The 139,005-nt window shown below is 39.7% G+C and overlaps 18 protein-coding genes and 1 long non-coding RNA gene across 23 annotated transcripts; 9 read left to right on the top strand and 10 right to left on the bottom strand.

The window, feature by feature from the left end:
- Nucleotides 1-8,547: 8,547 nt before the first annotated feature.
- Nucleotides 8,548-13,096, bottom strand: LOC102705929 (pyruvate kinase isozyme A, chloroplastic). Its single transcript, XM_015839810.2, has 6 exons — nt 12,449-13,096; nt 11,014-11,104; nt 10,738-10,931; nt 10,332-10,453; nt 9,319-9,797; nt 8,548-9,161 (listed from the first exon to the last, which is right to left on the bottom strand). Exons 1-6 carry the CDS (start codon nt 13,007-13,009, stop codon nt 8,860-8,862), a joined length of 1,749 nt encoding a protein of 582 aa, XP_015695296.2. The 5' UTR covers nt 13,010-13,096; the 3' UTR covers nt 8,548-8,859.
- A 933-nt stretch (nt 13,097-14,029) lies between these two features.
- LOC102699419 (60S ribosomal protein L4-1-like) lies at nt 14,030-16,425 on the bottom strand. The gene is made up of 2 exons (XM_015839604.2): nt 15,261-16,425; nt 14,030-14,364 (listed from the first exon to the last, which is right to left on the bottom strand). The coding sequence occupies exons 1-2, from the start codon at nt 16,362-16,364 to the stop codon at nt 14,251-14,253; spliced, it is 1,218 nt and encodes a 405-aa protein (XP_015695090.2). The 5' UTR covers nt 16,365-16,425; the 3' UTR covers nt 14,030-14,250.
- Nucleotides 16,426-20,446: 4,021 nt separating this feature from the next.
- LOC102705646 (heterogeneous nuclear ribonucleoprotein Q-like) lies at nt 20,447-25,555 on the top strand. Its single transcript, XM_040526183.1, has 12 exons — nt 20,447-20,701; nt 20,759-21,445; nt 22,040-22,129; nt 22,237-22,470; nt 22,919-23,140; nt 23,218-23,323; nt 24,288-24,352; nt 24,425-24,504; nt 24,597-24,676; nt 24,783-24,823; nt 24,983-25,043; nt 25,133-25,555. Exons 1-12 carry the CDS (start codon nt 20,477-20,479, stop codon nt 25,135-25,137), a joined length of 1,896 nt encoding a protein of 631 aa, XP_040382117.1. The 5' UTR covers nt 20,447-20,476; the 3' UTR covers nt 25,138-25,555.
- Nucleotides 25,556-29,108: 3,553 nt separating this feature from the next.
- Nucleotides 29,109-33,292, top strand: LOC102722972. 2 transcript variants are annotated; one of them, XM_040525658.1, is made up of 5 exons: nt 29,109-29,530; nt 31,302-31,621; nt 32,069-32,162; nt 32,280-32,989; nt 33,044-33,292. In XM_040525658.1, the coding sequence occupies exons 2-4, from the start codon at nt 31,322-31,324 to the stop codon at nt 32,834-32,836; spliced, it is 951 nt and encodes a 316-aa protein (XP_040381592.1). In that variant the 5' UTR covers nt 29,109-29,530; nt 31,302-31,321; the 3' UTR covers nt 32,837-32,989; nt 33,044-33,292. The 2 variants fall into 2 exon arrangements, with proteins under 2 accessions (XP_040381592.1, XP_006657502.1); XM_006657439.2 differs by having other exon boundaries at nt 32,069-32,989.
- A 2,097-nt stretch (nt 33,293-35,389) lies between these two features.
- Nucleotides 35,390-40,180, top strand: LOC102722690 (phosphopantetheine adenylyltransferase 1). Of its 3 annotated transcripts, XR_005812152.1 has the most exons (9): nt 35,633-35,903; nt 36,026-36,097; nt 36,193-36,252; nt 36,929-37,023; nt 37,268-37,337; nt 37,433-37,547; nt 37,720-38,311; nt 39,359-39,663; nt 39,784-40,180. XR_005812152.1 is itself a non-coding variant. In XM_040525775.1 (8 exons), exons 2-8 carry the CDS (start codon nt 35,754-35,756, stop codon nt 37,734-37,736), a joined length of 579 nt encoding a protein of 192 aa, XP_040381709.1. In that variant the 5' UTR covers nt 35,390-35,585; nt 35,709-35,753; the 3' UTR covers nt 37,737-38,540. The 3 variants fall into 3 exon arrangements, 2 of the variants coding, with proteins under 2 accessions (XP_040381709.1, XP_040381708.1); XM_040525775.1 differs by lacking the exons at nt 39,359-39,663; nt 39,784-40,180 and adding an exon at nt 35,390-35,585 and having other exon boundaries at nt 35,709-35,903; nt 37,720-38,540; XM_040525774.1 differs by lacking the exons at nt 39,359-39,663; nt 39,784-40,180 and having other exon boundaries at nt 37,720-38,540.
- A 59-nt stretch (nt 40,181-40,239) lies between these two features.
- LOC102722229 (peptidyl-prolyl cis-trans isomerase CYP63-like) lies at nt 40,240-46,587 on the bottom strand. The gene is made up of 14 exons (XM_006657437.3): nt 46,491-46,587; nt 46,281-46,412; nt 46,108-46,162; nt 45,342-45,430; nt 44,536-44,560; nt 44,410-44,448; nt 44,178-44,295; nt 43,403-43,563; nt 42,999-43,329; nt 42,809-42,909; nt 42,049-42,193; nt 41,595-41,900; nt 41,446-41,514; nt 40,240-40,876 (listed from the first exon to the last, which is right to left on the bottom strand). The coding sequence occupies exons 2-14, from the start codon at nt 46,359-46,361 to the stop codon at nt 40,516-40,518; spliced, it is 1,881 nt and encodes a 626-aa protein (XP_006657500.1). The 5' UTR covers nt 46,362-46,412; nt 46,491-46,587; the 3' UTR covers nt 40,240-40,515.
- Nucleotides 46,588-55,995: 9,408 nt separating this feature from the next.
- Nucleotides 55,996-57,147, top strand: LOC107304617. Its single transcript, XR_001550695.1, has 3 exons — nt 55,996-56,181; nt 56,279-56,547; nt 56,662-57,147. It is a non-coding gene; the product is annotated as an uncharacterized LOC107304617 (long non-coding RNA).
- A 2,027-nt stretch (nt 57,148-59,174) lies between these two features.
- LOC102705361 (pentatricopeptide repeat-containing protein At4g20740) lies at nt 59,175-64,133 on the bottom strand. Its single transcript, XM_006658271.3, has 5 exons — nt 61,906-64,133; nt 61,298-61,393; nt 60,474-60,585; nt 60,226-60,347; nt 59,175-59,754 (listed from the first exon to the last, which is right to left on the bottom strand). Exon 1 carries the CDS (start codon nt 64,131-64,133, stop codon nt 61,935-61,937), a length of 2,199 nt encoding a protein of 732 aa, XP_006658334.2. The 3' UTR covers nt 59,175-59,754; nt 60,226-60,347; nt 60,474-60,585; nt 61,298-61,393; nt 61,906-61,934.
- A 170-nt stretch (nt 64,134-64,303) lies between these two features.
- On the top strand, nt 64,304-69,407 carry LOC102705089 (ruvB-like protein 1). The gene is made up of 12 exons (XM_015839298.2): nt 64,304-64,555; nt 64,682-64,870; nt 65,840-65,971; nt 66,078-66,227; nt 66,556-66,711; nt 67,314-67,448; nt 67,561-67,626; nt 67,853-67,959; nt 68,090-68,189; nt 68,267-68,358; nt 68,604-68,673; nt 68,828-69,407. The coding sequence occupies exons 1-12, from the start codon at nt 64,475-64,477 to the stop codon at nt 68,915-68,917; spliced, it is 1,368 nt and encodes a 455-aa protein (XP_015694784.2). The 5' UTR covers nt 64,304-64,474; the 3' UTR covers nt 68,918-69,407.
- Nucleotides 69,408-71,833: 2,426 nt separating this feature from the next.
- Nucleotides 71,834-72,844, bottom strand: LOC121054965 (low molecular mass early light-inducible protein HV60, chloroplastic). The gene is made up of 2 exons (XM_040526217.1): nt 72,579-72,844; nt 71,834-72,485 (listed from the first exon to the last, which is right to left on the bottom strand). Exons 1-2 carry the CDS (start codon nt 72,720-72,722, stop codon nt 72,036-72,038), a joined length of 594 nt encoding a protein of 197 aa, XP_040382151.1. The 5' UTR covers nt 72,723-72,844; the 3' UTR covers nt 71,834-72,035.
- A 1,397-nt stretch (nt 72,845-74,241) lies between these two features.
- LOC102704823 (heat stress transcription factor A-2b-like) lies at nt 74,242-77,447 on the bottom strand. The gene is made up of 2 exons (XM_040525703.1): nt 76,721-77,447; nt 74,242-75,387 (listed from the first exon to the last, which is right to left on the bottom strand). The coding sequence occupies exons 1-2, from the start codon at nt 77,036-77,038 to the stop codon at nt 74,560-74,562; spliced, it is 1,146 nt and encodes a 381-aa protein (XP_040381637.1). The 5' UTR covers nt 77,039-77,447; the 3' UTR covers nt 74,242-74,559.
- Nucleotides 77,448-78,602: 1,155 nt separating this feature from the next.
- LOC102704540 (ETO1-like protein 1) lies at nt 78,603-83,750 on the bottom strand. The gene is made up of 5 exons (XM_006658268.3): nt 83,074-83,750; nt 81,237-82,949; nt 80,851-81,142; nt 79,574-79,883; nt 78,603-79,124 (listed from the first exon to the last, which is right to left on the bottom strand). Exons 1-5 carry the CDS (start codon nt 83,196-83,198, stop codon nt 78,904-78,906), a joined length of 2,661 nt encoding a protein of 886 aa, XP_006658331.1. The 5' UTR covers nt 83,199-83,750; the 3' UTR covers nt 78,603-78,903.
- Nucleotides 83,751-88,696: 4,946 nt separating this feature from the next.
- Nucleotides 88,697-91,362, top strand: LOC102721941 (protein LIFEGUARD 2-like). The gene is made up of 4 exons (XM_006657435.2): nt 88,697-89,099; nt 89,513-89,626; nt 90,679-90,836; nt 90,922-91,362. The coding sequence occupies exons 1-4, from the start codon at nt 88,832-88,834 to the stop codon at nt 91,123-91,125; spliced, it is 744 nt and encodes a 247-aa protein (XP_006657498.1). The 5' UTR covers nt 88,697-88,831; the 3' UTR covers nt 91,126-91,362.
- Nucleotides 91,363-92,389: 1,027 nt separating this feature from the next.
- Nucleotides 92,390-94,044, top strand: LOC102721658 (protein LIFEGUARD 2-like). Its single transcript, XM_006657434.3, has 4 exons — nt 92,390-92,708; nt 92,811-92,924; nt 93,391-93,551; nt 93,675-94,044. The coding sequence occupies exons 1-4, from the start codon at nt 92,390-92,392 to the stop codon at nt 93,879-93,881; spliced, it is 801 nt and encodes a 266-aa protein (XP_006657497.2). The 3' UTR covers nt 93,882-94,044.
- Nucleotides 94,045-94,604: 560 nt separating this feature from the next.
- LOC102703989 (MMS19 nucleotide excision repair protein homolog) lies at nt 94,605-104,279 on the bottom strand. The gene is made up of 21 exons (XM_015839780.2): nt 103,929-104,279; nt 103,480-103,542; nt 103,342-103,396; nt 102,763-102,860; nt 101,475-101,633; nt 101,322-101,381; nt 100,474-100,662; nt 100,293-100,346; nt 100,047-100,133; nt 99,218-99,947; nt 98,172-98,545; nt 98,029-98,093; nt 97,598-97,700; nt 96,596-97,458; nt 96,070-96,145; nt 95,821-95,932; nt 95,614-95,690; nt 95,442-95,522; nt 94,974-95,053; nt 94,797-94,903; nt 94,605-94,696 (listed from the first exon to the last, which is right to left on the bottom strand). Exons 1-20 carry the CDS (start codon nt 104,004-104,006, stop codon nt 94,888-94,890), a joined length of 3,420 nt encoding a protein of 1,139 aa, XP_015695266.1. The 5' UTR covers nt 104,007-104,279; the 3' UTR covers nt 94,605-94,696; nt 94,797-94,887.
- Nucleotides 104,280-105,955: 1,676 nt separating this feature from the next.
- LOC102703705 (probable ribose-5-phosphate isomerase 3, chloroplastic) lies at nt 105,956-107,809 on the top strand. The gene is made up of 2 exons (XM_015839745.2): nt 105,956-106,446; nt 107,243-107,809. Exons 1-2 carry the CDS (start codon nt 106,057-106,059, stop codon nt 107,678-107,680), a joined length of 828 nt encoding a protein of 275 aa, XP_015695231.2. The 5' UTR covers nt 105,956-106,056; the 3' UTR covers nt 107,681-107,809.
- A 1,133-nt stretch (nt 107,810-108,942) lies between these two features.
- Nucleotides 108,943-114,054, bottom strand: LOC102721378 (serine/threonine-protein kinase Nek3-like). Its single transcript, XM_006657433.3, has 15 exons — nt 113,750-114,054; nt 113,069-113,192; nt 112,877-112,943; nt 112,037-112,102; nt 111,840-111,886; nt 111,712-111,757; nt 111,540-111,620; nt 111,379-111,421; nt 111,222-111,271; nt 111,057-111,138; nt 110,905-110,954; nt 110,743-110,816; nt 110,580-110,631; nt 110,009-110,461; nt 108,943-109,705 (listed from the first exon to the last, which is right to left on the bottom strand). Exons 2-15 carry the CDS (start codon nt 113,152-113,154, stop codon nt 109,127-109,129), a joined length of 1,776 nt encoding a protein of 591 aa, XP_006657496.1. The 5' UTR covers nt 113,155-113,192; nt 113,750-114,054; the 3' UTR covers nt 108,943-109,126.
- A 14,272-nt stretch (nt 114,055-128,326) lies between these two features.
- LOC102703414 (leucine-rich repeat extensin-like protein 4) lies at nt 128,327-129,732 on the top strand. The gene has a single exon (XM_040526237.1). The coding sequence runs from the start codon at nt 128,362-128,364 to the stop codon at nt 129,472-129,474; it is 1,113 nt and encodes a 370-aa protein (XP_040382171.1). The 5' UTR covers nt 128,327-128,361; the 3' UTR covers nt 129,475-129,732.
- A 2,408-nt stretch (nt 129,733-132,140) lies between these two features.
- Nucleotides 132,141-138,652, bottom strand: LOC102703140 (protein tesmin/TSO1-like CXC 2). 2 transcript variants are annotated; one of them, XM_040526069.1, is made up of 11 exons: nt 138,537-138,652; nt 137,246-137,412; nt 136,430-137,147; nt 135,880-136,319; nt 135,712-135,786; nt 135,362-135,542; nt 135,177-135,278; nt 135,029-135,095; nt 132,987-133,146; nt 132,502-132,896; nt 132,141-132,419 (listed from the first exon to the last, which is right to left on the bottom strand). In XM_040526069.1, exons 1-11 carry the CDS (start codon nt 138,594-138,596, stop codon nt 132,409-132,411), a joined length of 2,376 nt encoding a protein of 791 aa, XP_040382003.1. In that variant the 5' UTR covers nt 138,597-138,652; the 3' UTR covers nt 132,141-132,408. The 2 variants fall into 2 exon arrangements, with proteins under 2 accessions (XP_040382003.1, XP_040382004.1); XM_040526070.1 differs by having other exon boundaries at nt 135,177-135,272.
- Nucleotides 138,653-139,005: the final 353 nt, after the last annotated feature.

Raw genomic sequence — 139,005 nt, 5'->3', positions numbered from 1 at the left:
CTATTTCTCAACCTTTCTGACTTGCTCCTACGGAACCAAGGTCGTTAAATTGAGATTTAACGACTGGCTAAACTAGAAACTAAACGACTTTAACGTAAAACCATTCTATGTGTATGAAATTAAAATCCGCATTGTAGATCAATCTCACGTTAGCTAATAGATTGGAAAACCTAAGCAATTACACGGTAGATTAAAAATAGATTGATTCGCATGAGTAAAACGTATGCGAACCTAAGATTTGGTGGAGAGATCGAAGATGGATTGCTGTTGTTCCTCGTTGTTCGGCTAGAAAACCTAAACAAATAAACGGTAGGTGAATTTAGATTGATTCGCAAGAATAAAATAGATTCGAACCTGAGATTTGGGGGAAGGAAAATCGGCGGACGGCTGCGCTGCTGCTCGCTGCTAGACAGGAGGTGGCAGGAGGGGCACGGGAGAGGGAGACGGGGAAAGGAGGCAAGGCTAAGGGGTATTTATAGGGGGGCTAAAGATAAATCTAGTTATCTATCTCCTATTAAAAAGGAATGGATAATGTTTCAAAGGAATAAAAATTGGAGTATTAATAGATGGGAAATTGTTTACCGTGAGAGAGGGTGTTGGGGCTCACGGCTAGCTGGCAGGGAGGAGATGTGCGTGCGTGCAGGGGGAGGAGGAGGATCGCACATGCCGAGGAGGCAGGGAGGGAGTTCGGCCAGCGAGAAAAAAAAGGAAAAGAAAAAGAAAAAGAAAAGGGAAAAAAAAAGAAATGAGGGGAAAAAAGGAAAAAGAAGAGGAAAAAAAATTGCCTTCAATTTTGCCGATTTTTATTAAATTTATTTGAGCAAAATTTTATTGACTGTATTCAAATATAAATCATGTTAATCATTTAAAATACTTTCGGAATATTTTAGAACACTCCGAAAAACTTCCAATTAGTTAAATTAATTTATACACTGTTTTTTTCCTAAACTTTAATTAACAAATTATTTTTAATGCATTATTTTATTGAGTTTTAGCTAGGATAAAACTAACTTAGGGCGTGACAAATAATTGCAGTTTAACTTTATGGTAATTTTTGATTTGAGAGAGAGGTGTCATCTCTACGCATGGTTTAATTTGCCTTGTCCGGTTGTGAGTTAAGACGTTCTGTCAACAGCTCAGTTTGTTAATTTATCCTTAGAAATGGAGAACTTTTAATGTGATCCTGCCGTCATTGGCGTCATGCCTAGTAAAAAAAACTGCATTATCTGAAATCATCTGCTTCTCCTTGTTTAATATTGAATTTGCAATTGTTTTTTCTCATTCTACTTTTCTTCATAAATTTGATCATCTCTTTTGTCCCATATCGTCCTATATCGAAGCCAATGGCACCGTTTAAGCCTACGCAAGGCGAGGCTGTCTGGGCAGAGAGATCCTCTGACTTAAGTCAGAGTGGCTGATATGTGGACCCATAGCCTTTGGGGCGCACATGTCAGCCACCTAGTCAGAGGAACCGCGTCCGGCTGTCCGGAAGGTGGCTTTACCGTTAACTATCAATGAATTATAGTTATATTCTACATACTTAGAGCTTTGAAACAAGGAATTTTTATGGGACTTATGCATGACTTAGTTTAATCCTTCCAAAAACGCTTCAAAGTTCTTTCATTTGAAAAGGCATAGAAAAAACTGAAAGGAACTAATAGTGTTTAAAGAGTAGGTAAAACACCATAGGTTGCACCAGCAGAAAGGCAGACCCACAGTAAAGATAACTGCAAGTGATAACCATGAGTGCAGTTCTTCAAGTGTTCTAAGGCCTAGCAGTATTAGGATCTAGAGTAAGATATAGGCATTCTGAAACCATAATTTTTTTAAGAACATTTTAAATTCAGCCTAGCTATCTATGTGCATCACATAGCAATCAAAGGAACTAAATATTAGATCAGGTCCTATAAACAAAACACCTTGAGAAGCTCACATACATCAGCTACAGCTTGCTTCCAAGGAAAAGGAAGACAAGTAGTATATACTATACTACATCTCTCTTCAGTCAGCAGCAAATGTTGCTCTCATAAAGATTTTTTTCAAGATTAAGATCAGTTTAGTTAATCTGAAGAACCACAACAATGAAACATTGTTTTTTTTGCTCAGTTTGATCTGTAGCATTTCATTAAATTAAGGTGAACTTGGTTAATATCAATCCAGTATGCAACAGTTGGTGAGTCCAGTTCTTATTATTTTGGTTGTATATATTGAATACTTGAGTGGTTGAAGAATGCCTTTCCTATGGTAAAGAACTAGAGTACAAGTAAGTGCATTGTGATGATTGGCAGAGAAATTATTACACTAACCATGCACATATACAAAGGCAACTATAAAAATGTAGGGTTATTTTCCTCTCAACAAAAATACAGTGTGTGATTTGGTAGGGAAATCATGAAGATGCATGCATGATTTGATGCAGAGCCTTTTTCCAAATGAAATAGTAGTACTACAAAAGTCATCAAGTCACTTTCATTTGCACTTAATAGTGGGGTCACTATGAGTATAACATGTCTTGGGCCGTGCTCTTTCCCCCAACATCTAAACCTCATATTTCTCCATTTTTCGCGCATACACATCCCAAACTACTGAACTGTGTTTTTTTACGAAAATTTTTTATAGAAAAGTTGTTTTAAAAATTTAAATTAATATATTTTTATTATTTTTATAGTTAATAATTAATTATCATGTAATAATTTATTATCGTGTTTTTCACGCCGGTAACCAAGCAAGCTACCGAACACGGCCCTGGTCCCACATGCAGTGTGCATGCAGGACAAGAAAGAGCTAATTGAATGCATCATAGGTTGAACAGGTTGAAGCTCCACCAGCAGGCAGATGATACTGCTAGCCTTAGCTCCAAAGAATGCTTCTACTTTCTTCTAGGCTTTGTCACCTTTCTTTTGTCCTTTATTTCCATTTAATTGTTGTTGCACTTACAATTTTGTAAAAATAGTAATGACCTCAGATATGAACACCATGACCTTCATAATCATTAATTATAGTTTAGAGTAGTGTGCCCATGAATACATAAACTGAATTTGCATTGTTGCACATTTCAATGGCTCAATAATAGAGTGCAAAACTTATGGTGCCACAATTTTGATGTAGCAAGTATAGTTACAGTGGTGGATATTACTAGTCACAAAGTTTTAATTGGATAATCAATAAACCTTAAATACAAAGAAAGGGGATAACAATGACTCCATTTGTTTTTTAGGTTGATCCTGATGGAACATAGGTTTTGCAACCACACAACACAATTCTAGATGAAGGGAAGCACATTTAATTAAGCGATTGTGACCTATCTATTTTTCATCTTAAGTAGGAATATACTGGGAATTCAACATTCTAGATGAAGGGGAGCACAGTGGCCCCCACCAGCTTCACACCACTTTTATTTCACAAAATGGTAAATTTTATTTTGTTTTAACCTTCTCCATCATGAAAGCAATCCTCTTTTTTTTTTTGGAGAGCCTCTGTTTTGCCACAAAGCCATCTGCCCCCACACTAATCTCTTGACATGGATAGAGGTGATGATGACATCTTATAGGGGATAATGAGAGGTTTTTGGTTTAGTTACAGAGGGAGAGAGAGAATGGATAGCTTTATGTCAAGTTAAAGTGTATGGTGCAATTCATGTGTCTTCTTGCAAATGTGTCTGTGTCAGTGTGTGTGGGTTTGATGTCTGTGGTTAATTTAATTTCTGATCTTATCTTCATGGCGCCATTAGATGTGTTGGCTTAGTTTCCTAGGTCGGTTGCTTGTTTGTGACTTGATCAGTGTTGGTTTTGTGGCTAAATGCTAAATTGGTTGTGTCATCTGTTTTTTTTCTATATAAAAGTATATGCATCCATATGCATTTGGACCAAAACTCCAACATTATTTAATTTACAGGTCTATTATCACTATCAGAAAGTATTTTTTACACCTTAAGGTCGATCCCCATGTTATTATTTATCATTCCTATTGCATGCCATTGCCATCTAAATAAATATAAAAGGCAAAATAAATGATAATGCAGATTATATGCCATCAATCACTCCACAAATATGAAAAGTTAAGTCTAGTTTGTGCATAAAAGAAAATACATAAATTTGCACATAATGAAAACACAAAATTTGCACCCTTATCTAATGAAAAAATATCATTTTAACCCCCCCCCCCCCCCACACACACACACACACACACCCCAACAACAACAGGAACAACAACCACAACACACACAAATGAATTAACTTAATTTTTATATTATAGATTTTGGACCTATCAAAAAATATGCAGTTATTTTACCTACACCAAAAATGATTACTTAAGTATAATACATTTTCCATTATATGAATCTTTTTTGTATGCAGGTAAAGAAGTGCCGTGTTCAAAGTTTTCTTATTTATTTTACAAAGGCTAAAATGGTGCTCCAATTCCATAATCCTTGTCTCTTTGGATAAGGACAGGGTCCCTAAAAATAATTTTGACCATTATTTTATTACAATATATATAATATAAATATATATATAATTTTATTGAAGTGCATTTCAAGATTATATTCAATACATATACTCTCCATACATTTACGGCTGGTCTGGTTTGGAGAAAAAAACAGAGAATTGTGAGTCCTAAAGATTAATTTATATGAGCACCATTTAGTTCATAGGAATGAAATATAGGAAAATCAAATAAAATTTTCCTTTCCTATAAGTTCTGAAGAGAAAACATAGAAAATTTTCCATCCACTTGAACCTTTTGAAAATAAACCCAACAAATTAACATGTGCATACATTTCTATTACTTTAATTTTCCTATTGCTACGAGATAAAATTCCTTCAAACAAAACAAACTCTTAAAGCTAATATTTTAAAACCGATTCATGGTTAAAGTTTTAAAAAATTGATCTTAGTATTATCTAAAACAATAAATATTATAGATTTGGAGGGACTATTCTTTTGTGATCGAATAACACGCGAGACACGTCTCAAGCTCACATCCTTTCATTTTCATAGACAACCACGCCGTTCTATCCAATGCGTACATGTAACTTTTAAACTACGTGATTCATCATTAACACGAGTGCTAAAAGAACCATTTAATTTGCCGGCATAGAAGCTTCTATGATCGATGACACTTGCCATTCAGAATTGAAGGAACACGTTCTATTTCCCCAATTTTTTTACCGCTGGTTATATGGTTTGCATTTTGACTTCCCAATGGCTAAAAAAAAAAGTTTCTACGCGGTTTCTATTTTGATTTTATTTTTTAAGCCAAGTCATGACGAGAGAATATATATGGTTTGTATAAATGTGTGATAGAGGGTTTCCACTGCATACTGTTTTTGGTAGAGGTTACCGTTACCCAGTGGTATCGTGAGGATTAGCACAAAAATCACAAGTGTAACCCCGTAACACCAAGAGATTTCTAAAACTGAGAGGTCATCGTATGAGGCTATCACAGTAACATAACCATGCGATATGGTAAAAACCTAGAAACATTCTCGAATGTGTGCATATAACAAATGTGGGTGCAGTAGAATGTGTACATGTGTTTTCTAGGTGATTAGAAAATAAAATATACTCTATATAACAAATGCTAGAGAGATCTCCTCACAAATATTTGAGATTGGAACATATTCCGTCTATCCCAAAATAAATAAACTTCTAGCATCTCAAGAAAACTTTAATATTGACAAGAAAAGTCTCTCATTAATAGAAAAGTAGTATAAGTGGAGTGGGTAAGGGGTTCTCAAAAAAACTTTAATATTGACAAGAAAAGTCCCTCATTAATAGAAAAGTAGTATAAGTGGGAGTGGGTAAGGGTTATTGAAGGGATAATCATATGCCCCATGATTTCTAGACCGAAGGTAAGTAAGTGAATAAAAATCAATTTATATTGGAACAAAATTAAAAAAAGAATGTACTTCACTCAAAATATTGAGGCCAGTCGAACTTAAGTAAGACTAATATTTTACCTCCTGAAGTATAAGAACAGGTTCGAATAGCCCCTAAATATCTTTATATGTGGTTTCGTTGTATATACTATGTCCCATAGCGTTTTTTGCCACACGGACTACATTCAATGACATGTGATACATTCAATAATTTTTTTAATAAGCGAAATAGCTTGAGAATGATATACATCAGTACTAAATGGAATTTTAGTCTTGCCAGCCAATGAGTAAACAGAAACAATTAGATCAACTTGGGTTTTATAGAATAATCTTTGTGGTATGCAAACAATACCACTGCCATCTGACCCATGTCATTATATATACATAGCAAAACCACCTACAACATCATTATGTAGCTAGGGTTATTTGAACAAGTTTTCTTACTCTACTCGAGGTAGAATACCCGGTTTTATACTTAAGGGTTAAATAGACCAATCTAATGCTTCAAGGTATGAATTAGACCTTTTCTAAACTATGAAAATCCATTTGTTTTTTGGATGGAGGGAATAGGTGTTGGTGGTCAAGAGATGGGAAGTCCCGGAACTGCTAAAACATTATCATTATTTCCTATTTTAAATGTTGGAATAACTATTTTGTTTTAGTCTCGTCAGCATTATTGAAATTCAAATTTCTTTTAACTTGAATTGTCCCCATAATTTTGACCATCATTATATCACGTCTGCACTTGATCTAAAAAGAACTTTCATGATGTGATAAAGGAAGTATCATTTGACGATACTTCCTGCATCAGTTACTCCTTTTGTCGCTCTTCAAACCGTGCGGCTTACTCATGACCAAAACAAAATTTGTGCATAATTGTTTTATGTGTATGTACTTAGTGATTTAAAAGCAAATAAAACTATGAATCAACGTAAATATTACACTTTAAAATTGAAATTTTGGCTTATAAGCATACACAAAGGTGAATGTTACTTCCGTGAATAACAGTGATCAAATACTTTTTAATACTAGCTCGATCCACGTCGTACCAGTCATAAAAAATATAATTAAGTACGATAAATCTATCTTAATCATATCTATCGATCAAAAGTGAAAGAGTGTGCAGTCATATTTTTGGGAGCGGTTGAGATGAGCCAGCTGACCTTTCTTCAGGAGAGATTGAGGCATCATCTTCTCGCTTAAGAATAAGCATAAATAAAACGGTTTATTAATGATTAAAAAAATTATAAATAAAACTTTTATATACATGTTCTTAGTAATCTAAAATTAAAGGTTAAAAAATAAATTATAATGAAAACATACCAAAATAAACTATAAATTTATATTTTTAAATTAAATATAAGTGAAGAGATGGAGCTTATAACACGTCTGCAGTACCTCTTACGTGAGTAATTGACTCGCACATTTTTCACGTACTAGTAAATTGATTCTTGTCAAGCTACTCGTCAATTTATCTAAAAAAAAATTACTCACAAGTTAGTCGCAGCCCTGGGCAAAATCCATCTACTCATCACTTGTATTTCAGTACCGTCAGAATATTTCAAATGCATATAATCATTTTCCGTATAAAGTGGTACGAAGAATATTTTCTTGGAATATGATAGACGTACACAAAACTTGTTTACAAACATCTTACAAAAACTGATCTGTCACAGTACGATTTTATCTTAATTTTTTGTAATTACCCACTAATTAAATATAATGGTTAAGATCCTTGTTAGTAAAAGTTTAATAAAGATTTTTTAAGTACGCGTAGCATTATTCATGTTTCTTGCATCACTTTCCCCAGGAACCCGTATATGATACGTACCAAAAAAAAAAGTACTAAATAGTTTTGAGTACTGCAAGAAAAAATAACATACGATGAGGCTCATATATCAAAACATAGAATCAAAGCATCGAAGAGATTCAATATAATCTTTAGTAATACATATTCTCTTCGGTCAAAAATATAGTAGCTTGGATAAGATTTGGTTAAATTTCTAAATCCCAACAACCAACTTTATGTCAAAATAAATTTATAACTACAATAAGTTTATGATAATATGATATAGTTTTCAAAGCAAATCTATGTGTGCCATTTATTTTGTAAAAATAAGCATTTAACAAGTTATTGATGATTGAAATTTTGAAATTGTGACCAAATATTATCTAAACGATGCAAATTTTTGACCGAGCGAAGATCACGAAATTCTGCTGAGGAAATTAGGCAAAGTATTCCAGATTCAAAGAGAAAAAAATAGCAAGTACATGGAACTTCACCCCATAGGCTACATTCCTTTGGGCTGTAATACTGTGCCTTGTGGCCCATTCTAGTGAATCTTCACCAGCCTTAGGCCACGTTCGACTCTCCCTTCTAATTCCCTTGTTTGTGTATTTTAAATTTTCTATTAAAAAAAGTTACTTTAAAAATCATATTAATCTATTTTACAATTTTTATAATCAATAATTAATTAATTAATCATATACTAATTTATATACTAATTTATTATTGCATACCCTCGTACCCCTCGTGCCAAACTCAGCCTTAGTATGAAGTCCAGGAAACAAAGTGCGGTGTTGCCCCACGGAATAAGTTCATCTAAGATCTCTAAACTTGTCGACGAATCCGATTTTCGTCCTGATTTGATCGTAGCTTAAATAATCTGTAGGCCCTAGTAAGGAGTATTTTCTGATAAAGAAAATTTTCATACATAGCTTAAATAGAGGTTAGTACACACACAGCCTAGAATGGTAAGCGACAAAACAGTACATGGTCTACATCAGGCTAAATAGCATAGGGTTTACAACGCTGCTGGAAGTTGCAGCATTATTGTTGTAACATTCTCTTGTTCTGTTGTCTAACACAATGGAGAACAAACGAATAAATTCCATCCAGAAAACTGCCCCCTTGAGATATCAAAATAAAGGCGTTTCATTTTGGGGCAGAATAAACAAGCACGAGGGAGGAATGATGATTCTCAAGGTACGTTCATGACCTGGATGGACTGCAGCATGTCGGAGAGCGCGATGACCAGGTCGCCAGACTGGATCATGCCCCTGGCCTTGAGCAGCGAGAAGGTGCGGTTCAGGTTGCTCTCCATGTCATCTGAGAAGCTGAGGCGGAAAGGGATGAGGCCCCATTGAAGGTTCAGCCGTCTCCGCACAGATGTCGAGCTCGTGAAGGCGAAAATCGGGCAGTCAGGACGGCACCGTGAGAGCAGGGACGCCATGTGGCCAGTCTTTGTGTAGACAAAAACGGCATCTACCTCCAATTTGTTGGCTGCAACTCAAATAGTTGTGATTAGGCCAAGACCAAATATGTAGATGGCAAAATAGTCTCGGTTCGTAACCATGGCAATGCACAATAATAAGAAGATGATACCGCAAAAAACAACAGTAGCAGTCACTACAAAAACAGTAGAGTTGGCAGTGGTTACCCATTTTGGCAGCCGAAATGCAGATTTCTTCTGATATTTTGTCAGAGAATGAAGATGAAACATCTTTAAGTTCCAGCTCCTCGTGACGCTTCTCCTCTCTCCACCACTTCTCAATCCTTATGCTAACACTCCTGAGGACACTAAGAGCTTTCTCTGGATATCTCCCCATAGCTGATTCACCAGAGAGCATAAGTGCATCTGCACGTTGACGAACTGCTTCAGAAACATCAGCTACTTCGGCCCTGGTGGGTGTAGGATACTCAATCATCGATTCAAGAAGCTGGGACGCAACAATGACTGGCTTGTTGAGCTGCCTGCACAGTTTAACTATCTTTTGTTGTACTGAGGGGACCTGCTCCAAGGGAATTTGTGCCCCCATATCTCCTCTGGCTACCATGGCACCGTCTGAAGCACGGATTATTTCCTCCAAGTTCTTCAAAGAGTCAATGCTCTCAATCTTTGCAATGACCGCTATATCACTGATGAGTGATGATACACAATAAGATAACGGTCAGCACAAAGGAAACTGTTATTTCAGGAATAGTGTGGGGTTCTTTCAATAAAATGTATGTCGTCTTGGATGGTTTTTCAGACATATTAGAACGACTCAAACAAGATCAACCTCACAAACTACATACCAACAAATGGTGTAAGATCTATTTCTTAAGCCATATAGAGTATAAAGCATATGTTGATTCAGTGTTTATTGGAACAGGTACAATTAAGTAACCTAGCTTATCTCTGGTTTGACCTGTTTTTATCTAACAATTAAAAACTAGTATGTTCATAGCTAAGTTGATTTTCTGGGTAGTAGGCTCGTAGCTGACTGAAAGCTTACCCAACTGGTAACCCACCAGTATTGGACAAGAACCAGAAACAGCAGATACACACGAATTTGGATGGTTGCAGAAATACTAGCCACATAAACAGTGCCTTGAGCTCAATCATGTTAAACAAAACTTTGCAACATGGAATCATGTGGTCAACTGAGAAGAAAATTATACTCATCTTACCTGCCCCGGCTCCTTGCAGCTATATAGCTTTTCAGATGGTTAATTACTTCTGCAGACTTGACAAACGAAACTGCAATAAAATCTACACCTTCAGAAATTCCAAAGTCTATGTCAAGCCAATCCTGCAGAAGTCACAAAAAAAATAATAATCACCCTTTCTCAACAATAAAAAAAACTTGGAAGAAATCTGTGAAGTTCTGTAAGAAATGGATGGTTTTTTTCAAAGAAATGCAGAGTCTTTAGCATTGCAGTGCGATGTCTGGAGTAAACCAGAAATCTTCATTTGGGCTCATCAGTATTAACAGTAAAACATGGACTGTCTGTCCAAGAAAATGATATAACTATTCCATATCCATTTTAGATTTACCAATTACAAGCAGCATATTTGCCATGCTAATAAATTTACCTTTGATGAAATAGTTGGAAGCATAGCGTTCCTCTCACGGACAATACTGCCATCCCGCCAAAATGTGAGATTGGCACGTGGTAATAACAAACCAGGATCTGTGCAACGGCACTTGACATCTGGCCCTAATTTCTCAATCACCTCAAACCGAGCCATTCCACCATCAACAAGAAGCTCATCACCAACTCTTACATCTATGTAGTATTCAGGAAAAACATTACAGCGGGGAATAGAAATATAAATAAGACAACCAGACAATCTGATCTTGGAAATAACCTTCAGCAAAGCCTTCATAGTTCACATGGATAGTTCGTTCTGGGGGAGGTGCCTCAAAAGATCTTACGCTGAATGTCCATATTTCTCCATCCTGTGAAGTCCAGCAAAAGAGTTTTTTTTTTCAGAAAAATAATTACCACAGGGCACATTGAGTCCAAGGTAACACAAGCTGAACCAGTGAAAAGCATGCTAGAAAAGGTAAGCAATTACACTGTATAAGCTTATGAGGACAGATGAGGACTACTCTAGCAGTCAAACTACTTCTAATACGATTCAAATGGACAGAATGAGGAAAGAATATTATTTATGAGAGTGGTGGGCAGTCATTGCACAGCAATAATCTTATGTCATGGTTTATCAGAAAAAACATGACTACAGAATTTTGTGGACACCAGGTATTGTTAAATTCAATTGAATGGGCTAAGAATAAAGGTTATGGCATCCAACCCAGTAGGTCAATAAAACTCAAAATTACAGCTGCATACATGCTTTTGGAGCAGAAATTGAATAAACAAAATTCAGACATATTCTTTTTCAGCTGAGACGAAAGACTTTACGGCCCCATCTTTTCGCTTTTGCTTATGCTTATAAGCCAAAATTTGAATTTTCAACCTTAAATTTTAAGTGAATTTTGGATTCTTTTTTCATCATAGTTTATTTTCCAACCTTGGATTTTAGATCGCTAAGAACACATATATAAAAATTTTATTCATAAAATATTGTTCATTTGCAAATATGATGTTTGGCTTTTTCCCTAAATAGGCCAAACAATCACCCAGTTACACTAAAATTACAGGACTAAGAATCTGTTAGCCATGTATAACACGCATAACTGCAGGCACTTGGGCCAAATTAACTGCATCTCTACCAGCAAGAGAAGTTGCAGAGAAATCTTCTTAACAAGGAGGCCAAAACTTTGGAACGGGCAACACACTGAAATAGATAGTCAATTTAGCTTGTCAACGGGTTCATAAAATGGTAATCCCCCATATGGGATTATGGGGTCAGAGCACTTCGTCAAGTGAGTGTATGATGTGGCGTTGTTCTCTCTCTTTAGCATCTAAGTAAGCATCTCTTACTCCTACTCTCTAAAGCTCAGAATCTTCACATATCCTAACGCAAAATCAAAACTGGTATCCCCACTCCATGAAATTTTGAGCTCTGGTAGCATCGCATGGCAGAATATTCCATAACAATGCTCTAGTAGCATCCCCTTTCCCGTGCAAATATGGAGATGAGCTCAAATCTAGATCTGCCGAGTCACTGTGTTAGAAATCTTTTGCACAGTTCCAAAGCCGGAGGAAGCTGCATTCCCTTAGTAGAATCACGCACCTACTTAGTAGCACCCCGCAGTCGGCGCGCGCATTTCATCGAACGCATGAAAGCAAACTAGGAGAGGGCGATGCCAAAGGCAAATCGGAGCGGCGGCTCTCACCTCCGCCTTGGCGGCCGGAGCGCCGCCGAGGTCCCCCATGTGGATCTCACTCCCCTCGGTGTCCATCATGACGGCGACGGCGAAGCCCTTCTCCTCGTTGAGGCTCCGCACGGCGCGGATGACCCCGCGGTGCCACTCCCGGTCCCCGTGGCACATGTTGACGCGCGCCACGTTCATCCCGCCGACGGCCAGCGCCTCCAGCTCCTCGGGGCCGCAGGTGGCGGGGCCCACGGTGCAGACGAGCTTGGTGCGCCGCGTGCTCCGGAACCCGTTCTCCCGCAGCTCCGCCTCCGTGGCCACGTCGACGTCGATGGGCGAGTGCGAGGGCGACGCCGCCGCGGGGGGCGCGACGAGGATCCCGTTGGGGTTGGGGAAGGCGGCGAGGTCGTCGGTGCCGGCGCCGGCGGCGTTGTTGTTCCCGGAGCCGCTGCAGCTGGCCGTGAGGCGGGCGTGGTTCACGCGGCGTCCCGGGAGGCGGAGGAGGCTTGTGGGCGCGGCGGAGGGATTCCTCGGGGCGGCGAGGTGGAGGAAGGTGTGGGCGGTGGCAGCGGTGGCGGCCATCGCGGCGGCGGCGGCGGCGGAGATTTTTACGGGGTTTTTGCGTGGAGGCGTCGGATTTGGGCGGAGATTGCGAGGTGGGATGGGAGGGGGGAGGTGCTGTCCGGGAGGTGGAGGCTGCTTTTGATGGCGTGGAGGGTGACGTGGCAGGAGGACGCCTCGCTGGGCCACGTCACGCGCGCGACTGACCGAGTGAGCTGGCAGAGCTTGATCCGTGAACCAAGGGTACGGATTGTAAATGTCGACGAATTTGCTCGAAGTTACATCGAACCATTCGGGTTTGGATCAAGATGGGTGATTAGAAGACGAACGGTACATTTATAAATAAAAAATAATTTATAAATAAAATTTATATATATGTTTTTTTTGTCCATCTAAAAGTAAATAAAATACAGTAAAAAACATCAAAAACAATTTTAAATGTTCAAAATTAAAGCTAGCACAAGCAGTCGCATGCAAAATTTCAACAAATTTCGCTGTTATTTGTGAAAATGGTTGTAACGCTAAGTGGGCTCGCAGTTCAACGAACAAAGGAGACTAGTAACCGAGGCCATTTGCCAAACTCCACAATTTGAGATAAGTTTTCATCCCAGATTCCAAGTGATTCAAACTCGTGCAATTTAGACAACAGCACGAGCCCAGACTTACGTCCCATCATTGACACTAACATGGAGTTTGGTTTAACCACGTTAATCACCATCAAATCAACAGCTGGATACTGGACTAACGACTAACGCTTCACATGCAGAGATTCAAGGATTAAATCAATCACTGACGCATTATATTTAAATCAATCAGGGCAGCAAACAGACCAAATGCAGACTTGATTTGGTTTGAACGGCATGCAAACTGCAAGTCTGCAACCAGATATAAGACTAATACTAAAATCAAACCGTGCAAACCAAACTGCAAATTTAACAAGGTTATACGCCCGCACCAGGTGACTGGGTATACATTAGTGAGCATACGATGATATGAACAATATGATCCACGACAAGATCACCACATACAAAATACAGAACATCACAGAGAACTTGGGAAGTGCAAACATAATTTAGATAGCTGGTCCGAACCACATCATACGCTATGTTCTCACGACAACACATTAACAAAACGGAGCTGACTTAGTCTCAAAATCCCACAGAAAACTTCTTATGGAGATAGATGTTCAGGTAAAAACAGATTGGTAAATCCTTGAGATAAGATCGGTAACGCTGCTACTCAAAACTTAAAAAAGACAACGCTCACTGCGACACACCGAGCCACTTCGAGAAGTTGTCAAACTCAGCATAGTCGCTGTCTGAGATCATGGTCTTGTACCATGCCTTTCCAGCAGCCTTAACCTTTGCGGCCTCCTCCTACATTGAATCAGAATGAAATTTTAGTAGGAATAACAAGTGCAGACATCAAACTAAAAGTACAAATGGCTAAGGGGCTAAACAAGGCTTACAATTAACATGTAAACCAGACAAGCACCAGAGAAACCAATTAGCTGAATACTCGCTCCATGTAAACTCATAGCAATTACAACAAATCACAAATACAAAAAACACAGCCAAATAAATGATCCAATCAAACATTATAACCCCAAGAATAATGTTACGCTATAGTATAATAAAGTTACGCTCAAATGAACAGAACTAGAATGTTGATCTTAGATGAAACAAGCAAGCAACATACTTGCAGAAAAGAACTAGCACAACAGAAATGTTAGCATATATCAATTCACATTTCTAAAGGTTTCTGGCACAACAATTTAATTCAAGAAACTAAAAGGGCCATTGAGCTGCCATATTGAAGTGCTACAATACATAGCTGCTCCAGAGATCACGGAACCAAATACTACTGCAGTAAACATGCACACTAGATGCTTTCTTACCAGTAGTTCTATGTAATTTTAACAAATCAAAAAACAAACATAAGCATGTGCATTGAATTACCTAGTAACAGCAAGGATAGCATTTCACTTTGTTCTGAGCAATACTAACTAATGGTTACTAACAGTTCACGAAGCAACTTTGCATCATCAACAAAACAAATGCAAGCTAAAAAGCAAATTAGAATGCCATCCAAACAAACAGATGCTAAAAAAAAGTACCATCCTATCATCCACATAATTATTCACTAATATGGAACTCTAACCATAGATCTTTCTACAACTAATCGGATGTTCTCAAAGTACTAATCATTGTTATACTAATCATCATCGTTAAATTAGCTGCATAGCAAAAAAAAGGAGGAGAGATGGTTATACCGGGCTAAGCTTGGTCCTCTTGGAGTCAAGCTTCTCCTTCCTGGCCTTGATGCGGGCGGCCTCAGCAAGGGTGGCCATCTTGCGGGCAGTGCCGAAGTAGGGGTTGAGCTTGAGCACAGCGGCGACATTCTTGAGCGGGTTCTTCCTCTTCTCCCTGCGCTTGACCTCCTTGTTGAGGGGCTTCACCACAGACTGCACCTCGTCAGAGTTGATGATCCTGCCAAGATCAGCATTGGCCATCTTGGGCCTCGGCAGAATGAAGCCCTTCTTCTTCAGCGAGGGCGCATCGAAGGTGCCGTACACCTCCTCGAGCTTCTTGAAGGCGCTCTCGGTCCAGATCACGAAGCGCCCGAGGTGGCCACCGGGGGCGAGGTCGAGCAGGTTGAGGCGCTCGACGTTGGCGACGTCCACGCCGGGGAGGTTGCGGAAGGCCTTCACGATCTTGGAGCCCTCGGTGCCGTAGACGACGAGGGGGCCCTTGCGGTTGATGTACCGGCGGTTGCGCATCTTACCCTTGCCGGGGCGGATGCCGACGGAGTCCTTGGCCTTCTCGGCGTCGGCGTAGGCGCCGACCTGCTTGAGGATCTTGATGGCCTGGGAGGTCTTCTCGATGGACTCGGCGGAGTCGGAAATGACGAGGGGGAGCTCGGGGACGGCCTCGATGCGGTGGCCGCGGGCGAGGACGAGGGACGGGACGGAGGTGGCGGCGAGGGCGGAGGCGACGGCGACGCGGCGGAGGTGGACGTTGACGCGGCGGTGCCACTTGCGCCAGGTCTTGGTGGGCGCGAACATCCGCCCGCCGCGGCACATGTTGCCGAAGGCTCCCTGCCCGGCGCGGTGCGTGCCGCCCCCCGGGACACGCGGGATACGCGACACCGCGCGCCCCGTGCCCCACGACTCCGCCGAGGTCTGGTGGCCGGCGCGGCGGGAGACGGCGTACGGCTGGCGCTTGTTGCACGACAGCAGCCTGTGGACGAAGCGGACCACGTCGGGGCGGAGCGGCGCGCGGAACACCTCGGCGAGCGCCAGGTTGCCGCTGTTGTCGGTGGCCATGTCGCCCTCCAGGGCCTTCACGGAGACGAGCGGGCGGGTCTGGGCGGCCATGGCGGCGGCGGCGGGCGGCGGCGGCGGCTAGGGTTTTGGGGGTGGCGCGGGTGTGCGAATGGAGGCGGGGCGTGAGGAAGAGAGCTTATATAGGTGGAGGCTTCTAGGGTTTGGATGATGGGGCATGGCGCGGCCAGATCTGGACCGTTACTTTGGATTCAGCGGTGGGGATTCGGTGGGGATCGAGTGGGCTGGGCCTTGTAGTTTGGTGACATAGGCCGTCTCATGTTTTGGTATCTTCATTTTTTTTTTTTTCCTTTGGGTTTGAAATTTTGCTCATAATTTGAAATCCAGCATAAGTCTTGGTGAATTTTTCATATTTTTGTTAGGGAAAAGATATGTTCACCTCTAGAATAACAAGGTTGACCTTCCGAAAATTATGAAAGCAGGTATACCCATCTTGTGAAGTATAAAAACCAGTTCAAATAAGGTTAATTGGATTTGTTTTAAAAATACTATTACAATTCGACTAATTGGAAGAATATTATAATAATTTTATAATTATTCGATATATGTCACTGTGTACTCATTCAATGCACTTTTAAAAAAATTTGGATCATATTGCTCGTTGTATTGTTCACCACTTCCTCTGAAAGACAACTCAAGTGTAGGGCGGTTTGGTCTAAAACTTTTTCTAAATGCACTGAAGGGGGGTATGTAGTGGCATAGTAATATTTATAAAATTATAATAACATACTTTTAATTAGTTGAATAGTAATGGTTTTTTTAAACAGTCAAATTTATAATGGTAGGGTTCTAATTAGCCATCCAAAAGTACTTTTTATATGTAGTTTTGTTGCATACATGATGTGTTTTCTGCCACGTGGACTATACTTGCGAGACAACAGTATGGGGAAAGACTTGGTTAAGTTTTTTTTTTTACAAATATAACAGTTTTAGAATGATGTATATTAGTGTATGTATTTCATCTATCTAAAATTATAAGTATTTCTATATTGTTTAGCAAAGATTAAGTTTAGAAATAACAAACTTTGTTGTTCCTCAATGTAAATAAGAAACTATAAGCATTTCTATAGACATCTAAAATAGATTTTCTCTTTACATCAGTTATCATTTCAACAGAATATCCATATTATATAATATTTATATATATATATATAATATTTTATAAACACCTCCTATTACGTTGTTCCTGCTCTCCTCTATTGAGATTAGATGACAAAATAGAGTGTAAAGATATATAAACTCTACATTTGGAGTTTCTTGGGACAAAGTGTCTGCTGGAGCAAATTTTTTTCCTACGTACTCTAATTTCTCAAGATCAATGATGGGATAAAATATATGGAGTGAATTGCAGATTGGGCCATCTCTTATTACCACATTTGCAGCTTGGACTATGAGTAAATCTATATTTTTACTTTGGACCATGTAATTATATACGTGTTTCATATTGGACCGGTGTTTTGCTCTATCTCTCTCTTCGTTCATTTGAGGCCACCACCAATGAAATGATGCTTGAGCATGGGCACCAACGCATTTGGTGCTGTTCCTCCATTGCTTGTGCTCAATCATCGGCAGCTCCAGCGATATTGTTGGCTGTGCACTCAAGCTCTAGTACTTCAAGTGTTTCTGCTCATCACCATCTCTTGTTGTGATCTGATCTGAACCTAGGCTAGGCCCGTAGAACACAGGTGGTCAATACAAGCTCAGTGGGAAAAGAGTGAAAGAAAGCATCACCAACTAATAGCAGCAAACGAGAGGAAGAAGATAGTTTTGTGATGGGCTGATTCACTTGAGTGAGAGGGTTGTGCATGGTGAAACTAAAATACAAGACCATACGGTCCAAAGTGAAAACCTAGGCTAAGACCTAGTCCAAGCTGCAAGATCGGTAAAAATATATGGCCCAAACTGCTATTTACTCAAATATATGCTAAGAATGTTCTTACATGACCCCTTGACTAATCAAGGCAAATCAAACAAAACAAACGGTTGTCGAGGACATGTTGGGGATATTGTTTCATTTTTCAATCTAAAATAATTTATGAATAAAATTTTTATATAAGTTTTTTTAAATATAACAAAACAAAAACTAAAAAGCAAACTACACTAAAAGTTAGAAATATAATTTTTTTACTTGTAAAAAGATGAGAGCGATGTTAGAGCTTAGGTCATCCTTAATGTAAGTTTCGTGGACACAATTACTAGAGTAATATGTCATCTAAAAAGTTTAAAACTAAGATAAAACATCCATCTCTCAATACATAGTTTTATCTATTGTTGTTTTCTAGGTTACATATAAGACACAAGTTGTCTAGGTAACAGTGCATAGAAGGTTTCATCTCCACAAAACTCATTTCATCTCTCTCTTCATTAAAACTTTGCCACATCATCAAAAAATGTCTACATGACACCCTATTTTATTGTTCATGAAACTTCCATTAAGATTGGCCTTAAAAATATCTCCCTCCTATCAAGAATGCTTGACGTCTATAACAGTTTAGTGGTGATATTATCAAGTGAACTTTAATGTCCGAAACATCATAGGGACATTTAGAGCAGGTAGAGCAGGTACAATAGCAGGCTATAAGCCATCTATAAACATATTTTAAAGAGGTAAGAGAGGAGAGAGAAGAGGAGTGGACTGCTAATTTGTAGCCAGCTATAGCATGAGCTCTAAGTCGCAGTGTGTATGACATGTGGGGCCATATATTAAGGCTTTGTAGGTAACTATTGTATGGGTTGGCTATTAGATTGACTATAGCTGATTTAGAGCTAGTAGTTGGCTATACTATTGAACTTGCTCTTAGGAACTGATCTTATTGTCCGAAACATCATAGTGCCTTAGTTGTGTTGCTGTAATAATAACAAGGAACTAATCTTATTCATAAACTATTTGTGGGCTAAAGGCTAAGGCTCTGTTTTTTTCAGCTTAAGATTATTATAATCTAGATTATTGAGTCAGATTATTATAAGCTAGATTATTATAATCTGTAGTAGAATAAGCTATGAGTTGTTTCTTTTCTAGATTATTATAGCCTAGATTATTGGGTTTGCAAGTCTAAAGAGTAAGTGAGGTGGCATGGTGGGTAATTTTTTACCCAATAAATTAGAAAAAGTTCACCTAAATGAGCTTATCAGATTATAATAAGCTAGACTCCAGATTATAATAAGCTGCTTCAATAAAATGTCTGTTTCTTTCAGCTTACTCCTAATAATTTGGATTATAATAATACTAAGCTGAAAGAAACTTCTATAGCGCTAACTGGTATATACCTGAACCATACAACGGTATAAAACCCAAATTTGACAAGAGCATAGAAATTCCCACATACAAACGATGTTTCATCCTTGGATTGGATTGTCATAAGATTCACTAAACATTGTGTGTGTATTTAGCGGTCAATGTATAATTTGAAGATTCTGTTAATCTTTGTAAAGATGTCCATAATCTGCTTCGCATAGAGAGTTCACCAAATTTCATAGGAGAGAGACTCCTTAAAGAAAGCATATCCCTTATATAATTATAATGAAACAAGACCTAAAGCTCTACCGCAAAATAACGTGTGATAGGTGTAGTGCATTTACTCACTGTATTTATGATAATATGATGTCAGGGAATAACACCTCAACCAACCCATAAAAAAAACTCGCAACGTCATCGTTTTGCTTTTTTATAAGTACAACTGAAACCACCGATTAAACGGTTAAAATTAATTTATGGTTTAAAACATTTATATATTAGTTCTTAGAGCACATACAAAGATATTTATTAGGTAACTCTCTCAACTCAACCGTTATATAAAAGTTTAAATTTAAAATATTTATTCTTAGAACACATAAAAAAGTGCAAGTACAGAGGCGAAGCTCCTCAGTCACATTTGACACGATGCGTTGTTTTTATAGTTTTCTTTTGAAACGGATCATAAAAAATATTAAACTAGTATTTTTAAATATACAACGAAGGAGGAATAAATACATCATATTTCATACTTGATACGTGTAAAAAAGATTAAAAAGAAGCCAAGGACATGTGTCAGCACGTAGAAGAAGACACCGACAGGCGGGGACAGCAGAGCAGCGACGCGTCGTTCCGAGCCCCCACCACCCAAAGCACGCGAAAACTGCCCCCCGCGCGGCGCGACGCGAACGCGATGGAGCCGCATTGCCGCGGCGGCGCTCCGGGCGCCACCGCCTCGCCGCCTTCGCGGCCGCTGCCGTTGCCGTCAGCGCTGATGCCCCCCAAGAAGCGCCGCCTCTTCACGCCCACCCCTCGCAGGGCCGCCACCCCGCCACCACCACCGCCGCCGCCCCCCGCCGTCGAGAACCTAGCGATCCCCGCCGCCTCGAGCCCCCCGCCGCCGCCTCGGGATGCCGACGTGGCGGGATGCCCGTCCACCCTGCCGACGACGCCTCCTGATGCGGGCGGCGCGGAGGCGGAGCCCTCGACGGCACCGCCGCCGCCCCCTGTCGATCACGACGCGGCTGCGGCGGCGAGGCCATCAACGGCACGGAAGGTCGTGAGAAGGGTTGTCGTCAAGAAGATTGTCCCGAAGGGCACGTTCGCCGCGCGGAAGGCCGCGGCGGCTGCGGCTGCGGCTGCCGGGGTATCGTCACCGGAGACAGCGGGAGAAACCCCAACCGACGATCCAGCGGGTGATCAGGGCGGTGCGGTGGGAAATGAGCGAAATTTGGAGGAACCCCTCGGTGAAAAACCGGCCATCGATTGCAATGCCGTTGCGGTTGTGGAAGAATCGGCGTGCGAAGAGGACGACGACGAGGTGGTGGTAGCGGGGGAAGGAGCCTCAGAGCCGGCAGCTGACCGTGGCGATGGTCGTGTGGGGGAGGAGATGGTGGGCGATGCCATGGAGACGGAGACGGAGACGGAGGAGGTGGGGATGTCGGAGCGGCAGAAGAGGATGACGATGGAGGTGTTCGTCGGCGGGCTTCACCGGGACGCCAGGGAGGAGGACGTGAGGGCGGTGTTCGGCAAGGCAGGGGAAATCGCCGAGGTGCGGATGATAATGAACCCTCTCGCGAGGAAGAACAAGGGGTACTGCTTTGTGCGCTACCGCGAGGCGGCGCAGGCGAAGAAGGCCATTGCTGAATTTGAGAACGTGAAGGTAGTGCCAGCACACTTGGTTTGGTTTATCATCGCAGTTAATCCTGCGCGGAAGCCTGATCTGCTGTATGATCTTTGCATTGGTAGAATCATCAATTGGAATGCTGGACAGTGCTCCGTATTTTGTTTCATAATATGAGAACTGATCGCCAAAGTACTCTTCTTATTAATTATCAGATGGAATGACCATGTACTGCAAGAGCTTTAAATTTGTCCACTGTCAAATGGACCAATGACTTTTCTATTATTATCTTTATGACAGCAAGATTGGCTTTATTGAGTTAGGTTGTCCTAGCTGATCATCCAGCATCCCCTAATGGAATATACCACATTGATCTTAATTCTTAACTTGGTTATCATTCGTTCTAGTTGACTTATCAATTATCATAGCACAAATCCACAAACTCTTGTGTATCTCTGGTTGCTTCATTGTTATGCAGCTCCAATTTCCTGTAATAAAAACTGTTTCTTGTGAAAAACTGTTAACTTGTTTTGGATGAATACAGACCAGGTATTCTATCCCACATATTGTCATACTATTACTTATCAAACTTCTTTCTCCATATTGATTTTGTGTATGGAAACTCTGCTACAGATTTGTGGGAAGCTCTGTCGAGCTGCAGCTCCAGTTGGGAATGATAGAATCTTTCTTGGAAACATCGACAAGAAATGGAAAAAAGAAGACGTGAGTAAAATTTTCCCTTTTTATGTTTTGATCGGCTTGATTGGGTATAAGCCTGAATTTCCCCTGAATTTCATTTTTATACTCTTATTCACTTCTCGTCAAAGCAGGTCATCAAGCTGCTAAAGAAAATTGGAATTGAGAACATTGATTCTGTAAGACTTATGCCTGATTCAAAGAATCCAGTCTGTAATCGTGGTTTTGCATTTCTTGAACTGGAGACTAGTAGAGATGCATGGATTGCATACAAAAAGCTTTCACAGAAAAATGCTTTTGGCGAAGGCCTAAATATAAGAGTTGCATGGGATGAACCATCGAATGATCCAGATGAGAAAGATATGGAGGTCTCTCTCTCTCTCTCTCTCTCTCCCCCTCCCCAACACACTGCCTATGTGTGTTCCGCACTTTAGCTTTTCTACAGATCATATACATATGTTGGCTTTGTGATTCTAGTGAGACTAGGAACCGCATATGAATGGTAAACCAGTTGATATTAGTAGGTCCACGTCCTCTGTGAACAGTGGTTTTTGGACATTCATATGTTTTCCCTTGGTTCGAATTGCATCCTCCTTATTACATAAATAAGTTAAATACCATTTGTTTGCACTTGTTGATTTACCAGGCTTTATTCATATCACCCTTTCAAGCCCTTTGATCATATCCAAACACATCGACAGAAACATAACTTGGTTCATCTGACCAAAGTATTTGATTTTTCTTCCAATGGCTAGCGACCAATCGCCAGTCGACTTAGGAGTCTAAGTAATCTGATACACTGTTTCTTCCGTATAGGTTAAATCGATTTTTGTGGATGGGATACCAACTTCCTGGGATCATGCTGAGCTGAAAGAAATTTTCAAGAAACATGGGAAGATCGAAAGTGTGGTCCTGTCACGTGATATGGCATCAGCTAAAAGGAAGGACTTTGCCTTTATTAATTACATTACACACGGGGCTGCAATATCATGTCTTGAATCATTTGACAAGGAAGAGTTCACTAAGAATGGCTCAAAGGTCTTTCCTCGACTTTGCTTAAATTAGAGTTTTAGTCTGCATTTGATCAGATTTTTACATCTTCTGGTGCATCCCAGGTGAATATTAAAGTTTCACTGGCTAAACCTGTTCAAAAGAGCAAGCAGATTAATGAAAGCCATAAATATAGTATTAGTGGGAAAGGAAAAATGAAGACTTCTAAAAGTGAGTCACTCCTAATTCCATCTATCTTCCAGCCTCATCTTTTCACTTCTGGCTATACTTATAAGCCAAAAATTGAATTTTCAACCTTGAATTTAGAGTTGATTTGAGGTTATTTCATCGTAGTTTATCTTTCAGCCTTAGCTTTTAGATCGCTAAAAACATGTATATAGAAGTTCTATTCATAAATTATTTTTCGTTTGCAAATATGTTGTTCAAAAATCCAAACGATCATCCCCTTCTTGTCTATTTCCAATTGTTTGACTTATCTGTGGCTGCCCATCTTTGTCCTCTGTGAAGATTAATTATACATTACCCTGCTTCATTAAAATCTGAAGATTTATAACTCAAGAGACGCTCCCCCCCCCCCCCCCACACACACACACAGAGACAGACACACATATTTAATAGGCCTACAGACCCTTGGCCAAGAACCAAGCAATTGTCTCCATTGGTGTGCTCTTGACCCATTCCTTAGGTTGAAAATGATTATTCATTAAACCGATTAATTGCATTGGGTGAACTGTTTGCATATTGTGCTTGTTCTCAAAACGAACAAGTGGTATAGCAGTTCTCAGATTTATTTTTAAGATACATCAATCCATGTAGACAACTAACTAGCTGGTTTATGATATGATATCTGACAATTTTGATCTGTGTAATCAGTACTTATGACATACTCTCTAAGATCTACTCATCTTTGTAAATTAGGTAGAATGTGAAGGCCCTACTAGCTGTTTGGTAAAATCCAGCCATAGTTGGATGGTGTTCTTAGTTATTACTAGGTTGCAAAATCTGCACTGCTTCATGCTGCCACTTTGGCTATGTGCATTCCTATTATGCTGTGTTTGCTTCCCTCCTACAACTAACATGTAGGCCAATTCAGCATTTTTGAAGTTTTGCACTATTTTTTTCTCTTTGAAATCCAACTTAGAATTAACAGCTGATTTTTTCATCCCCTAAACAGTAAGGTCCCCTATTCAAGATTATCCCCACATTTATTCTGGAGGGAAGCGGCCCTTTTCAAAACTGGTAGGTTAAACTATATAAGCTTCAAAAACTGCAGACTGATCTTCTAATCACATAGTTTTGATTATAATCCAGGGTGATGCTTCTTTTTATCCATTGAGAGGTTATTCTCGTCCTCGTCATGAGGGTAGTACCTATACTACAGCAGAATTAAGGTGATCTGAAATTCAAAATTGTCCCCATATATCATATTATTTCTCAGAATAGAGTAGCGGATTCATTCTCACTTTGCATCCTCATATGTCAGCTATGTTGCTCTGCCCCCTGCTACCACTGAATCTTCTCCACCATATTACTATCACAGCAATAGATATCCTCCACACCTAGGTATTCAGCATGCCTGGTGCAATTATTTCTAAACAATAAAAGGTTTCCCCCATATGATTTTAGCTATGCTAATATATATATATTATCACATGTTGTCACTTGTCAGCTTCTTATTATGGACTAACCGGAATACCGAGCGGTAGTCAGGTATGTTTGTCACTGTAAATTCTCATAGATCTTCCTCCCATCCTTAAACCTGGGTGGAGCCTATGATACACCTTCAGCTTGTTAAATATTCCCTGATTTCTGATGTTTATTTTATTTTGTTGCCATATAACTTGACCACCTGTATCTCCCTCTATTCAGGTGAGACAAGCAGGTTCTCGGCGACTAGCGGGGTCCGATCAAAGTAGGCATGGCAAAAAATGTAAGTGTAACTTAAAATATATCAAATTGGTATTGAGCACACTTGAATCTTGACATCTTATCTTCGTGTTGATCCATGAACTGCAACAGATTGACTACATGATAATGGCGACTATTTTCGAACCTCAGATGCTGGTCTTTTGTGGATTCACTGCGTGAGAAGTCCGTAGCTGAACCATGGCAGAATACAAAAATACTTAAAAAGTTTGACATCGCTATTGGTGTACCATACAGTTTAGTGATGGCTGTGATGCTCTTTTGGGGTGGATATATAGTCTTATAGTTTGGAACATGGGAATTTGAGTTGGGAGCTTTGCTTGACCTGTATATTTCCATGCAGGGACCCATGAAATTCCCTTGTCCCAAAACAGGCCTTAGTTGTTAGTGGCTAGTTCTTATGCAGCAAAATGTGTTGTGTTCGTCTTGATGGCCATTGTACAAAGGAAACTTGAAAATGGTTCTGAATCCAACACCAAAAAAGTTGTCCTCGTATATCTGCCTACCCTGTTGAATTCTTGGAAGTCTTTTGAATTGTGATTATTTGTTGAACAATCATAGCAGTACCTTTAGATTTCTAAAGGGGGCGCACGAAAAGGCTTGTAGCCTAGTGGTTATATAAGGTCTTAGTAGCATATAAGGTCCTGGGTTCGACTTCTCATTGGAGTGAATTTTCTAGGATTCTAACGGTTTAGCTTTGTGCTTTCAGCGGAAAATGACGTGTCCGTCGACAACGAGGTGTAAGGGGGTTTGCGTGCATGCGTTCTTCTTAGAGGAGAGTGTGCGTGCGTTGTACTGTGTTTTTATAAAAAAAAGATCAAAAAGATCTCTAAAGTAGGCACAGGTGGATTATCCCCTGGCCTAGATACAATCACAGCATGTTGTAGAGACCTACACAAAGTTTTTGCAAATATAGTCATTTAGCTTCGTGAAAAAGTCAAACAATCACATCATCCCATAAGTCTAAGCGACATCTGATATTATTTTTACCTACTTTAATTTGTTTTAGAGCTATAGGGGTCACTAATTCATCTGGAGTAAAATAGTTAACATCGACATAGCACTATTAATTATGTACACTATTTTTTACTACCATAAAAATGGGGTCCACTGTATAAAATCACTCCACAGAAACTATAAAGCGCATAATTAAAGTGTCAGTGCATAAATATGTAAATACAGGTTACACAAAATTATGGGATACACGCCATCGTGCATAATAGAAGCACTATAATGTGGGAAGAATGTACATGATCATTTTCTGGTGCTTCCCAGAGCTATACTACCATGATCAATAAATCATACTCCCTCCGGTTATATGATAGTTATCGCTTTTATAGAGTCCCCAGAAAACAACTTTGACCACTATTTTCTATTATAATATATATAAAAATACCAATAAACATATGATTATATAATTGTATTGAAGTGCATTCAATATATATATATATATATATATATATATATATATATATATATATATAGTCTTAATGTTTTTAAAGTAAATATTTTAAAAGTTGTCCGTAATCAAAGTTTTAAAAGTTTGACTTTTGCCTTGTTAAAACAACAAGTACTAAACCAGAGAAAGTATATTGTCCCTCTTATAAACACAATGGTAAGAAAAAAATAATAATGTGATGACTACTCTGGTTACATTAAGATAAATGACCATTGTGACTCCAAAATTTTGTAAAATTCTGAAAATAAAAACTGTTGTGCCGACGATCGGTGTCGGCAATAAACTATATGGTAGCTAAAAGGAAAGGAACTCGATGCTTAGGATGAAGATGTTTATCCAGGTTCAGGCTCTTGTCTAGCAAGATAATACCCTAGTCCTAATGATATTATATTTGGAAGTGTATGATTGTGTGTTTCTCAAAGGGTGTTCCGTAGCCTCTTATATAGTGGGGATATGGCTTACAGATATGGTAAAGTCATAATCTGATAAAGACTAAAATCTATCTTGCAGATATGGTCGAGTTCGATACGTGCGGTATGCAATCCGGCAGTTACTAGACTCCTGGCCAATCACATACAGATATGATTATCTTCCTATTCGGTATCCCTATAACCGTATGTACACATGTAGCCTACATATATCCCTAGTATAAGTATCCCACACGTTGTAAATTTTCTACATTTGAAATGAGACGTGCACCAATTGCGTATACGAATGGTCAGGATGTCACGAAACACGTGGATTATACTCATGCATTACAAAACCCTTTCTAATAGGGCAACACATTAATCTCTTCAGAATGGAGCCCTCACATTTGGCTAGATGTCACGTAAGCAAATTATGTAAGTCCTAAAATTAAAGAATACAATAAAGTAGTCTTGGCCTAAAATTGAGCACCCATCAAATAAATTAGTCTTACGCATGCCCATATGTGATAGACTTTCCTGTATAGAAGAAAGGTTGTAAATAACAAATAAATGTTGTAAAGTAGTTTTAACACCAGGTCCAATCTCATGGTTCTTTTAAGTTCTCTCTCTCGTCTGGTTAGTTTATTTTCTCCATGGTCTATTCAAACGACCATCTTTTTTATGTGTGTGTTTTACCATAATCTGTTTTATACAAGTTTCCTCCTAAATCTTATATTTCTTATTCATCTTTTTTTAATTTGTGTTTCAAAGCAGCTCTTGATGTCTACGTATGTACAACTGTAGGGTATAAAGGGTCATCTTTTCGTCTTTTAAAAGAAAAGGTTAAACGACATATTTATAAATAAATAAAAATTTATAAATAAAATTTTTATATGCATGTTCATAGCGATGTAAGAGACAAGAGCGAAAAATAACTATGATAAAAAAAAATCAAAATCAACTCTAAATATAAGACTGAAAATTTAAATTTTAGCTTATAAGCATGAGCAAAGCAATATGAACACATCATCCCCAACTCAGCGAAGATATCCTGAAGCCGCTTTGGCCTGCAAAACGACAATTATTCTAGACACATGCAAAATTGCTAGACGCCATTTGTTCTTTCGGTTTTGATTTTCCTTGATGAATAATACTAATCAGTAACAAAATAACAATTTAGCGCAGCCAATATTTCTATTTTCTATTCAAATATCCGTATACTATTCGTAACCATACATGATATCTGTAAGAACTAAGGTAGGTTAGTCACGCATTAATGTATTGATTTGCATAACTACAAATAGTATTCTAATTGGTTGCTTATAAATCTTTTAAGAATAGATCCGTGAATCAAAATGTCTGCGGTCTTCGTTTCAAGTGTATGTTTAATTAATAAACTCTTAGACATATGAGCGTGGTGTAGGTGCATCTTCTATTATTATTATGGTTGTATTTTTTTGCCACATTATTTCTTGCCTTTTACACGCACGTTTCGCAGACTTCTCAACTTTTTTTTTTGCGAAAAAATCATCATCTCACCTTTACGTAGCAAATTCTTAATTCTATAATAGTTAATCTTATTGTTTATACTATTAAAGAGCTAAAAAATCAAATAATCTTTTATCTAAAAACAGCTTTATTTTCTGTGTTTCCTCACCCAAAGAAAATGAATTAGCTTCAATGAAGTGTGCAACTTAACTTCTCTTTTCCACCAAAACATTGAAAAAAAAGGACATAAGCAGGGTGGAGACAAGGAAACATGCAATATATTCACTTCCTCATGTATCCCAAACAAAACACAATAATAAATAAAAGAGAAACAAAATATACTGCCTCCGTTTAGATGTTTAACTTTTTCGTTGTAACGTTTGACCATTCGTCTTATTAAAAAAATTAGTATAAAAATGACAAACTTATTTTGATAATAAAGTAAGTCACAAGCAAAATAAATGATATTTCAATAATTTTTAAATAAGACAAATAATCAAATAGTATAAAAAATCAAATATTTACATTATGTAACGGAGCGAGTATCAATTTAGCAGGAGCATTTCAAGCCAGAGCATTACCACCAGACCAACCTTTTCTGGAAACTAGAATTATCAAATGATGTGTTTTTATTTACATACACATGGAAAATATTTTTTAAAAAGAAAAATAAAGATAATTCCCATGACAGAAAAAAACACACGAGGAATGGGAAAGCAAGAACTGAACGAAACAGCCAATCCACATGGCAAACCAGCACACCGTTTTCTCCTACGGTTTGGCACGGAATTAGGCGCTCCGATTTATTCTTAGTCGCCGGATTAATCTTTCCCTCTCTCTCTCGAGCTTGGTCACCTCCATCCACAAAATCTCTGATCTTTTTTTTCGCACGATATTATGGTTCCTAATTTGGGCGTTCGAGGTGGCGAAATTATTTGCTAGCTTCTTTATTTTTTTTTCTATTTCGTGGATTGTTGAGTGGCAATCCCAATTGGATTGGAGGAACAGCCTAGCTGGGCTTAATCCCAATTTAGGAGTTGCTTGTTGATCTGAAAGGGGAGCTGTTCTTGTTTTTTGAGAATCTTGGATCGGCGACGGCGAGGCGAGTTCGTCCGTTCCTTGGTTGGCTTGCTGCAGGTGAGGAGTGGTTGATGCTAGTTTCTTGGATTTCTTGCACTCCCAACTCTTACATTTTGTTCTAGATTGTGCGTTAAAAAAATTCCCATCTTGGAGTCCCTTGCGTTGGTGATTCCAACTTGAGCTGCTGCGGTTCGTGATTCTAGCTCGATGATGCCAGTCTGATTTGGTTTGACCATACTGAGGTCAAAATGAGATTTTTAGGTGTCTTTGGATGTTTCGTTATTAATAATAATAGGCCAGAACAATTCGGAATCAAAATCTGTCTTCATTTCTTTCCTGGAGGTTGGGTGTTTCCAAGGGAATTTGGGTTGAGACAGAAATTTCTAGTTCACTGCTACTAATTTTTATTTGATTTGTTTACATTAAAGCTCCCGTTTTTGCCTGTTCAGTGTGGTCCAAAATGGATCTCTGTTTGTCCCTTGAGTTTTCCATGGTTCCAATCTGAGCTATTGTACTGTACTGTTTGCTGATTGGGATTTTCGGTGTTATGGAATCATGGGGTATTTTTAGGTGAAGTTGTGTGCCATCTGATCCAGATTGGTTGATTGGTGTTCACCATCTGACAGATTATAAGAGGTTTGACTTTTTCCTAGGGTAAAAGTTGCCAACTTCTGACGATTCTCCCATGCGTGTATTATTTCTGGATATCGGAAGTTGTTCCTAGTTCTTAGCGCAAAATCATAGGAGGCAATTTCTCTGAATCCTTTCCCCTCTGATGTTGTTTTGTATATGAGCTGGTTAACTAATGACTTGGTTAGAAATTTCTAGTTGCTTTAGCTTTTCTTTAGGCCTTCTTTTGGACTACATGAAACAGCCAATGCTGTTGAGAGCTGGAAACATGAAGCTCTTATACTGTACATTGTACAAGGAGTCCTGGATTTGTGAAGTTTAAATGATGCATAAAAAAGCCACACTCCTGAATTTTAGTCATCTTCTCCTGCTTTGTATAGTTGCCAACTTTTGAGTTGTAGAAGTTGGTCCAATCCCACTTGATTGCTCATAAGAATAAAAGAAGTTGGTCCAAATTCTGATCCTGTTTGTTCTGGATTTGCTCTGTTCATCCATAGCTTGGTTTTGAAAACCACATCTCTGAATAAGGGTGTATTAGTTGTCCACAAATCATACTTAGTGAAATATTGTTGTCGTGCATGCCCAACTCTTGAGTGTTTATCAAAATCAACTAAGAATCAGGTGCATTGTTGGACTTTGGTCAGTGTACTTGCATACATGGACACAACCAATTGTGTCGCGCCTTTTGACTGGATATGAGAGAAAGGGCTCTCATATCAATATATATAATTAAGGAGGGGTGAGGCTCGAACCTGAGCCGGTTAGCCCACACCTTGTGGTGCTAGCCGGAAGACCCCCAGGTCTTTCTCATCGCGCCTTTTGTTCTAAACTTTCCTGATTCAACGAGTTTTGCCTTGTTTCTTTCATTGTTCAGATGTTGTTGCAAGTTAGCATGGTGCCTTGCATCTAATCTGATTGTACTCAGTACTATACCTCCAGGGTACTTCTTTTATTCGGTGATTCTAAGGTCTACTGAATTTTCTTCTTTTCATAAAATTTAGCGGATCTTTGGAAAGATTCAATCAATGACAATATTTGTATCCCACTTGCATGCTTTACCTATATATACAGTTATCTATACTTTGACAAAATAACATCTTTGTTTTCTTATCCATTCGTGTTTTCATATTCTTTCAGTTGTGCAAGTGCTTCCTTTTTACTTTCCTAATGGTCTGCCTTTTGTGCACATGCATAACAGGGTTAGGTTCTTAGTGAGAGATGATGAAACTAAAAGGTACAAGGTTACAGCCCTTTGGATATAACAATCTAAATTTTGCTGCCGAAGGGAGGTCTGCTGTGAAGAAGGATGATGCTAGGTCGCATCCACCAGTTGGTATGAGAAAACGCAGATGGGTTCTTGGTGATATAACTGAGGTTTTGGATCGCAATTCGTGGAGGCTTGGAAAGATCGCAAAAGTGCTGAAGAACGATTATTTTGTCATCAGGGTAACGGGTTGCATCCAAATGAGAGAATTCCACATATCTTGCTTGAGGTTTCCACATGCCTATCATGGCAAAGTGAGTACTGATTCCCACATGTTACTCTTTATTAGTTACAGTAGCTAGACATTTCAATATTTCAGTTCGATGCTTGGTTAGCTCAAGTTCTTCCATTCTTTGTTCTTATGAAAAAATTCTCAAGTTCTTCCATATGTAAAAAAAGATCTGTATAGCTTGTTGCTTCCCCTTGTATGAATTATTTCCAATAAGCATTTGGTTACAAGTTGGAAATCTACAAGCTGGAACTGGCAAGATTGATACAAGAGAAGTCCAACTTATTTGACATCAGTAGTCTGAGATGACATGCCCAAGTACTATTTTTTCATTATGAGTTGGGTGTAAATATTGCAAGTTTAGTTAAATCACTGAAGTTATGTTCACCTCTCTAGTCCAAAATTCGCTCATGGTTTTTTCAGCGAGTATTTCATTGACATGGTAATTAAAAAGACATTGATCCCTTTTCAGGTCAGAGATCAGGGTGAAAAACAGACCCAGCATGTTGATCATACACGTCATCACTCAAGAATGGTGACTGAACAGGATCATCACTCCAATGAAGGTAATGATCACATTACCAAGAGGCACAAGACGATCAATCTCTGTCATTCCTCTAGTGCGAGAAACGTGACGAAAAAACAAGAACTAAAAAGGATTTCACCTGAGTATTCAATTACAGGAGTAAGCAAGAAAAGGAGATCAGTTGCACATGAAGTTTGTCAGCAAACCAAGAAACCACAGCCTCTGAAATTGTCTGCTAAGAATGACATCTACAGAAATCACTTGCGTAGACCTTTTAGCGATAGATACAATGATCTTACCAAGAACAACATAACCAAGAGGAAACCAGACAGCATAGTTCTTCCTTCATCCCAAGCGCCTCTTCAAGTTACAGAAGAGAACGAGTGTTCGGTGGCTAGTTGTAGTGTGAATTTCTCAGAACACTCTATAAACACTGACACGCAACCTGTCGGATTTGCGGATTGCTTCCCTGATGATGCCATGTCTGCATGTCCATCCATGCCTAGGCAAGAGAGTGACAGTGTCTATAGTTGTGATTTCAGAACAGATTTCCATCGGCTGGAGCTGCAAGCATATCAATCAACAGTGAGGGCACTCTATGCCTCAGGGCCCCTGACATGGGAGCAAGAGTCACTTCTGACGAATCTACGCCTCTCGCTTAACATCACAAATGAGGAGCACTTGCTTCAGTTGAGACACCTATTATCTTCTTGAACCTTTGAATCTTCTCCAGCATTGGATAAGTTGATAGCTGAAGGCTATACATCTACTGGTGTCACAAGAACAGTGTGTTTTTCCTAGCTGTGTATCTCTGCCTCTTCATTTCGTAGATGAGTAATTTTATAATCCTTAAGTAGGTACTGAGAGGTACTAAAATTTTAGTGTAATATTTGGTACCTTCTAGTACTTAGGTAACAGAAGGTACCAAAATTTTACACTGAAATTTTGATACTATTAAGAACAGTAAAATTGCTTTGCTCTTTGTAGATATCTCTGGAGCTTGCTGCCTCTTTTTTCCTACCTTGATGGTGTTGTAAATACTAAGCGTTTGCCAAAAAATTACTGGTAGGTATTGTATTTTCACCAAACATTTGTTGTTAGAAGTAAATGAGAATTTGGTGGCTTTTACCTTGGAGCATGAAAAGCTACTGCGAAATTATTCTACTTGACTATTGGTCCATGGTGGTATTGATCCAGATATGAATATTTGATACTCCATGTTTCATATGTACCTTATGGAAAATCTTGGGAGACTAAAATCTGATTTGGAACCTACCAGCTGGAAGATTTAACTTTCTTGGATGACACTTCTGTCTAGAATTTCATTGCCATATATGTGATCTTTTCAGTCACAGTTGTAAACTGCTTCCACATGTGCAATCAGTACACAGATCTCTGAAGAATGGATAAAGATCACTTTGTCTTTACAAGAGAGTGGTAGACTGCAAGTGACAGAATTAAAATACCTTCAAAAAAGTGATAGAATTAAATTAGTAATAAACTGCAAGTGATAGAGCACTGAATGCTGAAACCTCATATGCTTATGTCCTTTTATCTCCCTCAGTGGAAAAAAAAATGTTTGGATTTTGTGTCAACTATCAAGCGGTGGTCCCATGTCATTGTTATTGACTTATTGTCATTTTTATTCATGAGAAAGACTGAGGGCACCATTTCAAAAAAAAATGACAGCAGACGTATCAACGCTGTCCTAATGTTCAAATTTTGCATCTGAGCTAGCTTCAACGGAGTTTCAACAAAGTTCAAGGATTTTTCACGGAGTTGGAGTTAAAGAGATAGCAAATTTGCCAATAACTTAATGCATGATACCGCAGAGGATCTGGACCGAAGAAAACCTTGACCTTTATGAACCTTCTTCTTAAAAAAGGCAAGAAGAACTAACACAAATAATAGGGAAAAATTCCTTTGAGAGCAGTAGTAAAGATATAAAATCTAGAACAAGTCGAACAAATAGACTCAAACTCATCTGCGTCTACAACAGAGCTTCTACACTAATAATCACTTGAGCATCTCCAACAGTGCCTTATATCTACGCCAAAACTTATTTTTGCGAATTAGTCTAAAAAATAACCTCCAACCGTACCAATACATGCTTTCAATTTTACGTTGCTCTTAATACTTACCCAAAAATAAAGTAGTTTTAGATGTCTTTTTGGTGTTCCCAATTGCTCCAACTGGTAAAAATAGAAACAATGTTGAAGTTGATAAAAATTTAGGGAAGAAATATTTTAGGACAACTTCGGGTACAACAATTTTAGGACCCTCATACGAGTGTCCTCAACATGCCACGTAAGATAGGGCAAAAAAAAAACTACTCTCCTACGGTACGTATCTCTTATTTTTTGCATGTCAACACATGATTTTTTTTCAATTTAGTCCTTGTATTTGTTATGATTTATATGTAACTAGATAATTTGTACAGTGATCACTCTCAAATTCAGAAAAGAATAAAGAGAACATTCTAAAACCTTTCGGTCTTCTTCTTTCCTCCATCGACTAACTAACTCAAGCGGCATCGATGACCCTTCACCACTAGTCCACCTCTGCCTTAAGGTTGCCGCTGACGGTGGCCACGCGACCTCATTCTCATCGTCTCTCTGTCGTCGATAGGGAGCTGTGCAATCGAGATCGCCATCGCCATGATCCGCACAATTCAAGTCTTCTTTGTCCCCTTCTCTTTCGTCGTTTGTTGTGCCTCCACTCCTCTTCTACCCCTCCCTCCTCCTGCGGGCCATCGGACCTGGCTACACAAACTCCTCTCATCCACAACGGTGCATATTGAGTGAGCTCAACGGTAGCGGCGGTGGCAGAAAGGCAAGGTCGCCAACGCGGGGAGGGCAACGTCGTCCATGCAATGAATAAGACGATGTGCTCGCCAACACAATCCCCTGAGATACGCGTGTCCTCTACGAGATACACATGTCCTTCCCCAGGGCACAACTTTAACCAATCTAAAAAGGAATCTCCTATGTGGCGAGTTTGAGGTCACTCACCATGTACAAGCCATATAAATAGTTTTCACATGATACGTAACTCTCGTGTAAATAAAATCAATATATATCCAACAGCAGCGTAGAGGTCTAGCTCACGACAAAAACAAAGCAGTTTAACCGCGCCTCAAATAAAGAATTCTCCACACCAAACAATTCAAGAGCTGGGAAAAATCCAGGCCATGGACGTGAGTTCTATGCTACAAGATGTTGGGTAGAAACCGTACACTACACGTTCTCCTCTTCCTTCCTCGCTTTATTTGACGAGAAAAAGAATGTAAAAGAAGTAGAAAAAGGCTTTTCGCTTCTGTCTTCTTCTCCCTCTTTGCGCCGCCCGCCCATCGCCGCCGGCAACCTCAACCCCGCCTCGCCGCACAAGCCCCACTGCCCCAGCGGCTCGCCCCTCCCCTTGCCGGTCTCCTCCCTCCGCCCCGCATCCATTTTTTTAAGGAGAGGTCAGCTTCCCCCCCCCCCCCCCCCCGCCCCTCTTCCTCGGTCTCCGGCGGATCCGCCGCCGCCTCCCCGGGCCTCTCTCTGATCCCGGATTCACCGGTGACCATCTTGACGCTGCCACCCAGAGCATGCATAGGTTGAAAAAAAATTGAAGTGGAAGAGAAAGAAAAATGATCACTCCTCCCGTCGCCGGTGACACCTTGGCCGGAGCGTTGCCGCCGCCGCCGCAGAGTCAGGAGGAGGATGATCCTCCGTATTGCTCGGTTGTCCTCGGCGGCACCTTCGACCGCCTCCACGACGGCCACCGTCGCCTCCTCAAGGTGCGGAGCTGCGAGCGGCAAAAAGAAAAGAAAAGAAGAAGAAAAAAAAAGATGATTTTTCCCCTCCTAAACAATTCCGGCTGTTTTGACAATTTGGATTTGATACTTTTTTCTGTGTGTAGGCGTCCGCGGATTTGGCGAAGGACCGGATCGTGGTGGGCGTCTGCACGGGCCCTATGCTCGCCAAGAAAGAGGTTGAAATGTCCACCATTTTTGCACCGTTTTATTGGAGCTGGTGATGCTTCCAGGTTGTGTTCTTGATGTCCGCGCTTTGTGTGTGTTCATGTAGTACTCTGAATTGATCGAGCCCGTCGAAAAGCGCATGAAGGCTGTGGAGGATTACATCAAGGTGCTGGTTAATCTTACCTACTTTGTTGTGTATAGTTCCTGGTAATAAAGGTTTACAAGGATCGTAATATTGGTCCATGACTATCGGAAGTGGTTTGCATGAATTAGGTCACTGCATTGCTTTCCATTGCTGTTTATGAATAATGTTACAGTGTGAATCTTTGCCCTTAGAAAAGGGAAAATAAAAGCTTGACTTTTGAGTTCATACCGGAGGTGGTGTATACATATGGTTCAGTGTTGGTTTTTACTTATTCTGATACAAAGGCATTTAAGTAAACATTAGATTTTGCACATGATATTAGCTCTTCTTGTGTGGCATGTTACTTTATGTGTGTCGGGAGAAGTGATACAGTGAATTTGTTTGGTGCAGAATTGGTCCATTTAGGACCAACTTGCTGTGAACTTTGTTTGATAGTTTCCTTGTACAGGAAACTTGTTCCTAGTCATCTATTTCTAGCTTTATGAATAGTTTCTGGAAAGGAATTCGCTCATGCTTAATTTTTTTTTATGCTTCTGAACTTGTAAGGGTTATCAGTTTGGCATAATTACATACCTAATCCTGCATATTCATACTAGGAGCTGCTGCCAAAATTGAAACTGCTGGGCGCGTGTTTCTTCTAGGATGCTCCATTATGATGTTAGTTGAAAGCTCATGATTGGTTTCATATAAAATGCAGTCTGTTAAACCAGAACTAATAGTACAAGTGGAGCCTATTGAGGATCCTTATGGCCCATCCATTATTGATGATCAGTTGGATGCCATTATTGTCAGGTATGAACAACTTGACTGGATCTTATCTGACATTAAGCTCTCTGTAATGTTAACCCTTTATTCTTTCATGCATGCTTATGACCGGAAGGTGAAATACTGAAATTCATTCTTCAACTAGTTTTAAATTATATTTAAAATGTATGGGAATATGCCATAATCAAAGAATGTTGAGTTGTATGTGCTTACTTTAAAATTTCTCTGCTTGTTATTCCTCATTTGACTTAGACATGCTGCTTATGTTTAGTAAGGAGACATTAAATGGTGGACTTGCCGTAAATCGGAAAAGAGAAGAGAAAAGACTACCTCTGTTGAAGGTGTGGTGTTCACTCCCTAAAATTCCTTAAGAAAAAACAAACTTGATACAGGATATGCTTCATACTGCTTCAACTATTGATGAGCTCACTTGCAGGTTGAGGTTGTTGATCTTCTTTCTGGAGGAGCAGAGGGGGAGAAATTGAGTTCATCTGCTTTACGGAAGCTTGAGGCAGAGCAAACTAATCACGGAGAAGGAGCAGCACCTAAAGGTGTTTAGGGAGTAAAGTGATTCTGGTTGAGTGAATTGCATTTTGGACCCATTTTCTTACTAAAATTTTGCTTTGAATCCGCATTAGTCATTCTTTCAATTTTGGACCTCCTTTTTTTCTTTCATTTTGGACCTGCCTTTCTCAAGCTCGGGTGCATCCCCTCTGCCAGCAGTAAGGCAGCGGCAATGATGGTGGATGCATAAGTGGCATGACCAAGGAGATAGCGGTATTGCCGGAGCTGGAGAAGAAGAAAAAGAAGTTTTCGAAGTGAAACAAAATGTGAGAAAAAGGGGTCCAAAGTGAAATAATGTATAAAGGGGTCCAGAGTGAAATTTTGGTAACAAGAGGGGGTCCATGCTGCAATTCACTGTACTAAATCCTGAGTGATCCTCCCCAGGCTTGCTGTCTACAAGTAATCAAACTGGCAGTTTGGTTACCTTTTTGAGGAATTATGTATAAAACTTGTCCCAGGGCCTTGTAAAAGTACTACTTCAGTCTGAATGGCGTAGTTGTACAAACTCAATCTTAGCTCCTGGACAGTTCCCCACTAACCAATTTTACACACATTATGCATTGCCTACCTTGTTTTGCCATTTGAATGTAAAAAGGAAAGTTACCTTGATGTTCTTTGGAGTAATGGTAAATCAACTGTAAATGAATGTGCTGCCACTTCTGTGATGTATACTTCATCAGAGCTCATGCGATATAATTCATTGCTTCATTTCTGCTCCAGTGTTGTTCATGGGCCTCTTCACATAAACCAGGTATGTTCAATTTAATTTGGTTATAGAAATATATATTTATCACAAGGACAATTTACGATGGCACTAGAGTTCTCCAGTCATTGACAGATCACTAAAAGTTGAAAGATATCACTAGCACCCTCCGTTTCACTTAATTAGCAAGACCTATCAATTTGGACTAGGTAGATTAGGATTTCCAAAATCTGGGTTGTCTATGGTAGCATTTGCAGCACCCATTTAGTTTGTGAACTTAGAGAAATTCATAGATTGAGAACACAGTAGAATATGTTCACTTGCAGAAATAATTGTGTAATCATATATACATTGTGCATCTTCCATAAAACTGAAAAGTATGGGCACTTATATTTTACTGTTATTGGCATCTATTGATAATTTTATTTTGAATTTATTCAATAAGGCATTGCAAAAATAAATTGTTTATGTAGCATAAACCCAATAACGTAGGTGTAATATTTGGATGAAAGCTAAAAGGACTGTAAGATGCTGAGTAGCAAGTCCCCCCATACATATTTGTCATGAATTGTCATCCATAGATGCACAATCCCCAACCACATGTCCCCATCAATAGTGCAACTAGTGGAGATGAAGCCAAGCAAAGCCATCTGCATCCTGATGGAATAGAAAGCTTTAGCCATTTGTCGCATAACGAATAAGGCCTGTGACACTGTACACAACTCCATAGAGACACATGGCTGCTGCATGTTCTAATGTTCCTGTGGTTTGGCAGCTGAGGTGAGCATGGCCAAGAACTTTCTTCATATATACTGCATCATAAAGGCACTCATATATGATCTACTGATCTCTATTGTTTCATTGTAAATCTATAAAGAAACCTCACAAATATAAGCATAGGAGTTTTGACTTATATTGTCCTTGTGAAGTTCACGTAACTTTAATCACTCCTATCCAACGAATCTACTACCTGAAATAGTGAAAGCAATATGCATATGGTCATGTGACCTGCATTTTACTTTCTTTTAAGCTGTGTCATATGTGATCATTGATCAATTCTGATGCCATACTTACCCATGGCGTTATTTTTTCCAGCATTGAGTACTGGCCTGATCCTCAGCGAGGAATCAAGGGAGCCTACAGGGTCCTCGAGCTCGGTGGAGTCGCATGTTTAACGGACCCTGCTTCTTTGCTTTGCTGACATGTGGATGCTACTCCCAAAAGGAAGAAGAGTACACAATGGTTCCAGAAGGCAGGGTTTGAGGATGCCAAGCTCAGGAGGATCAGGCCCAAATGAAAATAGTTCCGTGGTGTTCGGATGGAGTTCAGCACCATGGCCTGATGATGAGAATAGCTCTCTGACAGGCGTGAAGCCAGCGTCTGGTGATTCCCCTTTCCAGGTATTCTTTGCTCCATGGCTTTCCCTCTCAATGTTACAAAACAATCAAATGTTAAGAGCTGAGTTTCTGTGGCATGCTAAGCTTTGTTGTCTGCTTTTTCACATTTTGTTCTTCCTGCAGTTACTGAGGATGTTGAGAGACCAGTGAACCCTTTCACCTTCATCTTCCGCTTCATCACTGGGACGATGCTATGTGGGTCAAACAAAGATCAGCCAATTCAAGTGTAACTGATGCCATGCAATGTCAGAAAAATGACGCCGAAAGCTGTGTTGTATCAGGCTTATGTTACATGTTAGAACTAAAATGTTCAAGTTCTGTTGCACTTGTCTGCTGATGTTATGTTTGTCTCTAGTTTGCTTCCTTTGTTACCTTGTTGCTTTATTCGAATGAGCCGGTCAAAATAATTTCTGGGACATTTGCATCAGGATTTGCTAGATGGATTCATGTCATATTTGCACTTAAGGCTTGCAGTTCAGGAAAGAGATAATTTACAGGTAACAGCTGACAGCTCTTTTTTTTTTCATTTTTGGCAAGAATGGTGAAAAACTTGTGGGTTCAAAGTAAGGAACATGTAAACACAGGTTCTAAACAAAGCCACTAAAAAGCACTATTAACAGGCTTTTAACAGGTCAAGGCTCCCATCATGACAAAACAACAATGATAGATTGTACTTACGATTGGGTGCGAAGCATTTTAGAAGTCACAATATTATCATATCCAAACACTGGGATGCATACAAACAATTTCAGATAGAGAATCGTTACAGAAGAGTGCATTAACTAGACGATTCATAAGAGTACTCAGAACTAAGCTAGCATGAAACATGGGATTTTCAACTACTGATTTCACATCTCAGTATGAAACCAAGCCTTTACTTCCAGCAGGGCTACTGGATCTTGAACTGCTGCTGCGCCTGCGGTTATATTTCGAGCTACCCTTTTTGGCTGGAGGAGCATCCGGTGATCTGGACCTCGAGGGATCACGGCTCTTCGACCTGGATCTCGACCTTCCTCTATTGATAGGGGGGCTGGTATTACGGTGGTCCGGACCACCACTACCCCGGCCGGAACGAAACCTGTTAACATCTCGGCGCTGGTGCTCTGTGGGGCTGCGACTGCGACTGCGCCTTGGGCTGGGGCGACGATATCCTCCACGGTCACGGTATCTCAATGGACTGCGTGACCTGCTCCTGCTTCGGTCTCTCCTTGGGTACCTGGCAATGGATAGGAATTTTTCAAAAATGTATTCAGCCAATGCCAAGTAATATGGCTTTGCACTAGTAAAAAAGGGAGGCAGATAAAAAGGGAAATGTTTGGTGAATCAGAATCATGTGACCAAGTTGCTTGACCTAGGCAAAATATTTCTGTTGATATGTGACCCAGTTAAATTGAGTTTTGTCCATGCATAGCAACTGCTATCTACTTAAAGAAAAGAATTAGCATGAAATTGAAGGCAATGAAAGTAAGTTATGAGCCTGGGTATGGTAATTAGTCAAATTAATTAAATTTAAAAGAAACAAATTGTTCCATGGCTAATTGTAAAATCCCACAAATGTCTCAATATGATGTCATGGAAGGAGGAAAGTCACAATTAAAGAAACACCAATCGAATATCGTAACAGTCAATTGCATCATATTAGTTATTGATATCACTGCTGTCACCACCATGAAGGTTTTACTCATGAAGAGTGCAACTATCTTCAAACTAGGTCATCTGCTGAAACCAATCAATTAGCAATGGCCACTAGGTGTCTCCTTGCAGAAAGAATATAAGAATACTAACCTGGATGGACTAGAGCCATGATATCTTCTTACTGGTGAGCGTCCACCGTAAGGACCGTTTCTTCCATACCTGGACATGATGAAACATCCCACATTAAATCAACCATCATTTTTGTTGAAAAAACTGTGCAAATAATCTAACTATGGTACCTATTAAAATTATTCCACCTATCGTCTCTTCCTCCATTGTAGCGAGACCGAACAGTGGGTCGCTCTGGAGATGGTGTCCTGTATCGACGTGCAAATGCATACTGCTGAGTAAAACCACGCCCTTTCCTGACACGTTGAGGCTGTCCATTGTCTGCAGAACCCATTGCTAAATCTTTGCCGTTGGTTGGCACAGGTTCAGTCTTAGATATGACACCATCTGCGGCATCACCACCATTGTTGCCATCTACTTTTGTTAAACTTGTATCAGCTTTAGGGTTGCTTCTAGGGCTTGCACCAGGTTCATCCCTGCAATTATAACAAACATCTTAATTGGCTACTCAAAAAGATAACTAGTCATCCCAAAGTTGAACCTGTGCCTGGCAGTGTGTAATTTATTTTTAAGTGACTAAACCTTAATTTACTGGATTTATCTCCTGAGGTCTTAATTCCATACCTGGCACCAGCCCCATTTCCATCTGCATTTGAGGGTTTACTTCCTTCATTTGATGTGTTGTCAAGTATAGCTGTTTGTTTGCCTTTATCAACATCTTCCAGAGTACTATCTTTCTCCAAACTTATCATTTTGGTGCTATCTGGGTCTGCTACGAAAAAAGATGCTTATTACTAGTTCAAAAGTATATAGAATCTCAGCACATTCTAACAATTAAATGCAACACATTCCAAGAATCATAACCAAACACAGCAGGCATAACTTCAAGATCAAAGTGGCAACTTTTATCATAATTAAGAAAGCTGTTGCCTTATTAGCAATGTAAAAATATATAAATGAAACAACGGTGAACCTTGAAGTGCTCCAATCTGTTAACTCTATATTTATCATATTCAGAATCAATTCAGTGTTTTCTAGAATAATGTTGTTAATCAAGATCATGAGAATGATGATTAAAAAAAAGCACGTATTACACCTGTGAATTCTATTATGTGGTTGCTTAAAGAATTTGACTGATAAACAAAATCAAACAAATAATTGCAGACAACAGTTCTTTTGTGTATGTGAACAGAATTGAATAGGTAGTTGCAAAAAAAACTCAACATGGACAGGAATTAGCAAGCGCACAGTAAAGAATAAGCTTTTGAACAACAGAAAAGTGACTCCAAAGTGTAACAAGCAGAACAGAAATTTATGCAGTTAAAACAAAGGAGCATGTTTTAGTCTATTAAGTATTTTGATAGTATATGAATGTTAATCATACCTTTCTTCAAGAAATGCTTGGTAGGACGGCCTGCACTTTCACTGTCAGAACAGCTGCTGCCTGTCTTTGAGCTTTCTGAATCATCACTTGAGCTCCTGCTCCTGCAAAACAGCACAAGACAGGGGATCTTTCGGTTAATATTCATTCTAAGCTAATAACACTAGCCAGATCATACAGGCCATCAACGTACCGTTTGGATTTCCTTTTTGTTCCTCTACTCTTTCTCTTAGTCTTCTTGTGTTTGCTTTTCCCCTTTGCAGACCTACGTTTATCCTTCTTAGAACTCTTTCTTCTCTTATGTCTACGGTCACTGGATGAGCTAGTATCCAATGATGATGAGGAGTATGAATCTGATTCCGAGCCACTATCTGAGTAGGACTCTGTGTCAGAAGAATCTGAGCTATGTGAATCAGAAGAATAATGCTTTCTCTTTTTCTTTTGTTTATCATGGCTAGGTGGTTTTTGGGTTTTGACCCTTCTTTCAGCAACAGAGCTGTCTTCTGCTCTTCTGAGCTTTTTTTCTGCAAAAAAAAAAAACAAAGTGAGAAAACTACAAATAACCTTTTGGCATCATCTGTTTTCACTGCTTTCTACCTTTCTCGCCCCTTGGCTGATTCTGGGAATTTATATCAGAGACTTCACCACAGTCTACGATTTTCACTTCAGAAGTCGGCTTTCCTGTATCAGAACCTACTGCCTCAAGCTTCTTGAGCAAGGTTATTCCGGTGACCACCTTCCCAAAGACCACATGTTTGCTACAAAATTATAATTTCCAAGTCATTTGAAGGTGATAGATCTTGGAGCCATTGGCAAAAGGAAACTATAGGACTTCTTAATACAAAGGAAGATATCATAGAAATTAAGATGCTGATAACTTCTGAGGGCAACACACACTGGGTTGGAGCTATCACATACTACATAAGTACATATTTATGAGTTGGACATGATTGTGTGTTTTACACCCCACCCCACCCCACCAAAACAAAAGAGACACCCCCAAATAACAAAAAAAAAATCAAGAGGATATTCTATGGTTGTATATAGATAGAGGTGAATGTGTTGTTTCAAGTTGCTTTCTTTTTAACAAATGGCAACTTTACATGCGTGTGTATCCATCTGGATAATTGATCATGTATGGGTGCACACAATTTTTTATTTATTTGTCATCAACCACAATACACAAGAAAAAGACTAATATCTCTACAATCTTAAATTTTGGCATTGACAGATATAAATTAAGGATCTATATCTTTATGAAGCAAAGAGCTAGAAGAAAGAATTAAATATGTATAACTAAATATGCACAAGGAACTAGAAGAGAGAAAGGAACACAAAAAACTGCCAGCTGACTAATGGTAAGAAGCAATACCCATCAAGATGTGGCACCGGCAGGAATGTTATAAAAAACTGGGAGCCATTGCTGTCTGGTCCAGCATTTGCCATGGAAAGAACGCCAGGTTGATCATGCTTTAACTTGAAGTTTTCATCTGTAGGACACAAAAAGCACATACAAAACCTTAGCGAAAGCATAATAGTGCAGTTGACATTAATTGGATTAACCAAATTCTATGACAGACACTAATTTCAATATAGCCATAAACCTTTAAATTTTGCACCATATATGCTCTCTCCACCACGTCCTGGAAATAGCATGTAACGTTGAGCTTATAAAGTGTACAACAGCAAGAAGTCAGTTGAAAGAAGATGCCTGGGATATGAATCAATACCATCTCCTCTTGAAAAATCACCACCCTGCAGTTAAATTTTTGATCAGTTGAGGACAGTTGGAAAAGAAAGGATGTTAGAATCAGTGTGGTAAAAGACGGAAAACGGGTGTTGATCAGATAGGGTAACGCTAAATGATTAATCGGAACACAGAAGATCAGTAAGAATTATACAGAAATTTGTCGATCATCAAATGAGTGTATTTATTTGCTTAGCTGTTCAGTTTATTGATAATTAAACACACAATATATTGTTAGGTACTTAACCAATAACACTTATAAAGGATAATTTCAATATAGTAGGATTAACTAGTATTCAAAGCAGTCCGCATTAAAATACAAGTTGCAACTTTAGCCCATAACTAAAATACACCAATCGTGCCAGAACTGATAGCTTACTTCTGATATATGTTGGGCTAATTTCATTAAATGGTTTAATCAGGTGATTAATGGCTAATCAATCAATTAATCATAATAATAGGATTTGTTGACATTCAACGAGCCAAAAGCCCATTCCGAACTGCATGTTCAGATCGTTTCTCTCACTGACTCCGAATGTTCAGCTGAGTCAGGTCAGTTTGGCCGATATTTCTACACTAGTTAGAATGCAATCTAGAGGGAGATATCCAGCAAACGGAACATAAAATCTAGTATTATTCTGTGTAGCCACTAGCCAGAATGCTATTCATATCTAAAATTCTGTAGACCGCAGCATTTAAAATCCCTTAGAAAAAAATCAAAATATTGTGAAATAATTTAAAGAAATATGCAGTAGCCATATGAGTCGGATCATTTGGTCAATTCGGTACCTGGGCCATAAAACCTTTCAAAATGCGATGCATGGTTGTTCCCTTATAATGTAGTGGCTTTTGTGTAGATATCCCGAGGCCTCTCTCGCCTACACAGTGACCAGATGTGAGGATGTGGCCATACAATGTCACCCACAGATTGCACATCAATGCTATTACACCATTTAAATACAAACTTTCACACTAGTGAAATGGTGAACCTGTGATTTACGAAAAACAAGACCAAACTAAATGCCAATTGGACATTGAAAAGAATACTGTTGTCATAGCTTAGAACCATCAAATAAGCCCATCATGAAACATAAGTCGATAAGGGCATTAGAACAGGAGATCAGGATTATAACATCCCCCCAGCACAATCCTACTATTTTATTGTATTTATATGCAGAAAATTACCATACCTTATCCACTTAATCAGTTAAGTTTAGACATTATATAAGTTATGAAAAAAGATGCCGTTAGACTGGGAAAAACAAAATACTGAGACATTTTTCTACCTACATCTTTTTCCGCGTTACTACTTTATATAACAATATTAATTACCATACATGAACAAAAAGATCGTTTGAGTTGTGATATACATTCAGAACTGGCATGTGCGTCATGTAAATTCAAGCAGTGGAGCAGCAGAAATGCCCAAGCACATCCTTATCGTAAGACATTGCTCACCACTAAAAGTTCACAACGTAGCGCAAAGATATCTTTCCTAGCGGTAAATCCTGCTACACATAACTCATATCACATCAAAGTAGTAGCAAAATTTTACCGGTGCAGAGAGCCCGGAAATTCTCCGCGGTCTTCGGAACAACATCAGAGAACAGCTGCAGATCAAAGCCAAAAAAGTTAATCAGGTGGGTGAATGCCACTACTCATCGAACAGTAACAGCATGGAATAGGCACACGCTGCTACGAACAAGCTCCCCCGACCGACCGACCAACCTCAAATGTGATCCTCTCGGCGGCACGTCCGCCAATCGATATGTCCAGGAAAACGTGAGGGTTCTTCTTGGCCTTGGGCATGGCTTACCCCGCCCCGCCTCTTCTCCGGCTACGGGCGGGCGGGCGTGCGTGCTGCCACAACGTCATCAGCCACATCTCAGAAAAACTTCACCCCGACAAGTATCAAAAGAGATAGAAAGATATACCAACCGAGAGGCCGGGCGCGAGGCGGATAGCGCGCCCTAGGAGGGGGGGTTTGCCGGCGGCGAGGGCGAGGGGGAGGGGGAGGGAGTGGAGTGCAGGGCGGCGGCTAGGGCTTGGCGTCGCTCGATTGGGGATCGAGAGGAGGCGGCCCGCGTCGCGTGTATCGAGGAGGGGAGGGAGAGGGTGGAATGGGCCGGACGAGATGGGCCGTAGCAGGGGTTGGAAACGAGCAGAAATAGTGACGAACAAGTGGGCCGGGCACGGCCCACAGCCCGTTAGGCAATGGTTTGTATTGGGGGCCGTGTCGGCGGCGCGTAACTACCACCATGGCCCAAGCACAGTGTTAACGTCAAGGAAATTTAACCATTTGCCACTCTTACAAGTGCTCATGTGTGTATAACATGTGGGTCTGAACCCACTTATAATAGACACATAAGAGTGACAAAAGTTAAGACCACCCGTAAGAGTGGCAAATAGTTAGATGCCCCTAGCTTATAGTGGGCACATACATGTGAAGGTTTGGGAGTCTAGCTTCGTTCTAGTGCAGATTTTAAATCTTGATGATTTATGGGTGTGTTAGTTTAATCCTTTAACTAACAAGATAGAGAATTGGCTATCGAGTCGATGGATATTTTAGAACTAGCCGATTAGACGTTGATGTAGCAGTGATTAGCCATTAGGTTAAACAATTGGGTATTGAAGAATTGAATCGGCTAGATATCCAATGCAAATAGACTTAAATAGTTAGATAATCAATACAAGTTGATGCATCACGTAGATAACTTATCGGCTAAAACCCTGATGAAATAATAATTGATGCCTCCTGACTTAAATAAATCTAATCTACAACCATAACCCTATAGGTCAGTCCTAAATGATATAGCATAAGGTTAATAATTGACTGATAAATTTAAGTAAGCCGATAGGACACCAATCAAAGTGGTCAAATAAGACCGATTAACTCTCTAATGAAACATTAGTATGAACCTATTAGCTTCACAAAACTTTAATTATCAACAAGAATCTAGTAGGTTAAACCTAATTGATGCAGTACCAGATTGTATATGATAATCTGATCTCAATGGTTGTGTTCTTTAGAGCAGGTTTTTCTTGGATTTTTCACATCTTTTGCACGCGTTTTTCTTGAACCGCTAAATAGTGCATTCTTTGCAAAAGTTTCTTTTGTAGAGAAGCTCATCATCTCTTAGTATTTCTAAAGTGAACTTTTAACTTTCTAGTAGATAATTCCATTGCTTGTATCATTAAATAGCTATCACAAATCAAATAATCTTTTTCTTCCATCAATAATCTTTAAAAAGAACTAAGAACAATAAGCCAATAAATATGTCTAATGTGGTATATATAACAAATGTATCGAAAGTATCATTGTGATTATAGAGACATGTCGATTAAGACAGAAGATCAGACTTAACTTCCAACTAAACCGATACGTCTCTAAACACAATGCTACTAAAGATACAATTGAAATATCGGTAGCAAATATACAAACTGAACCAGAGCAGTCGAAGAGATTGAAGCTATGCAGCCTTCAAATGGCTTTGTTACCTTGAAATGAAACAAATTCGATAGATTCCATAGAGGTATCTCCACATCCCCTTAGCTAGAAACAGAAAAGTCTCTACTTGTTTTTGGGTTGAGCGATGCACACTAACGGAATGAAGTGAACGCCCTAGCGAAAAAGCAGAAAAAGTTAGATTTGTAAGTAATACCGCCCCTAGACCCCTAGTAGAAGAACAAATTCCCTAGATAGCACAAGAATTTTTTCATGTATTGGCCAAGGTAAATTCATCGCAGATAAATGAGATACTATAGCAATTCTAGCTAGCAAGTATTGTCTTTGTTCCCAAAAGACTTTATTTTGGGGTTTCTGTGTCCCGCATTAGAACATCCGCATACTTTAAAGTTTTATTAAAAAACTCAAAAAATAGTCACATGTAAATTAATATTCATTTTTATCATCTAATAACAATAAAAGTATTAATTATAGAAAATTTAAATAAAACAAATAGTCAATCATTATATAAAAAACTAAAAAATAAACTTATCTTGAGACAAGTAGCTAATTGTTTGAAAACTGATAAGGGGGTGTTTGGGACAAGGGACTAAACTGTCACATCGGATGTTTGGACACTTATTATAAATACCTAAACGTATACTATTAATAAAACTCATTCATAATAATGGACTAATTCACGAGACGAATCTATTAAGACTAATTAATCCATGATTAGCCTATGTGATGCTACAGTAAACGTGTGCTAACTATAAATTAATTAGGCTTAAAAATTTTGTCACACGAATTAACTCTCATTTCCATAGTTAGTTTTATAATTAATCTACATTTAATATTTATAATAGGTGTCCAGATAATGTTTAGCCTCATCTAAACACCCAAAATACTAAGTTACCCATGTACCTTCCATTGGCCATCGACGTGACAATACTTCCATGCAATGGGAAATATTTTATACTCCCTCCATCTCACATTATACGAGATTTTGAATTTTTGTTTGTAATGTTTGGCCACTCGTCTTATTCAAAAATTTAGTGCAAATATAAAAATTTATAAGTAATACTTAAACTACTTTTAATAATAAACAAAATAATAAACAAACTAAATAATATTTTCAAATTTATTTAAATAAGACGAGTGATCATCATTAAAAACAGAAAGTGACTAAGTAGCAGCTAGGTCGTGGTTGGAGTGAATTGAAGAGCTAAATAGTAACACAAACGCGATGCAGGCAAACCCACTATTTAGTTCAAAAACATCACATCGAATATTTGGATATCTAAATAAAGTATTAAATATATATGAACATTAAAACTAATTATACCGTTACGGGGGAAATCGTGAGACGAATCTTTTAAGCCTAATTAGAACATGATTAGCCATAAGTGCTACAGGAACCAACATGTGTTAATGACGGATTAATTAGACTCAAAAGATACGTCTCGTGGTTTCTAATCGGAATCTAAATTTTTTTTCATTCGTGTTCGAAAGCCCCTTCTGACGTCTGATCAAATATTTAATGTGATCTATTTTAAAAATTTCTGGCAACTTAACCAGGCCTGACTGTACAAAAGGAAGAGTAGCAACCGAGACGAGACAGATGATGCTACTCCAGCAGCAGCTACTCCTCCTGTAGGAGTTGTCCTCATGTTCCTTGCTTAGCAGAATTAACACCAGAAGAATACTACTCCGGGTACAATTTTAATTTTTTATGTTTCACTTTTAATCATCCGTTTTATTTAAAAATGTTATTAGTATTTTTATTGTTATTAGATAATAAAACATAAATAATATTTTATGCGTGTTTTAAGCCCTTTTATAAATTTTTCGAACAAAATAAACAGTCAAATGTTGAATATAGAAATCCATAAATACAGTTACATTAAAACGGAGTTAAAACGGAGGTACTCTACTGTTCTTTTTAAATGTTTCAGCTATATAGGCCCTTCCTAAAAATTTTCGATTTCACCCGTCACATCGAATCTTCAGACATATATATAGAGCATTAAATATGATTAAAAAATAATTAATTATACAGTTTGGAAGAAATTTGAAAAACAAACCTTCTGAACCTAATTAGTCTATGATTAGTTATAACTGTTACAATAACTGATATGTGCTAATGATAAATTAATTAGGCTTGAAAAACTGTCTTGTGGTTTCCTAACACCATATATAATTAGTTGCCGAAATAGTTTTCTATCGTCCGGTCAAACATCCACGTCAAAAAAAAAAATCCGCCAACTAAACAAGCTCTGTACGCTCCCGATGCAATCCAAGGATGGAGAGCTAGCTAACTGTTGATCTGACCTCAGTCTAGGTCAAGATCTTTGCGATTTCTCATTTCTTTCAGGCTTTCATCTGACCATGCATGCATCTACCGATTCGTACCAACTCGTCGTTCTTTGGTGGTGCGTGCAGTAATTGGTTTAGTTTCAAAAAGTTTTTTCTAAAAACATCATATCAAATCTTTGCATACTTTTAAATAGAGTATTAAATATAGATAAAAAACTAATTGTATAGTTAGAAAGAAAATCCGAATCTTTCAAGGCTCAAAAGTTTGTCTCGCGGTTTCCAGACAAGCTATCAATTCGTTTTTTCATTCGTGTCCGATACCCTGATGTGGCACTTAATTTTTTTTCATGAACTAAATACGCCCTAATTAAACAAACAAAACACATGAATGAATACATGAAATCACAGCGGCCACCCAATTCAAATGTGTGCTTAAGTTGCGCCGAATATGCTCTATATATACGCAATGGTTAAAAGATGACTCTGTAGCTAAATACAAGCTGCTAGTAGTATATGCAACTCGATTCTTAGGGGTCTTCTAAAGAAAATGCTAAATAACATATTTATAAATAAAAAATAATTTATAAATAAAACTTTTATATATGTTTTCAGAGAGATCTACAAACCAAAATCGAAAAATAAACTATAATAAAAACATCAATTAACTCTAATTTAAGGTTAAAATTTTTAATTTTAGCTTATAAGCATGAATAAAATCCAAAAGATGAGGTTGAGTGGTAAGTGGGATCAGGTCATATGTGCCAGGTTCAGTGAAACTAATTTAATTAGCAGCGTCCAACTTACAGCAAGTAACCGTAATTTGCTATCTAGTCGAACATTATACCGACATGATAAGAATGATCTAGGGTGTGCGGAAAAGATAAAAGATTATCTGATTTTTTAATAGTAAGTATAAATAAGAAAATTAACTATTATAAAATTAAAAATCAACTCTACTAAGTGAGATGATGAACTTTTATATAGAAACTCTTTAAAAAAACATCCCGTTTACAGTTTAAAGAACGTACGCGTAAAATCCGAGAAATAGCTAGTCTAAAATGAACGTAGCCTTAGTGCCACGAAAAATATGCATACTCTGAAATGTTTTTTGTCCTAACTATTCATTCCGTTTACGGTAGGACACCATGCCTTTTTGGTTTTAGTTATTGGACATGGCAAAAGTCAAGCTTTGAAAAAAGACACGGTCAAAACACGGATATTTATTGTTAGGTTAGTAAAAGTCAAGCTTTTATAGGGTTGGGAATGAAAAAAAATCTCCATGAAAAGACCCACGGGGCCAAAGTGTATCAGACCATATAATATATCTAATAGGCTAGTTGCTAGAGCATTCATATATAAACCCTCAAACTCTATTTTCCCCTCGTCCTTCTAAGCTTCTCATGAATCGTGATTACGCGATAATCGTGTATTAGTGCACGAAGTTTAAAATTTTCAATTTAAAATTTGGAATGTAATTTTATGATGGTTTTTCACGTTTCCCTGTGGTTACTGCACTATGGTAGCGTGAACCCTAGCTCCACATATGCACAGCCTTTCCTCTTGTGTGCAGCATCTGCAGCTAGCAGCAGCCTATGCTCATGCTTGTGTATGCTGCTGACTAGCTATCTCAGCTAGATAGCCTAGGTATCTAGGGCTGTATAGAACCCTAAGTTTTGTCCAAGGTATCTATTGCTAGTCTTCTTCCTCTCGAGTTAATGAATTTTCAGCCTATGTTTATCTCTTCACTTCACTGTGCAGATAAATCTTTCGGATGTATTTTTTATTTATGACGCATGTTAATGTTTTGACACGTCAAATCATTCGTATTGTTTAATTTTTTAAAAATTATGTGAAAACGTGAGTCATAATCAAAATATATTTAGGAATAAATTCAATCATAACAAAATAATTAATATTATAAAAGTTTTTAATAAAACAAAAGTTCAAAATGTATGTCAAAAATCAATTGTATGATCTATTAAAATACGAGTATTTCCATGGTTGACCGTCCTACCATCTCCCGTCCTTACCAAAACGTTTTCCCTCGTAAAACTGTTTAGCAAAAAGAAAAACAATCTGATCTCATAAAAACCGATTATTGTATAAAAACCAAACAACCCACTCCATCCAAATCCTTCCACCCAGCTAAATAAAACCCATTGCAAAGCACAAACATATAACTAGTACTCCATCCATTTTTTTAATTAACATGGTTTACCTTTGAATCTAGGTTTAACCATTCATCTCATTCAATTTTTTTATAAATATGAAAAATTATAAATCACGCTTACAGTTAATTACTTTAGTAATAAATCAAATTGTAACAAAATAATTTATAATAATTTAGTTTTTTTAATAAAACAAGTGATCAAACATAGATTCAAAACTCAAATGCGTCCATTAAAAAGAGCAGAGTTAGTAGTTCTTAGAATCTTATTTGTTTGTACTTTCTTGAGTCTTTTTCTTTTCTATGTAGTCTCTCGTACGTTGCCCTCACATCTTTCAGCTTTCCTAAGCACCGCATGACACAAAATCACCTTTGAGAATCATTTGGTTATTGCCTTTATCAACTGCATCTAAAACTTACATTTTGGAACTCAATTGTGGAATTGATTGGGAGAGGGGTCATTTCGCCTTGGCTTTTAAATCACCAAACAATACATGTATATAAGTTTAGTTGTTTTTCATAGTCTTAGCAAAATTAATAATTCTTTCTTAAGCTAGTCATGACCAGTGCCTTTCTTAGAGATACCATGGATGGTGCCATGTATATGATATGCTACTGGAGTAGTTGGCAGTGAGAAGATCATGTGATTCTCTAGTACTTATCCACTGTGTAACCTTGTGATGCAATCTTGGAACTGCGCAGGGAAAATGGGTGATGAAGCTGCCAGCATCATCTAGCCATATATGAAATAATGATCACCAAGAAAAAGAGTTGTATGGTTATGTGGCCTCATATGGATCATATATATATATATATATATATATATATATATATATATATATATATATGTATGTATGTATGTATGTATGTATGTATGTATGTATGTATGTATGTATGTATGTATGTATGTATGTATGTATGTATGTATGTATGTATGTATGTATGTATGTATGTATGTATGTATGTATGTATGTATGTGCGCGCGCGCATTACTTACCATTAATTGCTAGGTCATGCAGTGGCATATATAGAGTCTCATGTTCATCTCTCTTCCCATTCTTGAGCACATGAAGCTTCCAAATCATGAGCAGTTTAGAGCATCTTTAAGAGAATTCTAATATTTTGTTATCCAAAAACTTGTATTGGATTTATCTAAAAAATATTGGACATAAAAATTACACATTTCTCCAACAAAATCTAAAAATGAATAACTTGTATTAGGAAACTATATTTTTGTCTCAAATTTAGAATACAATTGAGATAATTTTAGGCACGAGGAAATATTAGAAATACATTTGGTAACCTGTTGGAGATATATTTTCTTTTCCAATTTCCAAAATTTAGTTTTGGAGATGCTTAGCTGGAGATATTTAAGCTGTGTACGTCTAAAATACACATGAAGACAAAAGCACAAGTTGCGTTGTTACATGAGTTCTTCTTCCTATGTAGTAGTATATAAATACATAACATCACTTTGTTGTAGTGTACAGTATATACGAGAGTAGCCCCATCTTTTTGTTTTTTATTATGAGCATAAGCAAACGACTTATTAATGATTTAAAAGTAATTTATGGATAAAACTTTTCTATAAATGTTTTTAGGATCTAAAAACAAAAGCAGAGAAATAAAACATGATGAAAAAAACCAACTAATAACTCTAAATTTAATTTTTAGAATTTAAAACTTTGACTTATAAGCATAAGCGTAAACGAAAAGACTAGTATTGTGCATACTTGCAAGTTGCAACTGCGCGGTTTCTTGATCCTCACATACAGGCAAGGAAGTACTGCTAGCTGTTATTTTATCCTCTTTGTTGCCCAGTCAGCATGTACACTTGTGCTTTGTTGTGTAGTAGACTTTTATATATCTTTCTCTCTGGATGTGTGTGTGTGTATATATATATATATATATATATATATGCATGTGTGAAAGAGTAGTTTGATAATTTGATCAAAGGTGAAAATAACTTATTGAACAACTTTGAACATTTGCATTAAGATAAGATTGGATATTTGTGAATATATGCTACTAGCTGTGTACTACATACATACACGCTACTAGACTTGGGAGCAAGGCTGAGGGTGACTATTTTTTTTTGTCGACATAAGAATTGAATTTTCCTGTTTCCTTAAAATTTTTCTATGGGTGGATCGACAAAAAAAATATTCTGATGATAAAACGCATTTTTTTACATGTTGCATCTTAAATAATTAAATAGATTGTGAATTAATCAAAGGGAGTATTTTGTCCAATGTTAATTACTATCTTGTTAGTACTGATCCTAGCTTAGCTAGATTGAGAGACAACTCATTCACACAAGCACATGCTGTGAGAATTGAGGTGCCAAATCTGGTGTCATTTTTGTAGTACATTAGTACGACAAAACAACTGTTAATATACGTATAGTACCTCCTACATACAGTATAATTTAAAAGAGATTCAATGCAAACTATTCTACTAATTAATTAAATCATGCATCTCTCATACTTTATATATACCTTTTAATAGTATCCACATTATTTTGAAAGGACCACTAATATATTGTCCTTTAATTAAGCAAATACTGTAGTGCAAGCCTTGCACGCCATGTACTACGTGTAGATCTCACATACACATATATATTATTTATATTTTTTCCTTTAATTTTCCAGTACTGGCATGCCAGCTATATATTACAAATTAATTAAGCCGTCTTCATTAAATTTTCTAACAGTATGTGTGCAATGCATGATCACAGATACATGTACAATACGCCAGCTATCAGACAGGTGATAGAATTCATTTCACAGGCATATGCATCTCGCTTTCCTACTTGCTAAATTTTATTTGATTATATGGTCAAGACAATACTAATAATTCACAAGTAATTTCTTAAGAATCAGACAAATAATCAAGATTAAATACATATTTGTTGTATCAAATCACTAAGACCTCCCATGCAAGATCCAAATGCTTGACCTGTTGAGACTTTGGGAGCAACATCGATCAATTATTTACACATGGCATGGCTTAATTATCAAAATGGTACAAAAGCTAGCTCATCAACAAATTATTAAAAATGACAATAGCTTAGCAAAAGACTAGAAAAATATTTATGTGTAATACGATCAAGTGGTGGTTGGCTGGCACTAGGGACCCAAAAAAACTGCCAAATTAACTTAAATATAGCCCTAAATGCATAGACTAGAATCATAGGGCTCATGTGGCCAACATTGTTTATATGCATATAATTATTTGCATGCATACATCAATTAAATACATTTTAGAAGCCCTAACTGAAAGGTGGTGTTTGACAGTGGTACAGTGTATTGCAATGGGACCACTGCATTAGTTAGTTGTTACATCAATCTAGCTAGAGATAACTAAGCCATCATCCTTCAACATGTATATAACCACCAATATCAAAGGGTACTAGTCAGTAGTAATTTGGAGCCACTGCTTATATATAAGCTTCTCCTGGCTTCTTCTTCTTCCACATCTCTCTCTCTCTCTCTCTCTCTCTCTCTCTAGATCTCTCTCTGTACATGTGTGTGTGAATTTGTTTGTTTTGATTGTTGAGGTGCAGCCATTAGGAGCTGAAGCTGCCAGCATGATCTGATGAATTGGTAGCTACAAAAACAAATATACATCAGATCATGCTGTGCAGTTTCATCTGCTGGTGGCTGCACAAATTGGCCAGATTATGTACGTTGGTGTAAGAGGTTAATTTGCATTCAGAGCTTGTTAATTTGCGATGGCATATCGATCGATCTTACCATATACTTTTCTCTAGTGTAGATTTCATTATTGTTCTTGCAGGTAATCTTAGATGCTTTTTGTTTGGGAGCTAGCTGAGCACCGATGAATTGATTGGAGACCAGATGAGCAAGCCAAGAACTGAAGATGAAACAGGTTGAAAGATCAGGTCAATTGGGCAAGCCAAGAAGTGAAGATGAAACATGTATGGAGATCAAACAAGGAGGAGCTAGCAAGCCAAAACTGAATTAGGATGAACAGGTACAGGTGTGAGAGCCTGAGGAGTTCTTTCTTTTGCATCAATATAATGCATGAAATGAAACCTAGCTAAGGTAAGTTTTTCTTCCAACTTCTTAATTTACTTTTCCATTAGATCAATAAGATCTTCTTAATTTGTCTTTCTATTAGATCAATAAAGCGGACTGATTTCCAGTTGTGTCTTGTAGGGTGTTCTTGCTCTAGCTAGCATGTTCAGGAGAAGCTAGATATATGGAGACAATTAATATCATCAGCCCTGGAGCAGCTTGGCAAATCTTGGGTTGATCTGCAAGCTTTTGATGCAGGTCTACTATAGGATACTATTGCTAATTGAGAAGCGACAACATCATGAGTAAATTAGATTATTTGTTTTTTAAGCTCATACAATATTGCAAATGTCTGTGAAATTAATGCGTGGTGAAGCAAAACCAGTAAACCACAGATATTTTTATCACACTGAAGTTAACACAGGAGTACCGAGTGAATGACATGTGGGACCTAGCCTCACTAGCTATCATCGTCACTACAGATGTGCTGGGTAAATTATGATTGCAGTCATATATTGTTTTGGCAGGATTATCTATCTTCAATTCATCAGATAGGTCTGAGATTTCACTATTGTATGACCAGATGACACACATCTGCAGCAGATTTTCTGGAGTACCTATATGTAGAGGGGATATATAATTAATTAATAATTAATTGATTTGATTAGCAGATGATTGTTGATTGATTAGCCCTTTGATTGGAGTGTACAATACTCCTACATTAGATCTGTGTGAAGAAGATCTGTGTGAGATGCGTCGTCGCATGAATAATAATAATAATAATAATAATAATAATAATAATAATAATAATAATAATAATAATAATAAAAGAAGGGAGATCAAAACAGAATTAGGAAGGGAAAAATAATTGTGGTAGGGGTAGCTAACGTACTAGGTACGGCTACTGACTACTTATATCTAGGTGGTAATGGGTTTCTAACTATTTTGCCTATAAAAATTTAAAGTACGAGTTTAAAACAGATTGAAAATAAAATTGTATAGAGTTTTATGTTAAATTTTTTTTAAGAATTAAATAGGGTTGTGAAAGAACCCATGGGTATTGGCCCATTCTCACCCCTACTTATATTCAGTTGTTTATATATATATATATATCAATCAATCGAATAACAATTTGTGGTGCCGTAAAAACGTCTAACTGGTGCTGATTCGCACAATAATTGAGCTAGAAAAATTTAACTGTAGTGCTTTGTTTAGACACGGAATCCTTCAGACATGTATGTTTCTACGTTTATGTAAGATGAACATGTGCCATGCAACCATTTTTAGTATTTAGACTAGAATTTAAAATGTATTAAAATATTAACATTTTTATGATATTAATTTTAATGCATGGAAATCTATATATTTAGAGGTAATCATATGCTTTGGGGGAGGAATCAAAGCAATTCAAAATCTTATATTTACTACGTAATCTATAAATACTTATATTTTAGAACAGATTGACTAATTCTGAACTAACCATTCTATTAATTATGTGTTTATGACATGGTGACGCAGGTAAGGTTTAAGTTTTTAATTCGCGGCTAATTTTAAAATTTAGAACTAGTAAAAGTATAAAACGTTTATCCTAAAATTACTTTTGAAGCATGCATGGTTCTTGTAGAAGTACAGGCTAAACAGTATGTACAGCAGAATGGGCTGGCACAATAAAAGCTAGCTGGAAAAAAAAACTGAAAAAGGCTAGCTAGCTGGTCAAGCTAAACCATTTCGAGCTTTCTCGTGAGCTAGCACTCATGGATTTATGGTACATTTACGACTCTACTGAATACGTACTCTCAAAAAATAAGTACAAATACGGTGAACGAACGTGTATGCATGGACAAGTGCATGGTAGGTACAGCCTTTCTAGCTGTGCCGTTGAGGTGATCGTTTGGGTATTTTACGTTGAACTAACATATTTACAAATGAAAATAATTTATGAATAAAAATTTTATATACATATTCGCTCTAAAAATTAAGGATAGAAAATAAACTTCAGTGAAAAAAACCCAAAATCAACATTAAATTTAAGGTTGAAAATTTAAAATTTGGCTTATAAGTATAAGCGGAAAGATGAGAAAGACAATCTTATCAATCTACGTCAACGCATGATTATGTGCATGGTAATGTTTTTTTTCTATTCCTTTATCATTTTAATTTTAAAACTAAACTCTCATAAAACTTATTTTCAAATGTAAATCATTATTTAAGCATGCCACACTGTTTTTAACGTGGCCAACTTAGACTGTTAGACCAGTCAGTGAGACTGGTGCGGAAGAAGATTCGAAGATTACTGTAATGCTAACGCTCATGGTATGCCAATGCCATCTGGATACACTATAGTATTATTTGGTCACAAAAGAATAGTGCCATGTCAACTGCTCTTAGCATGGTAGTTTTATCTACTCATGTCAGATAAAAGGTTAGCGAAAAATCCATCAACATCGGAATGCAGAAAATTTCTCTAATCTCCTACAGAAAATGAGCTGATCACATGCAACTCCCAAAAGTTAAGTGGAACTACTGTTTTCCAACATTCAAATATGGCATCCAAAGAGAGAAGAATTAAAAGGAAAAAAAATCGTGGATTTGAGGGGAAAACACTTCTAGCAATGATAGAGTACATGAAGAGAGAATAGATTGAAGTCGCCAGATCTATTTAGGGTTCAGATCTTCCTTATAACATACAGGCGTCGAGTAAGACAGCTGACACTAGCAAACTTGCCTATATATATTGTTGGCATAGTAATCTTACATGCTTATGATCATGTAGTTTAACTGTAAACACAGAAGTTAATTGTTTCTTCCCACAGTGACACAGTCATCTGCCTCGCAAAGAACAAGACGAATTGCAACCAAATAATCACAACATTTCCAAATTGCAACCATAATGGCCTATGCAATAATAACAAGAGGAAACTGTAGAAGAAAACAGACGCATAGATATATTATATTTATATATATATAGCTCCTACATTTATCCAAGGCTGCAAGCGAAGTCCATGCATCAACGATCAATGCAACCACTTACACATTGGGACGCCCATGCTGGAAAATAATTGGTGACAATCAAGAGGAATGTACACAGACATCCACAGCAACCCGTCGGCATCAGGGTGCATTAACGGTTATACCTAACGCCATATGGCAACAGTTATGCCCATGTCTGGCATGCGCCTGATTGCCCCTCTTGGTTTCAGAAAAAAGGTATATAGGCGGCGAATTGAAATCACACTGCAAAGAACAAGACGAGACATGGTTTTACATATCCAAATAAATCATTGTACCCAAGCAAACAAAGTGTCTGCCTACCAACAATGGCATCTTAATTGTTGCACAAAGACGACAATCAATCCTCGTTCACATCACAAAGATTGGCTAAAGAACACTATGATTGGCCTATCTGTTGGTTTCTTATTAGGCAGTTTATTGAACGACTTGTGATACGATAGGATTGCAAAATGTTACAAGACATATACATATCTATGGATTGAACTGAGTGTATCATTTATCACAACCCACAACGAGGTCATATGTAATGCCGACTACCGTAATTGATCCCTAGAAGTAAAAAGAAAAATAAAAACAGAAAAGATTGAACAGAGCAAACAGTATGCCATGGATATGTTAAGATCACAAACTTTCCAGGAGCAATGCATTGACCTCCGCATCTAAGGAGCGGAACACTGTGGAATGCTAGTTTACCTCTGCACTAAACTCCAGGAATGCACCACGTCGATCTCACTTGTTCGACTAGATGGCTGGATTGGTATCACCACTTCCAAAGGATGCTTGCTGTCTCCTAGAGGTTGTTGTGAAGAAGCAACCTGATCAAATTACAGGGCTGTAACTTGTAAGGGAAGTTGTGACAATACTTTCAGCTCCTATTTCATTTAACTTGCAGGATTTTTTTCCTGGGTGGGGGGAGGGGGGGCAGGGGGACTTGATCTTACCTTACAAGAATGTTAAGGGATTCAGACAACGCCATAATACTGATCAGCATCAGCTCCCCAGTAGAACGAAAAGCTACCATAGTACCATTAGCATCCTGAAAGAAGTTAGAGACTGATATACCGTTTAATTTAGGTATCACTATTCCATATATAGGGACTATCAGGCAGATCCATTTTTGGTGTGCATCTTTCTGTGAACTTGCTATTGGTGCAACACAAGACACAGGGATGAAGGCACATTACCATACATGGATAATGTCAAAATAAAGTGGCATTATTAGCAATTACCCAAAATATTGGCAATCTCAAATTTAAAGCAAACTGAATAATTAGCTACAAGCAAGGGGATGCATTGATGTACTAGTGACTGGGGACATAGCTGTGTGTGTTGCTGTTCGAAGAAATAGTTCAGTCAAATAAAAAAGGCACACACAGTCACACAGAGGACATATTCATGGGAGAGTTGAATAATAAAATTAGTCCATTAGTTCAGACTCTCAACACTGGCTACTAAACTGAACATATATAAAAAATTAATGTTAAAAGGCGAGAAACCATGTACTCTGTTTTTATTAAGCACCAGGACTTGATTATGGGAGGGCAAGGGCCAAGTGCTTGAGGTTGGCTAGTCAGTACTCAAATACTCAAATCAGGTTCAGCTTGCATCTCACATCTTCTAAGATGCCTCAGACAAAGTTGGACTGCTCAAACTACTTCTTTGGGTTGGATTAGAAAATAAATTCTACAAACTCAGTAGGAATCAATTGCATACACTATTTGCTCCTTTAAATTGTGTAGAAATCTATGCTATAAGGCTCATTCACCTGTGCTGCTGTGATCGCTCATTACAGAACTTGTGTACTTCCATTCCACCTTTACCTACTTCATATGGTTGATGTCATGTGCTGGGAAGAGGCAATCTGCACGTCAACAACAAGGTAACTTGATAAGGACCATTCATTAGCGTGAGATCCATCACTATTTAATATCTCCTATATGCACAAAATATTACAAAGGCATGAATTTTCCAAATAACTATCAAGCCATATAGCTCCATCCTACAGACTACACTATGATTAAAATTTCTCATATCTATGAAGGATAAGCACAAATGTTCCCAACCTCATCCACATTCACTCCTAGCTGTTGATATTTTTAGTGGTATACTGAATAAGTGTTGTCTTCGAAGACCAACCAGAGAAAAAGCATCAGAAACAATATGAAATATTAATCATCCATAACTTGGTACAAACTAGAGGCCCATGGATATCAACTCTACCTAACCTTATCCTGGAATAACTAGGTTATGAGATCCCCATAAAAGGTTAAACAAGTAGGACTACTTATTACATAATCCATGTCCAATTCACAAGAAGCAAACAATACAATATTTAAACACCACAAATCATAAGTGAAGAGACGCAGGTCGTACCTAGTATGTAGCAACTGCACAAATATTTGTCAATCATCTCTGCTTTTCCATTTTAATTTAGATTCAAGATCAAAAAATTTCAATCCAGATATCACCAAATCTGCAGTGACATTCTTCAAGTGCTCATTCAGCATATCCTCATACACAATAAAATTGGCTTCTGAAATAATATTCCGATCTCTCATGGTAGATAGCACTTTTCTTGCCTCAGTTGAACTTGCATACTTGCAGAAGCCATAAATGATAGCAGAATAGATAATTTCTTCTACGGGATAACCTAACTCAATCATTTCATCCACCACTTTGATGACCTTCTCTGGGCTTTTTGATCGGCAAGCTTCAAGAATAGTCAAGGTGTACTTGAATTCCATCGGCCCATTTTCCACATTCCCAAGACAATCTTTAACAAGCGAAATAGCTTCATTTATCTCTCCTTTTTTGCACAACCCTTTCACAAGAGCACAATAGGCTGAAATACTTGGTATCCAAACGGCCTGCATCATGGAGTTATAGCTCGAGCAAGCCTCTTCAATATTTCCTTCGTCCACAAAACATGGGATCATATGACTATATGTAAATGAGTCCGGCTTGTAGTCATCTGAACCTTGCATTTCCTCGAACAACAGAAGTGCTTTCTTCCTCTCCTTGATCTTCAGCAGATTCTCAATAAGAATGTTATAAATGCCCACACTACAATACCCTTTTCTTCTAAAAGCCTCGAAAACTTCCACGGACTTCAATTCCCTACCACTCTTGCAAGCAAAGAGCTTCAGAAAGTCCACTAAAATTTCAACAACAGGCAAGCTGAGCTCCACCAGTTTATCGACCAGTCCAAAAAACTTAGCCATCTCACCCTTATCGGCAAAACAGACTAGCAATGGTGAAACAGTCTCAGAGCTTGGGATGAGCTCCTCATGGAGGACAATCTGAAACATCTTATGTGCCTTATCTTCCCGCCCAATCTCACATAGCCCGCCGATTAGTGTGTTATAAGTCCCCAGTTCTGCACGGTAGCCAGCATCCACCATCTCTTTCAACACTCTACAACCATCACCAACCCTCCTGGCGGAGACATACGCATCAATGAGAGATGCATACACAGTCCTGTCCACCAGCAAACCCTTCCTCCTCATCTCCTCAAACAGTTCTGTTGCCTTCTCCACCATTCCTGCATTGCATAACCCCGCAACCATCGTGGTGTATGCCATTGCATCTGGATCCACACGATCCCTTCTCATCTCTTCCCAGACCCTGATGCAACCGTCCACATGCCCCCAGCGGACCATCGTCTTGACCAGCGCAGTGTACACAAACACATCCGGTTGGCACACCTCAACACGCATCCTTCTAATCATCTCCAGGAGCTTATCCGTCATGCCCGCCCGTGCCAGCGCACGCACCATGATCGCAAATGTCACTGGCATGGGCCGCACGCCGCAGTCCGACATTTCATCGAACAGCTTGAGGGTATCGTCGACATGCCCAGCTGCAGCAAGCGCTCCCAGCACGCGGTTGCAGGCATGGACCTCAGGCTGCACGGAGAACTCGTGGCGGAAGCGGCGGAGGGCGTGGAGCGCGCGGAGTGGGCGACGTGCGGCGGTGTGGAGCCGGACGAGGAGATTGAGCTGGGAATGCGAGACTGGCTTTCCATGGGCTCGCATGAGGTCGGGCAGCTGGTCGGCCGCGCCGGGGAGTCCAGCGGCGGATAGGAGCGAGGTGAGCGCGTGGAACGCGGGGAAGCAGTGGCGGAAGCCCTTCTGCCGACCAGCCCACAGGAAGAACGGGAGCGCGAGCGGGGGCGGCGGAGGCGGGCGAGCACTGAGAACCTCCGCAACGAGCTCGGGAGGCACGCGGCGGAGCTTGGAGAGGTCCGCGACGACGGGCGGGCCCCATCGCTGGTGGCGGCGGAGCGCGTCGAGGAGGAACCGCGCGAGCGGGGAGAGGCGGCGGGAGGCCGCGGACGCGGACGGCGAAGGCGGGGAGGAGGGAAGGGACCGCGCAGACAACGACGAGGAGGACGAGTCCCAGTCGGCGAGGCGGAATGGGGCGGCGGGGACAGGGGACGCGGAGGAGGGAGGCTTCCGGGAAGCGTCCCCGGCGGCGCGGAGGTCGGCGAAGAGGCCTCCCCGGACGGTGGGACGGTGCGGGGACGCCCGACGGTGCCCGTGGTACACCGTCTGCCTGCGCCGGCGAGCCGTCCCCGCCGCCGCCGCCGCCGGCGAGGCCATGGCGAACTGAGCGGCGTGGAATCGAGATCACTCACTCACTAGCAGGCCGGGCTAAGTGCGAATTCGTGGGCCTGATGGGCTTTCGTTGGCCGAAACAGGTGGGCCCCGAAAGAAAAAAAAACCCTAGTTTTGGTCTTCTTCTGACTTCCACGCGACCAGCGCACCGGCGCTTCCCTCTCCCCTCCCGACGCCGGTGGCTCGCTGCGAGCGCCGCCGCTCCGTTCGCCCGTAGTCCGCACGGGCGTCGCTGCTCCCAGATTTGCCGCGGAGGGAGGGAGAGAGAGAGAGAGAGAGAGAGAGAGAGAGAAACGCAGTAGAAAGCGGCGGCGGCGGTGGCGGCGATGAGGATCGAGGAGGTGCAGTCGACGTCGAAGAAGCAGCGCATCGCCACCCACACCCACATCAAGGGGCTCGGCCTCGACGTGCGTCTCGCGCTCCCTCGTTGCTGCTGCTGCAGCAAAAGGGGGGGAAGGGTTTTTCTTCTCTTAGGGTTTTAGCCATTTTTTTTCTGGTCCTCATGGTTTGCTTGGGTTGGTTCTCTCGGGCAGGCGAATGGGGTGGCGGTAGCGCTGGCGGCGGGGTTCGTGGGACAGGCGGCGGCGCGGGAGGCTGCTGGCCTGGTGGTCGACATGATTCGCCAGAAGAAGATGGCCGGCCGCGCGCTGCTCCTGGCCGGTCCGCCCGCCACCGGCAAGACGGCCCTCGCGCTGGGCATTTCCCAGGAGCTCGGTAGTAAGGTTGCTGCCCTTCACTCCCTCGTTCTCCTCGCGAACAGTAGCAGCGTTGCTGGTTTATACCTATGTCGTGGACAGTAGCAGTATTGGGACGCTCTGTTAATTCGGCAGAGGTTAGATTTTAGGCTTCAAGTTCATAGTGAACAAGCCACATGCCCACAGTAAGCTTATCCCAAACACTAGTTTGCCTTAGGGAGTTTTTTCTCTTCTTTTCGTGAAGAGGTCAACAACCCTCCTGCGGTGAAATGGTAAGGTTGCGAACCCACCCAGATTGGTTATGTTCATGTCTCATACCATAAACTTAGTTTTAAGAGGTCTTACACTGCTTCCTAGTTATCTTTACTGAAGATGGAATGGAGTTTTGGCTGGGTCAGTAAGGGAACTGGTGGATAATTGTTCATAATCAGTAAGGGAACTGGTGGATAATTGTTCATAATCAGCCATTTTCATAAGTTTGTCTTTTTCTCCTGCTTCAATAGCTAGTGTAAACAGCTAATTCTGCATTTATAAGGGCTCATCTAGCTCTATAAAGGCATTCATGTTGGGCTTCTGGTATTTGAGCACTTATGACTATTCACTCTTTTATTTGAACTTTTGAGAGGGTGGTTCAATTAGATTCCAAATTCACCTAACTAAATTGCTAGTCTAAATAGTTGGTTAACTTAGCATGTAACCGTCTATGTTTTTGCCTTTCAACATTGCTTTTTACATTTGGATTCTGTTTCTTGCTGGTAAATGCTCCTATTCTTGAAAATAATTGTGCTAAGATGTTGGGGTTTAAATTATGTGTATCACTTGAATTGGATTTTACTTTATACCTTATAATTTATTTGAGAAATTCTTTGTTTCAAAATATAAGTTTTTCGTTCAATGCCCTACATCTACTTCAGTTTTCGTAAAACCTAATGTTTGGTATCGTTCGTTTAGATGATGTCTGATGGTTTATCGTTGTCTTATTATTTTGTACCACAGGTCCCTTTCTGTCCTATGGTAGGATCAGAAGTGTATTCCTCAGAGGTCAAGAAAACTGAGGTGCTAATGGAGAATTTCCGTAGAGCTATAGGTTTGCGTATAAAAGAAAATAAAGAGGTCTATGAAGGAGAGGTAAGCAGACTATATATGCTCATTTTGGTTTTCACACATTTATAACTCATGACATACTCACCATCTGTTTCTAAAATAATATATATTTGTGCTTCATTTCCTTTAGGTTACTGAACTTTCCCCAGAAGAGGCTGAGAGTACAACAGGTGGATATGGAAAAAGCATTAGCCATGTAATCATAGGTCTAAAGACTGTAAAAGGGACTAAGCAACTGAAGCTAGATCCTACAATTTATGATGCTCTAATAAAGGAAAAGGTTACTTTCTGCCCCTCGTCCTCCTGTCTTGTGCTAGACTTTTCAGAACACACTTAGTTATTTTTTTGAAATCTTTGTAGCAATCGGAGGATTATTCATTTCTTATTTAGAAGAATGCCTTGTTGTGGATAGATAATCGACAGAACAAACTTTGGACAATGTCAATTATAAAACTTTGTATGGTTGACTTTCAATATCTCTATTGTGTCAAAACTCAGAACTATCATTGTGGAGCTAATTAGATGCCTTGATACTGAGATTCACTTCTGTTACTTCCATTTTCTCTGTTAGCTTTTTCACATTAACATCAGTGATACATGGGATGCAGGTGTCAGTGGGTGATGTTATATACATCGAAGCTAATAGCGGTGCGGTCAAAAGAGTTGGTAGATGTGATGCTTTTGCTACAGAATACGATCTTGAAGCTGAGGAATATGTTCCGATTCCCAAAGGGGAAGTTCATAAGAAGAAGGAAATAGTGCAGGTAAATTGGTGAACTTTTTGCTAAAAGATTTTTTGCACATACATTGTGCACAGACAACTCTTCTTTGCATTATGATATCTATGAATTTATTATGTTGTTGATCATTAAAGAAAAAATAGATCATGCTTTACAAATTTGAAGTTTGGCTCCAAATGTTCACGTCTAGAAGATTGAAAGTAGAGCTGTCAGCTATGGGGCATTTTGTCACCATCACACTTTGTCTGAATAGTTAGGGGTTAAAACCAACTATTTCAGACGTGTAGCTGATATTGAACTAACCTCCCTGCCAAAAACCAAAAGGATTGGTCTTAATGCCTTTGCTATGCACATTGGTAATTATTGCTTTATAAAGTAAACAAACCAAGCACCATTGTCTTATAAATTCATGACCATCAGTCCAAACTGCACTATAACCCTTGGAAAGAAAATTTGTCTTATTAATCTTCTATCCCTCAATTGTTATATTCCTTTCTAGTGGCATAGGAAAATGAGTTCCCATATGCAACATTAGTGTGTTACATACAGGCTTTCTCTTTATTGTTCTCAAGTTCTATGGAAGTTAGTTGAAGAGAACTGAAACCCGTCTTATCATTTTTGTACAGGATGTTACACTTCATGACCTTGATGCTGCAAATGCTCAGCCGCAAGGAGGCCAAGATATTTTGTCCCTTATGGGACAGATGATGAAGCCACGAAAGACTGAGATCACTGAGAAGCTACGACAAGAAATCAATAAGGTTCCAAATTTTCAATTGAACAGCATTTACTGGTTTTAGAACTTGATCGCATTTAATTAATATATGTCAGGATTGATATATGATCTTTAACCTTTATACTGTGTGTTGGTAGGTGGTTAACAGGTATATTGATGAAGGAGTTGCCGAGCTTGTGCCAGGTGTTCTGTTCATTGATGAGGTATCTTATTATTTTATCCTTACGGTTCAAAATTTAGTGTTCTAGGGGCTCATTTTGGAGTCAGAAGGTACAAATACAAATGAGTGTGTGTCTGTCTGTTTTCAGACATACAATGGGTTGTCCTTGTGGACATGTGGGGGCAGTTCCATGCTGTTTCTCTACTACATGATATAGTTGTACCTTAATGTGGTTTGATTTAGTTACTTATGAGGAACTTTAATTGCAGGTCCACATGTTGGACATTGAATGTTTCTCTTATCTTAATCGTGCTTTGGAGAGCTCATTATCACCAATTGTGATACTTGCTACAAACAGAGGAATATGTAACGTGAGGTAAACAGTTTGATTTACTACTCGAAGCACTCTGCGCTACATTGTAACGCATGAATAATATATTGTGTTTGTCAGTTTGTTTATTGCAATGCTCCTTAACGTTTACAAATCTTGTCATGCTTGTGTCCAGAGGAACTGATATGACAAGTCCACATGGTATACCCGTCGATCTTCTAGACAGATTGGTGATTATTCGAACAGAAACATATGGTCCCACTGAGATGATCCAGGTTTGATATTGAATCTTATATAAGTTAGGCTCTCCTGTCCAGAAATGTGTTTGATTTTTGCTCACTGTCCTTTGCAGATACTTGCTATTAGAGCACAGGTAGAAGAGATTGACATTGATGAAGAAAGTCTTGCATTTTTAGGAGAGATTGGACAACAGACATCCTTGAGGTATGATTATTGGTTGTTTGTTTGTCCTGGCTATGCCCACAAATTTGAGAAAGAGAGTTAAGCTAGAATATATGGATTTGGAGTAGAGAGTATATGCTGAGTGGATTGATCTTATATTCTCACTTTCGGTGTTGTATAAGCATTTTAGTTTTATAGCCCTAGCTTCATAACTGATCACCAAGTTTATTTTATTGAGGCAGCTAGTGTTAAATGAACGACTGTAATGCACGTTGAATCTCTTGCAGGCATGCTATTCAGTTGCTATCGCCCGCTAGCGTAGTCGCAAAGGCTAATGGGAGAGAGAAGATCTGCAAGGTATGTGTTGACAATCCAGCAGGATGTTGTAGCATCCTCCTCTTTTTTCTTTTTCTTTTTGCCCCAAGGCTACTGGATTACATCTATTACTATTAGCCTGATATTATTCTTGCAAACTTATGGATGCTGAACCCATGCATGACCTTTGTACCAGGCCGATCTTGAGGAAGTCAGTGCTCTGTATCTGGACGCTAAATCATCGGCTCGTCTCCTTCAGGAGCAGCAAGAAAGATACATCACTTAGAAATTTCACTTGCTGTACGACGGTAAACTCAAGCACGTGACCCTAGGTATTCCGCTGCTGGGCCACAGGTGCCAAGACATTATCAGGAGCACACTGAGCTCCATTGAGTTTTGCTGAAATGTAGAAACTGAGCTCTGTGCCCCCTGTTACGCAACCTCTAGAGAGAAGCTTGATTACGGCATATTGATTGATTGTTCACATTACTGTTTGCTGATGAGTAGATCTTATGTGAAATTATCGTGTATCTTAGTCGCCCTTGCTAACTGGTGCCAAGATTCTGTTTCGTCTAATGATGGCATTTTCATGTTGATTCTTGATTGATTCAGTTCAGACGGAAGGGAATACCCTCGAACGTGTATTCTCGATCCCCAGAACGCCCCAGACCATTAGGCACCATCTAATACTGCGAATCAGACAAATGTTGCTATTTCTTGGAATTGTACAAATCTGGTGGTATGCAATATTTTGAATCTTGACAGACTGAATTGCTAACTGAGGTCTAATAAACCGTTCGATGTACCGTTACCGATCCTAGCGGTAGCACTGATATCGTGATCTATTTGGCGTCAAAAATATGAATTCAAAATGTTTTCACTGTTTTAGTGCGGTTTTGTGTGGTAACCCCGTGGTTTGCCATGAAAACCGTCGCTAGTTGATTTTAAGAAAACAAATAAAAAATTTGTTGTAGGATGGTTTTGTCATGGGTGCACTATGGTAGCCGTGCTGTTTGTTGTGGTTACCTCATGGTTTGAAATAAAAAAATGGTTCCTCGTTAAAGCATGGAAATTTTGAATTTACATAAATTATATCTAAATAAAACCACTTCTTACTGTTACTGCATCCTAGTGATAATCCCAGCTACTGAGACTGTAACCATTTCATGAACCTTGATAACAATACTGATGGCAGGGAAGAAACAACGCGGTGACATTTGAAAGAATCTTGGCCGTTCGTTTCGACCTGAACTGCAAATTGATCTGAAAGCAGTAAATTTATTATTGTCGTTTCCTACATCACCGTACAGTGCGTTTTCTACGATGCTGCCCTGCCATTCTCTCGCTACGCTACTGTAGTACTCTACCATTGCATTTTGCAACGTGGGGATCCGAATCCCAATCATATTTGGGGTGGATGCTCATTGCTGGACGTGGACGTCGAGGCCACCGTAAGAGGCGCCACCCGGCGTGGCTAGCTAGCAGCCTCCATCTCCGTAACCAACAGAGTGGTGGCTGCAATTTCCTCATGCAGGAACGACAAACTCCAAGGGGGGACGGGAAAATGTTAGTGACCGTGCCAAGCTTGTATTATTCGTATTTTGTGTTCTATCACTTTTTAAAACTATTTAGAGCTGTGTGCCATGCTTGATTAGGATGCCCCAGCTACATGACTTGGGCCGCGTTTGCCATCATGTTAGCTAACTTATCCCTTTTCGTTTTCCGCGCGTACGTTTTTCGAACTGCTAAACGGTATATTTTTTATAAAAATTTTCTATAGGAAAGTTAATTTAAAAAAATCATTTTAATCTATTTTATTTTTTTAATAATTAATAATTAATTAATTATGTATTAATCTATTACTACGTTTTTCATAGCAGAGATAAGTTAACTTACCCATACCATGCCGAACGCGCCCTTGGTCTTCTTGGGAACAGAGGAATCTTGTGGGATTTTTGAAGGCTTTTAGTTAAAGTGTTTAAGAATCTTATAATTTTTTTTATTCTAAATAAGTCATCTTCTCTCATTTTGGAAAATGTGCACGTTTATCAAACAGTTAAACAATATGTATTTTAAAAAAACTGTAGAAGATTAATTTAACAAATTATATCAATCTATTTTCTAAATTTAAAATGAACTAAAACTTAATTAATCATACGCCAATAGCTCATCTTTACGCATCTTTTTTTCTTTCCATACCTCATAAATTCACTCTTATACTATGATGAAATTACATGTTTTTCTGTATTAGTCTAGCAGTTTCAATTCAAAGTATGAGCTACTGGTTGCATGGACAATGTATAAAGACCATACTATCTATAATGGGTAGGACCTATCATGTGACATTAGTTGTGGTACTTATGGATAGAATAAAAAAACAAAGTGTATCCCAAATAAAAAAAGAACGTAAGAGCATTTATTCTTATGGATAGCCCGTATGACTATGAACTACTTTAGTCACTAATGCTATAATGACTATTCTCAAAGTGTATGAATATAGTCTATATAAAAATATTTATATATAATAATTGTTTTTTATAATACATTGTGGATGTCCTAAGCTGCCTAAAGGGCTAAAAGCATGTGCCGTCTCCCCTTGTGGATGGCAGTCCACTATCTTTTAATTTTACGACTACTCATGGTTTCGTCATTCTTTGTCACTGTCGTTATATATCCGGCTAGCCTAGCGGCGGACTAAAACAACTTCATTGGTTGTTCTTCTTTTTTCTTTCATAATATCCTTTCTTTTACAAATTTTAGAGATTTATGTTAATCTACCTAACATTGAGGTGCCTTCAGCAAATTTTAGCTTGGAAGGAGAAGAAAATAATGGCAGCGACTATCACCTATTCACCTTCGGTCATCATGTTATCGTTACGGTCACTCCCTCGTTTTATATTAAAAGATATTTTAATATTCTTTAAGTCAATGTTCTTTAATTTACCCAAATTTATGTGAAAGTGAAGCAATGTTTACAGCAACAGAAAATGATTGTATATTTGTTTTATCTTAAGAATATTATTGCATTCTTTTATGAATTAATATGGTTAATTCGACTTCGGAACACATCAAGATTTATATAAAATGAAGGCCGTAAAATGTTTCAGTTAGCGTTGGTGTTTCGTTCAATGGGCATGTCAACATGGGAACGAGATACGTAAACATGTGCTTGAGTGCTTCCCCTATGCAGAGCGTCTCAAGGTAGCGCAAAATTTCTCAAGAATTTAAAATTTGAAATCCTTTTAAAAATTTCGAGGTAGTACACCAAGCACTATCAAGGGTACACTACTTGCTACAGTGTACAACGCACACATGGACCAAATGCATCCATACGTACGTACATGCATGTATTTGTACGTAGACGTACGTATACACAGCTTAATTTGATTAATTAATTAATTAGTTTATACGTTGACGAACGGCGAGCCGGTGAGGAACTCGGTGAAGGCGAGCGCGACGAGGCCGAGCATGGCGAACCGCCCGTTCCAGAGCTCGGCGTCCGCGCTCATCACGGCGCCGCTCCTGCCCTCGGCGCTCTCGCCGCGGAGCAGGGGCACCAGCGACGCCGCGGAGAGCACGGCGGCGGTGGCGGCGAACCACGCCAGCCCGCTGCCGCTGCCGGCCTGGTCGAGGAGGCCGCCGCCGCGGGACGCCTCCACGGCCAGCGCCGACACGAAGCCCACCATCGCGAGGCGGCCATTGATCCGCTCCGGCGCCGGCCCGCTGAACGCCAGCACGTCCGACAGCTTCGTGCTCGGCTTCTTCGCCGCCTTGGGCAGCTTGGCCGCCGGGCTCGGGGTCGCCGGAGACGACGCGGCCGCCTCCTGCTGCTGCTCCGTCGGCTCCACATCCGGCTGCAGATCGAACGACGTCCCAAGTTAGCACACGAGCAACCAATCACCATAACACAGATAGTGAAACCAAATCAACCATGCATGTATCCTCACCTCGGACTGGGCCCTGACGACGACGGCCACGGCACGTCGGCGAGGGAAGCACACCGCAGCACGGCCGGCACCGACGACGACATGCGACGGCGCCCCGGCGGCGACGGCGAAGCAGCTGCTCAGCGCCATGGTAGCGGCCGCCATTGCTAACTTAATCTCAAACACACTAACCAACCACGACACGGAGATGCGCGAAACGCACGGTGAGATCGATCGATCGAGCTGAGTAAGCTGAACGAGAAGCGAAGAACACAAGAACTGCGCTGGTGTGGGTGAGGAGATCGACGGCGAGTAGTGGGGCTATATATAGGTGGAGAGATGGAGGCCAGAGAAAGGGTGTCACGGGCAGCAGGCCAGCGATCGAGGTGGTGGCGACGGCCCGGCCACGTCGGCGGGGGAGTAGAAGGTGGCGACGTGGAGGGCGACGGCGTCAGAGGTTCGGGGTCGCGGTCGACGTGGACGTCCAGGGCACCGCGCATGGCCTGGCCATGGCGTTTCCCGCCAAAAGAGGGCGGGAAGAGTCCAGAAGGCGCGCCAGCGGCAAGCGTGGCTGTGTGTGGGTCCACGTGTCAGTGACCGGTCATCGTCAGCGGTACAGGTTACAGGTGGCCGTGTGGTTTTGTCCGTGGACAACGTGACAAAGCGATAAGAGCCGTGATCAAATGCTTTGCGCTTCATTCATTTGTGGTGAACTGGTGATGATATATAGTAGTACCTTCTGTCTCCGTACAAGAAACAACTTATGAAAATAAATATGAAAATCAGTATCTATATTTATTTTAGAAATTCATTTATTTTAGAACGAGGAGACTTTCATCCTGTAAGACTATAATTTAATTAGTCAAAGACAAACTAAGATAAATTATTATCGTAGTAGAAAAACGAGAAGAGGAATTACTATTGGTTCAGTGACAAGAATTAAGGAAAACATTAGTATTGAAGAATTTTAGTGGACCTTAGTCAAAAAAACATGCGCGAAAGGACCTGTAGCCTAGTGGTTACATAAGTCCTTAGTAGCACTTGAGGTCCTGGGTTTAACGGTTTGACTTCTTGTTGGAGCGAATTTTTCAGGATTCTATTTTCCAGAATTCTAACGGCTTTATGCAACGGTCTTTCGGAGGTGCTCATAGGGGTAGTGTTTGCGTGCGTGCGTTCATTAGAACTACACTACCACTTCCTAGATATTTTTTATATGATACCGGTGACTAGTAGGTCATTTGTCTTGTTTACAAATTTTATTTAAATATATAGAATTATAAATCATACTTAAAGTTTCTATAATAATAAATCAAATTATAACAAATTAATTAATAATTATATAATTTTGAATAAGACGAAGCGTCAAATGTAAATATCAAAGTCAACGACGTCATATAAAAAACCCGAGGGAGTTTTTTTTAAGGATAGATGAAGTAGTATTGAATATTTTGTGAAAGCGCTTTGAAAAATGAATTTGTGGGTATAATTGTATGTTAAATGTATTAATGACGTGGCCAATTGTTGATCATGTTTTGACCTTTCAAGCTCAATTCCCATCATATACACCTCAGAAAAAACTTGCCCTCTTTTCTCACGAGTTGATAGCAATTCAGAACACCTTTTGTCGCAAACATCTTTAAATTTTAGTACGGGTTAAGATCAGAAGTTATTACAGGTAGTACATATTAAGAGTAGATGTTATTACAAGAACACAGAATACAGCCATGCACTAGGCACAACTACAGAGTCATAGAGTCATAGACTTGACAACACGGACAGAACAAAACAGAACATGTATGGATCATCATCAATATCTTTACTCATTTACATGGCTGACAGCCTACATGGCCTAATAAGTAATAATGAACAAATCAATACGGTCAGTTGAATACACAGAGAGGGATGGTGTGCTATGCCATGCCAGTAGCAGGGAGAAGTTCAACTAAATTCAGTCAAATACACAAGACGGAAGTTTACAGCAATGTGGTGTGATGGAATGGGACTATTTCCTAGCTGTTGGGCTATGTGAGTTGAGATAACCCATCTTCTCCGACAACACATTCATGTCGTCCTCAATGACCGGGCTGTCGTTCTCCTCACCACCAAGCCCTTCGTTCAGAAGCTCCTCCCAGAAATTGTCGTTCAACTCTCCCTCTTGCCTGATTATTTGCTGCTGCTCAGCAGAGGCGCCAACGTCGAAATCATGTGGTTCCACCAGACCTCCAGCATCCATTGCTGTGTTTTCAGAATCGGACGGAATCCCGTCGATGAGGAATTCCATCGACTCCTGGGGATCAAATGGGATCTCCACCGACTCCTGGGGATCGAACGGTATCGGTGACTCTTGCTCTAGGCCACTGCTGGTCGCGATGTCGATGTTGTCGACTCCAGGTCCCTGATCTATGCGTCTTCTTCTTTTCTTGGAAATGGCATCTTGGAGCTCCTTTCTCATCTCATTCTGGGACATAAGTTGCTTTAGAAATTCAGGATTCTTCATGACACGTGCCAGGAATGCCATCAGCTGTTGTTGCCTCTGCTCAGTTCCCTGTAGCCTATCCTCCATGGCTTTCAGATGTGCTTTTGTATTCTGTTGCTCCTGCCTTAGCTTCACCACCTCAGCCATCAATAATTGCTTGTCTCTCTTCATCCGGTCAATCTCAGCATCATATCCAAACTGCCCCACCTCAAGGTATGGCCCAAGAGATTGCTGGTTTGAAGCAGTATGGGAAGGCGGTTTTCGACGCTTGATATTCTTGAGAAGATGCCTTTGTCCCCTAAGAAAACCCTCATTTGCGAATTCCCAACGATCAGGATCAACCTTTCTGAAACCCTGAAATACCATCATACAACACATCGATCAGGGAACTTCAAAAAAGTACTGTTTAGCTTCTCGTAATGTTTTGAGTTCACTTTGCAAGGTTTCTATTTGCATGGTTTTCAGTTCTTTCCATGTTATATTCATCAACTTTATCCTCCAATCTTCCTGAATTTCATTGTTTGGGGGGAAAATTACAAATTCAGGAATCTGTTGCCCCATTCCAGAGGGTGCAAGTGAACTATCAACTCAAGTATAAGAATAGAGGATTTTAATTAGGAAAAATATCAATCCTTTATAAACTCCACAATATGACACTTCTATGAAGTTAAGTTGTTGATAGTGACACGTAGCATACAGATATCGGCACGCAACTGTAACATGCCCCAAAAAAGGTGCAAAAGATGGGCATAAAATGAATCTCCATTACTCTGGGAAATGGAGTCCAGACATGAAGACCTGAAGTACAGTACTACAGCACATGCAGGTAGGGCAATGCTGCATCCATCTAAACAAACATCGCATCATTTTCTGCAGTAACCTTTGCTTCTCCCTTAACAACCTTTCTTAACAATTATAGCACTGGCCAACAAAAAAGAGAAAAGTCCAAATTTTCAGATCTAGGCCAGCTGTCATCCAACAAACATTTGTCCATAAGTTGCTTGCTATGCAACAGAGGTTTGTCTATCCAGGATTTCTATGTGCTTCTGTACACAAAAACACCAAATAGTACATAATTGATGTTTATCCGCACTTTAGGCAGCTAACTTTGCTTGTGTGATGAAATATCACAATTGTTCCCAAAGATCATATGTCCTTGTCACCAAAAAAATCGATCTGAAATCCCCACTTATCAACCATAATAGCTGAAAAGTACTCGGCAACCTTAAATGCCTAACTAATTTCCTCTGTTAAAATTTCAATGACCACAAATGACAATTGACAAGGCAATTTGGATGGTTGCACCAACTTCTTACACACAACAGATAGTCATACCACGGCCGCGTTCGGCAGAAGGGGGAGGTGCGGCGCAGAAAACGTAGTAATAGATTAGTACATGATTAATTAATTATTAAAAAAATGTAAAATAGATCAACTTTTCTATAGAAAATATTTTCGCAAAAAATACACCGGTTAACAGTTCGAGAAACGTGCTTACGGAAAACAAGAGAATCTAGGCTATTTAGCTAACTTGCCGATCGCGGCCCACATTGGATTTGGGGCATCAAGAACAGCAAGAGTTTGGCTACATTTTATGGGTGCTAGCTTACATAGGTGTTGAGCTGCAAACGCAGAGACAAAAATAAAATTGTGGGGGGGGGGGGGGGGGGGGGGAGCCGAAGCTTACATAGGTGTTGAGCTGCCTGACGAAGCTGGAGAAGTTTCTGTGCTTGAAGAACCTGGGCAGCAGGACGGTGGCGAAGGCGTGGGGGTCCCACACCACGAAGCTGTTGCCCGCGGCGCCCCACGACACGACGCCGTCGGTGCCGCCGTCGTCCACCATGTCGTAGGTCTTCGTCAGGAACGGCGGCGGCCCGGCGTCGTGCAGCCCCTCCATCGGCCTCGGCGCCCCCGCCCCCGCCCCCGCATCCTCCCCCACAGCCTCCGAGCCGCCTCCGCCCCCGCGGCTCCCCTCCTCCTCCTTCACCGGACTCTTCAACATCATCTCACCTCACCTCCTCCCACCGACAAAGAAGGAGCGCGGCAGCTGAAAGAGGGGGCCGGAGCCGGACAGGTCGAGCTAGCTCGCTGGCGGCGGGGATCTTGCGGTGGCGGGGGTCGGTGGCTATTTCGGGAAAGGAAGGTTCTGGAAGGGGCGGAGGTGAGTAGTGCTAGTAGTAGTATCGCCATTGCTAGGCCGTCGGTGAGGTTGCGGGAGGAGGGGACACGTGTCGCGGCGGTGGGCCTGTGATGGGCCTCCGGCTGGACGCGCATGGGCCTTCGGTGGCGGTGACAAGTGTCGCTAGCTGGAGCCCGGAGGGTTTGTATGGGTTGTGTACTTGTGTTGTGCACCGTCCGATCCAAAATCAACGCTCAAAGTTGTACTAGTATGACTTTTTTAAAGGGTATTTTGATTAGGCCATGTTTTGTTTGGAAAGATCGAAGTTCCAAAGTGAAGTTATTTCTATCACCTATTCTTTGTTTTAAAAACCCTACCATATCATAGTATGACACAATAATTATATATCAGAAAAAAAAAGGTGATTTCAGCACGTCTTTCATCTTTTCGCTTATATTTATATTTATAAGCCAAAATTTAAATTTCTAACCTTAAGTTTAGAGTTTATTTTTGATCATTAAGAAATATATATATATATATATTATTTTTTATTTATAAATTATCGTTTAATTTTTTCATAAATAAGTCATACCATCACCCCTCTGGGAGTGGTTACAGAGAATGGGTTGAGTCACCAATGCAGAAACTTGAACCAGACAAAACTATACAACAGGCGCCTGCATCTCCTGTTGTTGTTTTTAACAGCCTTATCATCATTACAGTCTCTTGTTAATTATACAATGTCATCAGCTAAGACAAAAACTCCCGTTGTTTACCACGCCGTTGCCATCATGTTCAGCGTGCACGTTGGTGTCAAACTTTGTCTATGTACTTTTTGTCAAAAGATATCACTGTCAATGTAGTTTTTGTTGACAAAAGATTCGGCACGAGTGAACCAGATATTCTGAAGGATATATGCAAAGGTGTTACTGCTACTTAAGTTTTCAAAAACTTTTCCAAAAATATCGTATCAAATCTTTGAACACCTAAATAAAGCATTAAATATACATAAACGTTAAAACTAAATACATAATTATAGGAAAAATCGTAAGATGAATCTTTTGAGCTTAATTAAGACGTGATTAGCCATAAGTACTATATGTTAACCAACATATACTAATGGCGAATTAATTAGAATCAAAAGATTTGTCTCGCGGTTTCCAGACGGAATCCGAAATTGGTTTTGTAATTAGACTACGTTTAATACTTTAAATATGTGTCCAAAATATTTTTGTAAAAAGTTTTTGCAAACTAAACAAGGTCTTATGTCCAGCACACTAATGTTCAGAGGACTAAACAAAGCAAAGGAAAAGCCATTGAAATTGCAACCATGCAGGAGCAACTCTGAAGAAAAAAGGTTGATGGTGCAAGTGCAACCAAGATGCACACTAACTGAAATATGAATGCATAACTTTGAATTAAGCAAAAAATTGCATGCAAGGTTCATTATATCAAAATCTCAGAGCCAAAATACGGACCTGAAAGTTACATTATGCACGGGGATTTTCATTTCCAGGAGACAACAGTTCAGTGATTAGGCATTACTTTTACAGAAGAAAGCCAGCAGGGCATCGAGTGCTAAGATTCATCGATGGTGGCTTCCAAAGAACTAGTTCTTTTTTTTCCCTTTCTTGCTGAATACATCATATTACAGTAATTGACAAAGAAATGAAGAAAATTGGATGAAGTCAGCACACCTATGTAGCAGGAAAATCATGGTATACAATGATCGAAAGTAGCACCACAATTTGTTAGGGTTCTTGGCTGTTCACTCGTTTCTGAAGCTCCAGCATTTCTTGGTGATTTGGGTCCAAAGAGAGGGCGGCTCGACAATCACGAAGCGCGCTAGGGACATCCCCGATATGCTCATGGAATGCCGCGCGAAGATGCAATAGGTGGAGGTCAGCTTTGAATGCAATTGCCCTTGTGAGCTCTGCAATTGCCTCTTTCTCCTTGTGACTATCCATCAGTACTGCAAGCCAAAGCCATCAAAGCCTTTCAACTACTCTGATTTTTTTCTTCAAAATAATTACAGATCTAAAATAGTTAAATTCAGTAAACAGTGGTGTCCCTTATTTGAAAGGAAAATATCAGACCTTCAGTATTGAAAGTTCTGCCTTTTCAAAGTTCAAATACAAGAAATGAATACAAAGGGAATTATAGGCAAGCAGTAGTGTATCCCAGTTCAGTCAATAGCTCGCTAACTAAACTTGCTATGAACAAAAGAAGTTTCAGTAATGAAAGCATATATTTACTCTACTGAAGATGATAGCAGTAAAATATCTTTTTTCCAACAAGCATGATTTAACAGTTATCCTTGCAGACACGGAGATAATATAGAGAATAACCTGGCTACACACTATTCAAATTTAAGGTAAATATCAACTACTCTGTATTAAGTAAATTTTACTTTATTCTAACCTGCTGCTCGGTATCTGTAAGGGTAAACCCGCAATGGATCCAGCTGGGTCACTATTTGCAAATCTGTCATAGTTTGCTCTCTTTCACAATATTCAGAACGTTTCTCATAAGCCGAAGCATTGTTTTTAGCTTTCTCTATCAACTTTGTCATTTCTTCATATGCAGCATCCCTGTTATTCCTGAGAAAATGAACGCGCGCAAGACCTTGATGTGCCCTAGTGTGTCGGATCTTCAAAGCACTTGTGTAGCAATCAGCTGCTGCATCTAACTTTTCACAGTCAACATAAACACCACCAAGATTGTTCAAAGCCTGCAGGTAGAATTATGTAAACACAACATTAAAAGCAGCTTATCATAAGGAGCGATGGACACCAACTTGTTGGATCTGACTAAGCAAGTTAGGGGAAAAATGGATGTTGTATTACTGGTAGTCATCAACTCATCATACAGTATATGGATCTATTTAAATTAACTAGCATGATCAATTTCAGACAAAGATCACAGCAGGAATGTCGCCCTTTGGTGCATGAGTTCATGATTAAGACTCTTTAAACTTTCTGTTTGTTCATGCATCTAGGCATCATGGACAAGCACAAAACAGCATTTCTATGTACTATATTACACTGATGATGCTTCAACATCAAGGATAGAAAATTGTGTGTTATTGGAATAGTTCTGGATGAATATAATGTGTGGTTAACCCGACAATGACAAGATAAGATCATAAGATTATCCCAGTTACTCTTATTTCACCGAGGCAACTGCTCGTTCTGTCCACAAATGTAAGTTTTTCTTTTAATAGCCTTGTCCAAAAATTTAAGGCATATTTAATAGCACAATGCACCCAGCTTTCTATAGCAGCTAGAGACAAGGACTAGGGATAGTCTAGGATTTTCAATGTCTCCTTAGTCTATGTGCAGAACAGAATAGCCCCTTGGTTGTGTACACCCTAACAAGGTGTAGAGGCCGGGTTTAATATAATCCATTATCAAAAAAAAAAAGAACAGAATAACCCCACATTTGAGTGAGCAATATAACAGGAATGCTCATGCCTCATTTTATTATTATTTTTCAATATCAAATGTTTTCTTCACTTTGTTTATTGTCTAACAGGCCATACAAGGTCTTCAAGATATAGGAAGTTTGGGAAAACCATGTTGCCCTACACCTTAGTAAGTCTTAGCCATATGTGATAAACCAAGTATCTGAAACAAATCAATTAGCATAAGTGAATATCGCCTTGAATCATTTGTGTGCGCGTGCACAACAGTACTAACCTGACCCTTCCGAAGCCGGTCTGAAGGGCACTTCAGTGCATCTTCAAGAAGTGATATAACAGTTGCAGAATAAGAAGGATCAACACCTGAGTCAGCCAAAACATAGGCTTTCAGAAAGAAAGCCTCAAATGACCTTTGAATAGAAATAGATTCCTCTGCTTTTTGCAGGGCCTCCTCACAGTGCCCAGTGTCATACAGAAGCCAACCCTCATACACTAGTCGTTCAGGTTCAGTTGCTGCGTGTAGCCTTGCCAATTGCAAACTGCGCATTGCAGCCTCAGGACAGTTCAACCTGGCAACCAAAAATATTAATCATCATCCATAGTTAAATTGAGAGCAAAATGGAAATAAGGGGATTATATAAAAAAGGTGTTAGTGGAAGTTACCTAAGGAGAAGCAAAGATTGCCTAAAGTACAAAACACCTTTTGCTGCATCTGACTCAAGCATCCTGTAAATTACTGAAAGCGAACCAATATCATCCACTGATGACCAGCGCTCATAGAGCTGAAGCCAACATTCAGCGGTATTCCACTGCTCAACATGTGCCCCAAGAAGGGTTCCGATTTTGGAAGCAGCTACACGTCCTTCCAACATCCGGTACTCAGGAGACAGTGTAAGAATTGCATGGATATCACAAATTGCAGATTTGTAGTCTTCGAGAGCTAGATACAGACAAATCCGTAGCTCCAGGCACTCCAGCGCTAACTTGAAACCCAACAGCCGGTTGATTTCCTCTAAGGCAAGTCTTGCATCCTTTTTTCTCATCAAGGATGTAGCTCGATACATGTAAGGGTAAGTAAGAGTTGGATCCAGCTCGGTTGCTTTGTCAAGGTCTGCCAACTTTTTATCACCTTCTGAATACAGAGATCTCTCCATATACATCCATCCTAGTGGTACACTTGATGTTATGACTGAACTGAGCTTCTCATAAGCCAAACCCTTTCTACCTTTTATACCAGCAATTCTAGCAAGACCAGCAATGGAATACACATGACCAGCAGAGAAGGCAATGCTAAATTGGTGTTCAGCTTCATTATATTCCTTCCTCAAGAGCCTAATACATCCAAGCTGATGAAAAGCTATTTGCTTCTGCGTAGGAGTAACTGCCAATTGAACAAGCTTCTCTGACAAGCACAAAGTTGCCTCTGTCCTTGGATCAATGTTCATAGCAACCTCACTAAGAAAACAATATAACAAAAAGGAGGCATGTCCAACCATTATGTGTTGTTGCTGTTCAGTTGCAGTCAAGAATAGGCTAACTACATGCTCATCAGTTAAACAATCTGGAAGATCCTGTAGAAACACTTGCAAGCAAGATGCAGCGAGGACTGGTGCATTTTCGTCAAATGCCAATGCCATTAGCTCAACAGCATCCTGCCTTGATGAGACAAATGAAGCTAGTTTCCTATCACATGCATCTTTAAGTCTGTCACAACAAAATGTATTTGCAAACACCAGGATCTCCAACAAGATTTCCAAAGGCAAGTCCTCTAAGCTATATGTACAACTAAATTCAGATACAGCCCTCATGCCCTCCAGTGAGATATCATTTTCTGACAAATCAACAACATCAAGCTGTGACTCGGTGAATGGTCCATTGAGCATGGACCAAAACGGGATCGATAAAACAGCAATCTTAGACCTATCACATGTCACCTTCCCATCGCTTATTTGGAAGGTCACCATAGAGGAAACTTGTGAGGATGGGCATGTTTCACAAGAACCAATTATCTCAAAGTCTCCCACGGGCATCTCAGATGAGACATCAAGTGGCCCAAACTCCCGGCAACACTTCCTACATGATGCGAGGACATCAGAAATGATATCCTCCCCCCGCTTCTCATACCGCAGCCATGCCCCAAATACAACCTTCTCATGCACGGTGGTCGCGCAGCGCCACGCAGAATGCAGGCTCCTCTGGCGCAGTTTCGCCTCCCCAAGGCCCCGAAACACCTGGGACTGTATCAAATACAGCCCAGGCCGCTCACTCGGCACACATTGCTCGAGCTCCTCATGGATCCTGGACAGCACTTCCACATAATCCAGCGGTTTATACAATGGCACAACAGGCGGCTCCGCAATCTTTATGAGTGACTCACTGCACACAGCAAGGAATTAGCACTAATCAGGATACCCCAGTTCAGTTCAGTAGCATCACACTGGAATGATCTCAACAGACTAAAGAAAATGGAAATCTCTGGATCGAATGTACTGTTTCTTACATGGAGGAAGGCGAGTAGGATGACTTGGGCAGCTTCCCCCGCTCCACCTGCAGCCATGACTGCGGGTTGAAGCCATGGATGTGCTGCTCATCGCAGGGCGATTCCGACAGGAAGCTGCTCCTCATAGAGCACAGGAAGGAGAAAACCTCCCAAATCTCCACACTCCCAGATTGTGCGCGAACCCCGGATGCAGATCACAGCCTAATGGCACAGGAGCCACACCACCCACGAGCTCAGAAATCGACACCCAATCCTACCTAATCAGGCAAGAAAATGCCAACAGGCTGTGAAAAAAGAGAGAGAACTGGAATTCGGTGGCCAAAGGAACCACCTTTTCCAGCTCCACCCCCGACCACCTACCGATCCAAACCACAAGAACTCCAACAAAAAAAAATCCCAAGAAACGGGGCCAGAAATGGCCCGCGGAATCCCGCGGCGGCGAGGCCCTCCCTCCCGGACCAAATCTCGCCGTAAAATCCCCACCTTTGCGCGCCACGGCCGAATTCGGCAGATCAAGAAGCGCGCCCCCGCGGCAAGAACAGCGGCAATGGCGGGGCGCGGGGCCCACGGGGCAGCCGCGGGCGAGCTCCGATTCGGGATCCCTGCGACTGCAGAGAGAGCAGCAGAGACGAGGCAGGGGAGAGGAGGAAGAAGAAGAAGAGAAGAAAGAAAAAGAGAGAATTTTTATTTCTCCCTCTTCTCTTCTCTTCTCTTCTCTTTCTTGTGGTAGTGGAAGTGTAGAGGAATAAATAAAGTACGGCAGCTTAGCCTAGTGTAGAGAAAAAAATGTTTTTAATTTTTTTTAGGGTGTGCCTTTTGAAAAAAATTGAAAATGCTCTGCACATGAATCCATGCATAAGAATGCAGCTGGCCCAGCTTTTGGATATAGGTGGAGGGGATGAATGAACAAAAGAATGTGTGTATCTCTTGTTCAAATTGTTTTGCATTGCACCTTCGGAACGAATCAATTTTATGAAAATTTTATATAAAATATTCATATTTTGTGTTTTTTAAAAAATTTCTTCATTCCAAAGAATCCTTACGTTTTGAGGAGGTAATTGTCTCGATTTTCATAAAAAATCCAAACGACATATTTACGATCGAAAAATAATTTACGAATAAAACTTTTATAAATATATTCTTAGCAATCTAAAAGCTAAGACTAAAAAAAATAAACTTCGGTGAAAAACCAAAATTAATTATAAATTTAAGATTAAAAATTCAAATTTTGGCTCATAGGCGTAAGCAGAAACAAAAATATGGGGCGCGAGTGTTTTCAAGTTTGGTCTGAAATGGTTCAAGATGGATTGACGATTAATGTGATTTAGCTGAAATTTGGAAGTATTGGTCCAAATGAGGATTCGTACCCCTTTTAAAATAATTGATTGAAACACTTGGATGTAAAAAAATATTTTAAAACTTTTCATAATAATACAACAAAAATAAAGCGTTTCTATTGAATGTTTTCAGGTTTGGTCTGAAATGCTAGTACGTTGATTGACAGTGTAAAAACGTTGAACTATCACACCATTTGAAATAACTAAGATTAAAGGATTATCTTTTTGATATTTATTTAAGAATATAAATGAATGATTTAACTACTACAAGTTTTTAAAAAATACTCCTGAAATATTGTATGAGAAACTTTTATAGTTCGTGCAAAACTTAGTTTGGGATCGTGCCCGTTTAAAATCCAAAATCCACTGTAAGAAACGAGATGTGCCTATGGAGAGATATTCGGCCAAATGAGGATTTTATAACCCTTTTTTGAATTTGGCTGAATATCAGATGTAAAATTTTATTTTAGAGCATTTTTAGTTGATCATGGGCATTTTAATCTATCATGGGCATGGGCGGATTTACCGCCCGGGATAGGTGGCTTCGGCCCCTACCCATGTACGTCATTGAATCCTCTTAACCACTCTAACAAAATTTCTGGTGTTGGTGTTACTGAACAAAAGAAAGGGCTGAAAGTAGACATCAGTATTTATCTAACTTTTTCTCTTTCGTCCAATCTTTTCTAATAATTTTTCTAGATCCGCCACTGATCATAGACATTGCTAAAAAAATCTGATCTAAAAATAAGTTACCCTCAGTTACCCTCAGGCTTACTTTACAACTTTCTTTATAAAAAATAGTTTAAGAAATTTTAAAAATCTCATATTGGGACCACATCGTTTTAGTTTTTCGCTCCACACAGAATTGAAACAAGAAAGTGAAGTCTCATGTGTTCATATGAGGCTCTTTACTGCAGAAAAAAACATTATTAGTAAGTGCAGGTGTCAGCTGGTAGCTGAGAGTTTGGAATGGTTTGTCGTTTGTTAAGAACTTGTTGCATCGAGAGACAGAAACTAACCTAAAATTAGGTTTCGTTTTAGAGATTTTTTTTGTTTCTGAAACTTTTTTTAGGGAGTGTCGGGTGAATCTAAACTAGAAAAATCGAATTGAAGTGACAATTGCAGCTACCAGTAACAACCTCTGAACCGTACATTTCTTCCTGGAGACATCGCTGTATTTATACCATGTTGGATGGCACCTAAACTGACGGTAGTTAGCACTACATATACTCCCTCCATTCAAAAACAAACTAATCTGTTTGACCATCCGTCTTATTTAATTTTTTTTAAAAAATTAGACACACGTAAAGTACTATTTATGATTTATTATCTAATAAAAACAAAAATATTATCATAATTTTTTTGAATAAGACAAAGAATCAAACATTATAGATAAAATGTGAAAGATTGGCTTGTTTTGGGACGGAGGGAGTACATGTGAACGAGTTGTTTGGAACAAAAGAAAAAATGCTAATCAAACACATGAGAATGAGAGTATTAATGATGAAATGCACACTTAAACAAACTCATGTGATGATTCATACTACCAATCAATTTCAGCTGATGGAGCCCATTTTTTTCTTTTTATCTACTGACCAGTAGTAGAAGTTAGCTGAGGCAGATGGACCAGCTAATAGATGATATGGATTGGGTTGGATTTATGGGGTCACGAGATGGGCACAGGCAGAGTGAAGAAGATGAGCTGAAAAGAGGCCAAGAAAAAGAAAGTACACACAACTAGAAAAAAGGGCAAGGATTAATGTAGACGCATTGATCGATCGAAATGGTCGCTGGGAATCATTATGGTGTTCTTGTGTGATGCTGCCCTACACTTACTAATTATCAAGAACTTATTATGTTTTCTGAAAAAAGAATTTGGCGTGCATTGCAGATTAATTTGCAATGCCTGACTTTGCACATCGTCCTCCTTAGAGAATTTCGCAATGCACTAGTCCTCTTTAGAGAAATCTGAAGATGAAGTTGACAACTTTATAGTCTTATTATTTGAAACTAGATATTTTATCCGTCTAGATTAATATTTAGGATTCTTTATATTTAAAGATAGGAAGTACTAGGATATTTGATTTGACAGTTAGATAAAGTTTCGGTTTGTCATGCCTTCTACGAGGTTATATCCTCTATCTATCATTGTATTAACACCATTACACTTACTGACATGTATATCTCCCAGCTATATGATTTTGCCTCTCAGTCTATAATAACGTATGACGATTTTTTACTATGAAACGTCTCTCTTAATTGAGTCTGAGGTTGCGTTTGGCAGGAGGAGGATGTGGGTTAGTTATTCGGCATAAAAAATATAGTAATTGATTAATACATAATTACTTAATTATTAAAAAATATAAAATAGATTAATATGATTTTTGAAACAATTTTTCTAGAGAAAATTTTCATATAAATATACCAGTAGTTTGGGAAGCTAGCGTGTGAAAAACTAGAGAATCTAGGATTAGAAATGAGGGAACCGAACACAGCCTTAGAGCAAATATAAATAACAGGTTGTAAGTTGGCTAAATGCTTATGTGGAGTAGAGAGGGGAGGAGAGAGAGGAGTAGTGGACTGTAATCTTATAGCCAACTTGGATACAAGAACTAAGAAATTATATGAGAGTGACATGTGGGTCCTGCATTAATGATAAAGAGCTAACTACTGTATGGGTGAGCTAAAAGAAGACTAAAAAAAATCTTATACAGCTTGTTGGCTATATTATTAGCCTTGCTCTTAGAAACCAGCTACAACATAGACTCTAAGACGTATGTGCGTATAACAGGTGGGACCGGATATTAATTGTGTATTATATGACTATTATATAAATTGACTATTAAGTTGGCTATAGACAATTTATAGCCAACCGTTAGCTATACTATTCAACTTGCTCATAAACATTGTTGCGTTTCTCCGCTATTTTTTGCGCCGTTACATCTAATCGTACCATGTTTAGAAGAAAAGATCTTCCATCGGGCTGAAATTGAATACAATGATCATGCATCGGGACATGAATACGGCTTCCATCGTGCTGAGAGCAGGTACAAGCAGCCTATAAGCTAGCTGTAAATATATTTTAAAGAGACAAGAGATGAGAGCGAAGAGATGTGAAGCTAGCTGTACACGGGCTCCAAGACCAAATGTATGTATAACATATGATACCATGTATTAATATTTTGTAGGTAACTATTATATGATTTGGCTATTAAATTAACTATAGATGAATTAGGGCTGGCAGTAGCAGTTGACCGTACCATTGAACTTGCTCTCAATGGATCATGCACCGGGAGCGTAGAAATACCAGGGGTCTCTGTTTGCTGCTCGATGCATCTTGTTCTGTGCTTGCTACCCGACCATGGCGACAAAAACCTCACTGCCCTCTGCACGCCTCGTGCTTTCCACCTCGCTGTCGCAAAACTGGCCGTTTATAATGCACGCAAAATTCGTGCATATTTTAAGGGGGTAAATTATTGAAAATGGTTTTGCTTTACTCATTTATGGTACTTGTATCGTTTTTCTCTTTTATACAAATGCCATTTTAAGCTGAAAATTATGGTGTAAAGTGGGATACTTGCTCAAGCGAAATAGTTCGAGGGTGTAACATAGGCTTTGTTCTAAAATAAATTGTAATGTGCATATCTTAATTTTATTTATTCCCCTATACATATTGAGCTCTCTCACTTGTCACTTGCTTGTGGGCCGGCCAGCCCACTTCAGCGGCAAGAGAAAAAAGGACAGCAAATTGGCCCAAAATGTTGCTTCCAAAAGCCCAACATCGCGACGCATACGTTGGGCTCGGCCCGTTTCCGGATCCACAGGCCTAGTCTGGATGGGCCAAAGTTACGGCCCACACACGTTTATAATTGGGCCGTGGCCTACGCACCCAATCTGGCCTACGCAAAAACCGCCATGGACTATTTCCATGAACCCGCGCGCGCGTGGACTAACGGCTAACGCCTCTACGCGGGCCCGCAACCGCTCCACGACGCGACCTGGACTCGTTCCACGCGGAATCCGGTGCGCCTACCGCCACCTCAGCGCGGCCCCCCATCTGAGCTGCCCTGGCCCCACCCGCCAGGCCGGACCCACCAAAACACTCCAAATTCGTAAACCCCTTAAAAAATGGTGCAGTTTTAACCCACCCAAAAAGAAACCCTCAGTCACCGACGTGTGGACCACACAACCGCTGGACCCACGTGGCAGGTCAATCTGGGTCCCACCTGTCAGCCACACGGTGGCCTCGCCTATAAGTGGGACGCGACCTAATCCCCTCCATGTATAGTGGTTAGAGTCGTCTTCGTCTTCTCCGTCTCCGATCAGTTTCGCCGTCGTCGTCGCCGCCGCCGCCGCGGAGGCCGTAACCCTAGCCGAGGAGAGTAGAGGGTGAGTCGGCAGAGGCAGGGCGGTGGGGCAAGATGTTCCGGTACCAGAAGGGCGGCGACGTCGAGGCGGGGACCTCGGGCGGCGTCGCGGGGGCGCGGGAGCTCTACCCGGGGATGACGGAGCCGCCGGAGATGCGGTGGGCGCTCATCCGCAAGATCTACGTCATCCTCTCCATGCAGCTCCTCCTCACCGCCGCGGTCGCTGCCGTCGTCGTCAAGGTCCGCGCCATCTCACACTTCTTCGTCTCCTCCCACGCCGGCATCGGGCTCTACATCTTCCTCATCATCCTCCCCTTCATCGGTGAGTCCTCCTCCGCTCCTCCCGCTGGATTGTATTTTCGAATTTTAGGGTTTCGAGGGTGTTTTTAGCGAAGAATCAGTTCGGGTTCGCGGCGTTGCGTACGGTTCAAATTTCGAATCGGATCCCGCCCCAATTCCGCTCGAAATGTTCCCTGCAAAAATGTGTGAAGTGTAGTGAAGGATCAAACGCTGGCTTGCGTGCTGCATCGTCTCGTGCGTCCGCGTATTGATGCCGTCGCGTCCCGGCAAAGCGACGTGGATGGTGGCGGTGGGTGGTGTTTTTGCTCGCATGACACTCCTAATGGCTAATTTGACCTAGTTTTGCTTACTAGAATTAGATTATTTTTTTATGCTCGATTGCTTGGGTTGCAATGAAGATTGAGTGAAGAATGATGCGTGTTTTTTTGTGTGCAGTGCTTTGCCCGCTGTACTTCTACCACCAGAAGCACCCGGTCAACCTGATTTTGCTCGGTCTCTTCACGGTCGCCATCAGCTTCGCTGTTGGCATGACATGTGCTTTCACCAGTGGTAATTGTTCATCGATCTCACCGTCGTTTGTGTTTCAATACTAGTCCTCTGGAATATCAGCGTCAATGCATTTAATATTTTGTTTTAGCCTTGTTAAGTTTGCAAAGAATATGCTTATGGTGGGGCTACATAGGAAATTTCCAAGACATTGTCGGAATGCACACTTTGCCAGGTCTTTGTGTAAGGCCAAGCTGTAGATTGTTGTGACTTTGATATATGGTTGTCTAGTCAGAAGCATTTGGAATATCTCCCTCTTTTAGCATTGCTTATTCTTTTAATCTTATAAAAATATTTGGAATACAATCAGCTTGCACGTTAGTTTATTTAATCAATGTTGGCTCCTTTTGCCTTTTGTAAAGCCGAGTCTTGAACAAGTATTACTTTACCTTTTTAGACATCCAAATGAATGGAATTATACTTTTGGCCTCCATAGAATATTATTTGGAACCTGTTTACTATTTTTACTCTGTCACTGTTCTAATATTCTGTGCAAGACCATCTTGTGACAGCACCAATTTGAGTATGATGTGTAGTTTGGGTCCAAAGAATTAACAATCTCTTGTGCATAGTTTGATAAGGGTGTTGTTAAGGACTTTAGGTTGCAGTACTAACCTAAAACTATTCACATGAGATAAAAAAAACTCCATCTTAATATCATTTGATTAAAGTGAGTTGATATGGATGCTATGTCTATCTGAGCAATCATTTTTGGAACATTGTGATCTGTCTGCTATCTGCTGGAAAGCGTAGAAATTTGACTAGTATCTTATACATCTGGCATCTAAGATCTTTGGTGATGTGTACCTTGTTTGCTTCTGATTTTAGTATGTTTGTGTTCTGTTGGTGGTTAAAATTTAAAATTTATATGTAAGTTGTTCAGGTAAACAGCACTTATGTACAAATCATTTCAAGCAATGTTTCTGTAGATCTTTTTAGTAGATACTGCTGCTTACTCTTTATCCTGTCTGTGCTCAGTCCGCTGTTTCTTTGCCGGGTAATGGTACTCTTTTCTAAAAGATCGGGTGGTCAGTAATATATATGCTGTTTAATAGGCAAGGTCATTCTGGAGTCTGCAATTCTTACAACAGTGGTTGTGTTTAGCCTGACTGCCTACACATTCTGGGCTGCAAAGAGGGGCCGTGACTTCAGCTTCCTTGGTCCTTTCCTGTTCGCCTCCCTCATAGTGCTGCTTGTGTTTGCATTCATCCAGGTCAGATCCAGAGCATTGTTCCCTTCCGAACATGATCTTACGCTACTCCAATCATTCGATGCTGATCCGAGCTTTGTCGTTGCAGATCCTATTCCCACTGGGCAAGATCTCTCAGATGATCTATGGTGGAATTGCATCGCTCATCTTCAGTGGCTACATCGTCTACGACACGGACAACATCATCAAGCGCTACACCTATGACCAGTATGTCTGGGCCGCTGTCTCGCTCTACCTCGACGTCATCAACCTCTTCCTCTCCCTGATGACCCTGTTCAGGGCAGCCGACTGAGCTCATCGCGTCGCATCGTGTGCATACCTTTCTACCAGTGAACGTGAAAATGCTGCCACTCCCCTTTATCATGAGTAACCTACTCAAAACAAGATGTATAGATGTCGCTAGTAGTATGGTCTTTTATCATGCTGGGTTTACTTATGAGTAGCCAAGTGATCTTATTTACGTAGGGAAACAGGAACGAACAGAGAGATTCTATGAATGGAAATGATGTTGGATTTGGGTTTGTTTTAATGTACGGTGGATTGGTGAATGGATGGATGGATGACAGGTTTATCTTTGGATGATGAAGGCTATTGCTCTTTTGCTGGTTCTGTGGTTCTGTTTATGTTTTGACATTATTTAATCCGCTAAAGTGATTTTTGAATTTCTGCTCCTGTTTCAATTCTTTAAAAGTAAATGTTACTCCCTCTGTTTCATAAGAATTTAGTGTGGTCTAAATTTATATACTCCATCTGTTACGTATTGTGATTATGTCTAGATTTATTTATTAGTATCCATACGAACATATATAGTTAATACTAAAAAGTTTTATTTTTAATATTCCTTAAATGTTTGGGTTGATTTTTCATATATGTTTGACTATCTGAATTATTTTTTTTAAAAAAAATATGTAAAGCTATATATATGCATAAAGTATATTGAACAATAAATAAAATAATATAAACATAATTAGTAATTATGTAAATTTTTTAAATAAGATAAATAGCCAAATATATATAAAAAATCAATGGTATTAAATATTTAGGAACGTAAGGAGTAGATAATACTACCTCCGTCCCATAATAACTTTATTTTTCATTTTTCCGTGTTTAACGTTTGACCATTTGTTTTATTTAAAAATTATGTAAAAAATTTAAAAAAAATAGTCACGCATAAAGTACTATTCATGTTTTATCATCTAACAAGAACAAAAATATTAATCGCAAAAAAATTTAAATAAGACGAAAAGTCCAAACATCGTATAAAAAACCGAAAAATGATCTTATTTCGGAACGAAGGTAGGACTATGGAAGCACGGAGGGAGTAGTTAATATCAAGGTGGCAGATGTTATAGATGTAAACATATATATGTACGTTGACAAATGAACGGAGCTGAGTATTCATATTTGAAATTCTTTTGCCAACCATCGGAAAACCGTTTCAAACGGAGCATCAATAGAAAGAGAGAGATCTGGCGCCACGTGGCATCGGTCACTCCCGCCATCTCTCCGTCGTCCTCGCCACCGTCCAAGTGAGTGAGTGCATATGCGTCACTAGTATGGGTAAGCACGGCCACCACGACGCGGAGGCTCAGGCCGCCGGCAGCAGCAGCTTCCCGCCGCCGCCGCCACCGCCGGCGACGGTGGCAGGAGGCGGCGGCGGCGGCGGCGAAGTGGCGTGCCCGTACTTGATCGAGAGGCCGGAGCTCCGGTGGGCGTTCATCCGCAAGGTGTACGCGATCGTGGCGATGCAGCTGGTGGTGACCGTCGCCGTGGCCGCCGCCTTCTACTCTGTCCCGGCCATCCGCCGCTTCTTCCTCGCCCGCACGCCGGCGTCGCTCGCCGCCTTCGTGGCCGTTATCGTCGCCCCCCTCATCGGTGACCCGCCGTCGTTCATCACATCACATGGATATGCATGGCTGTTAATTAATATAACTAATTAATTAATTACTGTGGTGGTGACATGAATTGATGGAACAGTGATGCTGCCGACGATGTTTCTCCGTAAGAAGCACCCCATCAACCTCGTCCTTCTAGCCATGTTCACCATTTGCATGAGCTGCGCCATTGCCTTGGGCTGCCTCTCTGTCAAAGGTGATTAACGTATGATCCCCCACAGTTTGATCATGGATATAATATTCAGTTTCTTATAAGTTTGCCATGAAATTCATTCCTGCATTCCAAATGGGCATAGGCCCTAATTGTTTGTTTTTTTCCTCAAACGACATATTTATAAATAGAAAATAATTTATGAACTTATTTTTAGCGTTCTAAATGTAAAATCCGAAAACAAACTTTGATTAAAAAACCCTAAAATTGACTCTAAATTTAAGGTTGAAAATTTTAAATTATAAATGTAAATAAAAACAAAAAGATGAGTGTGATAGAATCTCGTATCGAGATGTCTATCACCTATCAAGATTCGAGACTAATGCCCTATGAATAAACACATATGTACAATTAATCAAACAACATGATACCATTCTTTTAAAAATAAACAACCGAATGGGATCGAAATCATGAAATTAATAGCTCATTCTTTTTTCTTTTCCAAAACAAGCCGGCATTGTCATAATCGAAGCAGCATCCCTAACATTTGCGGTGGTCCTGGGCTTAACACTCTACACATTCTGTGCGGCCGAGAGAGGCCATGACTTCAGCTTCCTCCGCCCGTTTTTGGTCGCGGCCTTCCTCGTCCTCGTGCTCTACGGCTTCATCCAGGTCATACAACCAACCAAACAATATATATCTCGGCCGCAAAAAGTTCATATCCAAATGAATATTTATTGCAAAAATTTCATCCTGAATATTTATAAAATTGGCAACTTTTTTTGGACACAAAAGATGTTGCTGCCAATGGGGAAGGTGGGGACGACGGTGTTCGGGTGCGCGGCGGCGCTGGTGTTCTCCGGCTTCATCATCTACGACACCGACAACCTGATCAAGAGGCACGCCTACGACGAGTACGTCGCGGCGGCCATCTCCCTCTACCTCGACACCGTCAACGTCTTCATGGCCGTCGTCACTGCACTCGACGCTTCAGATTCATAGATTGTTTGGAGGAGATGGGTACACTGCTGAAAAGCCGATTGAGATCAATCTGTCATTACAGTCACTAACATATAGATATCATCATCGATAAGACCCACATATCAAGACCCATATATCAGTGATTATAATATCACTATCATAATGGCAAAAAAGATCCAAACGGCTGAAAAGCAGACTCTGAGCTTTCTCTAGGAAACATGATGTAGCTATCATGTTGTTTTCCGATTTTATAGTATGCATTTCGGGTAAAGTATATATGGACACCTTTCAGTAATAGCAATAAAATGCTGCAACTGTTTATGATGTTGTCTCAACACAATTTAGTTGATGCATTGTATGTGAGGTGCATCTAGCTCTTACAATAGTATTTTGATTTCAAGCCATCAAAAATTCGATATTTTCAGCATATTCAAGAATTGGCAGGGAGAGATCAGACTTTAACAAGTTGCACAGAAAAGCAATCCACAACGATGCTACTGCACTGGCATACATGCAGGAGACATGGTTTGAACTGAATTCTTCAGAGATGATAACATATTATCCCACCACAGTAAAAGCCCGTGTAATAAATAGGTGGCCTTGGGTTATGATCTCGAACGAAGTCGACTCACAGTCCTTGAATAAGGACCGAGAATAAGGTTAACCAGATTCTCCCCAAGGTGTTCTTGGTGCAAGTCAGCAAGTCATTGTCCACCGTTTCCTAAGGTGAATCACACCAAACTCCATCCAGAACTCTCAATAGCCCCCATGCAAATGGACAACAGATTTCAGAGGTGTGTTCAGCTGCTGAGTCGTCGCGCAATGGCATACCATGCCTGTGTATGTGCATAGAGCTGACAGCTAATTAATCTGGAATGGTATGGGAATAAAGAAGTTGAGCTGTTGAAATGAACAGAAAATGGTAGCATGACATACCAATCTTGTACCTCATCAATGGCCACCAGGATCACCTAGTAAGCTCTACCGAAACCCAAACAATGCCACCCCCATAAGATCAACACTACGTTTAAGCATATGATTTCCTGCAGGTAAATGATGGGAATGAATCATAAGACCAGGTCCTTAGCTCCAAAGATGATTGAGTTCTCTTACCATGTTTGTCGACACCGAACAGCCTCATGACGAACTGTCCTTTTCTTATCATCAAGAGCCTTGATTGCAGCTTGTAGGATCTGCAGGAGCATGCCTTTGTCATATAAGTGTTTTCAATTTGATAACTTCTATTCTCGTTTAATGACAGTTGGCTACATCAAGACACCCTCAATCTCACATAAATTACATCTGAATTCTGCCCCCAAACTAAAAAATATGACCTTACAAGGAAGAATGGTAAGTTGCATTTTATTGCATTTATCTATTTGTGCTAAAACTGCATGACGCCTTATTATCTTTGCCAATACAGAGGCAACTATCCACGAGCCATAAGGCCCATAGCAACAGTTGACAACCTTACGCCTACTCCAGACCATATTACACGCATATATTTCCACAGAGGATACTACAGGCCATACCACATGCATATTTTTCCAAAGAAAATAATCACGCTAACATCAAAATTACCTGTGGTCGCATGCGATAAATTCTTGAGTGAGGAAGACTAGACATGGCAACAAAACATTGTAAGGCTGTCTCGCGAACAACCTAAAGGAAGGGCGAAAAGACATGTTAATTACATAAACAGAACGATTGACCAGTTGGTATTGAAGGGTGAATACAAATAACACCAAGGTACCATCATGTGAGGATACGATACAAGCTGTGCGAGAACATTGACGACGATATGGATATTCTCCACAATGCATTCTTTGCCTGCATAGGAAAAAGGGAAATGATAAGTTAGCAACAAGATCAAATACTGCACATCAATTTTGCAGCGGTGAGCCAGTGACCACACAACAAAAATGAACATGAATATAGAACAAAATAATAATGATCTCACCTTTTTCATCCATAAGCATTCCAGACAAGACGAGCAACATACTATACACTAGATCTTTATCCTTAATATCCTGACTTAATTTAGCTAAGCTATCAACCATCACAAGTAAAATCTGAAACAAAACAGGGGAACAAAAACAATGAACTGATTAGCAATTTAGCGTGGTCTGAATGTATGAACCAACAAATGATGTCCACGTTAATTTTAGTATTGCAAAAGTAATAGTATGTATTATAATCAAGAACTAACCTTATGGGCTTCTGTTATAACTGCTGGTACTGGAACATTGGAAATGATATGCCCAAAAGCTCGATACAAAACAAATCTGCAGAGAATGACATTTTCTCAGTAACTTGTAAGAAATTACATTTGGAAAAGGTTCCAAATACATAGGAACAATTCCTAAATTCATAAATATAAAGGTCATTGCCAAGCAATATCAATAAACTTAAATCCAGAAACAAAAGGTGTCAATAGAAATGCCTTTCCAAAAAACAAATTGGCATAAATGTCTCTTTTACAGCAGTCCACATTTTGAATTGTTATCCCTGAACTTTGCTATGTATCATTTTGATATCAGAAATGATGCAGCCATGTCGCTTCTTTCCACTAACATGAGTACCCACTAAAAACATTACGAGAAAAGATATAATAGAATAATAGGAGATAATAATGACACATTGAGCAGGACAAAGTTACAGAAGCATGAAACCAAACAAACCTACAGCTATTGCTCTCAATAATAGGAGAAAGCAGTATGAATGTAGATACATACTTTGTTACCATCACAGTAGATTCCTTGATTTTGGAGATAAAAATTGGCATCAATATTGAGAAGAAACGCTGCTTATACAATGGTTTTATTCTTGCATGAAACTTCTTGTTCAGGCAAACTTCTGAATCACTCATCATCACATGGAATGCATCAGCTGCAGATGTTGCAAGAGAGGCACATGATGAATCATTGATATCATGTTCTTCCTGGTGGGATGAAATGCCAGCCAAACTCTGATCCGAGCATAGGCATTTAAGAAGAAACATTGAAACATCCTTCACCTTTTCATCTCCTCTCATAAGCAATCCTTTGCCAAGCCATGCCAAGCCAGCCATAATATCATCCTTTGAATCAATGCTTCCAGACAAGCTCTCCGAGCAATTAGCATCATCTGGACGGGCAGCATGAGAGAGAGATATCTTCATACTGCTTCGCAATGATATAGTTGAGAAACACCTCTCAAGAATAGTATCAAGCACTTTATCCAATCTATTCTCATGTGAGAATTCTGAAATTTGTAGATTTTTGTTGAAAATGGAAGCTAATGCATGGGCAGCTGGGATTTGCCCTTTCAGTAGGAATGCTGTAAAGAGATTAATAATCATCATCATATCTGGTAGAGGTGTTTGAGGCCGAAGACCAACTATGACCGATGAAAGCATACACACAATAGGTGTATCATGAACAGAGTATAAAGGAACTGGCTCATTGACAGCCAAAAGATGCTGTGCCATTGATATCACAGGAAGTGATAGCATCGACGATATTGTGCCATATGCTTTCTGAACAATCAATGACTGTTGTTCCTCTGTGCAGATTCCAACTAAAAGCTTCATTCCCATCATTAGTGAGCTAAGAAGACCCTGAGAGAGAGAGAGAGAGAGATTTTTAAGGTTTTCATGATTATACACTCAATTCTCTGTAAAATCATATATATATGAGGACATCTAATTGTCAATAAGTCAACTTAATTAGCAGAGACTCAATTTGATAGAGCTTCACCTGTGATCTGATTCTATCTGAAATAGCCAAGTCCCTAATTTCATTCCAGAGACGCACAGCAAAGTTCAAAGCAAGTTCATTGACACCACCAAAAGTAAACAACCTGCATAAAGGAGACAGTTGCATGTGAAATGATAGTTTGATCCACATATTACATATCCTATCAAAAAGATTGGAAATTAGTGCTGTCCACACGTATTAAGCATGCCATTATCATGGTCATTTGTGCTAGCCATGTTTGAGAAATCTACCACTGAAACATGGAAGCATGTTTAGGCTTAAGCTATTTACTCATCAAATTTACTCATTAAGTTTATGTAATATTTTCTACAGTTAGGTTTGCATAATCCGAGAAAGATTTTTACATCACAGACTTGTCTCGACCCATCTCCCAATATAGAACTAGATACTAAAAGGCAAGTTTCACATACCAAGGAAGGACCCGACCACAGTAGCATTCAAGCAGATGGACTGTGCAGCCTGTTCTTCCATTAACCTGCATCAATCAAATATTTTGTTCAGTTGCTCATAGAAATGGAACATGAAAGAGACAAAACAACAGGGGAAGTCCTGCCTCAGAAATACTGCTGACAACAGCTTCTTCAAGAGATCTAGCAACCCTTAACATACTGTTTGAACCTGAAGTACCAACTTCGAAACATGCTTCAAGTCTTAGGTTGAGGGGTATCGAAGTATCATAAGGTTCATCCAGAGAAATAATCTTGTCAACAACTACTTTGTTGTAAATATTTTCCTTTTGAGAAGCATGAAACTCCACAATGGATGAGCCAATGCTGGTCAATGCTTTCAATGACAATCTCCACAAATGCACATTTTCACACTTGCTCATAATTACTGAAGTAAGTGTCAACAGAACCTCCTCGTATGCATTTGCTGATAGAGGTGAACATTGTTCCGGGAAAGTTGCAATGGTTATCAAACCCTTCACTGCAAACCGTTTGCAATAAATAGCCAAATTAGGATAGAGAGCTCAACCTACATTGATTCTAAAAAAACACTAGGATCTACTGACAGCAAGTTGAAAAATTAATAGCTCCATTAACTAAACATTTAGTACTTCCTCCGTTTCATACTATAAGTCATTTTGGGTTTGTTATAAGTCAAAACTCTTCAAATTTCACCAAGTTTATAGAAAAATGTACTAACATCAATAACACAAAAATTAGTATCATTAAATCTACCATTGAATATATTCTTATATTATATTTATTTTGTGTTGAAATTTCATTGTATTTTTTTATAAACTTGGTCAAACTTATAGATGTTTGACTTAGGACAAACCCAAAGTAGCTCGGAGGTAGTGTTAAACATGACCTTGAGGTACAAGATGTAACCTAAGAAGCAAAAAATGGCAGAGTTAACGAACAGACATAATGAGTAGATTGGGGCATTGGAAGGGTGCAGGACATAGATATTGGTACTATGTGCACTTTAATGTATTTACAACTTGAGGTGTAATACTTGAAAAACGAATTATCTGAAGCAAACACACCTAAAAACATGGATCAAAAGAGTTTTGAATTTTTTGACGCCTCACAGGTACATATCGGTTCACAAAATATCGCATGTGGTAAATTACTAAATTATACTTAGACATACCAGCACATGAAACATAATCTTGCCTGAGTGCTGACTGGGCAGGCTGAGAATCAATGGTCAATACAGATTGAAGAAGATGGATTATTGAATCCATTTTTTTTTCTAAGATAAGCCACCAAGACTCCTTTGCTGATTTAATTGGAGAAAAATCTTCTTGATATGCCAAGGCCACCTCTCGACAGGATGAAAGCATTTGGACAGATAAATAGAGCGCACCATAGTTAATAGGAGCAGAAGATCCACTGCGATTATTCAAGTGTTGAGATCCACGACCAGCTGAGATTTCCAAACTATCTACCAAGCGCACGAAATGCGCTTGAAGAACTCTAGTGCAGAAATATGCAGATGATTCAGCAAGAATAGAAATAACACTTCCAAGGGCATGTAGTTGAATCAGGTTTTGTAAAGTCAAAACAGAGGTTTCTTCACTTTCCACAGAATGGATGCTACTCACAATGTCCTCATCCAGCAAGATTAAATTGATCAAACGATTTTCATCTAAAGGACCCATATGAGTAATAGCTGTCTTCAAACAAGTGAGAGCTTCTGATACTATTTGATTGTTATTCTTCTCCATGTCTTTAGATGACCCTGAGGTTGACAAAATTTGGTCCGTGGGAAGGCTAAAAATCACTTCTTTCAACTTAAACCAAATAGTGGTTGCATGTCCGCCCATTCTGTCTGCACCATAGCAGCGGATGCAATTATCCAGATATTTTAAAGAATCAAGCTGTAAAGAAGGTGGGTACTTCAGCAAAAAACAACAGACAGGATTTCTCTTTCGGAAAATTGTTGAAGCATAAGCAATGTAGTAAGTTTAGCTACTAACCTTGGCTAATGGAAGAGAAGAAGAAAGTTTATCTAGAAGCAAAGGAATTGCGAAGGGCTCAAAATATGGGGTTGAACAAAAGGCATGCTGTATAGATTTAAACAGACTGTTAGCCAGGAAAATACAATAATAGGAAGCCTTACTTCATTCGCTAGCATGACAAGAAAATCTAGTGGTAGCAGATAACATAAAGATCAAACACTATCAGATCATATTCAGCGGAATAATATATATCCATATTTATACCATTAGTGCCTTAGAAAGGTCATCTCTTGTAGCGTCCAAATCATCACCCACTCCCTGCATACACAACAGCGCAAATGATCAATATGCTACTTCAAAGTTTGATGAAATGAAGACCGAGAACAGCTACTTATAAAATAGAACATGAAAATGCCTCGAGAGTCAAAGTGGTCAATCAGCATACATGTGTGAAGTATATCGGATAATATTTACTCAGAATCTCAAAAACTTCGCTTGCATATTGTGTTGCCAAACCAGATGGATCTGGAAATAGCTTCATGACAGCTTCCACCAAATGAAATGAAAGCTTCAAGCATTCTGGGTCCTTTTCTTCATCAATGGCTTCACAGATTCCGTACAGAAGCTCATCAACCTAGACATTACAATTGAACGTGCATTGGTTTGTAGTCATCTTTGCAAAATTCCAAGGGGACTATAAAGTTACTAACAGATTGACAGTGAAAAGGAAACTGAGCCTCCATGTCAAATCCTTACAATTCAGAAATGAGGATACTATGCATTCAAAAATCAAATAAGGAACATAAACTAACACACTGGCAGTGAAATACAAACTGAGCCTCCATGTCAGAGGCTGATAACAAATGAAATTGTATTCTTTCCACTCTTGAATAGTTGGCACTCCCCCATTCACAAGGTATACTTCGTAAGTACCCATAATGTTGTTAATTCTTAAATACTTTGCCATTTATGCTTGCAGTATTATTGGAGAGTTCTCATATTTTATACAAAGCATGTTGTATGGTAATTCAAAAGAGTCAAATTTTCAGAATAGAAGAATTGTGATTGCCAGATGAGGGAAGTGCTAACAAACCAGAGGAATAATAGCAACATTAAAAAATAGGATATCAAAGCAAAGGAAGTGAAAAGCTATGTTGGTGATATAGTTATTAGATAATGCACATATAGGTTGATAAAAAGCACTGTTGTTTCTGTAAAAATAATGACTAGCTGAGATAATTTCAGTATAATGCAGTGATCTACTATTGTCCAGATACTGATTTAGCACCATACCAATGTTTTGACAGCCTCTGGATAGTGATCCAGTATGTAGTTCAGAATTTGAAAGCATAGCTGGAAAGAGAATAAAAAGATGAAAATCTGTCAATGGATTGGAGTGAGGATAAAATCTTGTTTAAGCATTTCTGCACTAAATAATCACAGAACCTTGCGATCAGCAGCTGCAAGTGACTGGACTTGGACATTCTGCAAGAAAGTCTCGAGAAGTCTTTTGACATCAGCAATGATGATGCTACCAACAGTCTGTTTTCTGCGCAACAAAGCCAAACACCCAACAAGTGCTCCTCGAAGTGCTTGCCAATCTGACTGATATGCAAAAAAAAAAGCATGATTACTGCTGTGATAATAAAAGGACGGGCACCATTAGATAGATATAATTACAGTCTAACATACCATGAGACATAAATACAATTTAACAGGGGTTATCATATATTCAGATGTTGTGCACACAAATCTGCTTAACACAATGTTTTTGTCAGATAAAAAATAAAAAATGTGAAAAATAAGAACTACTAAACTATCTCAAAGCAATTTGCATGGAGAGTATTCTTTAGAATGACACTAGGGTCCAATCTATGCAAACTAACTAACTAAAGAGTGGCTAATCTAGAACCAAGTTCGGTCACCTAGGCGAAACTTTTTTTCTTTAATCAAATGAGAATCCAGTCAAATGTTCTTTCACTAACAACTCTTGAAGTTGTAACTTTTTTTGAGATGATGAAAAATGAAATTCACTGCCTATTTCTTCTATGAGGCTACAATACTAATTAAAACTGTGTTCCCTTTTTTACTCAGAATGTGATCCCCCCCCCAACAAAATAAATAAATAAATAAATAACACAATTCTGACTGCTCCAATATATGTGGCATGTACAAAGTAATCATAAGCTCATCTTAGAACCTAACAGTGACCAGAACTCAATCATTTGAATAAAGATAACATGAGGCCCGTCGGTCAGCAAGTCATAGTCCACAGAACATTTAGCATTGCTGGAAATCTATGATGTTGATGATTTTCACTAAGGGTTGAGAATTTGGAATCAAAGATGTGGAGGTTTGGTTGTTTATATGTGGAGAAAAAGTAATGAAAAATATATTTCTGTGTTTAATTTTCCCAAGAAAGCATCACACTAAGAATTTCAACAAATCTGTGATATTTTCTTCCTTAGTTTTACATCCTTATCCGTCAGGTATTTGATATCATTCCATATTTGACAAGGAGAGATTCAACAGTAGAAGGTCACATTAACTAATTTAATCAAGTGAGAGAGGAGAACCGTTGATTTACTTGTTTGAGAAGTTGTGCCTGTGCATCAAATGTCAAGCAACAAAGAGAAACACACCGGATGTCTTTTTATAGTGAAGTACTGAAGTGACAGGAGCTGACAACAGTAGATTGAAAGGAAATAGCCAAAGTTCACATTATTAGACTTACCAATCTTGATATAAAGAAGTCTGACAATGTTGAAATAGCATTAACATCTAACTGTTTGAATGAAATTTGACACAAGATTTCCCCCAGAAGCAAGATTCCTGCAAAAGAAAGGTAGATTGTTGACAAACAGTTATATGAACCACTAGAAGCCTACCAGATTCGAGTCAAGCAAGAGAAGTTTGGCCGGTCACACAACAAGAAAATAGTGACTGCCTGACTGGAAATAATTCGCATTTTTGTAAATATAATCAGTGATTCCAGAAAACACCATGCTCATTTTTCATTCCCCCTTTTTAGTTTCCATAAGCAACCAAACCAGTGTGTGGGAATGTGTGGTTGAAGCTTAGTTTTGTATATAAGAAGAGACCTGTAATAATGTTCACCAAGAATAGAGATTGTCTCATACATCTTCTAGAAATGTGCCAGCAATACTAAGAGAGTCTAGCAACAAATACCTGTTAAGGAACGATATCCATAATCTAACCCGCAAATATTATAGCTTTTACTTGCATTGAAGTTGATTGTTTCTCACAAAAATAACCCAGAACATACAAAAATAAAGCAATGCCAAAAAGTAACCTCTGGATCTAACAACGTGGTCCGTCGTCGTCAAGTACATCTCCATATTTGACACCTGAAAATAAAATCAACAATGAGATAGACCGGAAAACAACTACCTTTCCTAACTCATATATAACATTCAAGACTGGCATGCACCAAATCGAAGAGGGTCAGCTTGTCTTTGTTCACCAAGGCAGCAAGGGCGTCCACGCTGGCAGACTGTTGCACACGCACACCATTTACAATATTAGAATCAACAACGAACTAGTCCAACAATCAATAGCATGTATTCCAAGAAAAAAAATTAAGCAAGTCGGCAGCAGCATTCGTCCAATGCATTAACCTAGAGATACATCTACACCATATTACACTTTTTTTTTTCTTGACAGTAAGAAGCTCCAATACCAAAAGAGCCCGTAGAATCCAGGACTTGCTATCAATAATGGCAATTACCCCCCAAAAAAGATATAATCATAGTCGAGATATTCTTGTCACATTATTGAAACAAAAAAAAAGAATTTGAAGCAAAGCAAAGCAAAGCTGCACGCATTCAGAACCCGATGAAGGAGAGGGGAAGGGGGGGGGGATTGGAGAAGGGGACGCACGTGTTGGGCCGGGGCGCGGGAGACGTCGACGAAGGCCTCCACATGGGAAACCCATTGGGCGAGAGGGACCTTCGCCATTGACTGCCGCCGCGAGCTGTGGCGACGAAAGCTTCCCCGGTCAGTGGGGGTTTTAGGGTTTTTGCTACCAGGAGCAGTTCGGACTCCGGAGGACGGGGAGGCCCGTGGAGGCGAAGCACGAGGCGCTGGGACGGCACGTGGTGGAGTGGACGCGCGCGCGGGCCGGGGGGCGGCGGGGCGGCGGTGGTAGCGCCGGCGGAGGGGCAGGGGCGAGACTCGCGGGAGCGAGGCGGCGGGCGTGGGAGGGTTTTCCGTTTTCTTTTTTACTCTTCTTTTCTCTTCTCTACTTTTTTTTTCTCTGTTTCCAAGTCATCTTTTACGTTTTTAAAATAAAAGAAAAAAAAGTATGACGGCTTATTTAGAAACGCTATAAATACGGATATTTTTTGTCGCGATGCGTATGGACCTCAGTATCACGTGACCTCTTAGCCTGCCTTCGACTGGGCGTTGATAGTTCTATTTAGGGCCCATTTAAATAACAGGAATGAAAAAAACGAAGGAATAGAAAAATATAGGATTCTAACATGAATGTAAGTGTAAAACAAAGGATTGCAAAACACAGGAAAAACATAGAAATGACCGTTTGATTGGACCATAGGAAAAAACACACGAATTTGAGGAGAGAGATAGACTCAAAGGATTTTTTTCATGAGGTTCAACATCTTGTTAAATTTCCTCCAAAACTTGTATAGAAAGATTCATTCCATAGGAATTTTATAGAATTCATTCCTTTGATTTAAAGGGCTTTATAGGAAAAATTTTTATAAGAATAAAATTCTCTAAAATTCCTATAAAATTCCTTTGAATCAAAGTAGCCTTGGCATCACGTGCCCGCGCCTGGTGGCATGCTTCTCATGGGCCAACAGACAATGGCTACCGCATGAATGGCACCAATTGAACTTAAAATAATCGGTTGTATGCCATCATGAAGTTATGGACTAAAGTTTCGTCCATCTTATAGATGGATTATGGGCATCTAATTTCTTCGATTCTTTTAACGTTATTGATCATTAGATCATCGATATTCCAACTCAGCAAAAATATCTAACCATATTTTCTATTTCTAACCACGTTTCTTTTATATTTTCTAATCAGATCATAATTGGTTTTGAAAGCCATTTGAGCTTGTGTGAGTACAATAACGTAGCATCCAATCCAGGAGATAGGCGATAATTTGCACAGGCTTGTATCACTTTATCCATTGCTACTTTCAACATGTTTCGCTGCCACACTTCATGATGTACGATACCATGCATGAGTACAAGATTTCCCCCTATTTTCATTTACTATACTCCACAATTTGTGTTAGGCTCTGTCTAACAACTCTTCGTACCACCACGCTAATTTATACACATGAATGCATTATTCGATGTATTTGTCATCGTACATTCTACTACTACATACCCATGTGGAACATAATAGACCTGGTAAAGTACCAGGGTCATCCTAATAATTTTTATAAAATAGTTTTTTTTAAAAAAATATAATCATCATTATCTATCACCATGATCAAAGAGAGACTTGACTGGGTATGTAGGATCAATTAGGTATCACTGCATTCCGTATATAGTTATATATCTATAATTTAATATATATGTGCGAAGATTTAATTATATTATAGTTAGGCCGTGTCGAAGGTGTAAATGATAACTAAAAGTGCCTAGCAATTAAAACAAGGACACAATTAAATTCTACCTACTCAAAAAAAGATTAAACTTCCCATAGTTTTTATGTCGCACAAAATTACCGAGATCCACGTCACCCCTACCTAGTTTGATGTTTCTGTCCTACCCTCAAAACCAACCCAGGTGATCAGCAAATTTAATTTAAAGATATTTCTTTTTGACAAGAACAAATTACAATAAGAAAGAAAATGGAAGAAAAAGAAAAGAAAAACCCTGGCCTTCCAAGTCGCCACCACCAACCCCTTCTTCTTGGATCACCATCTCCATCTCCTCCACCAACTCCCCACCCTCCATCTCTACCTCCACGGCTCCACCTCCACTCCACCTCACACGCCTCATCGAGCTGCCAAGAACCACCGCCTCTGATGGCCGCCGCCGCCGCCACCGTCTCCGTCCGCTTCCACCCGGTCGCCGCCGCGGGCCGGCGCGGGGGCCGCCGCCTGTCGGGGGTCATCCGGGCGCAGTCCGCCCCCGCGGCGGCGGCGGCGCTGACGCAGGACGACCTGAAGCGGCTGGCGGCGGTGCGCGCGGTGGAGCAGGTGCAGAGCGGGATGGTGCTCGGGCTCGGGACCGGGTCCACGGCCGCCTTCGCCGTCGCGGAGATCGGCGCGCTGCTGGCGTCCGGGAAGCTGAGCGGCATCGTCGGCGTGCCTACCTCCAAGCGCACGTTCGAGCAGGCGCAGTCGCTCGGCATCCCGCTCTCCACGCTCGACGACCACCCGCGCATCGACCTCGCCATCGACGGCGCCGACGAGGTCCCGCCCCAATCGCCCCTCTCCTCCTTTCTGCACCATCATGAATCGTCCATTGTTTTTTCATAAATTGAGGGGAAAAAGCCTCTTTTTTTTTTCGGATTCAGCTTTCCATTGCCTGTGGCACTGGAAGGTTTGACTTAATAGCTTTCTCATGTTGATCATCTTTGATGAATGGGAGATGTGTTAAGCCTATCTGTTGTCCTGCTATCACTTTTCACGAAGGGAAGATGAGGCTTTTCTTTCGGTCCTTACCTTACCTTGCTATCTTCCCTCTGGAGAAAAAGTTGTAGCTTTGATGATCCTACTGGTAGCTTTATGAAGAAAAAGCAGGACAAAAATGGAAAATCTTTTTAAGTATATGGTTGTGGCCAAGGAGTAATAAGGAGCTAATTGACAGCCCAAATAGGAGTTCACAGTTTAGAGCAATCTTAGCCTGTCTGTCAGTTCACACACTGCGCTCTTAGTGGCATGGACTTCAGTGCTAAAGTCAAAGTCAACCATGCAAAATTTTCCCCATTGTACGACCTGCGGGTGGAAGATGTGGTGCATTTTGGTCATGCAGAGTAGGCTGTACAATCTGGGAGCGTTTTGTCTTTGGTCATTAGCAATATGTTTCTGTTGTAAAGGGGGTGGATAGGAACTAGCAAGTAATACAATGCTTTAACAGTGATGATAAAGTCAGTAAAATTACACCAATATTATGGAATGTTGTCGTTTAAGATTTGGAACTTTTACCCCTGCGATTTTCCAAGCTACCATTTTATGACTATCTACCTCCATTTTGGTATTAAAACAGGTCGATCCAGACCTTAACCTTGTGAAAGGGCGGGGTGGTGCCCTTCTCCGGGAGAAGATGGTCGAGGCCGCATCGGACAAATTTATCGTTGTTGTTGACGAGACAAAACTAGTTACCGGCTTAGGAGGGAGTGGTCTAGCCATGCCTGTGGAGGTTGTGCAGTTCTGCTGGAAGTACAACCAAGTGAGACTGCAGGAGCTATTCAACGCCGAAGGGTGTGAGGCAAAGCTGAGATTGGATGAAGGCGGCAAACCCTATGTTACTGACAACTCAAACTATATTGTCGATTTATACTTCAAGACGCCAATCAAGGATGCACTGGGAGCTGGGAAGGAGATCTCGGCTTTGGAAGGCGTTGTTGAGCATGGGCTGTTCCTGGACATGGCGAGTTCGGTGATCATCGCTGGATCAGATGGTGTCAGTGTCAAAACAAAGTGAGTTTTTGGTTTAGTCGTTGCTGTGTCAAATTTACGATTTTTGGTGTAAAAGCAGGCAATAAGATGCTTCACTAATAATTGAATATAATCTTCCATTGCTGGTTCCTCTTGTAACATGGTTTATCTTGGATATAGTTGTGGGCAAAGAATCTTACTTGCTTGAATCTTTCTAATATGTTTTCATGCATACTTTCCTAAGCAGATGTCTGACCAATTTATCTTGCAAACCCCTTGATTTACAATCTTCTTATAAACGTAGTGTGAATGGTGTGTCAGGCCGTTTCTTGACATGACAAGAGGTGGACCAGTTTATGGTTTTGGTGTAACCTTGCAGCTGTGAAAATATGTGTTATCTTTTTTTTTTCATAAGAGGAAATTCCAACTGCCAAACCCAGAAATCGTGCAAGACAGCAAATGGTAACTCTGAAACAGTCTTTGGAGAGCAGATTACAGAAACTGGAACAGAGTCAAATCACAACTTTTTTCCAGATATCAGTAACATATTTTTGAATTACAGAGAAATGATATCAAATTACACCAAAGAGTCGGCCTTCCCCAAATGCTCTGACAGGTTCTTCTCATTCACTCCAACAGATAGCATCACCAAGAGGGACGAAATTAGGCTTTTCTTTAAAAAAAAAAACAGCTACGCTCCAAATTAGATTTTTTTTCTGCCCCTTGCATTCTAGTACTGCACAGTAAAATGACTCATTTCTTTAACCTTTGCGAGGAAAGCCACTCACTTTAGGCTTAACAGGCTAACTACAGCACTGGATGCTCTGACTGGGCCATTCAAGTATTATCACCAAGAGTCCTTAACTTTAAGCTCTATTTGGCAAAGCCTCAAATCGATCAATGTTGGACTTGAAGCTTGTAAGTGAAATTAAAATAGTTTAAATTTTTGTATTTCATCAAAAATAAAAGAAAAACATAATGATTGATCAATATGTTATTTATTATGTAATTATGGATCTAGATTATGGATTTGTTGAGTTAGGACAAAGAAATCTCAAACCCTCAAGCCTTTTTTTTAAAAAAAACAAACAAAAAAAATCTCAAACCCAGAGCTGTACCAAATAGGACTAAATCTACGAACGATTGACATCAATCCACAACTCTTGGGAAGTCCATGTTTCAGGAACCTAGGGATGGGCACGGATCAGCCCACGGATAATTCATAGCCAACTCTAGTTCACATCGGTCGCCTGATCATTCAAACTGGTTATAGGTCTAGGTCAGTTGACAAAATGGAATAAAGGCCTGTTTTCCCATTGTCATAAATAAAGTTAACAGCATGTTTTTTTTTCACAAATACTCCAAGTTTATCCCAAAAAAAAGGGAGAAAAGAAAAATAGAGAGGAGATTGTCACAAAACTGAAACTGTACAGGGTAGCCTGAAGCTAATTATTGCAGGTTCAGGTTGCAGTTGCAGGACTCTCTGGCTAAGTTACAAGGCAGTACTTCCTTTGAAGCTCTTTGACAACCATATGGCTGTCTCTCTTGGAGACGCCTTCCCAGGCCCAAAGGGCTTCAGCAAGATCCCCAGCTCCTCAAACCTCTCCTGCTGCAGCAACTGGGCACTGAACTCAAGCAATCCTTCCAGTGCCTCTGCTCTTTGCCGATACGACGTCGTGTCGAACCTCTTCTGATGCCTCCATTCTGATGAGCTTCTGATCAGTGGGTTGTCAATGCCAAGAAGGCTGAGATCACAAGTGTCGGTGTAGTAGTTTTCGCTGTCGCTTCGGAGAACCTGGAAGGTGCACTTGTCCTTGGTGATCGATTGGTCGATGATGGATGGTGGAGATGAGTTGGTTGTGGGATGATGCAATGGTTCATCAAAGGATGGTATTGGGAATTCGGCAATTCTGTCGATCCGAGGAGCGTTAACTGAAACATCAGGTGATTTCAGTCTGGTAAGAATGTCAGCACCATGATGTCTCTCAGGAGTTTGCAACATGTTCAGGGGGAGTGATGCTCGTCTTGTAGCTTGGCCCACCCGTTCAATTGAATGCTTGGATGCTGGAGTCTGTCAGAGTTCAATGTCAAAGCAACAGAATGTCAAAAACATGCATAAATGTGTGATCTTTCTTGAGAAACACAAAATGATTCGAAATTTTCAATCATGCACTTGACAAATATCAGGTACAGAAATGTTTACACATGCACTTACTATTGCAGTTAGAATGAAAGGTTACTTTGTTTGAAGATTAACTTTTAGTAAAATTCATTATGAACAATTACTGAATTTTATCATTAGTAATCATTGTTGGGAATACTATTCCCAACAATCATTATATGCTAACATTTTGTATGCTAAAATTCTTCATACCTCCTTGTGAGCTCCTCTAGCATGAAATGTCTTTGAAGGTTCTAGTCGCCTTCTAGGAGTCGATGACGCCCTTCTTGGAGTAGGAGCTGGAGATTTAGTTACTTTTGAATTATTTCCCTGTGTCACTTCATTGACAACTTTCTCGGTAAATTGAACCGGCAAATCATCCATTGGTTGATTTAGCAATTCTTGGTAATCTTTTGCAGTTCCAGTAGAACTAAGATGGCCATGGTCAGCAGTAACTTTGTCAAGTTTTACAATCCTATCCACTTTAAATGAATGGCAATTGTTGTATTTAGATTTCCAATTGTTTTCATCGTCAGAAAATGCAGCCTTGTTTGTGTCACGGTTGATAGAAAATTTAGCTGGGAAAAGATTGCGAGCAGGAATCGACTTCAATTGGAGTTCCAGTACAAAGGGTTGAAGGTGTGGGTGCTTAAGCAGTTCTGCAGCCTGAAAAACAACATACAACATTAGGCAGTGAGATGCATGAATGGGCTCAGAAACTAGAGTGATTATGATTTATGAAAGGTGAAGTTAAAATAGTATATTATATGGGAGAAACACATACACTTGGTCTGTGATCTGGGCTTTTTCGCAGCATGCTTTTGATGAGCCCCCTACTGTATGACAAAAAAAATATGATGAGAAAATTTCAGAGATGACAAAACTCTTGGGTTCAAATTGTTATATTTCAAGGACTGAATTTAAGTTACTGAGGATCAAGGGCTTACAATGCACCAGAGTATATAGTAGGTAGAGGAGCGAGAACCGACTTGCTTATCTTGTTTATCAGTGTCTGCATATCCTGTTAGGAATTATAGATTCATCTAAGTTAGAACTTTTGGTGAAATCAATGGCAAATGGAATACTATGGTTTTGTCACGGCTACTTACAAATGCTTTAAATGCAGGCTTCAAAGAAGTCATCTCATAGAGGCAACAGCCTGGAAATTTCAGGTGTTTAATAACCCTTTTAACCAGGAGAAGTATGCAACATTCAGATTTCAGAAGAAGACATGCAAGTGAATTTCAAGAGGAACCCTTACCTAGTGACCATATGTCAGACTTGGAACCATATGGAATATCAGCAAGAAGTTCAGGGCACATGTAACTGGGAGTACCCACAACCTTCAGAAATAATGCATTATTGTATCACAATCAGAAGCAATTTAGGAAGAGAAACAGACGAGGGCAGAGCAAGATCAACTTACTGATGAAGCTAAATCGTCAGAAGTCAATACTTTGGCCAGCCCAAAATCACCTGTTTCAGAGATTATATTCCAAACAGAAAGGTATTACCATCATTTATTTGAACTAACTGTTTAAAACATGTTTATTTTCTTGCTGATTTTACAACAGGATGCTTACCAAGCCGTATGTTTTGATCCTTTGTCAGAAATATATTTGAGCACTGAAAGAATTTCACAGCAAAATATGATAAGTAATCAGCATGAGTTCATTGTAAAAGCATAAAGGTTATGATTATAAGCCTTTTAGATGATAAGGATTATGAATATAACAAATCAAACCTTCACATCACGATGAAGGATATGATTGACATGCAAGTAATCAAGTGCCATCAGGAGCTGCACAAGCCACACACAAAGTCTCTGCATGCAGAAAAATGGAAGTTCAGTAAGCAGAATGCACAAGTACAAAACAATGTCATAAATTATACAGACTCTAGTCATTTTAGTCAACCTCTTCTGAGAAATGGTTATTGTTGGCCTTCTTAATGGCCTCTGACCTACACAAAAGAAAGCAAATTATCAGAACTCAAAGTTAGATTTCCAGGTACAATTCAGAGCTTATTGTCACAAGTTACATACATGTCTCCTCCCTCACAGTAGCCAATCACAATGCACACATAACAACCCTGAAAAACAACAAAATCATTTAAACCATGATGAACATCTGGACCATTTTGTAGGACCATTTAAATATTCAAGGCAAGGTCCAAGAAAAAAAAAGATTGACCTTAGTATACTGCCAATATGTACAGCAAGGAGAGAGGGACCATGCTCACCTTCTCCACCCATGAATCTTTGTATTCCACAATGTAAGGGTTCCTTACTTTTGCAATTAGCTCCATCTGTATTAGAAAAAACTCATCAGTTTTGGACATGATTAAGGTTGATAGCTGCATTAGTACTAGACCATGACAAAGAACAGTCTGCCATGGTCCATGGAACCAGAGAGCAGACCCTTAGAAGACAACAAATAAATTTGACCCATTTGAATATTTAAATCCTCTCAAGCTCTGTTTTCTTTTTGTATGTGTACTGCAAGCATGATCTTTTTCAATAAAATCATCGCTTAATAAATCAACAAAACCTAAAGTCATTGAGAAAATCTAAAAAATGATATTGACAAATGCCTAAGTCTATGAAATGACATTGACGAATATAAGTTCTAAGAAATGATATTATACAAACGAATTTGTCTAAGAAATGTCATTGCCGTTAGGTTTCCATTTATTTTTTACCGTTAAATACACTATTCATACTATAGAACTTAACGAAAAAAGTTGACGGAACCCTAACGACAATGATATTTCTTAGATAAATTCGTTTGTATGATAGCATTTTGTAGAACTCATACTTCTCGATGGCATTTCTTATAATTAAGTGTTTGTCAATAACATTTGTTAGATTTTCTTAAAGTCATTTCACATTCCCCTTCCTAACTTACATATGGCTGTACCAGCATGGATATGATCTCAACATTTGAAATTGGGAATTCAGAAACAGGACCACAAGAACAGTACCCAAACATGAACAATGATAGAACCTTTTTTCACAACCTAAGCTAACTTGAATTGCAAGATATCACACTGCCCAAAGGGGATAGAAAGTGTCAAGGGGACCTCTTGGTGTGCTGATCGGCGGCATCTGTCGGTCTGACGGGCAAGTCTGATCTTCTTCAAGACATACCTGAAATCATCCATTATTCAGATTTTTTTTCAGAGAGTAGCATCATGTTGCAAACATCCTAGAAAGCAATGTATGCATGGCACAAGAAGGAAGAAGACTATACTCTACCAAACCATCTGCCTCACCTCTTCTTCTCAACTCTGTGTCTCACCAGGAGTGCTGAGCCAAATGACCCCTTGCCAATTTGCTCAAGCACCTCATACTGCTCCATTTCTTGGAGAGCCCAAATTCAGATTTTTTTTTTCTTCTCTGCGATGAAAATGATGTTAGTAAAGGGAGCTGCAAGAAATTTATCTGGAATTGTTCAAATGTGCCCCTGCCACATTATAAGTTCTTGAGATGGCTCGAGATATCATGTCATTCAAAAATTCAAAATCCAAGAGGGTTCTTGGATTGGGAAGAGATGAGCCAATAATGCTTTTGCTTTCAGTTTGAAAGCACATTGGCAATGGATTGCCTCAGGAATTCATAAGTCATGATCAAGAAAGAAACACATAGATGACAGCAAGAAGTGCAATTAACAATTATAGCTATGAAAATGGGAACTTGATATCAATTTGCAAAACAGTAAGCTCTGGCTCAACAACCTATGCAATTCCTAATTGTCACACAATAGGACAGCATTTCTAGAGAAGAAACAGATGAAGAACAAAGAAGGAAGAAGAAGAGGAAGAAAGCATACAGATGCTTGGAAAATAAGAAAAAAATGCATTAATTCGAAGGCAAATCGATTCCTGGAAAGCTTGAAGCTGCATTGATATTTGGAGGAAAAGAAGATAACAAAAATCCAGAAAAAAACCTCTAACCTGGACACAATTGGATGAATTGAAGGCCGTGTTGCTGCTTCTTCTTCTTCTTCCTCACTTGCCTCCCATTTTTAGAGAGAGAAACTGCACCTGAATACCTGATGGAGCAGACAGAGGCTGGCTCTCTGCTAATGGAGGGCTGCCTGTTTTTGTGAGAGGTTTCAAACTTTTCAAAGTGCTAGAGAGAGAGAGAAGGTGGTGGGAGGCATACACATTCTAGAGAGAGAAGATAGAGATAGAGATAGAGAGAGATTTGACTGAATTTTCTTTGATGATTAACAATGGTCCATGTACTGAACATTCTTAATTGGGCTGATTCGTATCACCATTTCTTGATCGCGAATTTCATACGCGTTTTTGTACAAAGCTAGCTGTAAAGAAATAAAGCCCCCAAGATATACGAAGGGTTAATTATTAGTACATGCAAGCAAGCATTTCTGCCACAATTATTAGGCTTTTTTTATCTGATGAATTTTTTACAGTGGAAATGCATGGCTAATTGCATCATGCAACAGAACGGGGCATGGACGGTTCATAAGTTTGTGCAATTGTCATCACACCTAATCTGTACCAATCCAGCCTTAAATGAACATAACCCCATCAGAACAACCGAATTGATATTGAGCCCATGGTGCTAATTATTGCACTGGTGTACTTATGAGATGCATGTTCTTTTCTTGAAACCAAGAAACTACTGTACCTAAAAATTATCTGGCAATTCAGAAAAATGTCCAATGTTACCGTGGGATTTTAGAGCCCCCCCCCCCCCCACCACTTCTTTTTTGCTTCTTTACCAAATTATTTCCACAGATTATTTGCTCCACACTTTTCAAAATACGATTTATGAAAAAACTCCCACCTTTATTTTTTCACTTTTGCTTATGCTTATGAGTCAAAATTTGAATTTTTAACCTTAAATTTAGAGATGTTTTGGAGTTTTTTCACTGAAATTTATTTTTTAGCATTAGTTTTTAAATCGCCAAGAATACATATTAAAAGTTTTATTCACAGACTATTTTTTATTTACAAATATGTCGTTTGGTTTTTTTCTATGAAACAGTCAAACAATCACCCTCTTTCTTCCGCTGCATTGCCTAGAGCCCTGAACCACCTTTTCTAAGTTATTTGTTAAATTTATTTCTTAAAATATTTAACTTATCTCTATAATTAAAAGGATAATCCGCAGCAATAATATAATAAACAACCAGTTTCGAACCCAACAACTAGTCCATGAAAATTTCCTGTGTTTGCAAGGTCTAAACAGGACTTTACTCAGTGTTCTATTTAAATTAATAATCTGTTTTTTTAAAAGGAAGCGTAGGAGAGCTGTCGAATTCGATTAAAAAGGAGAGGAATATGAATTCGATGCCAATTGGCTTTATTGGATGGATGCAGCACCGACGTTTAATAGTGAGCTCCTACAAACTATCAAAAGCTGTAGACTCTACTTAACAAGAAAAAGATGCCACACACGTCGCATTAGTAGCTAGGGTATACTAACTAATACATGATATATATATATACAGCTTTTATATATCAAATTGGACTCAGCAATTAAATCTAATTTTTAAAGGCTTTATTACTTGCCTTTGCCTAACCAATCGATTATATTCACTACTTGCTTACTTGACCACATCACCTCAAGAAAACACTGCACATTCAGTTAATTAATCTATCCATTATGTTTCTTTCAGACAAAATGGATACTATTTTAATCATCTCCGTTTTCTGTTTAGCAGCTTCTCCATTGATGAGCACACGCACACACACGTGCAGACTACAGGCCACACGTGTGCACACAATTGCCAATCATCATAATCATCATCATCATCAAGTCTGAAACTCTGAATTGTGACAAAATTTCAGCCATAATTAATTTGCGTTTGGTGCGTAGCACTGAAGGCTGTATCTGCTAAGAATAGTTAATTAGCTACAGTGATTCAAGCTGCTGATTTAGGAGGTAATCATGGGAAGTAGGGTTTCGGTTAGGACAGGGCCATCATCATCATCATCATCATCCAGCATGCTTTGCTTTATCTCTTGTCGTCTGTTCAAGATAAGCATCATGCATCCATGCATGGATGGATGGATGGATGGATTGGTGACTTTGGACTGGATTTGAGAGGGAGAGGGAGAGAGAAGCGAGGTATAAATGCAAGGAGATTTTGGTGATGTCATAGGGCATCTTAACTTCACTGTTGAGCTGCTTGATTATTAGTGGATGGAGGATTAATGTTGGAGAAGGATGGATGACCATTCGATTGCCGTTGCCGATGGAAAATTCCTTCCATCTTTTTTATGTTGAGCTGTTTTGTAGTAGTATAATATATATTTAGGCCGTGTCCTCGTGCCGATTCAGTATTCGGCATGAAAAACGTAGTAAGAGATTAACAAATTGTTAATTAACTATTAGTTACAAAAGAATTATTAATATAATTTTTTAAACAACTTTTCTATACAATGTTTTTTAAAAAAATACACTGTGTTTAGCAGTTTGTGAAACGTGCGTGCGGAAAACGATGAAATTTGGCTTAGCAAACCGAACGAAAGAACACAGCCTTAGTGAGTGATGGAGGCAGACACACTACGAAAACAGCATGAGATATTGCGGTGACCCACTAAAAAAATAAAAAAATTAAGGATAATTTATCATATTTGAGAAGGCACAGGATCCCATTTTCTATCGTAAAACTTAGGGTCGTAGAAAGTTTAGTTCGCCTAACTTCGAGTACTTTCTCAAGTATCATAAAATTTTTCAAACATTTAATGGTTAGGAGAACAATATTTAGTTAAATATTTAAAACTATAATCATTGATAATTTCTCAAATCTTAGTTTAAAAATATTGTGCATTATTTTGTTTTGAAATGTACAATCATAATATCATGACCTTACTAGTTTTTATGAATTGATTGTAATGCAAACCCTATGGTCAAAGGGAGTATAATGGTGGCATTTGAACTTTAAGAGTATCTTGGCAAGAGTTAGTTCAAGAGCAAAAAAAATGTATTGCCAATCTTTTCACTTTTACTTATGTTTATAAGAAAAAAAAATCTAAATTTTAAACTTAAAATTTAAATATGAGAACTTAAATTTGAAGTTGATTTGGAGTTTCTTCATCGTAGTTTATTTTTCAGCCTTTACTTTTATATCGCTAGGAACACATATATAAAAAATTTTGCCCATAAATAAATTAGTTTATGATCGTGAATAGATCATTTCGTTTATTCTTAACATAAGTGAAAACATGATTACGACCTTCAGAATTCATGAAGAGCACATATCTAGTTTATGTACAGTCAAGGAAATTTAAATAAAATTGATAGCTTCACATTTTTCTCTCAGGAAGAATAATGTCCTGGGCTCAAATAAATCGCCAGCGCCGAAATTCTGAAAATTAATTTGCAATGGAGAGAGAGAGATAGAGAGAGAGAGAGAGAGAGATGGTAGGCCCAGTTGCAAATGTCTCGTAAGGACATGGGCCTATTGCTTAGAATTGTTGGACTGAACCAAACTCTGGTGTGTCACTTGGTTTTTCTTTAGCTTCATATTTTTCTTAGGAAAAAGTCCACTTTAACTCCCTTAATTGGACGCCGAATCTAATTCGTACCCCTTAACAAACTCCTTGAACTAATGAAACCGGTGCAACTTGACTTTCTCGGCGGTTTTAGAGGACGATTTTGCTGATGTGGCATTGATGTGGCAGTGTTGACCTAGTCTTTGTCCCACATGGCTCTGACGTGGCATTAGATTTGAAAAAAAAATCAGTGGGACCCATCTGTCATTCACGCAAAAAATATATTGTGGGGCCACACGTCATCCTTCTCCTTCCCTTCTTCCTCCTCCCTCTCTCTATTTTCTCTCCTCCTCCGGACGCATGTGGGGATCCGCGGCGGTGGCAGGCGGACGACAAGTCTAATAAAATACCGCCACACTTTCTAACCTGATACCTAACAGAACCGTGGTAAAGTATGGCCGGCAAACAAACACCCCCGTAAGCACCCGATATACAGAGACAATATCCGTGAAATGTACACATAACCCATTAGCCATACGTGTGCCGCACATCGAAAACGTAATCCACGCATGCGTCTCCAAGGGCTAGACGACGAACTTATAGTTGCAGTCAGCATCGGTACGTCGTGCATGGCCGGCATGCACTGCACGTCTTACATCAGACGGTCACGATCCATCCGTCCGTGTCATCCAGCCCGTCGATCGGTTAATGTGGACGTTGCAATCACGTCATGCTCGTTGCATGCATGCATGGATGCATGTTATATATATATATATATATATATATATATATATATATATATATATATATATATATATATATATATATATATATATATATATATATATATATATATATATATATATATATACATTTATTATGCAATTGGATCGATCGATATATGCACATACACACATCTTTTTCACCGGAAATTTAAGAGAATTTGAATTGAAAGAGACCGGCCCGGATTTGAAAAGGAGCAAGGGTGAGGGTTCAAAGTTGTTAATTCGTGGATGGATTGGATGCTGACACCACCTAACAGTAGTAGAATTTTGATTGGACGAAAATAAATACAGGTTTGATATGGAGCATATAAAAAAATTCGATCTTGACTTAGTGACCACCATATGAAAAAGTTGGAAGAAAGTGTGTAGGAACAAGGAAAAATATATATTCAGCCTCTTCCTTTTTTTTTCCTATTTATGCTTACTAAAATTTAAATTTACAACTTTAAATTTGGAGTTAAATTTGATTTTTTTTATCGTAGTTTATTTATTGCTAAGAATATGTATATAAAAGTTTAATTCATAAATTATTTTTATTTTACAAATATACCGACCGTTTGCTCTTTTTTTTTCTAAAAAAGTCAAAAAGATCACCCACATCAATTGTATTTCCATGGGATGACAAAGTGTGTGCCCACTATCTAAGAGAAATTATTAAAGTATGGTGAGGTTGTTAGGATGCCTGGTTCTGCATTTATCTTCTCTCTCAGGGTGGTTTGTGAAAAAAGGATGTCTTACACATCACCATGAGATGTCTAACAAGGCCTGATTCTGTATGTCTTTTCTGTCAGGGTGGTTTTCCAAAAAAAATGATGGCTTACATCACCATGAGGTGTGGCTGAACATGAAGGTTGAAGCACACAAAATTAGAGGAACTTGGATACTGCTCCTTCAATATGGATTGTGTACTTTAATTTTATCCTAAAATTAACAGAAATAATACAGGGTGCACCCGAATAGTTGTGCGCGCACACCTAACCATAAGTGTAGGTTTGAGTTAAGCAATAAAAAATAAGTAAAAAGAATCTATGAAAATAATGTTAAATGTGTACGAAAGCCAACACTAGAAAATAGACTATGATAAATAAACACAAAAATCATTTAGAAATTTAAACTGTAGTTGCAACTGATGATCCAACAAAATAAAGGTCTTGAGAGAGTTAAGCTTTTGTGCCATGTTGGCCTTGTTTTTATTTTTATACCTTCCATCCTAAAAGAAAGAGTACAGTTTTAGCTAAAGAATTTATCTGGCGGAGAATATATTTTTAGACTAAAACCGCCAGACCTTTTTAGTATATTTTTTCTTGTTGTTTTATCTACCGAACTAATCGATGTGGCTCTGCCGCCACTGGCTAATTAATTAACTCAATTAAAATATACTTATATAGGAAACTTAATACAATTTGGCAAACATATTTAAGGTCTCTTTGGTTTGGATGATTTTTAAACGAAAATCAAAGAAATTGAACTGTTTCCTATAAAAATTCTGTAAAATTTCTGCGTTCCGAAGAGGCCCTTTCAATTTTACAGTCATCAAACTTTAAAATGCATGGTCGACAACATTGATTCCAGAACATTGGGTTGAAAAACGGGAACAACAGTATTTCGGTGTCGGAGAAAACAAACATGCTGTGACGTATCACCAAACTGTGAGCAGATGATCAAACAAATTACTACTAAACTCAATAAAATGGCAATTAAATTGGCTAACACGCTTCACCCGCTCAGAAAATGGTATGTATAAATGAGTACATGACGCCTCACCCAGCACCTGAACCAGCCTAATACTAATCTCTATTTTTTTCTATTATTTATTTTCATTTTGCAGAAGAATCTCCAATGATTAGCTGTGCCACAACCCAAATATATCTGCAAAAATGCATGGTGCAACCAACCAATTAATTAACAAGAAGCTGTTAGCTAGTTGTATATGGTTAGTTAGTAGTTACTTGTTAGTTATCATAACAGCATTGCTTGGCCACAAAGATATAAAGGCGGTGTTAGATAGTTGTATATGCATGGTTGTTATACATTGAGTTCGACACAAGAAATTAACGTTCATACATTTCTGTGAAGAAGGGACATGGAAAATTTGAGCAATAATGCAACTTCTCCCTCAGCTTCACAACTTTTACAAGTCACTATTTCAATATTGTGTTTTGTCTCTAAATGTTGTTTAAATTTATCATTTTCTAGATAAGGGTTTAGAATTAGCATATATTTAGTTTACCTTTTTCTAGAGTATATTTATACCCAGCCTTTATATTTGGTTCGACATATGCAGCCATTCTTTTTAAAATTTATGAACTTAGCCCCTCAAATAACCCTATCTAGAATGTATGCTTCTCACTTAGCCTCTCAAATAACACAATCTAAAATTCATGCTCCTGTGGAGATTTGAACCACTGGGCTACTTAGTTAATTTACCTAGGGCTCTCGTGGAATAAATGGTAGAATTTCGAAGGATCTCTCTCCAAATCTCCGAATTATTTTTCTATAAAGCATATTTAAACAACACAACTGCGTAATTTCGGTGTTTTGACAATCCTAGGATCAATTTGGCAGGCCACCCTACCTACTTCCCTGTTGCTTTCATGTTCTTAAGTTTTTCAAATTCTGTATTTTTAGAAGAATGAACTTCACATGTTACAAATTAAACTATAGTGCAGTTGTGCAGCACCAGTGGATAGATACCAGCCTATGGGCTAATTAATGGTGGCCACTGATGACTGTCAAATAGTCATCTTAATTAGAATGATACACAGTGCATGTCTGGAGCAATTGAATTATTATGCTCTTGTGCACAACACTACATATATATATATAGTGATGTGAAAAAGATGTTTTTGTTGGCTCTTTAATTTGGTGAAGGATATGATGAGTGCATTTGTCACGGCATTAAGTCATAAAGGACTGAAGATAATATAATAAAATCCATCTCTTGACACTTGCTGTGACTGCCACGTCACAAGTCAGAAAAATAATGTGATGGTTCTGATCCTAGATAGGGAAGCTTGGGTCTAACTAACCTATGAGAGTGTTAGCTTAAATCCAAGAATTAATTAATTTTTCAGAACAGAAATCATTCGCAGCAAGAACATTGTGAAAACTAGCTAGCCCAAGCTACTTAATTAGCTGGATTTGTGTGAATCCAGTGATGTAAAAGGCCTACTTTGCATAATACAACAACAACAAGAAGATTATTGTGGAATGAAATATATATGATATTACTATTCTACCGGCCAACCAGTGTGACACATTGATATATAATTGAGACGCACCAAGAGGCATCACAATTTTTTTTTAAAAAAAAACTTTAACAGTTTCCCTAGCTTTTTTTACATAATTGTTTTTTATTTCAACGATTTTTCATGTGACTTTGACCATTAACCGGGCTTGCTAAAAATTAACACATACCAGACCAAAAATGACCTCTTTAACATGTAGGTTGACCTTGTCTGAGCTCTAAAATTCTCTCTTAAGTTAATTTCCTTCGTAACACATGTATTTTATAGAATTTTCACACGAATTAGTTAGTTTAACTCTCGAAAATCCTTCCATCCCAAATGATGCCTTAACCTTCCTGGATTAACCCCTTGATCTTCTCATCATTATCCTCTCAATTTTCTACCATTAGAAGAAGTGAAAAGAAGAAAAAAAAAACATGGAAAATGGACGGCTTACCAGCAGGCTGACGGCCAGCCAGCCAGATGATTATGAAATTTATGATGATGATGATGATGAGTTGATGATCATGTGCCATGTCGTTACCGTGCCCTGCCGGCAGGCATCAGCAGGCACACACGTCGTGTCGATGATCACCGGTCACAATCCTGATCCATCGACATATTCCTATCTACTCGTGCTCCATCCGTTTTTTTATGATATAGAGTTAAATTAGTTAAAGAAACAACTTAAATACCCGTTATTAAATAAAAAAGAGGGTGTAAAATGAGAGTTAGTGAGGGGTTAAATAAATAGAGATTTAAATATGATGTAATCGATGAGATAACAAGTACTCCATATATCTAAAGGGTGATTGTTTGGTTTTTAATTGAAAAAAGTCAAACAATATATTTACGAACGAAGAATAATTTATGTATAAAACTTTTATAGATGTAGTCTTATCGTTATAAAAGTTAAGGCTGGAAAAGAAACTTTGGTGGAAAAATTATTGTAAAATCAACTCTAAATTTAAGGTAAAAAATTAAATTTTGTCTTATAAGCATAAACAGAAATAAAAAATATAGATGCTACTCTCGATAAGAAAAATTTAAATTACAGAAATACACTTATTATAATCAGAAAGAGATGATATCTATCTACCCATCCTTCTCGATCCATTGATGCATAGATATCATACGCATTAATATTCATCGTATTCATTGTCCATTATTATCTTGTTCTTGTGACGCGATCTGACGGTGCATTGCAATTACATTGTTCATTTTGCATGCTGAGATTTAATCAGCTAACTAACAAAATAACTAATTAGCTCATGATCATCATCGATGTTGGCCGACACAAACAGACAGACAGAGAGAGATCAGATCAAATCGTGACCGAGAGAAACTGAATTAGAGCATCCCAACGGGCTCGGGTATCTGTCTTCTGTCCTGAAAATAAAGAATAAAGACTATAAATGAACGACCATCCTACCATCTATTTCTTAAGGTCATCCATATTAAGAGAGAAACTTCATATTTAAATGATCTATCTCTATTCTCTGAAGAGATCTGAAGAGATACAGAGTATGTCGTACTTAGATGATCTGGTGGTGGAGTTAAAAAGATATGAAGAATAAAAATGTTTTAAATGATCATCCAAACAAAAATATAGATGATCAAATTTAGATGAACTAGATACTGTTAGATGTGCCAGCAAATTGCATGGTCAACAACAGTTGCCTAATCGATCATCAGACGGTCACATCGTGAGCCTGACGGATCAGTCGTCGGCTGCATGCATGCCCCCAAATTGTGTGTGTGCCATGGATCGATGCATCTCATGTCGCCTGTTTGCTGCTTTGCCTGTGGTTTCTACTACTTCCAGCTAGTAGAATGCATGCACAGATTGATTGGTAGTATTATGAGATGATCAGGTTGGGCTAGCCAGCTACCTTATCTGTCCTGAATATCTGCATGCCATGCCAGCAATATATAATGGTGAATTTATTTGCACCATGGTTTTCTTGGGCTTTGTTTTGGTTGTGTAGAAAGTGCCCTATTAGAGAAAAATTAATTGTATAATTAACTAGAAACTATAGGTTATATGAACTAGTGGTTGCAGTAACCTAATAGCACCCAAGGTTTTAGCCTCCTGGATTAAAATCTCTATAGAAGCATGAATTTCAGATTGGTCATTTCAGAGACTAAATTCCCAAATTAAAAAAATAACTGCATATATTCGATTGGATATAGTGGCCGGGTAAAAATACCCTTTTCTAAAAAAAAAAGAAACTATAGGCTATATCCCTATCATCTAAAGATAGCACTGCAGTTAATTAGCTATTATAACTATTTTTTTTTCTTACTTCTGCATTAATTGTCTCTCTCGAAACAAGTACAGAGTTGCATGAGAGCCAGCACTACCTTTTCTTCTTCAAATATGCAAAGAAGTGGTTATTTGCATATACGCATTCTTCTGTCTGTACTTGCTCTTGGATGACGATAATGCGGTCGTTATTTGCAAATGTGCATTCTTAGCTAATGGAGAAGCCAACTGAAGCCCAACGTTCTCAAATACTCCAACTGTATTTTAACAGATCGCGTCTTTGATTTTTAATATATTTAATCATTTGTAATATGTGAAAAATATAAGGTATATTTAAAATACATTTAGTATTTATAAATCCAATAAAAAAATGATAATTGCGTAAGTTTTTTAATAAGAGAAGCAGGCAAACATACACTAAAAAATCAACGGCATTATCTATGGAAATTTGGTGATTTAAAAATTGTTGGTAGTAGTCAAAACTCGATCGACCAGGTATTCTTTAAAAAAAAAACAAACACCATGAAGGGATCAACTACCTCCCATGGGCAGGAAATCTCTGACGCATACATTTCACCAACTACACCCCATTTTAATCTTAACCATGCAGCAGGCTGATCGCAGCATCTGACAGCCACCATTAACATGATGCTAATGCACCAATGCTTAGCCATAATAGCAGATATATATACACCCAAATTAAAGAAGAAAGCTGAAATGCAATGAGCTCACTCCATCCTCTAGCTCTGCTGATCATTTTTTAAGTTTTCTTTTTTCAGCTGCTGGTCAAGCAAGAACGGCGGCTTAATTACTCGCAGCTGACCTGACCTGATCGATCGAGTGTGGTTGACAGCTAGCAGATGAGATGAGATGTGTGCAGGTGTTGACGTGATCAAATTAGCCAACGCGGTTTCAGAGCTCGATCGTTTGTTTTTGGTTGGTCATCAAACTGTCTTTCAGAATTCAGAAACCATTTGGTAGCTTCTTTCTTCTTCCTCCAGACAGCTGCATGCATGGATGCATGCTCTCACATGAAACGTGTGCAGCTTTCACAAAATGGCTTTGCTGCTGTTGTAGATAATTCATCGGTTTTTGCATGCATATTTTTCGAGCGGGTAAATAGTATTTTTTTGTTAAACAGTATATTTTTTATAAAAAGTTTTTATGAAGAATTTTGTCGTCTCATCTTTGCAAGTAAATGTTTAATTTTATACCAGTTAATTTTATCATTTATATTATTAACTATAAAAAAATAGACAATATTTTATCTTTCATCCTTAGTCTAGAAAATAAAACATACACCATACATCTTGTTGCAAGTCAAGTGAACAGAGTTTTAATGGCTCTTCCTAAAGGGTAGTTAATGTGCAGTAGGTCAGGTTTTTTTCCCCATAAATATGAGGAGTGAATTGTGCCGGATATCCTCAACTTTTGCTTTTGTCCCACCGTATAGTCCGCTTATATTGTAGGTTCGAGTTTGTGCGTGCAAAATTATCTGCAGAATTTGCATACGAAAATATGCAGATATTTTTGGCATCCTCGATTCATGTACAGCATCCGTAGATTATGTAGACAGATTTTACATATTTTTATATACAAATTTTGTAGACAAATTTTACATCGACAAATTTGGTAGAAATTATGTAAACACTTACTCTGTTCGTTTACATAATACTTATCGTTTTGTACAACGATATAGTTTCCAAAAAACAATTTTGACTACTATTTTTACCGCAATACATATAAAAAGTATCAACTAACATATGATTTTATTAAAGTACCTTTTAAGATTAATCTATATAAAGTGAATATTTTAAAAAATAGTTTTAGTTAAAGTTCTAAAAGTTTGACTTTAATATCATCCGAAACGACTAGTATAATATTATATAACCGTAGGTACTGGTTATTTTACGGTCATCGCAAAATAATTTGGTAGAGATGGATGAAATCCGGAGCCAGAACCCTAGCAACATAAAAACAGGAAGATTCTATGACTAATTGTCGGTCACTGTAATTACACTGAAGAATTTAGAGTGGAAATTTTCTAGTTTAGTTCCTAAATTTTTTTCCAAAAACATCACATCAAATTTTTGATCATTTAAATAGAGCATTAAACATAGATGAAACGAAAAACTAATTGCACAGTTATGTGAGAAATCTCGAGACGAATCTTTTGAGCCTAATTAGTTCATGATTAGCCATAAGTGTTACAGTAACCAACATGTGCTAATGATGCCTTAATTAGGCTCAAAAAATTCGTCTCACCGTTTCCAACCGAGCTGTGAAATTCATTTTTTCATTCGTACCAAAAACTTCTTCCGACATCCGATCAGACGTGAAATATAACCATTTCCGTAAAAGATTTTGCCATCTACTCGTGGTCTCGGAAAGAAAGCGTAGGAGTAGATATATAGAAGCTGTCGACGTTTGATGCATTGGCGATTGAACAGCACAGGCACCAAAAGCAGGCCCTAAAAGAATCTCAAACAGTGCTCACGAAAGCCACTGCCGTCGCCTTTACACTGTTCAAACTACCCTCAAGAAGCGTCCATGAAAGCACCACAGTTTCAGACTCATAGCTTCAATTCAGAGAGGGAAAGTTCACAGCTTTAATTCTTAGAGAGAGAATTATCCCTCTTTTTTAACATATCATGTCCACACAATCTATACGTATATGCTATATGCACCAACTAACAAATGTTACCGCGACAGCCATGTAGGCCAGTAGTGGATACAGTTACCTTTAAATCTTCTTATAAGCGAATTTCAGATTAGGTTATTTAAAAGACTAAGGCCACGTTCTGTAGGGAGCACAAGTTAACTAAGCCTCTCTCGTTTTTTACGCACACACTTCTCGAACTGTTAAACGGTGTATTTTTTGCAAAAAAATCTATAGAAAAGTTGTTTTAAAAATCATATCAATCTATTTTATATTTTTTTAATAATTAATAATTAATTAATCATGTACTAATCTATTACTATGTTTTTCGTGCCAGGGATAAGTTAACTTATCCTCTATCCGCCGAACACGGCCTAAGTTCAAGCTACGTTTATCCGGTTGGATATATAGACCAGATAAAATCTATAAAAGTATTTATATACATCCAATAGTATCACACTTATTATAAAGTTCATAGCTTAATTCAGGAAGAGAAAGCTAAGAGCTTTAGAGAAAGAATTTTTTTGGTTGGTTGCTGCAAAGAGCTAAACCTGCAGAGAACCGCGTTGTTGGTCAGCAGACAAAGGAAAGAATTTGGGGCCAAAAGGAAGATGCCAACAGAGTGATGAGCAGAGAATGAACAACTATTTCTCTTCATCTTTTTGGTTTTCTGGCAAGCACAAACACTTAATCATCTTTAATCTCTTCATCTTTCTTGTTCCTTTCTTTTGTTGGCTTTTTAAGGTTAGTTAAATGGAAAGAGACCTAAGTGGCATGATGATGATTATTCAAGGAGCAGTTCATTGCTTGGTGGATTGTTAAAGGAGTGGAGCTCATAATCATTTGGTTGGGTTGAAAAAAAAATTAAAAGGAGGAGATACCATTTGGATTTTGGTTGATGATTAGTGCTAAGCCAGCTGCATGCATTAGGGAACCTAATTATAGGCAGGAATTGTTATCTTCTCTTTAGAGAATATGATAAAGTTGCTCTTGTTGGACAACTGGTTATAAGTGGGTTATATCTGACTTCAAGTATAGGATTTGTTTCTCTCAAAAAAAAAAGTATAGGATTTGTTCCATTCATGTTTATGCTCCTTTTAAAGGCATTTCATATTTGATAATGTTTGACAAACGGGTTCCACCATTTATGAGGATGAGTGTTACCCAACTTTAAGTTTGTTTATAACGTCTTAAGATTTTGAATTTTTAGATTGTCTTGTTTTTATAATAGCTATTAGAGTGTACAAATGAATATATTAACTATTATATAGAAAATTGATGGTTTCTCTCGAAATAAAACTTTTATATAGAAAATTTTTACATGAATTTAGGAAGAATGCCAGCAAAGGATCCAAAATCTACAGAGGAAAAGAGCATGGTCTAATTGGTTTTGTCGTGGAGTGATGAGACATTAAACATTAAATTTAGATTTGAGGAATAGCATGGGCTTAAATACAAACATAATGAGGCAATTAGAGAATTTTTCAAGTGAATTGAATGCTTTGCTTGCACCAGATATCCCTCCAATGTCTAATCAAGTAATCATATGCATATGGTCAATTATCACAACCAATCACACAAGCCCCCCTCATCCTTCCAACTAGCTAACTAACCTCTCAATTAAACCTAAAATATAGGCTAAAATAGTAAAAGAAACCACCAAATAGAAACCAATAATAAAATGAATGAAAGTGAAACTTAATCACAAAACACCAAATTATTTTGAAACATAAAACCTTCCCACTTTTGTTATTAATCAAACTTTGATTTTTTTTCTTCTGTTAGACACGCGCAATGCATGTGGGGCTTGAAGAAAAGAAGCGTGTATGAGATTTTTGACTTACGTGCATACCTTTAGATTATCATCTAATGATAGAATTTTTAAACGTTTGATCAATAGGCGGACCCAAATTTTCCTCCCCAAAATACAAACAAAACAGAAAACCCCGATGGCTTAGTCAACCTTGCAAAAAACCAAAACAAAACAAAACAAAAAATATAATAAATAAATAAAATAGTAGAATATTCGTCGACGCGTTTACACGAACCCAATGCGTGTCCAAAGCGTTTCGCGGTTTGGTCTATATATAAACCAATTTCGGACACAAACTTATAATCACAAAAACACGAAGGCGACAACGTGCAAGCTAGGCGGCGACATGACGACGACGACGACCTCGCCGGCGGCGCTGGCGGCGCTCCTGGCGGCGGTGATGGTGGCGACGGCGGCGGCGTGCCCGCCGGCGGCGAAGCAGACGGCGGAGAACAACCCGCGGCTGCAGAGGGCGTACGTGGCGCTGCAGGCGCTGAAGCACCGCATCACCGACGACCCCAAGAACCTCACCGGCGGGTGGTGCGGCCCCGACGTGTGCGGCTACTTCGGCGTGTACTGCGCGGCGGCGCCGGACGAGCCGTGCGCGGTGACGGTGGCCGGGCTGGACCTGAACCACGGCGACCTCGCCGGCGAGTTCCCCGAGGAGCTCGGGCTGCTCTCCGACCTCGCCGTGCTCCACCTCAACTCGAACCGCTTCTGCGGCACGCTGCCGGAGTCTCTCCCGAAGCTGTCGCTCCTCCACGAGCTCGACGTCAGCAACAACCGCCTCTCCGGCGGCTTCCCGCAGCACATCCTCTGCCTCCCCAACGTCAAGTACGTCGACATCCGCTTCAACAACTTCTGCGGCGCCGTGCCGCCGGCCATCTTCGACAAGAAGATCGACGCGCTCTTCCTCAACGACAACCACTTCGACTTCGAGCTCCCGGACAACTTCGGCAACTCGCCGGCGTCGGTCATCGTGCTCGCCAACGTCAACCTCAGGGGCTGCATCCCCTCCAGCATCGGCCGGATGGGCGCCACGCTCAACGAGCTCATCGTGCTCAACTCCGGCGTGCGCTCCTGCATCCCGCCGGAGGTCGGCCACCTCGGCGGCCTCACCGTGCTCGACCTCAGCTTCAACCAGCTGCAGGGCGCGCTGCCGGAGTCCATGGCGTGGATGCGGTCGCTGGAGCAGCTCGACGTCGCGCACAACGAGCTCGCCGGCCACATCCCCGACGCCATCTGCGCGCTGCCGCACCTCAAGAACTTCACCTACTCCTACAACTACTTCTGCGGCGAGCCGGAGCGCTGCCTGGGGCTCCGCCGCGTCGACGACCGCCAGAACTGCATCGCCGGCCGCCCCGACCAGCGGCCGGCCGACCAGTGCCTCGCCTTCCTCCACCGCCCGCCGGTGCACTGCGACGCCCACGGCTGCTTCGCGCCGCCGGGCCACTACTGATGACGTCACCATCTCCGGCGACACCTCAAATTCGTTTGGTGAATTATTCCTAAAAAAACACAAATATCAATCAATCAACCAATCAACCAATCATCGTATATATATACACTGTAATTTTTTTTCTTCTTCTCTTTGGATTTTTTTTACTTTGCTTTTTCTTTTCTTTTCTTTTTTTACAGAGAGGTTGGTAATTAATAATGGAATTTGTAGGAAGAAGAGTACATGATACATTACAGTATATTTGTGACCTACTGATCATTGTTTGTTTTTTTTTGCTCTATGTTTCTGTACATGTATACTGGTAGTATATAGGAAGGAGATTAGATTAGATTAGATTAGATTAGATTAGATTAGATTAGATTATTAATTAATTTCTGGTAATGTTAGTTGGATTGGATAAAGTTAGTGGGTAAAGTAAATATGAGTCATTACTAGTGTTTGTTAGTTGCTAACTTCCTTGGCTTGAAAGTGATTTTTGGCATAATAATAGATGAAGCCACCGCCAGTCCACCACCACCAAATCAACAAAATATTTATATATAAAATATTTTTTTAAAAAAAATATATTCTGGAGTGAAAAAGAAAACAAGAGTCCATAAGCTTGCTCAACCCAATCATGCAAAAGTGTAAGGTACAAAGTGAAGGTAGGAAGAAATGGGTTGGTATTAATAAGCAGCAGGAATCCAGTTCAGGGACAGTACCAAAATGGTGAACAGGGGAGAAGAATCAATGCAATGCTCATCTGACAAGGATGGGGTCAAAGTGGAATTGCATGGCATTTAATTAAACCAAACCAAAACCCTAATTCAATTAGACTGACTGAATCAGCAGCTGATGATGGGTTCCAGCTGCAAAAGCGGCAGGCAGCTAGCTTAGCTTTAAGCCCCTTCATGCACACCACATACACATCATCCTAGCCTGGCTCCAGCTTCACACACACAATTAAACAGGCCTGCACTGAATCAGCACTGTGCATATCTAATGTTCAATTCTTCAGGAATTGAGATCAGGTGTTGTTAGATTATCAGTTGCAGCTAAAATATGGATTATGAAATTTCATTTTAGAGTTACTTATGAGGGAGTTTTTTCATCGTGGTATATTTTATCAGCATTAGTTTTTAACCCGCTAATAACATCGATTGAAAAAAATTCTTTTTTAATTTATTTTTCTACTAATTATCAGTCGTAGCTCAAACGATCATGGCAGAGTCTCCATACACACACGTACAAACATCACTAGCCTACCCAAGAAGAGTGCAGTGACATACAAAAAAACTGCAACATTCCAAGTTGCATATGCTTGTGTAGTGTGTGCCCAGATGAACACGGCAGCTGGAGTAGAGGGAAGAAGAAGAAGAACACAGGAGCAGTTGCCATCTGAATCTGAAAACGCGGGACGTTTTGGTCAGACAGACTGGCAGGAATCAACAGGCCAAGCAACTGGACAAACGTGAAGGCAATGGTTTTCTTTCTTTTCTTCTGCAGAGAGAGAAAAAAAGACAAATAAAATGTGGCCATGAGTTGCCAGCCGTTTGCCATTAGTAATACTACTACACTATGCCTGAGACCACTTGCCTTAAAACAATTGCCTCCTGGTAGTTAGCATCCTGTTTAAGCTTAGCATTTGTGTAGAGAGAGAGAGAGAGAATTGGTTATAGTTATGTCCAATAATGCTAGGCAGACAGCTTAGCAGGTAGGCCTAATGCAGTGTCCCAATGGAAGCAAGAAGGTAGGAGAGAAGGAAGGAAGAAACAAAGGTGTGCTTCCCCACCAAGTGACAAGAGCCCATCAGCAACCCACAATTAAGCTTCGCAGAAGAGAAAAAAAATCAATCCTTCACAGCATTGCATTAGCATTACTGATACAATTATGGTTACAAATATACAGGCATGTACTACTGTCCACTGATGCAGCTGCTGGTGCAGTGCAGCTCTTTTTCAAGCACCATCTGACAGTTGGTGACCTTACCATGTCTGAATTCTAGTAGCTCCATCCATTCTGGTTTCATGATAATTGAGCAGCTTTGTCAGTAGTAACAGACTATTTTTTTTGTCAACTACCCTGTTCAAATTGAGTTGTACTAGTATAATTTTATAGGGTAACTATTCGATGTATTTTACTTGTAGTATTATCCTACCAGTAGAAAAAGAATATTTTTATACTTTATTAATTACACATTATTTTATAATTTGGTTTTTTTACAATAAAGATCACAATAAAAAGAACGATATTACCCCTTTTAAATTTCTACTGCATCTAATATTGTTGGTAGTATAATTTAATCACAGTCTCCCGATAAAAATAGATCAACGGTATAAATTAAATTATACTATGCACCAAAGTCAACCCCAATTTTATATGGTCCATGCAGCAGTAAACCAACGTTTGCTTTGGGCAGTTGTAATACTGGGTCAGAAAGGAGGTAGAGCCTGACATCTCAACACCCATTCCAAACTATTCTAAGACATAACTGACAGTACCATCCCTTGCCTTTACATGAATGGGAAGATTAGGACTGCACATGCATGCAAGGAAAGAGATGTAGGAACAACCCCATGCACTGTTCAAGGATGAACAAGATCATAAATGAGATGTCTGATTTAAGTGTGCATTTTTTCGTTCAGGGAATAGGGAGGGTGACTAAACAGAGTTCCTGAAAGAACATGGGATGGGATTGAACATTGAAGTTGAACCTCCACAGAGGTCGATTTATACAGTATTGATAGAATTCAATAAAGACAACATTATCATCACAACATACTATCTTACATACAGATTATTGGCACTACATATGATACAAATACAGACTACAAGACCTTAATATCTAACTTAAAAAACTAATCTCTTCTTGTACCTCAATGGCATGCTTCAGGTGTGAGGCATTTCTCGGACTACAAGTCGTACTCCGGTCTCTCATAATCAGCAGCCAGCTTTTTAGGATGGACCTGATTCCATGGACAAGCATATGAGTAAGATGCTGCCAAAAACAAACCCCATCTAATGTAGCACATACGAAACAAGCCTTACCTAAAGCAAGAGGTGATGCAGTACTGAATGCCCTATCGGAGCTGTTCATTGCTGAACCACTGCTTGTGTCTCCAATAAGTGATGGAAATGAGGGGATGGATTTCAGTATCAGTTTACGACCACCTTTCCGGCTTGGGGAAACACTGAGTGCATTATGAGGTGGTGAGACTCTTTTTCCATTTGGTGAAGACGTCTTGACGCAGTTACCAGGAGAAGCATCATCTTTTAGTATATCTGGCATTTCCTCATTCAGACCACTATCAGCTGCCTTGGAAATTTTCCGTGAGTGAGCAGCTTGAGCTGATTTTGAAGACGGGCGGGATGAGATCGCAGAGCGCGCTTTCGTAGGTCTTGGTGGCTTTGCACTCGAGAAGTTTGGTGGTTTGAACAATGAACTGAAATGGGTTATAGAGCTATTAGAACTCAGGCATGCAGACAGACAAATATTGACGCAGTTTAAGATGGGGAAAATGTTATCAGCAAACCTGGAAACATCGAAAGGTGGAGTTATTGGGACAAGTTCAAGGATTGGATGATCTTCACTCTGTACATTTGCCTTTTGTAGATCATTTTCCTTTTCCTTTCCACAATTTTCTGCTTCTTCACCTCCTTGCTTCATTTCTTCAGCCTCAGTTGATACAGCAGCTGCCAAGAGGATATTAGATTCGGAGGCAACAACTCAAAACATGAGGCACTTGTTGATAACAAACATGAGGTACTCTATATCAGAGTGACACCCCGTGATGAAAACAAATAAAGCAACATAGATCCAGAGGCTAAAGAAGTTGGAACATTTTGAAATTTGTAATGCAGAACGTTTTGTTTTCCCCCAACAAACCCATGCAGCTACCAGCCTGACACCAATGGCGACACCATCGGCGCCCACCACAATAGCAACGACAGCTGCCTATACATATGTGGGTCATGTCACTGATCCCAGATCGAGCACCACTGAGCCCTCAATCCTTGGGCAAGTGAAGACCATGTCCACTCTTTTACAGGAAAAGAATTTCGATGGACTTCGCTGCAGTGCCCGCTTCAATGTGGTCATATTGCGGCTGCAGATGAGGATTCAATAACCAAATCTAGATGGGCCAATGATGTCCAAGACTGGATTCATCACCACATTCGTCTGCACCTCTTTTTGAGCCTCCTCTAGGTTTTTTTTTTTGCCATCGTCCTCTAGGTTATTTTATTACACCACATGTGTACCTATTATCTTTCAGAAAGCTTGGTCCACAGGGTTTGGTTGCAGCGGTGTGTCAGAGATTAGAGCGGGAGTGTTTTGCCTAAGTCTAGTTTGAGGATTGGTGCTCCCTAGTTTTACTGCCTTCTCTCACTTGTAATAAACTCTTTAGTGGACATGTGTGTTTGGTTATGTGCATCTTAGTTATGCAGAAAACAGAAGTATTCTCAATATGGTAATATCACCTCGATGTAACCGTCTGAGTTCAATAAAAACTTCCTTTATCTAAAGGCAAAATTTGCTACAGGGCATCAAAAAAACACGTAATTAGCAGTGGACACCATAAGATCACGAATTTGCTGCAGGACACCACAAAAATACGGTAACTAGCTTATAGACACTCCGGCCATATTTTATTAATTTCAGAGTCAAAAATTTTAAAAATGACGAGATTGTCCTCGATGGACAACTCGTTATGCCGACTGAGCCCGTTCGAACCAGACCCAGTCAGTCTCGGCGTCACACCACACCCAAACCCTAGTCTACAGGGCGACTAAGCAGGCGGCGACCCAGCTGCGGCGAGGGCGGCGGCGACCCAACCACCAAGGGCAATCTCGCCATTTTTAAATGTTTTTACTCCAAAATTTATAAAATAATGGCCAGAGTACCTACCAGCTATTACCTCATTTTTGTGGTGCCCTGTAGCAAATTCATGATATTACAGTGTCCACCGGCTAATTACGCGTTTTTTCGATGCTCTGTAGCAAATTTTGCCTTATCTAGAAAAACAACCCCATGCAGATATAGCACAACTGTAGTGGTACATTACTACCTCCGTCCTATAATAACCTTATTTTTCGTTTTTCCGTGTCTAACGTTTGACCATTCGTCTTATTTAAAAAAATTTTGTGATTAATATTTTTATTATTACTAGATGATAAAATATGAATAGTACTTTATATGTGACTATTGTTTTTAGGTTTTTGTATAAATTTTTCAAATAAAACGAATGGTCAAACGTTAGACACGGAAAAACGAAAAATGTGGTTATTATGGGACGGAGGTAGTAGGTATCTTAGGATTTGTTTTCCTTCTAGAACTATGCTATTCATAACGGCATGCTTCAATTTCAGATGGTAATTCATCATTCATTCAAGCAACTAACAATAATGAGAAAGGCAGCCTACTAACAATAATAGCACATTATGACTATGCATATGTATAAATATGCCAGACAAAAAGTAACATATTATTTTGTATCTGGAAAAAATGGTGTTCAATCTAAAAAATTAGCAGGAACAGCTTGGATATGAAAAAAAATGTGAAATGTTGGATACTCACCATCTCTTTTGCCAAATGTGTTTTTGCAACCCTCACATCTGCAGTTGCTGGAGCATCCAACGCCTCCCTTTTATTAAATCAAGCATTTTAGCACAAGTAACAAATAACAGGCCAAGTTTTAGATAACTGTCTTGAAAATCTTTAGTACCTGGTAGCATTCACAGTATTTCTTAAGACAGCTTGACTTCTTGCAATTGCATCCTCTCTTATGTCGAGCTGAAGCTGGAGTGTTGTTAGGATCTTCCTGCAACTTATTGAAGTAAGTTAGGATCACATAATTGGTAATCAGGGTTAGAATTTAGTAGTACAGATTATCCTGCAAAAAACACCTACCCCAGTTTCCTGACCAGCATCAGACGTGCGGATCACTTTTGGAGCAAATGCCAGTGGATTCCTGAATTCTATCTGCTTGCGAGTGGAAAGAACAATCTCCTCATGTATGGGCTTGTTAAGACACCCTTGACACGAGCAAGGTTCAGAACAGTACACACCAGCAGCAAAACACTCACAGTAACTGCACATGACAACACAAAGGTTTATTAGGGGAATTATTCAATTCAGCCTATGCACATAAAAACATAGAGCAAAACTAATGACTTAGAATTCTATGCCCAAGCATTTCAAAAGGAAAATCTCTTCATGTAATTAGGATCACAAAATCTTAGCAGTGAATCAGAACTTACAGCTTCAAGCACTTTGATTTCTTACAGCTGCAGCGCTTACATGCCTCACCATCATCTCCATTATCAGCCTTACGTCTGCACATCGAAAATGATATCAGTTATCAAAATATAATGAAGCGTGGTACCACCTGTCACCCTCCAAAAGGAAATCAAATCGATATAACAGACCTCTTCTTTTGAGGGCTGTTGCTTTGACTTGAATTGTGATCGTTTCCAAGAAAAGCTCCAGCTGAACAATCATCATCCATCTGAAGTTCTAGCAGTTCGCAACCTGGGTGGGCGAAATTCTCTCCAGCAGACAGCAACTTCCCATGCGCTTCCTGCTGAGTTGCAGATGATGGAACCAAAGAAGATGCCAGGGGATCCTGACAGACCATTTTATCCTTTGGTGTTAAAGCAAGAGCATTCAGATGCAGACCTATACCACGCAAAACACGTGGAGATGGGGTTTTCCCTGGATTTGGGTGATTTTCCACAGGGCTTTTGCCTTTGCAGGTTGAGGCTGACAGATCCATAACTGATTCTTTCTGCATAATGCTATTTGAATACCCAGTTGCCTCAAAAATGAGGCAGCGTCTTCGCATGCCACGTTGCTGTTGGGTCTCAACCTAACCATGTTAACAGGAAAAAAGAATTAGTGCATTCTAACCATTAGCAGATCAAAATGCAGAAACTCATGGAGGAAAGACAATTCTATGGGAATGTGGGCAAAATTTACCTTGTATCCTGTTGGAATACTTCCATTTGCTTCATAAAGGTTATCCTGGATTTCTTCACTTGAGATGTTCTTTTCACCATCCGGAATTAGTTGCGCATTTTCTGGTTGATCATCTTCCATTAACAACTCACGGTAGTACGTCTGTGTAGACGAACTAGGATGAGTTCTGTCTGAGATGTCTCCATCTCCTGTAAGCTTTGATAGCAGAAATCCACATGATTCTGCATTACTTACTGCTAGCTGAACTCCTTTGTGATCCTCGTCATAGGCTATAAGTTCACCTGAAGTAGCAGAAATCAAGTCATCCCACTCACATCCCAGGATTTCATCATTGAGTTTTTCCGGCTGGCATCCATCCAGGAGCTGGACTTCAGTAGAAAACAAGCATTTCCTTTTCTCCGAAGTATTGTTTTTAGCTGCTTGGAATGGTTGTAATTTTCGACATTTGCCCTGTTTAAGATCTGATCTGACACCATGGCAAGGTGTCGTGTTGTGATCTGGACTGCCAGCATCGAATTGACCAGGTTGAGGCAAACCATTCGAGCCTTCAGGAGGAACTACTGTACCTTCACTTACTGAAGAGGTAATTCTGTGGGTTGCTTGAGTGAGAGTACTAGCGCAGGCAAACAACCTAACAGCATTTGACGATTTCGATGGCTTGTTTTTATCGCCTTCTGCGGCACAAACCTCACTTTCAGAAAATTCAGCAAAGGAGCTCCTGATAAGACAATAAGGAGTAGCAGTGTTAGAATTAACCACCATGCTAGGCATGACTGAAAGTCTGAAAGTGAAAGGTAAATTAAGTCCCAGGCATACTTTGATAGCTTCGATTCCTTTTGCGCGTTGTCATGCGGAGAAGTGAAGATGGAGGAAATGGAGGTGATGTTGAGAGACTGGTATGCCTGGATGCTACTTGCTGAATATGCAGACTTGAGAGGCTCAATTGGAGACAGGCTATCGATGAAACTGAAAAGAGGGGAATCCTGCATTCAGAAAGGCAGAGAAAAATTCAGCCTTGTGAACAATGCTTGAAATGGCACCAAAATTGTGAAAATTTTATAATGCCCTAGTTTTGCTGGTTGTGCAGGACGAGTGTAGAATCCCTGAATGCAAAAATGAAGTGACACCAAATTCAATAAACAAAAAGGTTAGTACAGCTAGACTGCAGGGTTATCACTAGTAGTACTTAATTACTCCCATTTGCCAGTGAACGGAACACATTTCTGTAGATCAAAGGCAGAGGCAACACGTTGCAATTCACAACCATCTCCCCCCTCCCCTACATTTCGCAGAGCTGACGAAAAGGTCGTGATGTGATTAAACCCAAACCCCAAGTCAAACCTCCGCACAGAAATGGATCTGACACAGTGACACTGCCGGAGGAGCGATGAAATGGCGAGTGGCTGCTGCGTTCGAACTGGTGCAAATCACTAACAATCTCAATGAAATGGCCACACCGCCAAAGCACACAACTCACCCTCAAGCATCCGCATCTCAAAAATCTCCACCGGGCTACCAGATTAGCGGGTGGTAGATCTAGAACAGACCAGCCCAGCGCGTGTACTTCAGTTCCTAACAATATGATTAGGAGATCCCAAACTGCCCAGATTCCCCAACAATCGAGTAGGAGTGACAAAATGGGTTAGTAGCGCCGACAATTGAAACCGGGAAGTGGGAAAAAAGGGGCAAAATTTGTGATGTGCGCAGTGCGAATCCGCCGCCGTCGCCGCCCACATGAGGAATCAATGGAAAAAAAATCGCCGAGGAGCAAAAGCAGGAGAGCACGAGGCGATTGGATTCCGGAGAGGAATCATCCCCGGCAAGTGTACAGCAGACGGGCGAGGATTTGGCGTCGCTGTCGGGAAGGCGACGAAGAGGCCGGACCGAACCAGCGAGGGCGAGAAAACCGACGAGATCCCCGCTCCAACCCCACTCCCCCACAGAACGCGAACCAGACCACCTCACCGCAGCAGCCGAACCGCGGGCGCCGGCGACCCACCACCAAACACAGCAAGCAACAGCACACCAGATGCGAAAACGCGAGAACCGCCTCGCCGGCCGGGGCGAGCGGGGAATCGAGGGGGGGGGCGTCGAGTGAGCTCCTCACCTCCGCCCTGGCCGCCGGCGACGGCGCCAGCGCCGGCGCAGAACGGTCAGGCGTATCCATCCCCTTCCTCCTCAGGCTAGCCCTCCCTCCCACCCTCAGTCAAACCGATTGGCCTCCCGCTCCTCCTCTCGCTCTCGCCTCGCGTGGGGGGAGGGGTACCCTCGCTTTTGTACAGCACCGCTCCCGCTCCCGCTCCCGCTCGCTCGCCGGGGTCGCGGGTGAGGTGAGGGTCCGTGAGGAGGACGGAGGGGGGGGGGGGGGGGGGTGGGTGGGGCGACGAGATTTTCAAGACGCGCGAGGGCGGGAAACGCCCGCCCGCCGCTTTTTCGCTTTTTTTTTTTTCCTCCCCTTTGGGTTTTGCCTTTTCTTTTTTTTCCTCTCTCTCGCGGTTTTTGGCCTCGGCGCGAGCGCGATCCGATCCGAAAGCCGCCGCCCGCGCGACGCGTCACGTTGACAGATGGGGGCTACC

The sequence above is a fragment of the Oryza brachyantha genome, chromosome 7 (genome assembly GCF_000231095.2).
Source record: "Oryza brachyantha chromosome 7, ObraRS2, whole genome shotgun sequence".
NCBI classification, from domain to species: Eukaryota; Viridiplantae; Streptophyta; class Magnoliopsida; order Poales; family Poaceae; genus Oryza; species Oryza brachyantha.
The sequence above is the reverse complement of the archived record's forward strand: the minus strand, read 5'-3'. Positions and strand labels throughout refer to the sequence as shown.

Coding starts and splice junctions, on each gene's coding strand:
- LOC102705929 (XM_015839810.2), bottom strand. CDS start 13,009: ATGGCCGCCACCGCTGCCACCGCCCACACCTTCCTCCACCTCGCCGCC. Junction 11,105..12,448: donor CTCCGGCCGCCAAGGCGGAG/GTGAGAGCCGCC, acceptor TGGACTTCACAG/GATGGAGAAATATGGACATT. Junction 10,454..10,737: donor TTCCAACTATTTCATCAAAG/GTAAATTTATTA, acceptor TGACTTCTGCAG/GATTGGCTTGACATAGACTT.
- LOC102699419 (XM_015839604.2), bottom strand. CDS start 16,364: ATGGCCGCCCAGACCCGCCCGCTCGTCTCCGTGAAGGCCCTGGAGGGC. Junction 14,365..15,260: donor AGAGGACCAAGCTTAGCCCG/GTATAACCATCT, acceptor GATTCAATGTAG/GAGGAGGCCGCAAAGGTTAA.
- LOC102705646 (XM_040526183.1), top strand. CDS start 20,477: ATGGAGCCGCATTGCCGCGGCGGCGCTCCGGGCGCCACCGCCTCGCCG. Junction 20,702..20,758: donor CGCCGCCTCGGGATGCCGAC/GTGGCGGGATGC, acceptor GGCGGCGCGGAG/GCGGAGCCCTCGACGGCACC. Junction 23,141..23,217: donor TCACTAAGAATGGCTCAAAG/GTCTTTCCTCGA, acceptor GGTGCATCCCAG/GTGAATATTAAAGTTTCACT.
- LOC102722972 (XM_006657439.2), top strand. CDS start 31,322: ATGATGAAACTAAAAGGTACAAGGTTACAGCCCTTTGGATATAACAAT. Junction 31,622..32,068: donor CACATGCCTATCATGGCAAA/GTGAGTACTGAT, acceptor ATCCCTTTTCAG/GTCAGAGATCAGGGTGAAAA.
- LOC102722690 (XM_040525775.1), top strand. CDS start 35,754: ATGATCACTCCTCCCGTCGCCGGTGACACCTTGGCCGGAGCGTTGCCG. Junction 36,098..36,192: donor CTATGCTCGCCAAGAAAGAG/GTTGAAATGTCC, acceptor GTGTTCATGTAG/TACTCTGAATTGATCGAGCC. Junction 37,338..37,432: donor AAAGACTACCTCTGTTGAAG/GTGTGGTGTTCA, acceptor GCTCACTTGCAG/GTTGAGGTTGTTGATCTTCT.
- LOC102722229 (XM_006657437.3), bottom strand. CDS start 46,361: ATGCCCAAGGCCAAGAAGAACCCTCACGTTTTCCTGGACATATCGATT. Junction 44,296..44,409: donor ATATGGTGCAAAATTTAAAG/GTTTATGGCTAT, acceptor TGTGTCCTACAG/ATGAAAACTTCAAGTTAAAG. Junction 43,564..44,177: donor CCGGTGCCACATCTTGATGG/GTATTGCTTCTT, acceptor ATAATTTTGTAG/CAAACATGTGGTCTTTGGGA.
- LOC102705361 (XM_006658271.3), bottom strand. CDS start 64,133: ATGGCCTCGCCGGCGGCGGCGGCGGCGGGGACGGCTCGCCGGCGCAGG.
- LOC102705089 (XM_015839298.2), top strand. CDS start 64,475: ATGAGGATCGAGGAGGTGCAGTCGACGTCGAAGAAGCAGCGCATCGCC. Junction 65,972..66,077: donor AAGAGGTCTATGAAGGAGAG/GTAAGCAGACTA, acceptor CATTTCCTTTAG/GTTACTGAACTTTCCCCAGA. Junction 68,190..68,266: donor GTCCCACTGAGATGATCCAG/GTTTGATATTGA, acceptor TGTCCTTTGCAG/ATACTTGCTATTAGAGCACA.
- LOC121054965 (XM_040526217.1), bottom strand. CDS start 72,722: ATGGCGGCCGCTACCATGGCGCTGAGCAGCTGCTTCGCCGTCGCCGCC. Junction 72,486..72,578: donor TCGTCAGGGCCCAGTCCGAG/GTGAGGATACAT, acceptor TTCGATCTGCAG/CCGGATGTGGAGCCGACGGA.
- LOC102704823 (XM_040525703.1), bottom strand. CDS start 77,038: ATGATGTTGAAGAGTCCGGTGAAGGAGGAGGAGGGGAGCCGCGGGGGC. Junction 75,388..76,720: donor TCAGGCAGCTCAACACCTAT/GTAAGCTTCGGC, acceptor ATGGTATTTCAG/GGTTTCAGAAAGGTTGATCC.
- LOC102704540 (XM_006658268.3), bottom strand. CDS start 83,198: ATGAGGAGCAGCTTCCTGTCGGAATCGCCCTGCGATGAGCAGCACATC. Junction 82,950..83,073: donor TCCTACTCGCCTTCCTCCAT/GTAAGAAACAGT, acceptor TGCTGTGTGCAG/TGAGTCACTCATAAAGATTG. Junction 79,884..80,850: donor ACCGGCTTCGGAAGGGTCAG/GTTAGTACTGTT, acceptor TTCTACCTGCAG/GCTTTGAACAATCTTGGTGG.
- LOC102721941 (XM_006657435.2), top strand. CDS start 88,832: ATGTTCCGGTACCAGAAGGGCGGCGACGTCGAGGCGGGGACCTCGGGC. Junction 89,100..89,512: donor CATCATCCTCCCCTTCATCG/GTGAGTCCTCCT, acceptor TTTTGTGTGCAG/TGCTTTGCCCGCTGTACTTC. Junction 89,627..90,678: donor GACATGTGCTTTCACCAGTG/GTAATTGTTCAT, acceptor GCTGTTTAATAG/GCAAGGTCATTCTGGAGTCT.
- LOC102721658 (XM_006657434.3), top strand. CDS start 92,390: ATGGGTAAGCACGGCCACCACGACGCGGAGGCTCAGGCCGCCGGCAGC. Junction 92,709..92,810: donor TATCGTCGCCCCCCTCATCG/GTGACCCGCCGT, acceptor TTGATGGAACAG/TGATGCTGCCGACGATGTTT. Junction 92,925..93,390: donor GGGCTGCCTCTCTGTCAAAG/GTGATTAACGTA, acceptor TTCCAAAACAAG/CCGGCATTGTCATAATCGAA.
- LOC102703989 (XM_015839780.2), bottom strand. CDS start 104,006: ATGGCGAAGGTCCCTCTCGCCCAATGGGTTTCCCATGTGGAGGCCTTC. Junction 102,861..103,341: donor CCACGTTGTTAGATCCAGAG/GTTACTTTTTGG, acceptor TTTCTTTTGCAG/GAATCTTGCTTCTGGGGGAA. Junction 100,134..100,292: donor ACCTTTCTAAGGCACTAATG/GTATAAATATGG, acceptor AAATCTATACAG/CATGCCTTTTGTTCAACCCC.
- LOC102703705 (XM_015839745.2), top strand. CDS start 106,057: ATGGCCGCCGCCGCCGCCACCGTCTCCGTCCGCTTCCACCCGGTCGCC. Junction 106,447..107,242: donor CCATCGACGGCGCCGACGAG/GTCCCGCCCCAA, acceptor GTATTAAAACAG/GTCGATCCAGACCTTAACCT.
- LOC102721378 (XM_006657433.3), bottom strand. CDS start 113,154: ATGGAGCAGTATGAGGTGCTTGAGCAAATTGGCAAGGGGTCATTTGGC. Junction 110,817..110,904: donor AGCCTGCATTTAAAGCATTT/GTAAGTAGCCGT, acceptor AATTCCTAACAG/GATATGCAGACACTGATAAA. Junction 110,632..110,742: donor ACTATATACTCTGGTGCATT/GTAAGCCCTTGA, acceptor TTTGTCATACAG/TAGGGGGCTCATCAAAAGCA.
- LOC102703414 (XM_040526237.1), top strand. CDS start 128,362: ATGACGACGACGACGACCTCGCCGGCGGCGCTGGCGGCGCTCCTGGCG.
- LOC102703140 (XM_040526069.1), bottom strand. CDS start 138,596: ATGGATACGCCTGACCGTTCTGCGCCGGCGCTGGCGCCGTCGCCGGCG. Junction 137,148..137,245: donor AAGGAATCGAAGCTATCAAA/GTATGCCTGGGA, acceptor TTGTCTTATCAG/GAGCTCCTTTGCTGAATTTT. Junction 132,897..132,986: donor CCACCTTTCGATGTTTCCAG/GTTTGCTGATAA, acceptor AACCCATTTCAG/TTCATTGTTCAAACCACCAA.